This window comes from Miniopterus schreibersii (genome assembly GCF_964146895.1).
Source record: "Miniopterus schreibersii genome assembly, chromosome: 12".
NCBI lineage: Eukaryota > Metazoa > Chordata > Mammalia > Chiroptera > Miniopteridae > Miniopterus > Miniopterus schreibersii.
In genome coordinates this window covers 70,902,508-71,016,255 of record NC_138112.1, presented here as the reverse complement: position 1 = coordinate 71,016,255, position 113,748 = coordinate 70,902,508, and the positions used below count along the sequence as shown (strand labels likewise).

Sequence of the window (113,748 nt, the reverse complement as noted above, 5' to 3'; positions counted from 1 at the left end):
AGGTCAAGACCAACACCTGTTGAGACTGGAGAGAAGGGGCCAGATCGGGAGCTGTAGAGGGATGTGAAGGAGAGACCCATTTTAACATCGAAATTTAACTCTCCTGTTCCTTTTCTCTGTCCCCGGCGTTAAGAGTCAGTCTGGGTTGGGGAGGAGGTATTTCCCGTCCCACCAGAGGACTGTTGGTAGCTCAGGTGTTGGTAGGAAGGGGAACCGCTGGGCTTGCTAATCGTTAGGGCCACCATTGAGCTTATGGGGAAAGTAGAAGTGGGCATTTGGGTGGAGAGAGAGACAAACGGGTGGGAACCTGGGTGAAGACCTCCAGGAAGGAGCAAGGGCAGTACCAGCAGGGCGTCCCAGTGCTCTGAAGAGCCGGCTGAGTGGTTCTCACTAAGGTGCCCTGCAGGGGTCGAGTGGGGTCCAGGGCCTCACCCAACTTCCCAACCACCCAGGTCTGTCTGGGACAGAACCTTCCACACCACCCACATCCCGGTCCCCCACTGTCCTGCCTGGCAGTGGACCTGCCCAAGGTCTGGCCACATGGATATGGTTCAGTTACCCGGGCAGCCATGGGCCCCAGGGGGCTGCTGGACTCGGGCAGGGAGGAGCTCCCACACCCATCCCGGAGCAGGGTTGTAGGCGAGCTGAGCTGAGCACATGGCTGTCCTCTGATAGGGTCAGGGAGGTCCTATCATTACACAAGGGAGGCCACGCAGGGCTCGGTGAGGGATGACAGGAGTCATGGTGTCACTGCAGAGGTGCTGGAGGGAAGGCAGAAGCCCTCTTGGCCACGCTGAGTAGCACTCAGTAGTCAGTAATGTTTATTGGATAAAGGAATGATTGAACAAATGAAAGAGAAAAATTATTCACTTCTTTTTCCGCAAGCCTTGGTTTCCTCAATTACAAACTGAGGATACCATCTACCTAGCTGGTCTGTTGTGAAATTTAAATGAAATAAGCTGGGTTAATTTCACCCCCTCATTTAAGACGCAGCTGAAACATCACCTCCTCCAGGAAGCCTTCCCCATGGCTTTGGAAACTGTCTGCCTCCATCACTGGATTCGGAGCACCTTCAAGGGAGAACACCTGACTGATCTGGGTCCCCCAGCAAGTGACTTCAGTGCAGGGCTCTGCACACAGTGGGCACTTACTGAAGGCTGACAGACTTCCTTGCCACATAGGCGGCCAGTTGGTTCTCCCCGACTCATAGCTGATCACCTGGCAGGAAAGTGTCCAGTGGAGTAACCTCTGGCCACCAGATGGCACCCCTAGCCATGCAATGGCTCTATTAGGGGGCTCACTGGGTTGCTGGGGAGAGAGAAGGGGAGGGCTGCCCACAGAGGCCACCAGGGGTCAGCACCCCAGGCCACTCCTTCCCCACCCCTCGCTTGGTCCCTGGCAAACCCTAGCAGACTGAATGGCTGGCTGGACAGGGGAATGGAGCAGGTGTGCTCCAGGGGACACTCAATGTATGAGTGAAGGGAGGGTCTCCTAGAGGACCCCCACAATGCAGCCATTCACTCCCTGCTTGGCTGCCCGGGTTGAGATTGGTGCTTTAATTAGCACCTCTGTGCACGTTGCCCAACCTGGAAGAACCAGAATCCTGGGTGCTTGGGAGCCCCCCCACCCCCAGGCAGCGCTGTGGGGCAGGGATCCCCACCTAGAGCTGAGACTCTGGGTGCACCATCTAGCTCTGCCATTCTTTAGCAGTGTGACCTTGAGCAGGTGTGTCACCCCTGAGCTTTAACAGGTCCCTACGCCCATTTACCAAGGCCCTGCTACTTGCCAGGCAGACTGGGTGAGGCGTCTCCATAGGCATTATCTCCTGGAAGCCTCCCAGCAGTCCAAGGGGCAGGTGACGGCACCTTTCTTAACAGGTGGGGCCAGCTGGCTTTCCAGATGCAGATCTCACCCCTCCCGTGTGCACAGGGGCGTGAGCATAGTGCCGCGCCCCGCCCCCCCCCCCACCGGCCCACGTCACCCTGGGTTGGCGCTCAGCACTGGCTTCCCATGCTCACTGTTGCTTTGTACTGATGCCATCCCCAGCATCTGCTTTGGTCCCAGCGGCAGGAGCATCAGCACTCCAGGGCCAGGGAGGTGACTCTCGAAGGCCCGTCCCAGGAACCAGGCCCAGGAGGCTTGTGCCTTGAGGTCCCCAGCTATGTCCCCTGGCCAAGCAGTCTCGCAGTCCTAAGGGCTACCACCTTCCCACCTCCTCAGTGCGAGGGCTACTGGATCCAGTGTGTTCTGGGCCCCCCATGCTGGAGGCCATCCAGCAGCTGGTTGACTTACCTCACTCAGCTGTCACCTCTATGCTCTACGCCCTGGGGGGCCAACGTTCAGGGTCCTGTTGGGAGGCCGCCTTCCAGATCTCTGCTTTCACTCTCCAATGGAGTGTGCTCCCAGCACTATGCATGAGGGGTCTTCTGTGACCCACCTCAGACATTCCAGTTAGGGTCAAGTCCTTCCTGGCTCCCTCCCTCCCCTCTGAATATGGCCATCCCAGTATGCACCATTGCTTGCTGATGTCTCTGTCTCCTTCCACAGATTAGGGACCCTCAGAGGCAGGAACCAAGCCTTATCCCTAGCAGTCCCCTCCCATACCACCCAGGTGGGCACATGGCAGGCCTCAGGCAGCGTTCACTGCCTGCCTGTGTGAGGACCGGGCAGCAGGAGCCAGGGCAGGCTGGGGGGCTCCCTCCCCTGGCAGCTCCACCCACTGTGCCTACACAGATGGCAGAGCCCAAAGGGGCCCCTAGCCGCCAGAACTGTATTGATGGGCACAGCAGCCTAGACTGGCACACACAGGTCAGATGGTGGCAGAGACTGGCCAGGAACAGCCCAAAGCCCAGCTATTTAATCTGCAAAACTTAGTGCAAAATTACAACACAGGGCCTCTCTCTCAAAAATTATAATTTCAGATGGCAACAGCAGAGACAAAATCCGGCGTGGGCCCCTTCATGACCACATGAGTCAGGCACCCCTGACGCTGGCCCTCCTGCGGGCCTCTGCCCTTCCCTGAGGGAGCCTGAGGGAGAGATGCCTGCGCCCAGAGACTGTCCAGGGCCAGAGGTCGGAGTTCACTCCGTGGGACACTCAGCTCCAACGCACACATGGCACGAAAGAATGGCAGTGACATTTAAAAAAAAATTAAGTTTATAAATATTTTCTCCACTGTACAAAGTTTCCCCACCCCTGCCCACCCATCACTGTTCACATTTCTCATGTTTTTAAAAATCCCAACTATATTTATTTTTTAAATCATAAAATATATTTTTTCTTTGTTCATATTTAAAACTATTTACAGGGGCGCAGAGAGGCCAGGGTGGCCCGGCCGAGGTCAGGACGAGTCTGTGCAGGGGGACGGCGGGGGCGGGAAGAGGTGGAAATAGCTCCTCTCGGTGGCAGGTGAAGGGGGGCAGCTGTCCTCCGCTGACAGGTACTGGCTGTGGGGTGTGGGCGGGGGCGGGTAGGGGTCTGAGTCTGAGTTCAAATCCAGGTAGTACTTGCTGGCCTTCCAGCGGCTGGCGCTGTAGTCACTGTCACACACGTCAGTGCTGCAAGGCGTTGTCGGGGGCGCTATGCCGCGGATGATGTAGGGCCTGGAGGGGACAGAAAGGGGAGGGGAACCTGACTGAGGAGGTCCCATGCACATCTACCAGATGGGCACAAGGGTCTCCTAGTCACGTGGCCTCTGCACCTCAACATCCCCACCTCTAATAGGCGAGCCTCGCCCAGGCTCTGGCAAGCGCAGCAGCCCCAGGCCAAGGTCGCCTTTACGGAGAACCAGGCCTCCAGAGCCTACCTGGTTGACCTTGGGCAACTTACTTAACCTCTCTGAGCTTCAGTTTCTCACTGATAAAATGGGGAAGATGAAGAAGCACGTGTTTCAAAAGTGGTTTGTGGGGGTTAAATGAGATTCTGCACGGAAAGTGCTAGAAACAGTGCCCCACAGGAGAAAGTGCTCAACAACTTTTCCCCTTGTATCATAACTGTCACTCCGGCCTGCAACCGCCCCATTTGAGTTAAAGAAACCTGACCCCGGAGGTATCACCCAGCTGTCCCCCATGAGGACGTTGCCTCCCAGACACCTCCTGTGTGCTGAAATCCTGCACTGGGCTGCCACGTGGCCTGAGTCTGGGGCTAGGATTGCGGTGCGTTTATAAGCCCCGGCTCCAGGCCACAGGGGGCTCACAGGGGACAGGAAGGAGGAGCCAGCAGCCAAGGGCCAGCGAGGGGTGCCTGGCGCTGAGGAAAGTGCAGCAGGAGGATTCACCTCAGAGGACCCCAAGAGCAAGAAGTGACCCTGACAGACAGTGGGAAGGGAAGAGGTATCGGAGGTGTCACCCAAATCAGGGCAGAACCAACAAAGCATGGGGGGTTCCAGATACGGAGGGGCCTGGCTGGGCTGGTGTGGATGTGACAGCTCTGGGGACAGTGTATGAGGCTTCTGGGGACAGACCCTGACATGGGGGCACTGGGGAGCCACTGCAGGTCCTTGAACAGGTCCTTGAAGAGGTGTGCCTCTCCTGAAGCTGCAGAGCGCCCCTGGTTCGAGGCTGGGCCCAGAGTTCCCAAAACGGCCACTAGATGGCAGGTGATGCCTCTCAGAGTCTCCACTGTACCAGGCCCCTCAGGGGGCAAAAGGAGGCCCCACCACTCAGAGCTTCTGCCTCCACCTGGGCGGTCCAGGGATGGGCCAGAGCCCTGATCTCTACCTAGGGGGCAGATGTGGCCTGGGCCCGCCCCCCACCCGCCCCATCACAGAGCTCACTTGGGGGTGGGGGCCCAGTGCACCTGGGGGGTGAGACCAGGAGGTTGCAGGTCAGGAGGTTCAGCCCCCACCCCCACCCCAGGCTGTGACCGGGCCCTGGACACAGACCAGCACACCAGATCCCGCTTCTGAATATTCTCAAGTGTCTCCTTCCCACTGAGGGAGGTGGGATCTGTGACCCAATGTACACAACTTGGGTGATGTGAGGGGCTGAGTAGGCTTGCAGGTTTCTCAGGCTCAAAGGGGCAAGTAAGAGGGAAGGACCACGTTATCAAGAGCTACAAGGCAGGTGCCACACCAGCACACACGTGGAATCAGATGTGAGCCCCGGTGTCGCCACCTGGGTCCCAGAGCCAGATTCAAACAGTCAGACCCCGGGGCTGGAGCCCTGCCATGCCAAGGTGGGAATGGGAACATCCTTCAAGGCTCCATCTGCCTGTCCCAGCTTAAGAGCCACTCAGAACGTGGGATCCCATTCATTAGAATGTGGGTACCTGGCCTCAACATGCAGGCTTGGTCCTCTGGTGTGGGGGCAGCCCTGGGAGGGTGAGGAGAGGCAGGGCTGGGGTCCACCATGTGTCCATAAGTGCCCTGGACCCCTCCCCAGGTTTTCTCTCCTAGGAAATGAGACAGGACCCTCCCTGCCACAGGCTTGTCTGGAGGCCCAGCCAGCCACTTGTGCCAGGGCTATGCAGGGACTTCGTACCTGTAGGGTCTGGTGGGGGCGGGAATGTTTGAAGAGTAGAACATGTCCATGTTGTACAAGGAGGGGTCCGTGGCAGGGGATGGCGGTGGGTTCAGGATCTGTGGAGAGCCAAGCAAGAGTCACGAGGCCTGACACATCTGTGTGTTCCTGCCACCCCACCCCACCCCCACTCTGGTTTCCTCCCCAAGCATGGGGTGCAGGTCCACACCGGGCCGACTGGGCTCAGTGGACCCACACCTCCCAGGCCCCCTTGTCTAGTGGGGGACTTCACCTGCCTGGGCCTCGGTTTCCTCATCTCTAAAATGGGGATAAGAAGAACCGGTTCCCAAGGCTGTCCAACACTTGATGAGTCACTACAAGAAGTGCACAGGCCCCTCCCCTGCCCTCCAAGAAGCGGGCGTGGGCCCCTGCTGCTGCTTCTGGAGAGGGGCCTCCTCGGCCCAAAGAGCCATCCTGGGGAGTCCTCAGGATTTGACCCCAAAGTTGGGAGTGCACAACACTGAGGGGCAGGGTTTCAGAGATTGGAGCAGAAACCAGGCAGGGAAGCCCAGTGGAAAGGGCCTCCGGCAGCCACCCAGCACCTGAGGCCCGTGGGGTCGTTTGGGCATCTGCCCATGAACCTGACTGGAGCCGGTTTCTCTCCACTTCCCCCTCCAGGGGAGCTTTGGGATTGTGCCCAAACCCCCTCCCTCTGCTGCCTGTCACTGCTACTTTCCCCAGGGAGGTGGGAGGTAAAGCTCAAGGAGTTGTGGAGTCTCCCCAGCCCTGCAGTGGGCAGGTTTCTAGCAAGTTCCACTGGTGCAGCACCTCAGCGGCCCCTAGGCCAGCTGGCCTGGACCTCGGCCCTGGGGGCTCTTCCTCGGCCTCTCTCAGCTGATCTGCTCCCTCCTGCGTTCTCTTTTCCTCTCACTCCAGGTCCCTGGAATCCCGGTCCCTGCTGATAATTCTGTTCGCTGACCCCTCTCTGTCCGGATCACCACGTGAACCGTAACTAGCAAAGGCCACCCAGCCGCCATCAGCACAGCAGCGGTCAGCGGCTGCCTGCCTCGCTCAGAACATCTCATTACGTTCCAGGAGCACTGGGGATTTAGGTACAAAACCTGAAACCTTGAGAACTTTAAGAGAGAAAATATGGAAAGAAAGTGTGTGTGTTTTTAATGACAGAGGAGGGAAAGCCTTTCTGAGCACAACCAAAAGAAAAACCCCAGACGCCCGCCCATAAAAGGTTGATCATTTCATTGTACGAATGGCAAACACACCATAACCCGAATCAAAAGACAAAAACCTAGGAAAAGTATTGTCAGACACGCCTCTCAGGATGGGCTAATTATTTTAATATATATCTATGTATAAAGAGACCTTATAAATGCATTCAACCCAATAATGGGTTAAAATAAACGCCCTCTCGAGAAGATAAAACTGCAAAGGTAAATAAACACACAAAGATGTTCGATGTCACTTGGAATGAGAGATATACTAAAATTACAGCGCCACACCACTTTTACCTAAATTAGACCTGTGGTGTGTGTGAGAGTCTGGCGGGAAGATGGATTGTCCCCTGGCGAGGCCACTTGATAAGAATGGTCATGGTCAAGACGACCAAGGCACAGCTCTGCAGCCCATTCTTCCTGTTGCCTCAGGAGTCCTCTAGCCCCGGGAGCCACAGATGTCACATCTGAAGGAGTGACCCAGGCTGGTAGTTACCAATCAGTTCTCAGCCTCATTTGTAAAACGGGACGATGGCGGAGAAGGCGCTGGGCAGCTGGGCAGTCAGTGCTCAGTCAATGCAGCTTCTCTAGTAGCAAGAAGCAGGGCTCGGAGGGGAGCTCTCATTACCTTCAGGTAACATCATTTGGGTCATAAAAATACATACGAAACGACTCTGTAGGAGAGTCAAATCGTTACATGTCCAAACCCACAGAATGCACAACACCAAGAGCGAACCCAGTGTCACCTACGGACTTCGGGTGGTGGTGACGCATCGACTGTAACGACTGCCCCACTCTAGTGGGGATGCTGACGATGACGGAGGCTGTGCATGTTGGGGAGCAGGGGTATATGGGAAATCTCTGTACCCTCTGAGGTTTGCAATTTTATCTGAAATTGCTCTAGAAAATAAAGTCTTAAAAAAAATAAAAGCATGTAAAACTGGTGAAATGTGAGTAGGGTCTCGAAGGGTATCATATCAATGTCTCGCTTCCCTGATTCTGACGTGGTACTGTTGCTGCAGACAGAATGTGTGTGTCCCCCAAGCACATACGTTGAAACCTAACCCCCGATGTGACGGTGTTAGGGGGTGAGGCCTTTGGGAGGTGATTAGGTCATGAGTCTAGGCCCCCCGAGCGGGATCAGTGCCCTCAAAAGAAGAGACCCCAGAGAGCTCCGTGCCCTTTGTACCGTGTGAGGATAAGACAGCCATCTATGATCTAGGACTCGGCCTTGCCGAATCTGCCAGCGCCTTGATCTTGGACTTCCCAGCCTCCAAAACTGCTGCTGCTGTTGAAGCCTCCCACTCCCTGACATTTTTGTTACAGCAGCATGAATGGCCTGAGACAACAGTTACGCAAGATGTTATCATTGGGGAAAACTGGTGAAGGGTAGATAGGATCTCTCTGTATCATTTCTTACAACCGCATGTAAGTCTACAATTATCTCGAAATAAAAAGCAAAAAAAACTACTGTGTTTGCTGGGAAAATAAAGTCCACACTCGTGTATACTTGCTGATGTACAGATGACCAGGGAGAACACACAAGAAGCTTGCCACAGAATGTTCCTGGGGGTGGGGGGCTCTCCTCACTGTGCATCTCCTGTGCCTTTTGAATTCTGTGCCACGGACATACATTACTGGTGCAAAATCGTGTCGGTAACTTAAAAATAGGCTCCATGAGGTTTCTGAGGTGATGAAGATGTTCTGAAATTAACCATGGTGATGGCTGCACATGTCTGTGAATATACTAAAAACCACTGAATTGCACAGTTTACGCGGGTGAATCGTATGGTATGTGAATTATGTATCTTAAAGAAAAGCAGCTGGCTGGTCAGTGTCATCTCTGGCTGCCTAGTAAGATCCCCAGCTCCCGGCGGAGCCTGGGGACAGAGAAGGCCGTTTCCTGAGCCCGGTATCTGCCTGGGAGGCCAAGGGGGCTGCTCCGTGGGGCAAGCTCGGTCTCACGCGGCTTCCTGGGGTCCTGGCTGGTTCCGTGGGGCATGGGAGAGTCGGCGGGGAGGACACGAGGAGTGGTGGTGAGTATTAAACTCCAGGCTTCTGGGTCCTCACCTCCTCTGCCCCCAAATGCAGTCGGGTCCTGGAGCCTCCAGCAGACTGTTCCCGCCCTGCGCCCTGCTGGCCCCTCCCCTCCCCTTCCAGGGCGGCCAGGGTCAGGTGCAATAAGGAGGGGGCAACACCCCGGACATGGGGGACACCCCGAAGGGCGGGAAGGCCCAGGGGCTGTCCTCACCTTAGGAGAGCGCACAGCGGCAGGAAGTCAGGCTTCAAAGGATTAAAAACACAGCCATGTAAGTGAGACTCCAATGTTTACATATACACAGGTTCCCCTCCGTGCATCAAGCTCCTTCCAGTTACCCTGGAGCTGTGCTCTTGGAAATGGGGGTGCTGTAGGGGGGCTGGACCCTGGGGCCTCAGTGCTTCCCCCTCTGTACAGTCGTGTGGCTACCTGAAGCCCCAAGGAGCATTTCAGCCATGAAGGTCACCCCGAGAAGAGTTGCCTGCCCTTCAGGAAACAGCCCGGGTATTTTCTGGGGACCAGCAAGGTCTTGGTGGGAAAATAGGGTGCTCCTAGTGGAGATGCTGAGGGTGGGCTCGCACAGGCACCCCTGAGCACCCTGTCCAGATGGGCCCTGCAGCAACCTGGGCGGGATGAAGGCTGAGACTCCCGCTCTACAGATTTTTACATAGTTTCCGGATGATCCACAATAAACAAGAAGTGCCCTTCTCTAACCTGAAAAGTGTCACTAAAGAGAAAACGGACAGGGTTTGCAAGGGAGGAAGGTGAACTCCCCCACCATGCTCTGTGGTGGGACAGAATAACCTTAGAAATCCTGAGGTCAGAGACGTGTCCCCTGGCCAGCCAGGCCTCCTCCCGCCCCCACTCACCGGTGGGTACAGCGTGGCCTTGGTGCTGGATGAGCTGCTGGATGAGGCCCCAGTGACGTGGTTCCGGTCGTAGAGGGGTACCCCGCCCCGGCCCCCCATCAGGCTCACAGAGCTCATCATGGACTTGCCGCACGAGATGCCTGCGGGGGGAGGGGACAGGGCAGGTGAGGCCTGGGGTACCCACAGGCCCTCCATGGCTCCTGCTGCCCAGGAGACCCAGGTTCAGATGAGTAAGTTCACCCCCTCCCGGCCCTCTGCCCACCTCCAGTGTCGCCTCATCTGTAAAATGGGAGACACACAGCGCCTCCCCCAGGGACCACTGTGGGCCTGCAGGAGTGAACTCGGAGGGTCGGAGCACAGGGTCGCCTGGCATCAAAAGGACCCTGTTCTCTGGGGGCTGCTGCGATGGTGACCATGCCACTTCCTCGGGCCTCCCAGAGCTCTGGAGAAACCAAATCACCCCACACCCCTGAGAAGAAACAGGTCTCATCTGCACACAGACATCAGGGTTCCAACCAGGCTGGCTCTGGGCAGGGGGACAGGGCAGGAGAGACCCAGGGCTGGGCAGGCACCGGGGAATCCCCAAAGTGGCCTGGAGATGACTTCAGTGACCCTCCCACCTTCTTGGCCACACCCTGATGTGAACCGTGTGGTTCAGCCCAGGGTGCCACCTGGGAGTCTACACCAGTGGCCTCTCAGGTCCGTGCTCCTGGGGGATACACTTCACAGTAGTTTTAGCTCTGCAGCCACAGTCCGAACTGCGCTCAGGACTAACCTGCTTGTTGTATACCCAGGGACTCCTTTGATTCTAGCGAGAACCCGGCTGCCCCCCACAGATGACTCAAGACATGCCCCACAAGAATACTGAAAACCCTGGCCAGGTAGCTCAGTTGGTTAGAGCGTAGTCTTGATACATACAAGGTTATGGGTTCAAACCCCGATCAGGGCACATACAAGAATCAACCAATGAATGCATAAATAAATGGAACAACAATTAGATGTTTCTCTCCTATTTCCTCTCTCTTAAAAAAGCAGATCAGTAAAAAAAAAATTGTTAAAAAAAGAACATTAAAGGTCAAATCCAAAGAGCTGTCCCCATACATCCAAGGCCAAAGGACGGGTCATAGCTGTGCAAACTGGGGCCGAGCAGGAGACTCAGCAGGAGAGCCTGAGTCTGTGATCGATTGGCAATATCTGCCATGTGCACAGTACAGGGCATTGTAGCAGCATCCCTGATCCACTCACCCCATATCCTGCCCAGACTACTCTCCCCACCTCTGCCCAGGTCCCTTGCACATCTCAGGCTCCTTACCTGTGAAGGGACCGTGCTGTGAGGCGCCCGGGGCTATGAAGTTGAGGGGCACGTGGGGGGTCCCGCTGACGTACTCGTGTGGGAAGGGCCCGTTGGCCCCTGTGTAGCGCTGACACACCACACGCTGGCAAACAAAGTAGACCCCGCCCATGACGAAGAGCGAGAGGATGATGCCAATGACGGGCCCGATGGCACTGCTGTGGGCCGGGGTCTCATCCAAGGGCGGCTTGGTGATTTCTGCCAGAGGACAGGCAGGGAGAGGTGGGCAATGTTAACTGCAAAGGAACGGGCTCCCCTGTGGGGCGGAACTGTGTGCCCTGGAGGGGTGGTTCTGCCTGGGCCCAGCACCCACTGACGGAGGGCCGGGGAGCCACACTAACCTGCCAGCCTCAGTACCACCAAGCCTGCCCCCTTGGCCTGCCCACAGCACCCTCCTCCTCCTCTGCATGACTAAGCTCTACCTATGTCCCGACGGCCCCTCAACGGTGACTGCACCGCAGCAGCCTCATAGTCATCCCCTTTGTCCGGGGCTCTCCGTGGTGGCCAGAACTATGTACACGGTTGCTCTCATGAGTCATGAGCTGGGCCAGGAGGCCCATGGGGCCGGTTACCAGGACTGACCACCAGGCAGTAGGCATGGGGCAGGCAGGAGTCTGGTGTCTCCCTGCCCATCTAGCAGCAGACTTCACCCATGCATGGGGCTGGGCTAACAGGTGTGTGGGGGTCCAGGGCCTTCACTGGCAGGGCTCACTGAGCCCCCCCAAAAATCCTGTGACAGGGCCTAGACTTAGGGGCTCATCCCAGCCTACCTACCCCTGCCCTCTCCCAAGGGCTCCTGCCTCTGTGCCTGTCTCCCAGCTGGACTGCCCCTAGCCCACCAGCTCCCCCACCCCTCCCAGCTCAGCCTCCCAGCCACCCCACCTCCAGGAAAGCTCCCTGCCTGCCACCAAGGCCAAGGACTCCCGGCCTCCTGGTCCCCTCAAACACGGCCCCCAGGACGTGTCCTCCCTCCAGACCCCACCCTCCGAGGCAGAAGCCCGGCCCGGGGCGACCCCGCCCTCCGAGGGAAGCTGCTCACCGCACATGAGCTCGTCGGAGCCGTCAACGCAGTCAGGGAAGGAGTCGCACTGCTGCTTGATGAGTAGGCACTGGCCGCTCGCGCAGCGGAACTGGTTGGGCAGGCAGGCGGCTGCGAGGAGGAGAGCCGGCGCGCAGAGGAGTCAGGGGTGCCGCGTGGCTCCCCGCCCCGCCACCCGAAGGTCTGGGCTCCAAAAGCGGAGCAGACAAATGGGCCCTTTCTAGGTGCAGGTTGGGGAGGGGCAAATCCAGCCTTCACCCTGCCCTCGATGAGCCCTGTTCCAAGGTCTCTGCAAATGCTGGGGTCAGGAATGGCGGGGAGAGACCTTGGGGACCCCCAGGAGGTACTGATCACGTTCCTACCATGGGGCTGAATAGCTCAGGGACTAACCCAGCCCCTGCCACAAGGCTCTCCCAGGTTACAGGAGGTGGGAGCCAACCAGAGGATCGCCCATGAGAAGGCTTGGCTCCCTAGAGTGGGTGGGGCAGGAGACAGATGATGCCTCAGCTGAGCTCAACCGTGAAGGCAAAGGTGACCCACGCACCTCTCAGCCTTCGGGGTGGAAGAGAAAGGCTGGGTACTGATCGCTACTGCTGCCTCCCTTCCTGCTCCCCATGCTGTCCCGGAAGGAGCTAGAGCCCCACCAGAAGGGCCGCTGCCCAGGGCTCAGCCATCGGGCATACTTGCTATCTAGCTCCCACCTGCCCTACCCCAGATGCCCCGCGGACGATTTGGGAGGTTTGAGAAACAGAGGGTGGAAGCCAGAGCTTGCAATGGGGCTTGCTGTGAGCTGTGAGCACAGCACGTGCACCAGAAGGAACATTTACAGTGGGAGGAGGGAGGGGATGGTTCTTAATCAGGGCTCCTGCCATCCTCGAGATCGTGCCCAAATACCGTGCTGGGGCAAGGGGTACAGCTGGGCTCAGTAAGTAGTTAGGCTTTGAAGGGCACTGGTCTCTATCGTCACTGCTCAACTCCATTGTTTTACACGAGACAGAAACAAATGAGCCTGGCTGTGTCCCAGTCAAACTTTATATACCAAAATAGCCTGGATGTAGCCTGCAGGCCAGTTTGTCAATCCCTGGCCTACAGCCTCCACCAAAGTCTCAAAGGGTCTCTCAGCTGGAAAGACTTAACAACTGTGACTTTACAGAAGCACCTGGGGAAATGACTCCCCTCGGCTGTCATCTTCCACACAGTGGCTGCTCATCATGAACAGGGATGGCAGGCACTGACCAGACAGCGTCTGAGTTATCTAAGAACAGGACCCGGTGGCTATGAGAGAAGGTAGTAAGAGTGACCCATCAAGAGCTCAGTGGCAGTCACAGGGCCATGGTGCTAACAACATGTAACAGGAACCTCCAGGCAGGTCATTTATAAAAAGAAAACTCGCCCGGCTGGGCGTGGCTCAGCGGTTGAGCGTCAACCTAGGATTCAGGCGATTGGGGTTCGATTCCCGGTCAGGGCACATGCCCGGCTTGCGGGCTAGGCAGCCGATCAATGACTCTCTCATCATTGATGTTTCTATCTCTCTCTCCCCCTCTCCTTTCCTCTCTCTGAAATCGATAAAGATATATTAGGAAAAAAAATTAAAAAAAAAAACAAACTCATGAGGAGCAGAGAGAGATGTTTCACTATCAAGGTCTAAAGGAAGATCCTGCTGGTCACAGTGGACCTGGGATGACAAAGCCAATCTCTCTGTAACTCCTGGTTCAATGGTTGCTAGAAACGACTCAGGGGTAGATGCTTTTCGACACACAGGTCACAGGAGGACGGCACTGTCTTTTGGGGTGGGGACTGACCATGGCGCAAACCATGAACAGCCGGCTGACTATTGGATTTGCCTGGGGTTTCAGTAGCACTGCTGGGGGTGAATGAAGGACGACAAGACTGACTCTCACAGCCCGCCTGCGAGCCAAACCGCCTGGCAGGATTTGGCCTAAAAGTAATTTCTTTTCCTCCCAGGCTGAGGACCACCTGGCGATCTCGCTCTTGGCCAAGGTTTTACAGAGACCTACCCACGCGGGCAGACAGACCTGGGAGGGCAGGTCCAGGCCTTCTGGGGAGATGCGCTGCTCCAGGAGACAGGCGGAAAGGGCAGAGTCTCGGGAGGGCCGAGGGGGCGGGGCCTGCGCGGGAGGGGCGGGGCCAGCGGGGCGGGACCTATGTTGGAGGGGCGGGGCCTGCGCGGGAGGGGCGGGGCCAGTGGGGCGGGGCCTATGTTGGAAGGGCGGGGCCTGCGCGGGAGGGGCGGGGCCTCACCATCGCAGTCCGCCTCATCTGAGCGGTCCTGACAGTCAGCCTCACCGTCGCAGCGAAGTCTCAGGTCCACGCACTGGCCCCGCGCGCAGGGAAACTGGGCAGCGGAGCAGACGGGGCAGCCCTCCTCGTCACTCTGGTCGTCACACTCGGGGAAGCCATCGCAGCGCCAGGCCCCCGGGATGCAGTCGATCTCCCCGGTTGCACAGGCGAACTGGTCCGGGGAGCACGTGGGAGGCTCTGGGGAGGGCAGAAACACCGTTTACCCGCCCAGCGCAAGGAAAACCTGGAGATTATCAGGGTGTGTGGTCTCCACTGCCACTGTCCTGTGCGCTGCCCAGCCCCAGGGTGCGATGAAGGCGGGGGTAATCAATGTTAGCTGAAAGACATGCATTTTCTTTGTGTGTGTGTTTTTTTTTTCATTGTGAAGGGAAATGGGGCTGGGACCCAGACAAGCAGAGGTGAGGGGGCACCAGTAGAGAGAAGGGAGAGGCCCTTCAAGCGCTTAAGGCTGCCGCATCTCCCAGGGCTCCCATCACCATCTCCTCCTCTCCTTTGTGTGGAAAGTTAACTGACCGAGGCCAGGAAATCGGCCAGAATTTCATTTTAATGTTTAACAACAGTCCTCAAACCCCTTGAAACCTAAGGAAAAGAGTACCTGTTCCACCCAGGAACGACGCATGTAAACCTTTACACTTTTGGAACCCGTGTGCCTCCCACAGAACTGCCAGCTTCTCACCCAGCTGAGCAGAACATGATGCAGGGGAGGGGATGTTTGCAAACACAGAAAGAAACCTGGCTGTCCCCACTGGGCCCACCCGTGGAACATGCCAGGGAGAGCAGAAGCCTGGGTGCATTTGGCATCCAAAAGGAGCCAGTGGTGGATGTCTGCATGCTGAGACACCAACAAAGACCATGCACAGGGGCTGGGATCCAAGGGACCCAACAATAGCAGATGACATTCTTCCCAAGCTCACATGAAACATTCACCAAGACAGACACATCCTGGGCCACGAAACACATCTGAACAAAGCGAAAAGGATAGAAATCATACAATATCTGCTCTCAGACCACAGTGGGATTAAACTAGAAATTGGTAATGGAAAGAGAGCTCTGAATAACAAATGGGCCAAAGAAGCCACAGGAGAAATTTAAAAATATTTGAACTAGCCCGGCCGGCATGGCTCAGCACTTGAGCATTGACCTATGGTCCAGGAGATCGTGGTTCAATTCCTGGTAAGGGCACATGCCCGAGTTGCAGGCTCGATCCCCAGCAGGGGGCATGCAGGAGGCGGCCAATCGGTGACTCTCTCTCATCATTGATGTTTCTCTCTCTCCCTCCCCCTTCCTCTCTCTGAAATCAATGGAAATATATTTTTTTAAAATTAAAAATAAAAATATTTGAACTAACTGAAAATGCAAATGCAAATTATGAAAATGTGTGAGTGCAGCAAAAGCAGTGCTTAGAGGGAAATTCATAGCCCTGAATGCATATATTAGAAAAGGAAGGATGACAAACAGACTAAGTCTGTTTTAGAGACTGAATGCCACAGGGACTATGATTTTAAAAGGATGCAGTGCAGCAACCAGTAGGCAGAGAATCAGGTCCCTGTCTAGCTTCCCAAGAGAAAGTATTGAGGTCATATCTACCGCCACAGGTCAGCAGGTTCTGCAGGAGCACGAGGTGGACCGGGCATGAGCACCGCGGTGTCCCGTCACCCTTGGCAATGCAGATATGGGAGCAGCCACCATTGTCCCGGGCACATGGGTGGGCCGCTGTGGAAACAAAAAGAGGGTGGGGGTCAAGTTGTGCCTCCCACCTCAGGAATGCAGTTCAGAGGGTGGAGGGGATGAGGGCCAGGTGAGAACTCACAAGAACTGGCACTCCTGTTGGCCAGGCCCCTACAGATCCTCCCACTTAATTCCCAGGGCAGCCCCTGGAATCTGTGTCTAGTGACATTGCATTTTGCAGATGAGCAGAGGCCGAAAGCAGTTACCAAACTTGCCCAACATCACATCCCAGCACATCTTCATCAGCTCCCATTGTGCCCACCACCATTACTCTACACTGCCTGCCTGTCTCTCTCATGGCATAGTGGGCTGACATCATTCTGGATTATCTGGGTGGGCCTAAATCTAATGATAAGTGTCCTTATAAGAGACGACAAAGGGATTAAGGGATAGATACAGGCGAGAAGGCCAAGTGATGACAGAAGCAGAGACTGGAACAATGTGGCCACAAGGAACACCTGCAGAGACCAGAAACTAGAAGGGACAGAGAACCATCTCTCCTCCCAGAGCCTCCAGAGGGAGCTGAGCCTGCAGACACCTTGATCTCGGACTTCTGGCCTCCAGAACTATGGGAGGACACATCTCTGTTGCTTTAAGTCACCCAGTTTGTGGTGAGTTATTCCAGCGACTGCAGGACACAGACACACACGGGAGTTAAAGTAGGAGGGTGCTGAGTCCCTGGGGAACTCAAATACTTCAACTAACACTGCATCTGATACCTAAAAGATGGGAAGGAGCCCGGGGAGGGGGTGTGGCTGACCTCCCTCAGGTGAGAGGAAATGGCAGAAAGCACTGGCTCCCCGCCCCCAGCAGTCAACACAGAAGTGACAAATTCACTGTCAGGGGTCACGCCCCGGCTCCTCCGAGCAGGGAGCCCAAGACCTCACCCAGACCCATGTGCTTGTACTCCACACATAATTCTAATGGACCCAGTTGCCAACTTGGAGGTGAGCAAGAGACAAACCCTGCAGCTAAAACATGAGCTCTGGCCTCAAACCAAGCCCATCACGTTTATTAGCCAACTGGCAGGGAAGATAACACCCTTTTCAAGCCCTGCTTCCCTTAGATGCAAAGTAGAATGATTGTGAAATATACAATAATGTAACGGTATACGGAGCACAGGGGCTGCAGGCAGGACAGTCACGAAGTGGCCTGGCCAAGGGGGACCCAGGGGAGAAGCTCATCCACGAAGAGAGGGACACCTGAGCTGAGTGATGGTGAAGAAATAACAGGAGTTACTCAGTCGGAGACGGAAAGATGATTGCACAGAGGGACTCTAGGGAGCGGGGACATGGCCAGTGGGAGGGTGAGGGGCTGGGGTGAGGCTGGTGAGTGGAGCATCCCCCAGGGCCTCAAAGGTGGCCAGGCCCTGGGCATCACAGGACAGAGACAGCGATGGCCCTGCTGACCACGATGGCAGCCCAGGTGGGCTCACTGAATGGAGAGGGAAAGGATAGAGCCACAGGTAGACACCTACACACACGCGCCCCATATGCTCATTTATGGAGGGCGTGGAGGACAACGGGGTCCCGGGGTAGAGGTCCCTCCCTCCCTCCCAGGCCCTTGGGCAGGGCAGGCTGTGGGAGGCAGAATCTAAATAGCCCCTATTTCCCACCAGCACGGGGACGTGACTAGCTAGCATGTCCATGGTTTTGCAGATGTAACCAAGGCTACTAGTCAGTTGGCCTGAGCTCGTCACAAGGGAGACTTAAAGAGGGGCCGAATCTAATCACGGGCCCTTGAAAAGCAGGGCGAGCTCTCCCGCTGGAGGAAGTCAGAGATTCGGATCTGTCGCCGATACGGAAGGCAGCCCGGGCGAGGACCTGAAGGCGGCCTCTAGGAGCCAAGAGCGGTCCCCGGCCGGCAGCCAGAACGAGAACAGGTCCTCAGTGCCACCACTCTCACAGTGGCCCGACCCCGTTTCCCCAAGGGCCGGCTCGGGGTCGCTGTGCCGTGAGTACATGCCCACCCTCCCCCGCCCACTCCCACACCGCTGCCCAGCCCCGACGTACAGAACTCCTCCAGGCTGACGTCCTCCACGGCGTGGATGCCGGTCAGGTGGGTGACACGGCCCTGGACTCGTGTCCTCTTGTCCCCAGTGGTCTTCTCCACGCGCTCAATCATCTGCTGCTGGCGGTCGATCCAGTAGAGATGCTTGCCCAGCACGGTCAGGCCCACGGGCTGCACGATGTTGGCATCCTCCAGCGTCAGGCGGTTGGCCCCTGCAAGTGGGACCAGTGCCCCTGAGTGGCGGCTGACCTCCAGAGCTCCATCCACGCTCGGCTCGGGAGAACGGAGGGCTGCCCGGAAGCCTGGGGGACTCCACACTGGGGCTGGGAGCTGGGGGAGATCTGAGACCAGCCCTCGGACAGCCCTGCCCCCACTTGGGCCAGCCTTGGGATCAGGGACATGGGACCCCAACCGTGGACCCTCGCAGCCGGCCCCCAGTAAGCAGGGTACCTGTCCCACCCCACCCCATCTTAGAGAAGAAAAGGCCCTCAAAGCACCAATTCTCACTCCTCTCCAGCCCCCGGGCCTCCTGGTCTAAGGCGGCCCCCCTGTGAACTTGGGCACTGGAGGCAGAGGCTCCACCCCACGCTGTGGGGCCGAGCAACCGGCTCACCCTCTCTGAGCCTCATCTTCAGCCTCTGCCGCACAGGGATCTTGGCACCCTTGGTGGAACTATGTGAGGTGAACATCAAGCCCCAGCACTGTCCCCGCGCAGAGTAGGTCCCTGACAGCCGTGGCCACTGCTACCACTGTTGCCCATGACAAGGAAGGCCAGGTGTCCCGGGAAGGTGAGACCTGTGGGGACGCCCAGGGCACGTACCTGACAGGTCACAGCTTTCGATGCGCTTCAGGTCTGCGTCCACCCAGAAGAGCTTGCCCAGCGCGTTGTCCACCACGAGGGCCACGGGGCGGATGAGGCCCGTGGTGAAGAGGACCTCGCGTTCGGTGCCATCCAGGGCCGCACGCTCGATCTTGGCTGCTCGGTCCTGCATGTTGGTGAAATACAGGTACCTGCGGGAGGGGAGGGGAGGGGAGCAGGTGAGGGGCAGGTGCTGTGTCCTGCCATCTCCTCAGCTAGGATCCAGCTTGCAAAGCACCTGTCAGCCAGCTTACTGTCATGTGGGTTTCGGTCCCCCTCCCACCCTGGCTATTCCCTTTGGGACCCTCAAAGTCTATCAACATGTCCCAGGTGCCCTCCCACCCATCAGAGAACCCGAGGGCCAACAGGTGGGAGCATCAGGGACCTTTATGGAGGGAGAAAGCTCTCCGGAGGGGAAGCTGTGCCCAGGCACAGCCAGCTTGTGAGGTAGTGAGTTCCCTGTGCTGGACCATATGCCAGTGAGTAAGGAGCCAGCACCTGCGACGCCTTGGAGGGGATTTCTGTATAAGGTTTGAGTGTGATGGGGAGGGTAGGAAACCTATGAATGGGAACTGACATCCTTCCTGTGTCTCAGTAAAAGCTGAGCCCCCCCCCCGCACTTGCTTCCTGCTGGGGCCATCCCCGGGTGTCTGCTTCCCGCTGTGGCCCTGTGGGAGCTAGTGTTTCCATGTCCTGCTCTGGCTGCCGCGGGGGACCTCAGGGAGCTCCTGACCAATGGGAATGTCAGGGGTGGAAAACCCCTCCCAGCCTGAGAGGCCGATGTTCACCAAGGGTCGTGGGCCCGCCCAACGGGGTGCAGCCCCCCACATCATGGCGTCCGCCTGCCCCTCTGGCCTCGCACCCTCGCTCGGCATTGACGGCGATGGCCCTGGGCTTGTCTCGGTCCCCACGGAGCACCACGCCCATGGCCTCCCCGTTCAGCCTGTGGACGTTGATGGTGTTGGTGGCCTCGCACGTCCAGAACAGCGTCCGGCTGTAGACATCGATGCTGAGATCGTGGGGCTGCCTGTCTGGATTTTGGTTCTGGCTCGGAGAGGTCAGAATGAAGGGCTGTAAAACAGTGAGAAAGGGGCGCCGGCTAAAGGCGTGGGCAGGAGGGTGGAGCCTCAGGGCCTGAGCTCAGGCCCAAAGTCAAAATTCCAGCCCAGCAGAATCGGCTCTGTCACTGGAGAGTGACGCCGACGCCCACGACAGCCTCGGGGAAGAGCTCTCGCCCACCCACCCGGATCTCAGGCCCACCCACTCGGGACTCAGCCACCCAGACCAGCGCTGTCATTCTCCCGGTCCTGAGCCTGCACACGCGGAAGGATCACCCGACGGCAGAGCAGTCAACCCAAGATCACGGCCCCCTTCTCAAGACATCTCTCTTCTCTCTTGTTTTCTTAGACTCATGCTTTTGAATTAGGGACATCAAATCTTGCTGTTTTTCAAATTTAGGGTGACAGCACACAGTGTACAGCCCAACCCTCTTCCCTAAGGGAGAGGCCAGGGGTACAAGGCCAGTGAGGAAGCAGGGCCAGGTGAGGGTACAGGGCCAGGTGAGGTTGCAGAGCCAGGTAAGAGCCAGGTGAGAGCCAGGTGAGGGCCAGGTGAGGGCCAGGTGAGGGCCAGGTGAGGACCAGGTCAGTGCACAGGGCCAGGTCAGGGCCACGTCAGGGCCAGGGCAGGGCAGGTGAGGGCCAGGTCAGGGCACAGGGTCAGGTCAGGGCAGGTGAGGGCACAGGGCCAGGGCCGGGCAGGTGAGGGTGCTGAGGCAGGTGAGGCCTAAAACCAGACTTTAGGACACCAGTCATCAGGGCAGCCAGCTGAGAACCACACAGCGTGAAACAAGAGGCTGCCCACATCCCTCCCCAAGAGACCAGCTCTAATGGCGGGCCAGTTTTATAAAACCTGAACCTCAACTTTAGTGTAAGTAGCAATCCTTTGGCTGATGCCTCATTTCCAACCAGAATCCTACTCAACACCACGATCAACAGCTCCTCCGCCAGCCCAAGGCGCTGCTCAGCCAGCTCACACTGCTCAGGGCAGACTGTTCACGCGAAGGAGCAACCACAGTGCCCACGGATGGGTGAAGGGAGAAGCAAAACGTGGTCCAGCCGCACAACAGAGTATCATTCAGCCTCAGCGAGGAGGGAAACCCTGCCACCTGCCACAGCAGATAAACCCTGAGGTCATCAGCTCAGCGAAACAAGCCAGACACAGAAAGACTCATGACTTCATAAGCATGATTCTGCTCCTATGAAATACTTAGAATAGTCAAATTCAGAGACAGGAAATAGGATGGTGGGTGCCAGGGGCCGGGGGAGGGAGGGGGGACTAAGTGTTTACTGGGGCCGAGTGTCAGCTTGGGAGGCTCACAGCTCTGGAGACGAGGGTGGTCATGGCTACACAGCAATAGGAACGTAACTAATGTCACTGAACCATACGCTTAAAAACTATTAAAAGGGTTCTGTTACGTATACTTATCACAGTAAAAAATTTTAAATAGCTAGGAAAGAAAACTTAGACAAGCAGATAATAATTTTGAAACATGATCTGTGAGGGCTGGGTGGGGTGCCCTAAAAACAGAATTGAAGCCAGAGCCACCAGGAGGGAACCCTGCTTCCAAATTCAGTGAAAACCCAGAAGCTGCTCCTAAAAGGACTTTTTCTTCCAATTCTTTCCCCACATTTGCCCGGACACCATAAAAGGATGCCTGGATGAGGCACTTTGCACCCTGTAACTGTCTCGGCAGGGAAGCCGCAGTCCCTCAATTAACACTCCCCTGCTCTTTCTCGAGGGACTCCCCGTGATCGCCACCTCCACCGAGCCGGATGAAAGAAACCCATTTCCACCAGGCTCCGCGCCGCGGAGATGCGGGCGGAGAAGACGGCGCGAACCTCAAAGGGTGGCCTGTCAGCTTCACATCCCGGGTGAAGAATTTTGTTGAAAGTTATGCCCACCCATCCCTATAGCAACAGCATCCAGCTCAGGGGAGGGAACAGCAAAACCTTCTTTACAGACACGAAAGTCATCTGAAAATCTCCACCAGTGAGCACGTCTCGCCATCACTGTTGTCACGGGTCTCAAGAGTTCACCGCGGTGACACAGGCCCCTGCACTGACCGCTGGGCTGAGACGGAGGCCATCTGGTTCTGTGGCTTTTGTAAAAGGGGCCTTTGGAGCCCAGACGGTGTGGCTTACTGGCTGCGCATCGACCTCTGAGCCAGGAGGTCACGGTTCGATTCCCGGTCAGGGCACGCGCCCGAGTTTCCGGCTCGATCCCCAGTGGGGGGCGTGCAGGAGGCGGCCGATCGATGGCTCTCTCATCATTGATGTTTCTCTCTCTCCCTCTCCCTTCCTCTCTCCGAAATCAATAATAATATATTTTTTTTAAAAATGAATGTGTTCCAACGCAGAGATGTACCAGGGACCGTCTGAGCAGAACACGGGTTTCGCACTTACTCACAGGCAACTTCAGCTGTGAGAAGCACCAGGTAAATGCACTCAGCACCGGGCCGAGTAGGAAAACAACCCCCCAACACCCTGTCCCCCTGTGAGCCCCCACATTCACTCCACCATCTCAGAAAACCCCACAGGCTCGACCTTCTGACACCCAGGTCCTCAGCCAACTTCAGGTCCCCTCGAGGTGAGGTGCCATCTCCAGGGTGGCGTTTATGTCCCGAGCCATTTAACACCTGCAGAGTGGTGCTCCTGTCTTAGGCTCCTGTCTTTTTTTAGTGTCTCAGTGACAAAGTTTTGAGTAATGTGTCCCAGCCCCGTTTTCCCCATGAGCCCTGTGGCTTGTGCTGTGCAATTTTGCAGTGTGCTGATTTTTACAAACACATTCGCTGTATTACAGCGGAACTGACTATACAACTCCTGTGAAATAAGAAGAAACGCAGAACAAGCAATACCAACTACCCTGCGCAAAACCACCGTGGAAGGAAAAAAATCCCGCGGGGTGTGACACTATCCCCCCAGCCAATGACTTCAAAAACTATAAAATCCAGTTTCTACACATAATCAGTCTAAGAGTTTCACACGGCTCAGGTAATGACATGACCGGAGCCCAAATCACGGTTTACCCAAAACTGTTCTACGGGCACCTTCACGGCTAAGAAAAGTGGGCGGAGCCCGGAGGCCACAAGGGCGCGCTTCCTCGCGAAGCCCCGCCCCACGCCCCCCCGCAGGCCCACTTGCCTGGGTCCCGTCATCCCGGGCTCGCTTGATGTTCTGGCGCCCATCCACCCAGTAGATGAACTTGTCCAGGGGGTCGTAGTCGATGGCCTTGACGTTCCTCAGCCCGTGCAGGGGCAGGATGAGGTCCGGGCTGTGCTGGTCGTCCGGGATCATCCGGCTGATGGCACTTTTCTGGCTGAACAGCAAGAAGGTGCTGGGCGCTAGGGTGAGGCAGACAGACGGGGCGGCAGGTCAGCACCCAGCAGCCACGGGGAGGACGGCGCTGCGCACTGTTACGGGGAACAGACCGTGTGTGCACCCCCGGCGTACAGGGGGAAAGGCTGCTCTGGATCCCTGCCTGGACTCCCACCTGGCTCAAACCTTACCGGACCCGCGGTGTGACCTTGCACAGGTCCCTAGCATCTGTCAGGGTCCCTACCTGTGAAATAGGGACAGTGACACTTCCCGCCCTATGGCCTTGAGGATTAAACGAGTGCCACAGAAAGTACTTAGGCCCAGCCAGCATGCTCAGTGGTGGAGCACTGACCCAGGATCCAGGAGGTCGCGGTCCAATTCCCGGTCAGGACACACGCCCGGGTTGCGGGCTTGATCCCCAGTAGGGAGTGTGCCGGAGGCAGCCGACCAATGACTCTCTCATTACGGATGTTTCCATCTCTCTCTCCCTTCCTCTCTCTGAAATCAATAAAAACATATTTTTAAAAATGATTTTAAAAAAAGAAAGTACTTAGAACGATGCCTCCCTCCCTAAGTGAGGGCGCTCCCCCCGGGGACTGGTTTTCACATCCAGGATTCCGCACTCGGGACCTGCCAGCTTAGGGCTTGGCCCGTCTATTCCTGTCTTGATGAAGCAACAGGTCCCCCCCCAGCCCAGGCCTCCAGGCAGCACCGCGGGGTGCACGCACCAAGGTGCCCTGTCCGCCCCGGCCGCAGAGCCAGCGGGCGTAACGCGGGGCGAGGCGCGGCGGGGAGCGGGGTACTCACGGCTGCAGTTGCGGCTGCTGGGGTCCAGGGTGTAGTGCGAGGCACAGCTGCAGCGGTGGCCGCCGGGGACGGCGAGGCACAGCTGCCCACACTGCCCGTTGTTGGGCACGCAGTCGTTGAGGCCGTCCTGGCGGGAGGAGTGGAACACCAGGATGTCCATGACGAAGTCCAGGTGGCCCTGGATGAGCGTGCGGTTCCGCCCGCTGGTCTTGTCGGCCCGCTCGATGCTGTGCAGGTTCCAGTCTGTCCAGTAAATGTAATCGCTGTACTGCGTCAGGCCGAAGGGGTGCGGGAGGTCGTCGGCGATCACGACCCGCTCCTGGCCTGCGTGGGGACACACGGGCGGGACGTCAGCTACCGCACAGGGCGCCCACCAGCCTGGCCGCCTGTGCCGGGGCCGGAAGGTTCGGCCGCTCTGGAAAACGGGCAGGATCGACCTTCGTCGTCTGTGCACTGACCCTGGGGGCGGGCGACTCTGCCGTGCACGGAGCATCGCGAGCACGCGGGCACCCGGTGACAGACAGGAGCGTGCGGCCGCCGACTATCAGGGCCAAGAGCTGGAGACAACCCAAACGCCCGCCACTCGCAGAACGGAGGAACGGTGGTGGGGTCTTCATATAATGTTGTAATAAAAAAGAGTAAGAACGTGGGGGGCTTGGGGGGCCTGGGGGGCCCTGGGGCAGGCTCGGGGCACGGGCTCAAAGACTTTCAGAGCTGGCGGTTGGCCTCGTAAGCCAGGACAGTCGGCGTGCAGGGTGGGTGTGGCCCGTCCCAAGCAAAAGACAGGACACTGGGCTTCTAGTTCTGTTCACACCTGGGACAGGGCATTCAGCCCCCCATGCCTCAGTTTCCTCATCTGTAACATGGGCACAACCACTCCCACCACGGGTAACAGCAGCAGTGATAAGGGCGGAAGCTAGATTCTCCCCTCTGCCCCAACACCCAGGGAGCTGACACGACCACACCCCTCCAACAGCACAGCAGAGTTACATGATCTGGGTTCAAATCCTGTCCCTACTGTTGGGTTCCCCACCTACTTGGAACAAGGTGTGTTTTTTTAATCTAATCCCAGGGTGTTGGCTGTGGCCTGTGAGTGGCCCTAGAATAAGGCAGGTGCTCAGGGTGAAGACTGAGTGTGTGGCCCTGGGGTCTGAGCTGCGCTCTGTGACCCCAGGCAAGTCCTGTCACCTCCCTGGGCCTCAGTTTCCCCATCAGTGAAAATTTCTGCCATAAGTCAAATCAGAGTCCTGGCTCAGGACTTAGCTGGAACCCAGCTTTCAGTGCTACAAACAGCAGCCACCAGGGTCTGTGGACATGCCCATGGCACAGCTCGGAAAGGGACAGCCCTTGAGAGGCGAAGGCTGGACGAGCACTAGGTGCATGTCCACACCTCCCATAGGGCCCAGGGGCTCGCAGGCCAGAGGGCGTGGTGCAGGGGGGCTGACAGGTGACCGATGCTCTAGCCAAGGCCACCCCGTCCCCACAGGACCCGCCGGCCCTCACCCAGCATGTTGGACGACTCGATCATGTTGGTGTCCAGGTCAGTCCAGTAGAGACGCTGGTCAGCGTAGTCAATGGTGAGGTCATTGGCCCGGCCCACCTTGTCCACCAGCGTCATGCAGTTGGTCCCGTCCATGAAGGCCCGCACGATCCTTGGCTTGCCGCCCCACTCGGTCCAGTAGATGTAGCTGGAGGACATGGGGGAAAGTCGGGGAGGCTCAGGGGCGCCCACACTCACGGAGGGCCGGGAACATGACCGCCACCATCCCCTGAGCTCAGAGGAAGCCCAGAGGAAGCTGCGTCCACGGCATCCCTCCCGGAAGCAGGGAAGAGGCAAGACGCCTGAGCCCCCCGCCACCCGCCACCCCCCGAGGGGCCGTCACTGGGCTACCTCCTGCCTCCTGAACCCCCACAGCAGCTCGCCTGCAGGGGAAGGGTGACGGCCCCGCCGACAGACACAGACAGGTGCACCGACAAGGTGACCCTGTGACGGGACAGCTAGGCTGGGATGCCGTGTCAGGGACAAAAGCTATCTAAGCGGGACAAGATAACCAGTGACAAGGGACCAGGATGAACACGGGCAAAGCAGGATATAAGGGAGCAGGAAACAGGACCCCCGGGGAGGCTGGTGCTGCAGGGCCAGGATCCAAACAGCTCCGGGAGAGGAAACTCGAATCCTCCTTCCAGAATCGGGCACATGGGACTTGACCTTTTGCTAAAACCTGGACCTCCCTGCTCTGCCATCCCGAAATCGTTCCTTCCCTAACGGAGTGTGCGACAGGCTGGGTTTGGGGTGCTCCACACACACGGCTGATGCTTTATGGGATGAACGCGACGTCAGGTGCTCAGAAAAGGAAACTCCCGAGCAGAGGGAGGCTCCACCCTGGACCCCGCACCCTGGGGCAGAGCCCAGGCTGCCAGCAGGCAAAGGCCCGAGTGTTAACCCTCGGCCGAGAGGCCCACATGAAGCCTGAAGTCCAAGGAGCTCAAAGCCAGCCCCGAGACGGCGGAGTCCGGTGACACGGGGCGAGGGAAAGAGAACAGGACCTCCTGGCCCAGCCCTGCTCCGACTGGTTATGGGACCTTGGGTAAGCCCCTCAGCTTCTCTCAGCCTCAGTTTCCATCTCTGTATAACTAGAGACAAAAATGCCCAACCCTCCCGGACACCGCAGTGAGACAAGCCACGTGAAAGCCCCCAGCGCAATGCCCACCACGGTGGCCGCCATTCCTTCCCCTGCTCGGGGTCTCAGTTTCCCCCTGTGAAATGAACCAGACGATCTCCTAGGGTGCAGCCAGCCCAGGCCACCTCAACACGAGCGGCAGTCAGTGCTGCTCTGACCACAGAGAGCCAGCAGGGCGGCCACCCGCCCGTCCTGGGTCATCGCCGTGCTGGCTGACGTCGAGGTGGGAGGGGGACAGGGACACTCGTGCAGGACAGAAACGGCGGGCCTTACCCCTTGGTGGGGTCCAGGGCCAGCGACCTCGGGTTGTCCAAGTCCCTCCACACGAGGACCTGCCGGAACTGCCCATCCAGCCGGGCCACCTCGATCCTGTTGGTCCCGGTGTCCGCCCAGTAGAGGTTCTTGCCCATCCAGTCGACGGCCATGCCTTCAGGGTAGTCGAGGCCGAACTCGATCACGTGCTCCACCGAGCTCCCATTCAGGAAGGCACGGCTGATGGTCTGGGAGGCAGGCGGGGACAGAGGGCCACCATTAGAACCAGACATTTAACCATGAGATGCTCGGCCACCTGGAGCAACTACTCAGCAGGCTGGGGCCAGATCACCAAGATTCAAGAGTTTTTAAATGAACTTGTCAAATGTAAACATTTTAGAAAAAGCATTTGGCTATACTTACATATAGTATATATAACTATTTTATGTAGTTGTAAAATAAGTTATACGTAAATTACATATTACATATATCATGAACCTTAAAAACAGCTGTGTCCTTCCATTCAGCAATCTTCCTCCTGAAATTTTACCCAAAGGGATGAACAAAAATACAGAACTACTGGAAATACAGAGGGGGCTTCCCCGCAGAGACCTTTACTGTGGTTGCTCAGAGCCGGCGAATGTGGAAAGGACCAGAAAACACTTAAGATAAGGGAATGGTCAGGTACGACAGGGAATATCTATGCAGCAGAATCTTTTACACACTTAAAAAATTCTGTTAAGAGCTTACAAAAGGCTAATAAAATAAGTGCCTGCTAAAACATTAAGTGAAAAAAGAACAGGAAACAGAATTCGAGGCAGCATATGACTGTGATTAAAAGAGAAATAGTATCAGAGGGAGAAAACCTCCAAGGAAATACACAGAGGTGTCAGCGACGGCTGAGCTGGGCTGGTGGGCTGGTGGGTGACTTTCATTTTCTCCTTTGTACTTTTCTGTATGTTTCCCTCTTTCTACAATGACCCCTGGTGGCTTTTAAAATCAGAAAACTCTTTAAGAGACACCATATAAACGGCAGAAAAAAAGGCAGGTGGTTCAACCGTTTTAGCTGTAAACACTGTGCTTCAGGATAGGGGTCCGCAAACTTGCTCTGTGAAGGGGCAGGCAGGTGGTAAATATTTTAGGCTGCACGGGGCACGGGGCCCTGTCACAGTTCAACCTGAAAAAGCAGTCGTGGACAATCCCTTAACAAATGTGCGTCGCCGTGTTCCAATAAAACTTTATTTACAAGAGCAGGGGGCCGGCCCACGGCCAGTCCACCAAACTCTGCTTTCCCTGTATTTAGCCAGGATGTTCACATGTGCACCACGAATGAAGAGCGAGCTTGCTGAGCACGGGCACACTGGGAGGGAGTGGGCGGGTGAAGCTAAGGACCGCGTCACAAGTGTTTCCTGGCCACGCAATCGCCCTAGAAAAACCAGCCCCCGTGTGGGTCTCCTGGATCTGCTCATCGCAATCATTCATGTTAGTTTATGGAAACAGGCTCACTAATATTTTATTGGCTTGAGTTGAGTTACAATAAATATTTTTTAAAATTTAAAAGCCTAGCCCGGCAGGGCGTGGCTCAGCGGTTGAGCGTCGACCTAGGATCCAGGCGATCGGGGTTCGATTCCCGGTCAGGGCACATGCCCAGGTTGCGGGCTCGATCAATGACACTCTCGTCATTGTCTCTCTCTCCTTTCCTCTCTCTGAAATCAATAAAGATATATTTAAAAAAATAAAAATAAGAAAATAAAAAAATAAAAGCCTTGCGCTGGCCAGCGTTGCTCAGTGGTTAGAGCATCGACCCGCGCACCGAAGGGTCATGGGTTCGATTCCTGGTCAAAGGCACGTACCTGAGTTGCAGGCTCAATCCCCAGCCCCAGTCAGGGCGAGGGAGGGAGGCAGCCAATCGATGTGTCTGTCTCACATCGATGTTTCTCTCTCTCCCTCCCTCTCCTTTCTACTCTCTCTAAAAAAAAAAAAAAAAAAAAATCAATGAAAAAAATATCCTTGGGTGAGTAACGAAAAAACAAACAAAAAAATTTAAAAGCGTCTGAGGCAGTCCCACTGCAGGCAAGGTGCTGACAGGTAAGCTGTGAGCAGGACGCCAGGCAGACTGTACCTTCAGGCTGACGTCCGTCCAGTAAATGTGATTGTTGGACACGTCGAAGTCCAGCGCGGAGGCCTCCTTGACGCCCGTGAGCGGGATGGCCACGTCGTTGTTGTTGGTCTCCAGGGAGATCCTGTGGATGGTGGCTCTGCTGGTGAACACCAGGAAGGCCTCGGGGACGATGCAGGTCTTCATGTCGCTCAGCAGCTCTAGGCCGATGGGGCAGCCGCACTTGGTCGCGCGGGGTGTGAAGAAACACAGGTGGCTGCAGCCCCCGTTCCTGTCGGCACACGGGTTGGTCCCTGCAAGTCAACACACGGGCCCTACGGGTCAGCAGCGCGGCAGAGAGCGGGCGACTGGTCCACGGTCACGTGGCTTTATTTCCGCCAGACACGAATGGGGACACTGGGTGGAGACCACGGAAGCCCAGGTCCTCCCTGGGACAGGAGTGGCAGTCACAGTGGGTCCCAGTGGGTCCCCGTGTGTTGCCTCGCTCTGACCACACAGGGGCCCGGGAGGCAGAAGCCAGTCCCGTCCATTTTACAAAGGAGGAAACCGAAGTGCGGAGCAGTTCCCGAAGGTGACGCAGGAGTTAGGGAGGAGCTCAAGGAGAAAAAGGGCCGGGAGGTCGAGCCCCCGGACCCGAGCTCCGGCTCAGGTTGGGCACAGTAATGCCCCGAGGAAATGATGGGACAATCGTCCTTCCTGGGGCTGGACTCGGGGCCGCTGACCGGCCGGGACCTGCGGCCCCACCGGATGCTTCCTCGGATTCACGACACTCTCAGCCAGCTCGGGAACTCAGACGTGCCAGGACGGCCAGAGGCAACGCGTCCTTATTAAAACTGATGGTACTCGGCACGCCCATTTATTTGGGGCCAGCCGCTAATCTGCTGGGTGCTGGTAAAACTGGCTCTAATTTGATGTTAAGTATTTCAGCTGAAAAAAGAATGCTTTTCCCGTCTCTCTCAGTAAATCCTCAGATGAGAGAGAGAGAGAGAGAGGGGAGAGAGGGGAGGGACGAATGACCCTAATTTCTCAACTTTAAATCACACCCCACGGATACGTCTTTTTTTAGCATCTTCGGGGTTTTATTTGTTTTTTAAACAATCACTCACAGTGGGCCCCATGGTCTACACTGGACGGTGAGTGTGTTTTACAAGGTGGCTGGTAAAAGAGTGTGTGCTGATTCCATTACCTGTGTCTCGGGAACGCAGGTTGGGACTGAAGGCCCAGGGATGCAGAAGGGGGGCCCCTCCCCGGTCGGCCCACCCGCCGCACCTCGGGGCCTCTCTTAGCGGTCCCCTCTTCCGGCAAACCCTACCCCCAACCTGCTCCTTAAATTCCAAGCTCAAAAGACCTCCCTTTTATTTTATTCCCTTTTTCTTTCTTTCTTTCTTGACTTATTTTCATTCCTTTTATTTCCCTCCCTTGCATTTTAAAGCCAGGCATTCCTCTAACACCCAGCTATGGCCTTTGGGCAGCAGGACGCACGGCCGGTGCTCGGTAAGTGTCAGCCATTATTGGAAAGTCACTGCCAGCAGCGCCCAGTCACTATCCGCAGTCAGTGCACCACCCCGCGCCCACCCGCCCCTAACCAGATGTGATCACCATCTCCCGTCCTGCCCACAACCCCGGGTGAGGCTCCCCAGCTGGACAGTTATGCCTCCAGTATTGGTCCCCAAACTGGACCGAAGGGCAGCCACAGCCCTTTAGGTTCTTCCTCACACCAGTGGGCACAGCTGCCCCGTGGCTGGAGGCTGAGCAGACTCACCAAAGACCTTGGCCACGTTCACGGCCTTGAGCCCCATCAGGTCGGGCAGCTGATCGATGATGACATCGCGGCTGGCCTTGACCTTGTGCACGCGCTCGATGCTCCGGCGCTGCCAGTCTGTCCAGTAGATAAAGTCCCCCAGCAGCGTGAACCCGAAAATGTGTGGGAGCTTGTCCTCCAGGAGCGTCCGCCTCTTTGTCCCGTCGATGTTGATCACCTGGCGGGACGGGAGACGCAGGTATGAACCAGACCTGGGCCCGAGCTGCCCGAAACAGGACTGGGGCTGGACTCCCAGGAGCCGCAGCTCCTTCTGCACCTCGAGAGGCCACCACAGAGCTGGTGACATCACTCATCCAGGAGCTGGATGAACGGCACTGTCAGTGGGGGCTGGCTCGGGGCCTCCCCCCACAGCGCCCCTCCCCGGGGAGGATGCCGGGAACAGGCAAGGCAGGCAGGCAGGCAGCTTCTCCCTTACACTGCTGACCGACCGGGGTGCTGGCTGGTACCACAGCGTGGGTCTCACCCCGGGGTGGGCTCCACAGGACGCCGGTTAGCAAAGCCCGCCCCGGGGCAGCACAGGGGGCCCCCGGATCACACCCGAGACACGGAGCTGAGTTTCAAAAGTCCGGACAACTGCGGCACAGCGGGCTCTGGGCACCATCACCCACGTGCCCGCGGACTAACTTCCCGCTCGGCCAGGACCCGACGAAGGCGGGGCGCTCTGGTTCTGTATCGGAGCTGTCGCCCTAGGACGCCTCCCACGCCCAGCACACTAGTGGCCGTTTACTCCGCGAGGTTGGAGCTACATCCTTTCCTTGAAGCGTCAGCGCTGATTAAAAGCACCAACCGCAAAAGCCACAGAGGAAAATACCATCAAATACAAGACACCCTAACCAACCGAAACACACACAGGCCAAGACGGGGTCCTGATGACAGGGGATCCTGCAGTGGCTTCTGTTGAAAGGGAGCCGATAAAAACGCAACATCCAGACCCTGGGCCCTCGGGCCAGGATGAAAGCGACACAATGAATGAAAAGCAGGTCTCAGCAGGCCTCCGGCAGACAGATCGTATTTCCAGCTCATCAGAAAATCTCAAGCCTCTGTTCCCAGGCAGCAAACACACCAGACAGGGCAAATTTGTCGAGCAGGAAAGACTTTTGGTCCTCTTGCTGGAAAGTACAGGGCAAAATTGCCGGGCCCAGCGGCGAGGCCAGCCGCCGGGACCCCATCTCAGCAAGTCCCTGTACCCCATGGACCTCAGCTTCTCCACCTGGAACTGAGGGGAGCAGCCAAGGTCCCCCAGGGAACTTAACCAAACAAAGAACAACAGCCGGGACCCAACCTGGGGCAACTACATCAGAACCGGGAGGCCCTGGGCCCAGGTGTGGATCCTGAAAGCAGTGCCCCACAGGTGATGCCGACGGGCAGCCCAGCGCGAGCCCGCGATTAGACCACCCCCTTTCACCACGAGCGGGGCACTGCCGGCCTCCCCGGAAGGCAGACCGCAGGCTGTGTGGGCGTCCGCACGGAACTCTGGCTCACCTCGATTTTGTCCGTCTTGGCGTCTCCCCAGTAGAGCTTCCCCTCCTGCAGGTCCAGGGCCAAGCCGTTGGGCCAGCCAAGGGACGTGTTCACCAGGACGCGTCGCTCCTGCCCGTCGAGGTTGGCGCACTCAATTTTGGGGTTTTCCCCCCAGTCCGTCCAGTACATGAGGCTGGAGAAGAAACACATGTCGGTGACAGTGTCTGTCTGTCCTGTCCCTGCTGCATCCCTAGGGCCCAACGCATCACATGGGAGGAGCTTGAGAAATTATGGCTAAAGGGACAGAGGGGTACCAAGGCCTGTGTGCAGGACCAGGGACTCCACAGGAACAGGGGCGTCCGCGATGCTCGGGGCCCCTGGACTCGTCGCCCACCCAGCAGGCCAGGGGGGAGAGCAGACGCCCTAACGGGGGACCTGGGGTACCTGGGGGCCAGGGGTGAGGCCGAGCACTGAGAGGGAGGGGGAGACAGAGTGGAAGCTTCTCCAAGAAGTGAAGGGGCTCCCTTGTGCAAAGCAAGTGGCATATTCTTTGTGCCCCCGAGAAGCAAAACTGGACCCTGCGGTGGCAGCTCCAGGGCAGAGGGTTCGGCACTCGGACAACCTGCCTGAGCTGTGCCCTGACCCTCCCATCCTAACACCTGGCTGCCAGCCCCATTTCCCCGGGGGCCTCAGACTCCAAACGAGAAGGGACCTTGGAGTCTGCTTCCCCCCACCCCCATCACAGGGGAGGACAGTGAGGCCACGGAGGCCGTCACGCGACAGGGCCGTTCACGGCTGGCAGAGCGGATGGACAGCAACCCCTGAGCCACAGTCCCTACCCTGGAGCTGGCCGGCAGCACCTCTGCCTCCTTGCCCCTTACACCCCAGGGACCCGCTTCTCACCCTCACCCACCCTCCTCGGGGACAGTCCTGCCCTCGGCAGCTGACACAGAGCAGCGTCCGGCTACCAGCCCCACCTTGAGCAAGTCCCTTAACTCCTCTGGGCTTCAGCTTCCTCCGCCATACACCCTGCCCCACGGGGTGAGGGGGAAGAAGAGATGTAACTACCGAAGCATGAAACGCCACTGCGACTAGCCCAGCCATCGCCCTGAGGAACGTTCCACTTTGCAGACACAGAGCTGAAGCCCAGGGAGGAAATGACTTGCCCAAGGTCTCTAGAGCTTTCTGTGCATAGATACAACAGCCTGTGTCAAAGCCTCTCAAAGTCTGGCCCAGGACCAGCAGCAGAACCATCTCTTGAGAGCTTCTTAGAAATGCAAGTGCTTGGGGCCCACCCAGGCCTCTCGAATGAGAACTCTGGCAGCAGGGCCCAGCCAGGCGAGTTTTAAGGAGCCCCCCTCCAAGGGACAACTGGGTAAAAGAAATTTCTAGAACTCCTGTTCTGCCTGTCAGCCCAGCCAGGTGGGGAGGCCCACCCGCCCAGCCTCACCCCATCACCGGGTGCAGCGCGATGGCACGGGGCTCGTCCAGGTCCTCAGACACCAGGATCTTGCGGGAGGTGCCATTGAGGCGTGTCACCTCGATGCGGTCTGTGCCCGTGTCAGTCCAGTAGAGGTTCCGGGCCACCCAGTCAACCGCGATGCCGTCGGGGTCGTTGATCTCAGTGTTGACCAGCGTCTGTGCCCCTGACCCGTCCAGGTACGCCCTGCGGATGGCCCGCACTTCATCGTCCGTCCAGTAGACGTAACCCTCCAGCGGGTCGTAGTCGATGGCGATGGCGTGCCGGATGTCGTCGACCTGCAGGAGGATGTCGGTGAAGTCCGGCGTGTCCAGTGAGATCCTCCGCAGGTCCGTCCGCCGCGCCAGCAGCAGCACCTCCTCGGCCCCTGTGGACACACAAGCAGTGGGGTGAGAGGCCAGCGGCGGGACAAGAGACGGGGCCCGGGGTGGGCACAACAGGGGAGGGGCTCAGCAGGTCCCCAGGGGCTTCCTTGAAATGGCGGGAAATGTTAGGTAACTTTCACTAGATCTTCCTACACAGTCACCAGTTCATCCTCATAGGAGCTCTACAAGGCTGGCACTATTTGTATCACCATATTACAGATGAAAAAACAGAGGCACAGAGAGGTTAAGCAACCAGTCAAAAGCCACACAGCTATCTGGTTTCAACCACTACACAGTATAAGAGCTGCCTCATACTCGGTCCCCCTGCAAGCCCCCTCCTGGGGGCTGCTCAAAGCAGTTCCAATTATAAGTCCTACCTGGGCACTAGGCTCCAGACCCCACTGGCTGGTCTTACACCTCAAAGCACCCCCTGGGCCCCACCTTCCCTACACGCTCACCCTTTGTGGCTCAGCTCAAGTGCCGCTTCTTCCCCAAAGCCCTCCCAGCCCACAAGGCAGCTTCATGTCCCACAACCACACCCATCATCGCTCAGTCCGACTCCTTCCCAGGTGACCGCCTCACGGACAAGGGTGAGCACCTGGGGACAGGCACCCAAGCTTCCCCTTTGTCACCCAGCAATATTCACATCTGACTCTGTCCTGGATGCTCCCTGCTGAAGCTCATCACAGCTTCCAGCAGAAGGGCACATGGAGCCTCATGTGGACTCGGGGACCCTGGGGTGCCCCCAACCCTGACCTGAACACCTCGGGAGGCTGCTGGGTCAGCACGTGGCCCTCGACCCAGAGCTGGGTCATCATTCACTCATTCATTCTGGCCCTTTCTGGTCTCAAGGACCCACAAAACCAAGAAGATTAGGCCCAGAGACCACTTCTGGCACTTTGGGGACACTTACCTGGTTTGGTGCAAGGCCCAGAATGGGGAAGGACCCCCCTGAAGTCACACAGCATCACAGGACATAGAGAGGGACAGAACCTGCCTGGCACAAGCCCAGCTGACTATCCAGCCTCCTCAGCGCCTGGTCAAGCCACAGACGTCTCCTGCACCCCAGTGCCGGCTTCTTGCCACAAGAGCCGAGCCCTGGGACCAGTTCCCTGTATTTCAAATAAGGGCAGGAATCTGGTCCCCATTCTCCGGCTCCAAGGCCCAGAGTTCATACTCTGATTCCTCCACCAGAGGGCGCACACGCGACAGCAGCGGCCTCATGAACCCAGGGCCCGGACACCCAGGCAGGCCCTGGGAAAGGGAGGCCAGCTGGCAAGGCTGGCAAGGTGCCCCAAGAGCCCGGCTACACTGGACACTTCCAAGATCCGAATTCAGATCTAGTTAGAGGTGTTCATGCAAGTTCTGATTCGATGTGTGCGGAGGGAGAGGAGGGGAATTCTGAATTTCAACACACTGTCTTCCTCTGGGCTCCATTCCCAAAATGTTCTGTTGACATCTGACCTGCCCTTCAAGGCCCAGGTCACATGCCTCCCCCTACCCCCACCCCAGAAGCTGTTCCTGCCTCACCTCCCACGGATGGACTGACCCCACACTCACACTCTGTCAGCTCAGCTTGGGCATCACCCTTACTGGTTCGTGGGGATCCTGGCACATGCCCCCTCACTCTCCACAGCCCAGCACAAGGCCAGACTCAGAGCAAGTGCCAGCATCCCAGAAAAAGCAGGGAGAGGTCAGGGCAGAAACCTCCTGTGCTGCCTCTCTGTGCAACTCTGGGCAGGTCCCTAACCCTCTCTGGGCCTTGGTTTCCTCATTTATAGGGAAGAATCAGCCCAACCTGATGGCATATGAATCCCTGTCTAGCTCTGACATCAAGGAGACCATAAACCAAACTCCACAGAAGGTTCTGGCTTCATCTGCCACCAGGGTGGAGATGAGGAGCCCCTTGCCCCCCAGGTCACGGCCAGAGAGAGCCCCGTCCCAGAGGCATCTGAAAAACTTTCCAAAGAGGCTGTCCGGCTCCCAGGGGAAGGTAGGGCAGCCTCACTGCGCAAGACGTAAGAGTGTATGTCAAACTCCACTTGGCCTCAAGTAGCACTTCAACCACAACCCCACTGAAAACACTGGTCCCGATGGAAACCGACACTCGGTCCCAAAACACAGTTTGAGCCTGTTTTGCCTACCCCTGTTCCCATGACCCTCCAGACACAATCACCGAAAATAGCACAATCCGCACACAGCCCCTGAGGTACGATTATGCCCCATTTTGCTGATGAAGAACCTGATGCAGCCCTGGCCAGTGTGCTCAGTGGTTAGAGAATCGGCCGGTGCACTGAAGGGTCGCAGGTTCGATTCCTGGGCAGGGCACATTCCCAGGTTGCAGGTTCAATCCCCAGTCAGAGTGCGTGTGGGAGGCCTCCGATCAATGTGTCTCCCTCACATCGATGTTTCTCTCTCTCTGTTGCTTCCATTCTCTCTCAAAAAAAAACCCAAAAAAACCCCCCAAAACAACGCAAAATAAAATATCCTCGGGTAAGAATTAACAACAACAACAAAAAAAGAGGACCTGGTGCACAGAGAGGTTAAGCTTCTGCCCAAGGGCACACAGCAAGTGGGAAAATAAAGTCCAATGAACACTTCGATCCCTGGAACTGGCACACGCCGAAAGCCCAAGGCTGATGTACCGCCCAGCCAGCTTGGTCACCCCACCACTACCTTTGTTGGTACCTACTTTCAGCCAGACCCTGGACCAGGTGCTGGGGTTGGGGGTGGAAAAAACACATGCAGATCCGTCCCCCTGGTGCTCCTGGGGTCACAGGTGATTCAGTGCCAGGAAGGAAAGTTGGGATGCGGGGGCAGCTAGGATGGGGGGGCTGGCCTCCAGCTCCGAGAGCTGCCGGGATTCACACGGCTGTGACCATCAGCAGATTCCTGTGACCATCAGCAGATTCCTGCAGCAGAGCGGCCAGGGCTCCGTGTGCCTGGCCCCAGCCCTCCACTAACCAGGTCAACACAAAGCCTCAAGCACACTCCCCAGCAGGGAGCCCATTACCAGTGTCCCTTAGAACGCAGCCTCTGTGGCTGAAGCAGTGATTAAATGCTGTGATAAATTAGTGGGTGATAACTGACTCCAAACAGGGGGTCTCCCACACCCCTCAGGCTGCAGGGCCTTTGAGGTTCTTATCTGAGCTTTGCTGAGAAAAGCGAGAAAAACATGAAGACCAGGAGACGGGGAGGGAGCCACAGCTCCGCCTGTTTTCCCTAAGGTCTGAGGAGGCCGTGCCCAGCAGGGAGGCAGCGGGGCGCTCGGTCCAGGGCCAGGCCAGTGTGGGCAAGGCTTCGCCCACAGGTGACCCCCAACGTTGCCTGTAGCAAGGTCAGAGCAGTGACCCTCGTCCCGGGCCACCTGGGGTGGGTGCAGAGCACTGTGCAGGGGCCACGAGGCGGAGAGGCCGACCCCTCCCTGGAACCAGACACAAAGCCCGAGGAGGAGTTTGTTTAAACACCAGGGAAGTAAACTGTTTAGAAGCTAACAGTTTGGCCAAGTGGTTTTCCTTGGGGTTGTCTAAACAAATAGCCTGCCTCACAGCACTGCCAAGGAAAGTGAAACCTTCCCCTCGCTGGCTGGGCAGCAGTCCCCAGAGCCTCCTCCGGGGTGGAGGGGGGCTCCTGACCACACCCCTTCCTCCCTGCACACACACACACACACACACACACGCACACACACGCGCACACACACACGCGCACACACACACGCGCGCGCGCACACACACACACGCGCACACACACAAGCAAGCAAGCGAGAAGCCAGCATCTCTGCCTCTGGGCCGGGCACAGGCCACCAGCACAGGCCAGGCAGGGCATGGCCTTCCTGGCAGAGCAGCAGACCTGAGGGATGGCCGCATGTAACGGGCCTGTCCAGTTCAACCCCCTCCCTCCCGGCCAACATCCACCCCGGCCAAGCCGCCCTGCACCACAGGCGCTGTCCCTGTGCCAAGCCCGGATCACACACAGGTGAGACGCAGAGGGGGCGGCCGTCACACACCAGCCTGGGGGCCAGAAGCGACCCGTCACGGGGTCATGGGCCGGCAGGCCGGGCTCTCTGCAGGCGGCAGGGGACGACCTCTCCTACCTCTTCCAGCTTCTGCGGGTTGCTGGCGACCCCGACCCCCCACTCCTGGGCTTGCGGCTGCATCCCTCCCATCTCCGCCTCCGTTTTCACACAGCCCCCTCCCCTGTGTCTGTGTCTAAATTTCCCTCTTACAAGGTCACCAGTCACTGGATTGAGGGCCCACCTTCACCCCATATGACTGTATCTTAACTGGGTTCCATCTACAAAGACCCTCTTTCCAAGTGAGGTCACCTTCACAAGTTCCTGGGGGACACAACAGGCGGGGAGCGGAGTGTGGAAGGAAAGGTCCCAGGGAAGGTCCAAGGGCACGAGCTCCGGGAAGAAGGAACAGCAGGGAGGCCGGAGCGCAGGGCCTCCTGCGGCTGGGTGGGCAGGAGGGGGCTGACCTCTCAGTGCCCACAATGGGCCGATCTGAGCTCTCAGGCCGGGTGCCCGCCGAGAGCCTGGGATGCTGGGGCAGCTCTGCGCCTGCCCTGCCTTCAGGGAAGCCTGGTGCTCACAGCTCGCTGAGCCCAGCCACGGGACAGACAGGCCACCCGGAAATAAAAGCCCGGCAGGAAGCCCGCGCAAGTGTCCACCGTAGTTATCCCTGGATGACCCCAGGTCCTCCTCTCAGTCTCTGGCAGGGGCCTGCACATGGTCTCTGCTTCGGGGGCCTGGACTGTCCCCGTCACAACCACTCCACGCGTTGGTCACAGCGCTGAAGCCACCATGGGCAATGATGCGTAAGCCAAAGTGTGCAAAGAACCCCCTCCCTGGACACCAAGTCCCATCCCTCCCCCGCCACAAAACATTCTCCTTGGGGATTTTTTTTTTCTCCAGCCACGTAAAACATGTCAAAACCATTCTTAACTAACGAGCTGCATACAAGCAGGGCCCAAGCCCTCTGGCCACAGGAGGTGTGCAACCCTCATGTGAAAAGTAGGTGTGACTGTGACAATATTCGAGAGTAAATCCTGGTGACGGGGGCTGTGAAGAGGGAGGGTGGCTGCCGAGAAACTGCCGACACAACCACTCGACTTCCCTGTGGAGCTCAAACCGCTCTCAGAATCAGAGCTTAGAAGCCGTACACGGTGCGTGAGGCGCGGGCAGGCGCCGGGTGAGGGCACTGCGCGGGCACAGCACCAGGCTCTGGGGCAGCCCCGCAGTGGGTCGGGGCACGGCGCCCCGCACGCAACGTGACCCAACCCCGCAGAGCCGGACCCGGACCGCGCACGGAAAAGAGGTGACCGAGAAACACGCCGGGACACGAACAGCGGCCACCTCCAGGTGGCAAAATAATGGTGGTTTTTATTTTCTCCATTACTTTTTATGATGTTTTCCTTTCTATAGTGAAAACAAATGTTACTTTATAACAAGAAAAAAACCAAGGCTTTAAAACACGGGTGGGTGCGCGAGTTTATCCTTGGAGGATCTGGAGGTCGGGGGGGGGGGGGGCAGGTCTGGACTCTCGGGACAGGGCTTTCTCCCTGGGCGACCCCGGAATGAATGAGCCAGCCCTCCATTAAACTGCCCCTCGGGGACAATTTATGTGGCCTCCAGGTTCTGAGCCATGTGGGAGAGAAGAGCGACAGGAGGGGGAAGGAATGGGCGGGGAACCCAAAGCCCCCAAAGCCCCCACAGCCAAGCAGAGGCTGCTAGCAGGTCGCCAGAGTGGGGGAGCCTGAAAGGTCCTCACGGTTAATCTCCTCCACACCCCGGCGTGGGAAACAGAATTTTTGCGATGAGCAAAGTAACAGTACATCCCAGGGTATGGACGGACCACATGGGCCCAGCGAAAGAGGCAGCCCCCCCCCCCGTCACCCCAGCAGACAGAGTGGACATCACCATGGGCCCCGATGAACCAAGGGCATGGGCCGCCTTGGGCCCAGCACAACTTCTTCTACTGGGTTCTTTTCACGCTAGGGACGGACACAGGGAACAGCCTCTCCACCTCCCGGGCACCCCACCAGCCCTGCTCCCAGCTCCAGCGTCTCCTTCAGCCCTGACTCCCTCCAGCTGCCCTCACAGTGGGCAGAGGTGACTTGGGCCACCTACCAGGCCTGGAGCCGAGTGGAAAAAGCCGGGTCCCAGCCCAGGCTCCCGTCCACCCTGCAGAGTCTAAGGCCATAAACAGCTTCACAGCAGGCAGGCGGCCGGCTTATTTTTGTTTTTTAGCAATTGATAGAGTTTCTCTACTGCCCCCTGGGGTAAGTGGTTGGACAAAAGCTAAAACCGCAGCCCGGCATCCTGGCCCAGGAAACCGTGCCGAGTGACCGCAGGGTCACAAGGCACAGAGGAAGTGGCCGGGCCGGGCGCTGGCTCCACTGGAAACCTGAGGCCCGAGCAGCTGTCCACCCGCAGGGCCCACCCCAGGCCTCCCGGCGAGCACGGAGGGAGCCTGCAGCCGCCAGGAGTGGCCAGGCAGGTGCTGAATCGCATGAAAATGCCGCATCTCAGGCTCGAAGGTGGCTGAGCATCGGCGGTTCACGTGGCTCAATGCAAGTGCACCGCACTTCACAGTTTATAAGGAGCCAGCAGGGAAGTGACCGTGTTTGACCCTTCCAGGTCCACGAGACACGAAGGTCCTGCGTTCTGATGGGGTGACAGCCACTCTGTGCAGGGCCGAGGCCAGACTCAGGTGCCGCAATTCCCACCAAATCACGTCCCCAAGGGGGAGCAAGGAGGGGACAGGAAAGGTCTCCCTTGGTGAAGTCACCTGAGTCATTCCCACTCTGCCGGCAAACGCTCTTGGAGGCAGTTAACCAACTTTCCCAGCACTTCTCCTGGGCCTGACGTTGGTCCCATGAGAAGCCAAAATCCCTTGCTTTCTCCCTCCCTCCCAGGGTGGCGGGGGGGGGGGGTGTAAATGGAGGTCCAGAGCCAAGGGAAAGGGCGCTCTGGGCAGCGGGCACAGCACAGGCGAAGGGTGGGTGGGTCGGAAGGGGCAAACAATCCATTTCTATTGGAACAGGAGGTAAAGGGCGGAAAAGACCCTCCTGGTCTCTCTCTGATGACAAGCCAGCAGGCCAAGGCATCGGTCCAGCTCTACAGGGCTCAGGTCACCACCCCAGGGCATGTGGAATTGGAGGGACAGACGCACAAGGGCACGGTCAGCGGGACCGAGACACGGAACGTGCGGCCGTCACCCAATCCAGAGAGAGCACAAGGGGAACGCACCTTGGCGGGGCTGGGCAGCCGGGGACGTCCCCTGGGCAGCCTGGGGCTCCGCCAGGACTCGGACCCTGCGGGCCCAGAACTGGACTCCAAAGCGAGGGGGGACATCTGAGCTCTGGGTATCTAGGGCTAGGCTGAAGCTGGCCTGGGGCTGCCAGAGCAAGGGGAACACCAGACGGGCTCGGGGGACAGGACCAGCACTGGGGGGGGGGGGGGCGCAGAGAGCCAGCGGGACCAGGAGGGGGGGCTGCTGGGTCTTATCCCCCGGCCCTGGGATGAGTCTTGTCTTTCTAAGAACACAGCACGCTCTCCTCTCCTCTTTCACTTCACTTAAAAGTTGGTTTTCAGGCTCAGACACCAGCGAGCACGTGCTGTGTGGCTCCATTTCTATGACGTCCCGGAATAAGCAAAACTAATCCCGGGTGACGGGAGTCAGGACGGTGGCTGCCCGCGGAGCTGGCGGGTGGGGGGCGGGAAGGCTCCGCGTCCGGGCTGCGCGGAGGTCACGCAGGTTTACACGACTGTCAGGAGGCTCAAACGCACACTCCGTCTGTGCCCCTCGCTGCCTGGAAGTCAAACCTCGGTTCCCAACAACACGCAAGCCACCGCCCGGGCTTGTCACACCGCTTCCTGGGACTGTGCAATCCGACTTCCTCGCTGTTGAAAATTCACGGCCCACGGCTGCGAGCAGCAGCTGCCTCCTGTTTGCAGAGTCAACGCCAGTCACGGCCCGGCGGCGGCCCCGGCGGGCCACAAGGGCCTCCTTTCTCTTCCCTTTGACCTACTTCCCTGATAAGTGACAAGGCGGCCAGACTGGGAACAAATGCGCCCCTTATTCCTCAGTCCTGAGCCCCGGCTAATCCGCCTGGACAGACGGATGGATGTGAGGGGCTCTGAGACGTCAGCCAGTTGTCAGTCTGCCCGTCAGGCCCAACAGTGACGCCTCTGTTCCCCCACCACCACCTCAGCCGGCCACATCCCCGCCGTCTTTTTGTTTCCTGTCCCTGCAAACATCTGTTAAAACTACTTCTTGGCGAGGTGGGGCAGGCGGCCCCGTAAATCACAACATCGAAGCCTCCCGCCCGCCCCGACAGCTCGGGCCTGGGTGGGGGATGGGGAACCCGTCCCAGGGTAGCCGGGGCCGGCGATGAAGCCACAGGGCCTGGACACGCCCACGAGCCACCTGCCCAGGTCATTCAGGCCTGGAGCGGAGGGCGGGGTACACTGCCCAGAAGCCCCCCAGCAATGAGAAATGCATGGGGACAAAAGTCAAAACAACATGGGCACGTCACCACAAAGAGATGGCCGCTGAGAGGGCTGGAGCAAGGGAAACAGCAGGCTTCCTTGGACGGTGGTGGTAACTCCCAAATAAGGCCCCGCTACTGCTGTTTTTAGCCCATTCCACATAATTGGAAAAACATGGGGAAAACCAAAGCCAGCTGGGCGCCTCAGCCGAGCGGCTGCTGCAGGGGGCGGGGAGGCAGAGCGGGAGGCCGGCGGGGCTGGGATCGCCGCCGGGCCCGGAGGCTCCTTGCGTGCTGGCCGCCCCGGGACAAGAGTCACGGGGCTCCCCCGAGTCTCCCCAAGCCCTGGGGCCACCTGCTGCGACCTCCTTCCTAGTCCCAACCCTCAGGACCCTCATCAGGGCCAGCTGAGGAGGGGCTGGGGACCTGAGACAATGCACCCCGAGTCCAACGAAGGGAGTCCCGAGTCTCAAGCCCGGTCTGCGTGGGCCCCACACAGGCATCGTGGACAGCACTCAACCTGCAGCTTCTCATCCGACTGCCCCGTCGTGCCGAGGGAGGGGTTACTCTGCTCTACCCATTTCACTGGCAGGCAAACCGCAGCCCAGAGGCCTGCCGTGACCAGCCCCACTGCACTGGCGCTGGGCAGTGAGACAGCCGCCCCCAGCCCGCCCTCCGGCTCTGCCATCAGCAGCCACTCGACAGGGTGCAGCGCTCTGTTTTCTTCCGTTTGCCTTTGTGTTACCAGGTACTATCTCAGCAGATTTCCACAATCGGTACCCAGGCACATCGTCAGCACTCAAAAGTCCACATTCTACATAAAACTTATGTCCTGTTGGATACAGAACTGCACACGCCAGGGGACAGTGGCCACCTGGACAGCCCCACGTGCAAGAAAAACAAGCAGGTGCTCAGGTGATAGGATGATGGATTTTAATCCAACCTTTGCCTCGCGGGCGGGAGATCAGGTCAGAAGCCCCGTGTGCGGGCGGGGTCCTTGCTCTCTGTGACATCTGAAGCCCTCGGCGCTTTTCAGGCTTCGTGCGTGGTCCCGTCTCTGACTCGCTGTCTGTCCCCCAAAGGGACAGTCCTTCAAGGACAGAATCCGTTTCTCACTCGTGCGCTGTATCCCTCTGGCTTAAGGCACAGGGAGGCATTTTAGAACAGCCTCGAATTTCCACTTCCGAGGAGCCTCTGGGTTTTTTCTCAGCTCAAACGACAACTTTCAGAAAACTCTGTTTACCTCTTCACACCCCAGAGGCCCTGGAGCAAAACCTCAAATGGGTGCAGGGCAGGGCTCTGGAGGCCCCAACAGCCCCCAGAACTAATCAGTCCTTTACACACTCTCATGTAAAGAGTGACTCCCTCCCGTCACTTTATCTCCTGGGAGCCTGTCCCTCCTTTTGACACAACACCCGAGATAGACGGGGCGTCTGGAGTGACCGCACAAATCTGCAGGCTCAGCATAAAAAGTCCCGGGGCCGCCTCTGCAGATACCGCTCGGCCCCACCCCCACCCAACCGGCCCCTTGGAATGACAACAAAAACGTGTTTCTTCCTCGCACTTGGCATTACTGATTATTTGTAAGTGTCCTTCACAGCTGTGGCGGGAGGGGGGGTGGCCCTGAGCAGCTGAGACCTGGGGGAATCTGCTGGCTTGCTGTCCCTGCTGGAGGAGGCTGGGTGCTATGGATCAGCATCCCCCTTTCCACACCCCCCACAGCTTCCCACAGGAAGGGCAGGCTTGGCTGCTAATCCACCAGGTCCACCCATGCCGTCTCCTCCAGGAAGCCCTCCCAGGAGGCTGGCCTCCTCTACTCTGTCCCCTGCACATGCTCCCCCCGCACCATTGCAGCAGAGGGCTCCCCAAGGCCGCTCTGGGCCTGCACGTGGAGATGCACAGTTAGCATTTGCAGAAAGAACGCAATGCCCTCCAAAGGGCTCAGCCACGGGCAGGGAGTTGCCAGGGCTCGGAGGTCCAATGATTGGAACACTAGGAACCAGAAAGGAGGCAGGAGTCCCTGTGAGCCCACAGCCCCCGCCTCCTCCGGATGGAGAAGAAACCGGCCCTCCCCCAGGGCACGGGAGGACCCTCGGGCAGGGAGACACACCCAGGCCTCCAGCACCCTGCCCCAGCTCCCTCCACCTGAGGCAATGAGAAGCCCACAGCATGAATGGCAGACGTGGCTGCATACGCGATGTTCCTTCGTCTCGCTGGGCGCCCCACACACAGCTTTACATTCCTGTGAGCACACTGGGTCCTCCACAGCTTCCCTGGGCAGAGGGTGGTCTGTGACCCCACCTCACCGGGGAGGGAAGGGGAGGCACAAATGGCCAGGCCCCAGCCACCAGCCACCCCCAGGTGACCAACGACACTTGGTACCCCAAGTGGCCTGGGCAGGTCCTTTCCAAAACTCCAGGCTTCTCCAGCTATGCAACTTCACTGGGCCATGAGTCTGGGATCCTGTCAGGACCCACACCCCATGTTTGCCTACACCCCATTCCTGGAATTCGGATGCATGAGAGATCCTCCCAGGGCCCCTTAACAAAAGCTGCCTGCCCAAGTCCCCCATCGGGGCCAGGTGCCCGACAGGCACTTCTGCACAGTCCACCCTCTGGGAGGGTGTCGTGTCCTTCCCCAAATGTCCACATGCAGCCTGGCTCCAAACACCCCAAGTGGGCAGAGAGGGCACCCAAGCCTGCATGCGCCACACCCCTCCCTCCCCCAGAGCAGACATCACAAGCCGGTCCGCACAGGGTCGGGCCGGCATCCCCAGTCAGCGCGGCCAGGTCCCCTCCCGGCAGCACAACTCGGAAACAGCAGAATCAGAAAGAACAAAAACACCCAACGGGGAGGCAGGTCCGAGTGTGCGCCCGCTTCCAGAGGCCCGGCACTGAGGTGCGAGGCTCGGGCGGCACCCCAGAGAAGGGAGGGCCCTTTATTAAACATTAACCACAGTCTGAGCCCTTGAAACACCCAGCGCCTGAAAATTAAGGGCAAGAATTAAAAGGTGGTGAAAGACCTGAAGCAAAGGAAAACCACGGTGTGTGGGGGAACCTGCTGAACTCGGAGCGAAAATCCCCATCAGGACCGGCTCCCCATCAGAATTTCCCCGGGGCTGCTGTGGCAGGAAGACCCCACGGGACGGACGGGACGGACGGGACGGACGGGCGGAGGCCCCTCTGCCAGGGCGGCCCAGCCAGCGCCTGCGTCTCACCTGCCTTGCACGTCCGGCCGTTGTCCTGAAGCTGCACGCCCGTGGGGCAGGCGCACGTGTAGAAGGGCTCCCTCGGGGACAGCAGGCACAGGTGGGAGCAGCCACCATTGTCCTCCTCGCACTGCGTGGGGACTGGGGAAACAGGGCGGGGTGAGAGACGTTCCAGTCCTCCACCTCCTCGTGCCCTGGGGGCCCCAGCGGGTCCCTCCTGTGGCCTCAGGCCATCACCATGGCACCCCATCCCGCCTCACCGCCGACTCCCGCCACGCCCGGCGTCAGCCTCACCAATCCCTCAGGGCCCAGGTGTGGGCATCCTCCGGCCCGGGCCCTGGTCCCCATTCTTCTACAACGAAAGGCCCTCGTCTCCTTCAGGGCCCCACGAAGGACGCCTCCTACAGGAAGGCTGCCCTCAGCCTTCCCTGGCAGGATCTCAGAACCTGCCCGTATGGTCATGACCGGGACCCCTGACGCAGTCCCACGCTAGCTTTGCAGAGGAGCCCCAACCGGGCCACTCTCGGCCTGCCCCTTACTCCGGGAGGCGCACCTCTCTCTGCTCCGGCAAGCACCCCCCCCCCCCATCCACCGGCCTGAGGGTCAGCCTCCCCCCCAGCACGGGCCCCTCTCCCCCGCCCGCCCGACTCACAGTAAGGCTGTCGCTCGGGGCTGAACACCTGGATGTCCATGGGCGAGTAGAGGGCTCGGAGGATCTCCTTCCGCTTCTCCCCCGTCTTCTTGTTACAGGCGTGGATGGAGCGGGTCTGCCAGTCGGTCCAGTACAGGGTGTCCCCCGAGAGCGTCAGGGCAAAGGGGTGCGTGAGGCTGCCCTCCACCACCTTCTGCCTGCGGGTGCAGGAGGGTGGTCACTACCATGCCCCCAGCCCCTGGTACAGCACCAAGGACAGAGTAAGTTCAAAAGGGGTTACGGGCCCTGGCTGGTGTGCTCAGTGGTTAGAGCGTCGCCCGGCACACTGAAGGGTCGCAGGTTCGATTCCCGGTCAAGGGCATGAACCTCGGCTGCAGGTTTGATCCCCAGCCCCGGTTGGGGCGCCTGCGGGAGGCAACCAATCAGTGTGTCTCTCTCACAGAGTTGTTTCTCTCTTTTTCTCTCTCTCTTGCTCCCTTCCTCCCACTCTCTCTAAAAATCAGTAGAAAAAATATCCTCCAGCGAGGATTGACAAGGAAAACAATAAAGGTGTCGCGGACCACCCAAAGCCACACGCTCATGCCCTTTGTTGATTTGACCAGACATAACCTCTTTGTTCTCTTGATGCCTCACCTCAATAAATTATTGAATTTCACCTCAATAAATTGTGTTTTAAACAATTTATTGAGGTGAAATTCCCATAACACGTAATTAGCCATTTTGAAGTGAGTAATTCAGTGCCGTGCAGCACATTCACAACACTGGGCAACCACCACCTCTATCTAGTTCCCAAACTTTTCCATCAGCCCACAGGAAAACCTTCATAAGGCTGGAGAATGAAATGAACCAACAAAATGTCCTGGCACATAGCAAGTGCTACAAAAGGGTCAGCTACCACCACCATCTCCAGCACCACCACCACCTCCATCATCACCATCACCACCACCACCACCATCTCCATCACCACGACCATCATCACCATCACCACCACCACCACCATCTCCATCACCACCACCACCATCTCCATCACCACCATCACCACCACGACCATCATCTCCATCACCACCACCTCCATCATCACCATCATCTCCACCACCACCATCTCCATCACCACCATCTCCATCTCCAACATCACCACCACCACCACCATCTCCATCACCACCATCTCCATCTCCAACATCACCACCACCACCACCATCTCCACCACCACCTCAACCATCACCACTAGCATCTCCATCTCCACCACCACCTCCATCACCACCACGACCAGCATCTCCATCACCACCATCAGCAGCAACAACACCACCACCACCGTCACTGCCAACATGACCGCCACTATTGACATTATCACAGTCACCACCACTAACACTATCACCACCATTAGTATGTTTTAAATGCCACCATCACCCTCACTCTCCCTTGTCACAGTCCCTCAACCAAGGCACCCCCATCTTCAGCCTTTCCAGCCTCTAATCTACCCTTCATAACTGCCAGGACCACTCAGCTCCCCAAGGACCACAGTCCCAGGCTGCCACACTTTCTAAATCTCAAACCAGGCCCCAGGCCAATGTCCACTCACAGGGACTGTGACAGAATGCTCTGATCCAGCCCTAGGTGCATGGCTCAGCTGTAAGGAGCAGTCCAGGAGGAACTGAGGCCTCCTGCCAACAGCCATGACAGTGATCTTGGAAGCAGATACTCCAGCGTCAGTCAAACCTTCAGATGACCACAGCCCCAGCAGGAGCCTGACTGTAACCTCAGGACACACCCTGAGCCAGAATCACCCAGCTAAGCCACTCCAAATTTCTGACCCCCCCAAAACTGCTGTTTTACACCACCAACTTTTGGGGTATTTTGTTACACAGCAATAGATAACCAATACATAAGGCCGGATAAAACCTGACAAAACTGCCAACGTCCTCAAGTCTGTCTGAGTTGGTATCTGCCTGTGTCTGCAGACACCAAGCCACTGAGTGCCCCCCATGCTGTGTCATCCCAGCCCTTGGCACTGGCACCCACACTCCCTGCCTGGGCCAGGAGCCCAGCCAGCACAGCAACGGAGTGAGACCCTGCTCAGGGTGTGATGTTAAAGGAGGTGTGTGTGTTCTATTACAGTTCTAAGAGTTCTGAATTCTTCAGGCCCCCAGGATTGAGATGCAAGACTATGGGCCTGAGTTAAGGACACCTGCCAACACCCAGCTTGCACGGCTGAGGCCCTGGCAGCAGCTGGGGTGCAGTGGGGAAGGTGAGGGCCCACAATTGGGGAGCCACTTACCGGAACGAGCCGTCCAGGTTGGCACGGTGGATGAAGCTGAGCTTGGCGTCCGCCCAGTACAGCTTCTGCTCCTCCAGGTCGATGGTCAGCCCGTTGGGCCAGTAGATGTCCGAGTCCACAATGACTTTCCGGGTGCTGCCATCCATCCCCGCCCGCTCGATTCGGGGTGTCTCACCCCAGTCTGTCCAGTACATGTACCTGATGAGGGGACAGGGGAGAGTTAGTTAACACATCTGCTTTTTGTTTTTGTTTTCTGTCTCCAGGAATGCAAACAGGAAACAGAGACAGTGAACTTGCCCTAACGTCTCACACATCAGAGATAATCAATGTTTAGGGCCTGGGGTGTTATTACTTCTGATTGGTTTTCTAAGCAGTTAGCAACATACTAATTTTTAACAAAGTTGGGTTATCAAAATACACCGTTTCCAATTGTTCTCAGTTAGCAATATATTCTAGGTGCTCTGTCTTTTTACTTATAGAAATCACTCTCTTGTTCTTTCAATGGTGATTAGTAGCGTAAATTATTTAAGTAACTCCATGTTGGCGTCTGAATTGTATCTGATTTTTTGCAACTACGAAAATGCTGTAAATGAACTTCTTAAAGACAATTAAAGACATGTGGGATGGAATGCAATTTAGCACTAAAATGAAAAACCATGAAAGAACCTTAAAAGTACATTAAGTAAGCCCGGCCGGGCGTGGCTCAGCGGTTAAGCGTCAACCTAGGATCCAGGCGATCAGGGTTCGATTCCCGGTCAGGGCACATGCCTGGGTTGTGGGCTTGATCAATGACTCTCATCATTGATGTTTCTGTCTCTCTCTCCCTCTCCTCTCTCTGAAATCAATAGGAATGTATATTTTTTAAAAAAAGTACATTAAGTGAAAGAAGCCAATCTGAACAGCGTCACTCTGCGGCGTCCTAGCTCCGTGGCCCACGGGCTCCCTTCTCTCCAAGCTGCTTCCCTCTATTCCGAGCCCGTCCCATCGCCCTGGGCCTCCATTTCTTCAGAGGTCAAACCTCATCCCGTTTCAGCAGGCCCTGAGCTGCCACCCACCAGGGACCAGCCTGGTCATCAGAGATGTGGGGGAACAAGCCTGGCCTGGCCCTTTGGGGGTCTCTGTCCAGCAGGAGAGGGAAAATGGTCACCCAGAGCTGCCACCTGCCCCCGACAGGAGCTCTGTGGCCACAGGAGCTGCAGGTACCCCAGGGCCACCCCCTCCCGTGGGGTCACGCAGGCTTCCCGAGGGGTGTCACTTCTGAGCTGCTGCCATCACCACCTTCCTGTGATGAGCTTGCAAATGAGCAGGGGCTTTCTACAAAATGTACCCTCCTCCTCCAACTGCATCCAGCTGTTGTCACCGAGCTCCCAGCCTCAGTGGGGAGAGACAGGAGAGAACACCTCTCCAAAAAGCCTCCCTCGCTCTGCATCTAGTGAGAACCCGACTGACCCAGGGAAGCGGGAATTCTATGCCCATCTTCAGATGAGAAAACTGAGGCTCTGCCAGGGGCCTGCCCCGGGTCACGGGCCAGCGGCAGCTCAGGGAGCGCAGGGTGGTTCTCTGGTGAAGGCCAGGTCGGGGCCGTCATATGACTCAGGCCCCTGCCAGCAGCCTGGGTGTGGGTGCACTTTTCCTGGCAGCCCCAGGCTTGCAGGTGCTGTCGGCCAGCTCGGCAGAGGCTCCCGACGGCCTGGCGCAGGGGTCGCTCTCTCCCCCCACAGCCGGGAAGGGAACCGCCCCTGTCACCCCCCACCATCCACCCCCTTGCCAACCTCCCCCCACCCCAGGGAAGGTATCGGGAGAATAAATCTCAGAGCGACCCCCTCACGGCCTCCCCAGATGCTCCCGTGGCCAGCGGGACAGGCCAGAAAATGTGAGGGCCCGGGACCTCCGCGAGGAGCATAATTCACATTCCTTCCCGAGTTTCGTAACAGGCCGCGGTTTCCTTAAATGGGGAAGCTGCGAGCCGCGGGGTGAGGGCCGCCGGCGGGGACGTGCTCTGCAGGCTCGGCCCGGCCGCAGCCCGGCCAGATTCCGAGGAGGAAAATCCACTTCCGAAGGCAGGCAGTGGGCCTGGGCTGTGCGCAGCCTGTGGTTGTGGTTGTGTTATTTCAGGGAACGGCCGCTCTGCATTCTAAAGAGGGGGTTGGGTTTCAGCCCAGCTCCAACTTGAGACCCAGGAGCCACTGCAGCCCCTCATGGGCTGGCACCAGCCGGGCCTCCCCCGGCACCGGGCTGCCAGCCTCCTGGCCCCTGGGACTTGGGGACTCAGGGCCACAGGGTCCTCCCCAGGGCCCACTCTGCCTCCTTGAAACTGTACCAATCTCACTTCTGGGGTCCGTGGCCATGCCAGCCACCACCTCCTGGAAGGTGGTCGGTGACTCCAGGAGTCTTGGAATCACGCTGGTGTGAGAGGTCTGAGAGGGAACCATTCACCAGGCAGCAGACACCACTCCGAGGTCAGCCTGGCCCCCGGGCGGCTCAGCTGTTCGGAAAGGGAAGCGGGGCCTACAGGGAAGTCACTGCCCGGGATGGACCCCAGTCTAGGACACTAAGGCTGGGGTGCTCCTCTGGTGGTGGGGACCCCAGGTTATCTGGCCTGACCTCAGCGACACACACACACACACACACAGTTTGCACACAAACCAGCCAGCTCCCCCAGGACAGCAGAAGCCAGCCCAGTACACTTGCTAAGTCAACACACAGATGTGAGGAGGCTCACTGGGCCACACAGGGCCCCTCACCTGACCTGTTCCCCAAGTTTCCAAACCCCCCCCCACTCCCATGGGCCTCCGGCTCCCCCAGCCTGGCCTGCAGGCAGCGCAAACAGTCACAAGCACGAGTTCCCGGTCAAGACAGGGCCAGATTCAAATCCCGTCTCTGGGGTTTTCTAACTGAGACAACTCAGGGATGTCCCACAGACAGGCCTCCCTCGCTGTCTTCATCTGCAAAGGCCCAGGCTGGTACTTCTCCGAGGGGAGTGACATTAAATCAACTAACACAGTGTTTCCACAGGGCCTAAGGCCCCCCCTAAAAAGCTGCTGTGCTGCTGTTTGAGACGAGAGTCGCCTCTGAGGACTGAACCAGCGGGGAACTGGACAAACACGACCACTGCTCAGTGGCCGCCAGGGGGTGGTCACCTGGCCTGGTGCAGCCCAGGTAAGAGCGCAATATTCCCCGGCTGCAGGAGGGGGGACACATGGCTGAGCGAACAGCTTCCCCTCAGGGAAGTCTGGACGGAGCCGGCCTCTAACTCTGCCTGTGTTCCTGTCCTTCCCGCCTTCGCCAGCCCCGCCTGGAGCTCGAGGCCAGGCCCTGGGCCGCACGGGCCCGTGAGCCAGAGCGACGCAGAGGGGAGCAGAGGGCTTCTGGGACAGACCAGAGAAAGATCCCCCGGCAAGTTCTACTTGCAGGCGTGGAGCTTCACCTTTCCCACCTGTTTTCAGTCAGGGTGGTTATGAAGGGGGCGGAAGGTAAAAATTCCCCCTTTGGCGCGTCCGCCTCCTGGGCGGCCACTGCACACACGTCAGATGCGGCTAACGATTCCGATCCACGGCCCCGCGCGTCAGCTGCCTCGGGCGCGGTAAGTTTAGAAAAGACACCTGGGTGTGGGTCAGTGGTTAGGGCGCCAGCCTGCACAGCGAAGGGTCTCGGGTTCGATTCCCCATCAAGGCCCATACCTGGGTTGCAGGTTTGAGCCCGGCCCTCGTCAGGGCTCACGCGGGAGGCAAAAAGTCACTGTGTCTCTCTGACATTGACGTTTTTCTCTCTCTCTCTGTCTCTTCCTCTCCTCCCCCCTTCTACTCTCTCTAAAAAAAAAAAAAAAAAATCAATGGCAAAAATATCCTCACATGAGAATTAACAAAAAAATAAAAACGCACATGACTCTGGGCCACAATGGGGAGTGACTCTATTCTCAATAACAAATTCTGAAAGGTGAACTCATTTCTAAGACTGCCAGGTTTTCTATGAAAAAGCCACCTGGGCTCAAGTAAATTCAAGAGGGAAACCACGCCCCCACCCCACCCCACCCCAAGCCCACCACGGGGGAGGCGGCGAGGTTTACCCGTGCGCGGGGTCCAAGGCGATGGCCCGAGGCTGGTCAAGGTCCTGCCAGAAGAGGACCTTGCGGGACGTGCCGTTGAGGTTGGCCACCTCGATGCGGTTGGTCTCCGAGTCCGTCCAGTACAGCTTCTTGCCGACCCAGTCGCAGGCCAGGCCGTCGGGCGACACGAGGCCGGAGATGACCACGTGCTGCACGGCGGGCCCCGTCTGGTTCAGGTAGGTCTGTTTGATGGCCTCTTCGCTCACGTCCGTCCAGTACACAGTCCCCTTGGAGAACTGAAAATCCACCGCGGCCGCGTCCTCCAGGCCACTGACCACGGCGGTGGACTCCAGCTTGACTCCCCCGGCGTCCACCAGCCGCACATCCCGGCGGTTGGCAAACAGCAGGAGCGGCGAGGCTGTGGCAACAGAAGTGACCAGTGAGGACCACTGGCCGAGCCAGGGGCGCACAGCCGGGGACAGGGGCTGTGGCCTGGACCACGCCGGCACCCGCCCGGCCATGCCCAAGGCCCTCCGCTCCCTCCCGCCACTCCCTGAGGCGCTGCCAGGAAGGCGCCCGGACAAGCCCACGCCTCGCCCCTCAGGGTCCCTTTCTCTGCGGCACAGCGTTGCTGCTGCTGAAATCGCCTCCCAGGCCCAGGCGCCGGCTTCCTGCCACGCCCCCCGCCTCCCAGCAGGTGCCACGGCCGGGCCACACGGGCCTTCGGGGGCTCACACAAGTCACACAGCCTTCGTCAGCCCGATGCTGGGGGGAGGGGGCCGGGGGCGCAGGGTGGGCAGAGCCTCAGGATTCCCTTACACGTCCTGCACCACTGCCCCACCCAGCCCCTTTCCCGGGGCTGTGGCCTCAGTTCCCCACTCTGGCTGCCGCCACCCTCAACTCAAACCCCTCCCACAGCGCCCAGTGCCATTCAGAGCAAGGTCAGGCTCGAATCCCGGCCCCCCCCCCCCGTAGGACTCAAGGGCAGGCCCCTCTGTGGGGCTCTGCCCCTCCCACTGTCACCATCCCTGTCACCATGTGGGCTCTGCCATTCTTTGTGGCAGGAAGGGACATGGTAAAAATCGCACAATGGGATGTTACGACTGCACCTCAGGTGGACATCCTGGCCTCCCACAGGGGACGATGGCCACCAAAGAACTTCTGTCCTCAAATCTCGCCCCTCCCGCCCAGGCAGGCACAAACAGGTAACAGGACACTCGCTGCCACAGGCGACGGCTCTGCAGCTGACACACAGTGACCCCACCTGGTCCCACGACCTCTCGGGCTGTGGGTGACATACGCCCACTTTACAGAAGGGGAAGACGGGCTTTGAGAGGAGCCCGCGCGGCGAAGCTCAGGCACCGAAGGCCTCTGCGGCACAGGTGCACTCAGTGCGTGAAAATGAATCACTTTCTGCGTGTTCGTACGTCAGTAAAAAGGTTTTAAGAATTAAAAACGAAACTTCCGCTGTGTTTCCAGCTGCTCACAAAAACTTCCCCCAATGTGCCGAGGGTCCCAGCGGGCCCTGCATTCCAGGGGAGCCCACTTGCCCGTCTAAGAACACCCCCCCCACCAGAGGCACGTAGCAGCTGCTCTATAAACGCGAGGCGTCTGCGTTTCACCCGCCCCGCCTGCAGCACCCCAGCTTCCGGACAGTGAGTTACCTCTCCCTGTGAGAGGTGGGAAGGAAAGGGGAGGGTTGTCCACACCCCACCAGAGGCTCCAGGACATGGAGAAACCGTGATGCCCACCACTGGAGGCCTGGCCAGTAGTCAGGTAGCATCCGGGGGCCAGATGCTTTTGGAGGATCCGGAACTATCTATGGGAAGATCAATAAGACCACAGGCGGGGGGGACCCTCCCAGGGAAGAGGGTTGTGCGTGGGGTCCGGAGGGACCGCACAGCACACCCCGGGTGACCTGGCACTCCCAGAGCTCCTTCCCATTAATCATCGCCATGCTGTGCTCGGGACTGGACCAGGGGTGACCAGTGATCCCATCCCGCCGGGAGCTGTGCGGGCCTGGGCTCCCCCGGTGCCCTGCAGCAAGGTCCTGGCTCATGCCAGGATGACAGGACATGCCCGGGATGCTGAGCCTAAACCCACGCGGAGGTTCTTCACGTTCTGGAGTCCCAACGCCCCAAAGCCCTCCGAGACGCCGATCCTCCCCCAGAACGGGCACACTCAGGGCGCTTGCATGGTGCTGTCACAGGCCCCCTGGCATCCCCCCACCAGGGTGACCCAGCTCCGGCCCAAGAACCCCTCGTTAAAGCAGGAAGAGGGACGTCGACTCTTCCTTCCACCCTAAGTCAGCATCTCTGGTCTCAGGAGGGAGCAGGCTCGGGATGCCACAGGTAACCCAGGTGTGAGCAGCAGCAGGTGGATCCATGGCCCCCGGGGAGGGAAGTGGGGGGCAGTGCCCCAGGGGGGCGAGTCGCCAGCCCCAGCACCGGCCAGAGAGCCAGTAAACACTCTGGCTCTCCCAGGGCAGGGTCCCAGAGGGGACAGGCGGGGAGGGGTGGCAGGAAGCTCTGGGAGGCGGCCCCAGGCACACCAGAATCTCGCCGCCTCTGTTCTTTCTCCCCGAACTGGAAAGACCACATTTCCCCATGTTTGCACTCTGGGCAGTTCAGGTGCACCCTTCAAAGGCCGCGGATGGGGGTGGTTTTCCATGTTCTGTGCTTTCCCAAACCGAGGCGTGGGGAGGGGCGGTGGCCAGGGCGGGCACGGGCCTTGGCAGGGGGCTCTTCCCAGGAGGAGCCGTTCCTGCCGCGAAGACAGTTAGAGACTCACTTCCTAAGCTGTCAGAGGGCACCCCCTTCCCTCTCCCGTCACGTGGGGCGCTCACAGCGAGGGGGGCCTCTGCGTGGGTGGCTGCCTGCCTTCCCCAGCTGGCACCCGCTGCACCTTCCCTCCCGTCCCCTCCTCAGGGCCTGGGCCACCCCGGCTAACATGGCCCCATGCCAGCGAGGGGCCTGGGTGCCCCAGCTCATCCGGGAGACGGGTCCGCCCCTCCCACAGGTGGAGGAAGGCTGGAAGGCTAGGGGCAGGACGGATGGACAGAGGGATGCCAGGGCAACGTGGGGGGGAACGGGCCCGGGGGGGGGGGGGGAGGCCGGCCGAGACCAGGAGGGCGGCGGCAGAGTGTCACGTAGCACGCAGACGCCATCCGGGCACACGCGCCGGGCCAACGACCCAGCCTGGTGTCCTGCTATCCAGTGGGGGAGACAGGCAAGCAGTAACTGTAGTAGATCGGGTGATCTGGTACCTGGCAACACACACTGCGGTTTGGAAAAACAGAGCGGGGCTAAGGGTTTGGGAGTGCCGGTCCCATGAGACGGTCGTGGTGGTCTCGCTGAGAAAGTGACAAAGGGGCAGGCCTGAGGGAGCGAGGGAGGCCGGAGGGAGGCGTCCCGGGTGGAAGCAGCAGCCGGTGTGAATGTCCCAGGCGCCCCAGGTAAAGAGGCTGTGGCTCCTGGAAAGGTGCTTTGCCCTGGCCAGGTGGCCCAGCTGGTTGGAGCGACGTCCGGTAAACCCAAAGGTTGAGGGTTCGATCCCTGGTCAGGGCACGTATGGGGGGCAACCGACTGACCTGTCGCTCTCACATCGGTGTTTCTCTCTCTCCCTCTCGCTCTCAAATCAATTTTTTAAAGCACGTATCTTTGGGTGCGGATTGAAACAAACAAAAACAAAGAAAGGTGCCTTGACCTGCCCAAGGTGACTCCGCCAAGGGACGATCTCTGGACAGGTGGCCTGGACTTTGGGAAGAAACAATGCCAGGGGAGAAAGAAGAGGAGGGGACAGTGGCCACCACTGCACTCCAGGGGTCACCAGATGCTGGACAACCCTTTCTGAAACCACCGTGGCAACTGGTACCAAGGACCATAAAAACATCCGAACCCTCCCCCTGGGGACCAGCGTCGCGGGACTTGAACACCCAAGAAGGAAAAGGTCCCGGTCACAGTATCTGCTGCAGCCTTATTTGTAATAAGAAAAGACACAAGCAAAACATCCCCAGTCTCAGGGTAACCAGACGGTGCTTAGTGGAAAGTTGTGTCCGTTAAGTAAGAAAATGATGGCAGAAACATCAGAAAATGTTAAGTCAAAACACACACACACTGGACGTGGCTCTCACCCTGATGGCACTGGAACTGCGGTTAAGAGAAAGCGCCAGGTGGGGACAGACCTGAGAAGGAGACCGGCCAAGGGGAAGACGACCTTGTTGAGTCTCTGGGTAAATATATTTTTAATGTCTGAACCCCAGATTCCATTTATGTTGCGATGAAGTTATCTGTACACATATTTTTTCCCCGGCGATATATCACGAGGGCAAACAGCGCCAGCCAGCCCCCCGAGTGTGAGCCCTGGGGCCAGCTCAGGGTGCTGGCTCAGCACAGGGCCGGCTCAGGCCTGGGCCTCTCAGGCCTCGACGTCCCGTCTGCGAAAGCGAGGTAATTACTGCACGTCCACACCGGAGACCTCGAGCCTGCATGCAAAGGCCCCATCAGGTTACAGCGCTTCTAGGGCGGGAGCCGATCTAGGGTGGGTCTGGCGTCCCAGTCAGCATCAGAGAAAAGGCCACAGTCCCCCCTCGGCCTCAGGTACCAGGGCCCGTGACTCACTGACGGCCCCCACCCCAGGAGAGTCAGGAGTCTGAAAGCGAGTCCCGGTGCCAACAATCCCATTTTAATCCATGTAAGCATATCCAGCTTTTATATATAGAATTCATAACAGATGTCTGGGCCTCCATCCCCGTAGCCTGTATTTTACACTGTTCACATGGTTACACTAAACACAGCCCAACGCAAGGTAATCCAATCCCTGGCTACTGCACCAAAATCAGCCACACTGTAAGCACAGGCCTTATTGATATTCACCAAGCGTTACATTGCTCACTGGAGCAGGCCAGGCCCGGACGCAAACTACGGGTTCACCAGTCAGGGACGGTCCTGCGTCCCGCGCCAGCCCTACGGGGAAGGCCAAGGAATGGAAGACGGCGCGGGGCCACGTTCCAGGACCTACAGTTTAGCTGGCCAGGGCACGCACCGCACACACACACACACGGGCAGTTAACCACCTAAGCGAAAAGAAAAGGCAGCCCGGCCGGCGTGGCTCAGCGGTTGAGCATCGACCTAGGATCCAGGAGATCACGGTTGGATTCCTGGTCGGGGCATGTGCCCGGGTTGTGGGCTCGATCCCCAGTCGGGGGTGTGCAGGAGGCAGCCGATCAATGACTCTCTCATCATTGACGTTTCTATCTCTCTCTCTCCCTCTCTCTCTCTGACATCAATAAAGATATATTTAAAAAAAAAAAAAAGGAAGATGAGTGGCATGGACAGGCGGTGCTGGGAGCCTGGGGGGAGAATGTGCTGTCAGATGGACCTGGCAGGCTTCTGGGAGGAGGAAGAGCTGGTTATGGGTGGCCCTGGCAGGCTTCCTGGAGGAGGGGAGACTGGAGCCTTGAAAGATGAACAAGATTTAGCAAATGCTGAGCATGCCCTGGCCTGACACCAAGATGCATCTACGCACTCCAGTTAATTAATTCCACTCACAACGGCTTATAAACAACCTCCCTGATGCCTAACAGCTCCGAGGGCCTTCTAGCTTGACTTTCTCAAACTGGTTATTCCCGCTACCCACCCTGCCCACCATCTGCACCCCCATGACCAAGGGCAGGAGTTCCTTCTTGCCACCTCTGCCCGGGCCCACTCCCGCCTCCCCTCTGCTGTTCTCCTGCCCACCTGTCCAGCCCTGCGCCAACGCCACGGGCCCAAGCACGAGGCTGTGTAACCCGCCCAATGCCCGCCAAGCCGGTCCCTCCTGATCACTCCTTCAGGCTGTCCCGGGCCCGCTACACCCACATTTTATAACCAGCTTCCCAACTTCTACAAATTCTCTGTTGCAATTTTTATGGTACTTTATTTAACATTTTTACAATGTAAAAAAAGGCAACAATGTCACAGCTTAGCTGGGGGGCAGGGGACAGATACAATGTTGCTTTATTGAGTGAAAGTGGCTTTAATTATTGATTAAATTCTGGTGGAGCCAGGTGGAGGTCACAGCTGCCCAACCTGTGAATGTACCTAACACTCCTGGACACTTGGTTACAATGGCCAACTTTATGTTATGTGTAATTAAACATAATTCAAAATAATATAAATAAATAAACAGGGTGTAGTAATATTATGGAATATTATAAGCTGCTGGAAAGAATGAGAACTGCAGTGGGCTCAGGCCCAAGTGACAGAGCTGCCGGCCGGGGGTTCGGTGGTCATGAACCAACGCCATGTGTTAAGTAAGGTGTCTTCAGACAGAAACGCACGTAACAAGGCTGTGTACTGACCGGCGGGCGAAACCGCTGTGGCCAGAGGCTCGCAGGAACCTCACCTGAGCTTCCCCGGGGAGCGCAGGGTCAGTGTCCGCGAACTCAGTGTTTGCAGTAACCTCACGGAACACAAATGCCACAAGTACCGAGAATCGACAGTGTAAATACACGCACTTTTATCCGCACACGCCTGTAACTACGGCTACACCTAGTTCCGTGTGGTGAAACCCACGCATTCGTGGCAGTCCTTGCGGCTGTAGGCTGACAGGTCCCGGGTGCCTTCTAACCTTCCCCCTTCCTATGCCTGTCGGCACCTTCTCCAAAGCAGACACCTGGCTTCCGTGGCTGTCTGCACGTTTGCTTTCGCTCAATATAAACAACGCCCACCTCTGCCGCCTCTCACCCCACCCCACCTTACTTCTCGGACACGGACACCCCAGGCCATATCACCACTGGCGCCTCTACATGGCACCCCCTCGCCACCCCACTTCCTTGAACGCCAGGCACCAACATTTCTGTACTGGGGGGGAGGGGCACTGTTGGGAATCGCATGGAATTACAGAGATTGGGGAAAGTGACATCTCTGTGACATTGTCTTCCCATCCACGAACACAACTTAGGTACTTGAAGTTCAAACCATCATTTTTGAAAAACTAGCGTGACTACCAAGGAGACTGGAAAATCCCCATGAATTTTATGATAAAATAAGAAACCTCACAAGACACTTGGGCCGGGGTGGGGGCGATGCTTAAGGCGACGTGGAAGCCCCCCCCTGCCCCCGGCCCCGGCAGGGAAGTCATTTCCCCTCTAAGAGGAAATGCGTGAAAAGCGCTGGCCCGCTACACAGTGGGGACACGGAGACATCTGTGCGGTCCCACAGGTGCGTGAGAAGCGGCCCCGGCTCGCAGAGAGGGCCAGTCCCTCCCCTCCAAGTGCAACGTGAGAACCACGCCCCTGACTGCGGGGAACACAGCTCAGGGACCAAGTGGCTGGAGGTTTCTCCCCACCCGCCTCGGACAGTCGCACCCCAGCCTCGCCGACCCTCCGCAATGAGGGTGGAAAGACTGAGGCCCACGCTCGCCCGCAGGGGGGCAGTGCCGAGGCCCGGGCTCCCACCCGCGTTCCCCGGCGCCCGGCTCACACGTGAGCCCTCCTGCGACCAGGACGACCCCAGCCTCAGCGACAGAAGTCCACGTTCGTCTCAGGCTTTTGCCCAACTCGGACGGGCTCTACCCGCTGACACGGCTCCACAGCTGCCCACATGTTCTACAGGAGACCTGACGTTTACGACAATAAAACCCGAGGTTTCCCTAAGCGCGCCGATGTCCAGCCTCTCACGGGAAGCTCAGCAGCCTCGAACCTGCAGGCCTGAGAGGCGGAGCCAGCCCGGGACCCTCCAAACATCTCCAAACGCCCAGAAGACTCCACTCCCCGCCCCACCTTGGCTGAGCAGTCATAGCCCCCCGACGACGCCCCCGTCCAGCCATGCACCTCAGCACCCACTGAGCCAGAGGACACCCCAAATTCTTCCCCCAGTCCCCCTCCATGGATCCCACCAAGGCTCCAGCAGACCCCAACCTCTCTGCCTCGACGCTCTTAGCCCTTCCCACCTCCACAAATCCTCCGCGTCACGACGTCTGGTCCAGGTGAAAGCCCGGGGCCTCCCCAAGCCTGCCCAGCTCACCCCACCTCCCTGTGAATGCGGTATCTGTACCCTCCCCGGGCAGGGCCCACAGCCGGCCACCTCAGGGCGCCGATGGCGATGCCACCCACAGGGCCCCATGCAGAGCAGGGCCTGGCTGCCTAGGGGCTTCTGGGAGAGGCCCCCCTGCCGCCCCCAATTCCAGGGGCCATCACGACAATGATTCACCCCTCAGACTGTGAGCTGCTGACACTGTAAAAATAATGAACGCACAGCATACTCTGCTTCCGATCAGGCAGATGGAGCCAAGGTGGGCACAGAGGACGGCCGGGCCAAGGACAGCCTGCCTCTGCCTACCCAAGGCAGCTCGGCCGTAAAGAGCTTTTCTTACAACCGCAGGGTGGGGAGCTCAGGGCCCACTCAACTAGACGGGCACCTCCTGGGCAGGGCGGGCGGGGGAAGCTTGGAAACAGCTGGAGGAACCTCCTGGAGCCCTGGAAGTTCTACTCTCAACCTGGACTAACAGTGAGCTGGGGCCATTCGTCAGGGCTGCAGGGCAAAGGCCGCCACCTCTCTACCCAACTTCCCAGCCCCAGCCCCGCACAGGGTGGGCGCCCTGCTCCCCACACTTGCCTCCTACCTGCCTGCGGGGGTCCCGGTGCCTCCTCCCACCCCCAGCCTCCTACCCCTGCTCGCCTCCGTCCACGCACCCGCCCAGGCCCCTCAGCAGCCCAGCTCCCGACGCAGCTCAGAGCTCGTCCCCTCGCTCCCGCCTCAGTCACCCCACTCCTGCTGCCCCCCAGCCCCCGGCCAGTCTCTCTAATCCTCACACACACTCACGCGGGCACACGGCCCTCTAGGAAGGCGGCAATTAACCCCGAGGCCCGGCCGGTTTCCAGAGCAGGGACCACATTGCAAAGGTCAGGGAAGCAGGCGAGCAGGAAGCAGCCAGGGTCCAGTTCGGGGGGTGGAGCAGGAAAGAAGAAATCAGTTGCGAAAGATAAAAAGAAACTGCAGTGCCGAGTTTCCGACGTTTCCTACGCCTCAGAGCACAAAGGAGCAGGGCCCGGGCCTCCCGCCTCCATCGCCCAGGGAGGTGGGCTGCGGGTGGGGCCGCGGGACAGGCGGGAGGAGGCCCAGCCCCACCCGCCCTAAGCCGGGCTTTCCTCCGTCACCTCTCAGTGCCACACGTCACCCTACAGACTCTAGACCCGGGGTGGGGAACCTTTTCTCTCCCAGGGGCCATTTGGGTATTTATATCATTTGCGGGCCATACAAATTATCAACTTAAAATTAGCTATGAAAAAAAGCTCCTAGCGAGGCCAGCGTGGCTCAATGGTTGAGCATCAGCCTGGGATCCAGAACATCAAGGTTCGACGCCGGGTCGGGGCACATGCCCGGGTTGCGGGCTCGATCCCCCGTGGGGGCGTGCAGGAGGCAGCCGATCAATGACTCTCTCATCACTGATGTTTTTCTCTCTCTCTCTCTCCCTTCCTCTCTCTGAAATCAATAAAGACACATTTTTTTTAAAAAAGAAAATGAAAAAAAGCGCCTAGATTTACCAAATTTCAAGTCCTGCCTGCGGTTGCCTTGGCAGGGCCAGACCAAATATGGCCCGCGGGCCAGGCGATCCCCACCCCTGCTCTAGACTCAGCCTACTGAGGAGAAAAATCCCAAAAGCAGCTTGCACAAGAATTTACAAGCAGATAAATCTCACCAGACCCCTTCTCAGGAGTGGCTGGGAGCTCACACACTGACCTCAGACTCACACACGAAGCTGGGTCATTCCACCTCTCAGCAGAGGGAGGACACCACCTCCCAGAGGTGATAACTGAAGATGCCACGGGGACAGTAAAAAACTGCTGGCAATGTCATGTGCCACTCTGGGCACCACTCAGCTCACAGTCCAGTAATCGCCTCTCTTCCCAGCTGTAAAGGGTGCCTAGACTGAGGGGAGCACAGTCTGGTGTGTAATTATCATTTTAAAGGCTCTGAGAAGTCCCGCAGTGAGGAAGCCCAGTTCATTTCCTAAATCCCAGGATTTCCCAAATGTATCTGATCACAAATCATTTTTTAGTTTTGACCCAGGGGACACATTTTGAAAAATACCGGCCTAGAGGCAAAATTAAATGGAAAACACAAAAGTAAAATTGAACAGGATGCGTCAGCAGCCACCTAAGCAAAGGCACCATGCGTCCTGGCATGCTGGCGACAGTCCCCCATGGCCTCCGCTCTTTTTCACACACAAGACTGATGTCCACGCAAGCTGGGGGCTGCCTGGGGCCACAGTTCAGCGTCCCACTCTCCCCGTGTCATGTGGCCGCCTTCTGGCCACGGCCGGTAGATATCTGCCTTGAGGAAGGGGCTTCTCCACCTGCAACCATGTGCAACAAACCACCCCAGGTACAAATGACCCAGGAGTGTCCAGGACATCGATCCACACTGCAAAGGAACCATCCCGTCCACCAACAGAGTGCAGAACCAGCATCCCCCCCGCCTCCGCCCAGGACCCAGTACCCTGAGCCCCAGAGCCGGTCAGCGTTGCCTGGCATCCGCTCAAACTCCAGCAAGGGGAGGACTCGCCCCACACCAGGGCCGGTTCCCAGGGCCAAATCACCTTTTCCAAAATCCAGCCCATTAACGGTGGCGGAAACCGGGGTCTGGCCATGGAACACTGCTCAGCAAAGACTTTCCTGTGAGGAAAGTGCTTCTCCCTGAAAGCCGTTTCCCCTCTAAGTATGTTTTAATTGGGCAAATACATATATTTCACTGCAGCGGCCAGGCAGGTGCTGACAGGGGGAGGGGGCAGGCAAGCAGAGGCCCAGGGGCCAGAGAGGACAGGAAGCGGGCGGCCAGGGCTCACCAAAGGGCACTTCTGTCTCTCCCTCGCACACTCATACATGCACGCACACGGGGTCACACTGCACACACATGATCACGTGCACACATGTGATCGCACATGCACCCACTCGCTCTGCAAACCCTCATTTAGCAGCCATGGAATGTTACAACTCCCCGATACCTAGGACTAGTTTGCAAGGAATATGGCATTTGATTTATGTCCGCAAATGTGCGTTTTCTCTAATTAGAAGGTTTGGGGCAGAGCAGGAAAAATATGTATTTCAGAGTCCCAGTTTGACTTGCCAGAAACCAGCCTGTTACTAACATTCTTATTTTCGACAAAATATAGCATTCTGATTACATACCATCTCTGTTCAATGCCTCCCAGCCTGCCAAGCTCCCAGAAGTGGCCCAAGGCCACGGTCCTGGCACCCAGAGTGACTGGGGGGCCCCACGAGGGGGAGCAGGGAACTGACTCTGCTGGTCCATCTTGCTGGAAGGCAAGTGAGTAGCTTTCACCCCAAACCCTGAGGCCCCACCGACACAGGCATTTGGTTCATACCGGAGGCGGGACCACCCGAGAGAGTGGTTCTGACAGCACAGCCCCCCTCCAGGCCTCAGTTTCCACTTCTGTTCAATGAGAAGGTGGAGGTCTGGGCCCAGCACCAAGCTTATTTAAATACATCGGGGGCTCTTCAGCCAATTTCCCTTAGAGATGAAAAAAAACACTTTATAATTCAAATAGCAATTTGGAGGTAGGCACTGGGGCCTTGGTCTGCCGATGTTAGTGCCTCCATGACCCTGAGCCAGTTCCTCGGGCTCTCCCAGCCTCAGTTTCCTCATCTGTATAATGGGGTGGTGATGGCACCCTGTCTCCACAGCAGCTGGAAGGAGTAAATGGGTCCATCGATGATCACTTCTCAGAACCTGCCTGGTCCACCGTAAATGTGCAACAAATGTGAGCTATTTTTACCTAGTAAGTCTAGATGCTTGCATCTCAGGTATTCTAAGGCAGGATGTGCTGATTAAAAAATAAGGATTTCGTTAAAGGCACACCCAAGTACAGCGACTCCTGAGAGAGAGTTCTCATTGGAGGCAAGTACCAAAACCGCCCTGAGCGGAAGCTTGTAGGGTCTCTTAGCAGTCCTTGGAAATCAACCAAGGAGGCACTTCTGAGGGCTGTGTGTGTGTGTGACCATGTGCACACCCGTGTGTTCATGTGTGTGCACGTGTGGTTCACAGCTCTCCCAAGGCGCGCGCGCGCACACACACACACACACACACAATTGGTCTCAATCAAGCAGCAATAGACCAAGCAGCCAAGGAGGGCCTGGGGCCCCGCTGGACTCGGGGACACCCACTCAGTCCTGGAGCCTCTACACTGCATCCTGGAGACCTGCCCTCTGGGCAGGGACCAGCGTTTGATGCCAGGAAGACAAAACTAAGAGGAAAGGCACCAGGTCAGATGCAGGTACCAGACACAGCACCGAGTCCCAGGGTCCACGCCCGCCACGCAGACGCAAACAGTTAGCTCGAGGCCACACGGCAGCCCCCAGGATCCAGAACAAAGGTGTGGACTGCGGGCCCTCTAAGCCACCGCGCTCGAGTTACGGGCACGGGCCAGCAGACCGCCAGCCCCGCCAGTGAGCGGCCCCCGCCCGGCTGGCAGGGACCCGCGGTTTCCAGCGAGGGGGAGAAGCCCCCCCGGCCCCTGGCGGCTCCCCCGGGTGCGCACAGAGGCCTCACTGTTCTCCGCAGAGGCAACCGGAGAGCTGAGCTCACGGCGCTCTGGACCTGGCAGAGGAGAACATCTGGGAAAGGAAACACGTTTCAGAAACAAACATACCTTTGTACCAGCTTTTATTTTCTTTAAGTGTTGCACAAAAATCATAATAATGAAGACGTGCCAAATGTACCAGCATGATGCAAAATCTTTTTATGGGGAAAATGGGGAGGCTCTGCTTTCAAATGATCTCCTGCTCCTGGAAAAAAAGCAGCTACTAGGGGGCTGAGGTCCGCAAGCCATCAGTGCCGGAGCCAAACAATGGCCATGGGGACAGATGGACACCAGCAGATAAAGCTCAAATGTCCTCCCTGTAGTTTGCTTGTAACCTCTCCCCTCCCGGTCCCTGCCGAGGCCTCTCAGGGGCTGACACTCTCTGAGGAGCTGGCACGTCTTGGTGCCAGGCAGGGCCAGCTCCGACGACCGGGGGAACCAAGCTGAGCGCTGGGTCTGGGGGACGGCAGGAATGAGGAGACGCCCATGACTGGGCTCTGCAGGGCCCCAGGGAGCCCTTCCAGTGTGCCGGGGACTCTGCAAACAGGTCCGTGAAGATGAAACAGAATTCCTCAGAGAAAGCCGGACAGGCCCCTGGTCTCCACCTTCCACCTGGGGGGCACCCTTTCCGAGTCGTAGCATGTGAGCTGGCACTTGTCCCTGACATCACTTAGTCCTCAAGGAGGTGGGACTACTGTCAACCCATTTTACAGACAAGGAGACTGATGCACAAGGGGACCAGGTAACCAGCCCAGTCACACTCAGCTGATTAGTGACCAGGTTCTTTCCAAAGTACTTAACACTCATTCATTTTGCCTAATGGGGCAATCGAATGACCCCATCTCGGTGCAGAAGGGTGGGACACGGAGCAGCACCCAGGCAGTGGACCGCCCCCCAGGCCTGGCGGTGACCCTCCACATGCCCAGGAGGAGGCATGGCCCACAGCCTATCTGGGTCACCTCAGGACTGTGGCCTCCCACCGCCTGACCACACACCATCGTCCTGTCCAGGACACCCCCTGTCCTCAGGAAGACGCTCTCGCTCATCTCAGGGGCGCCCACCCCAAGCCCCCACCTGCCACAGTGCGCAGGAAAGATGACTGTGCATAACACCAGGCAAGGTCTAGTCCTCCTCAGACTCAGTGTTCCCATCTGTAGGATGGGGCCATGGACATACCAAGCACTAAAGCCACACAGCAACCATGAGGCGAGAGGCCACACTGCCTGGGGACACCCTTTCTGAGGACCATGTGGGTGCCTCAGGGCTTTACACGTGGAGCTATGTCTCTTACATGACAGGGCCTAGAGCTCCTGAGGGAGCACCCGCCTTTCACGGGCTTACTCTGCAAACCCACATCCCCATTCTGAGCCCCAAGACCTGGGCATCCTCCAGTCCCGGCACTCAGCTTGGTTCCCAGGAAAATCGGAGCTGGTCCTGGGTGCTGAACTTTGCACCCACATGGACACTCAGAACTGAGAGGTGCCAGCGGCCCCGGAGACACAGAGGCATCCCTGACCCGGGCTGGGGTGAAGGTCAAAACAGTGGAAGGAGGCAGGCGGCAGGAGGGGGCAGAGCTGCAGGGAGTGAGGTGCCACGCTTTCCCAAGAGGGGAGACCCATCCAAGCAGCAAACAGCCAGGGTCCAGGAGGCAGCAGGCAGGGAGGGGGGCCCCCCCTCACAACCCTCGCCTTGGTGCACACTGCTGGCCCCGGGGGGGCAGTGCATGCTGTCCTAGACAGGGCCCGTGCCTGCCTGGTGCTCCGCCTGTTCCCAGGAGCCTAGTTCAGAGCCGGGCACACTGGAGTGAGTCGGCTCACACCTGCTAGCAGCTTAAATTACTCCTGGGCTAGAGGCAACAACAGGAAATCAGGAAGGCAGGCGCCTGCCCAGCCCTCAGGAGGCAGGTCCCACCTGGGCTCATGGCCAGAGGGGGGGGGCGGGGGGGCTCAGAGCTCAGGGCTGCACCCTCCACGGTAACAGCCGTGGCCTGGCACCCGGCCTGGAGGGCAGCAGCTCCCACTCGGAGCACCTACTGGGTACAGAGCCCGGTCAGCAGCCCAGAGGAAAGGCACTGACCACCCGAGGGCTGCCTGGGCTCCCTCCTCTGCCTGCAGGGGGGAAGCTGACAGGGTGGGAAGGGGAAGGGCACAAGGACAGGCTGCCGGATGCACGGAGAATGGAAAGGGGAGAGCGGCTGGTCGGCCCTGAGAGAGGAGGCCCTGGCCCTGCGAGTGGGCCAGGCTGGCTCATGAGCCGGCTGTTAGAAGAAAGCGACGGGGAAAGGAGGGTCCCTAACAGAGTCCTCTGAGAAGGGGGACGCAGAGGTGCACTGGCAACGCTACGAATAGACGGGGGCCTCCGATGCAGCCCAGCAGGAAGGCCTGCTGGCCACACCTGCCGGCAGAGGCCCGGGGAGGGGCCCGCAGACACCCGCCCCTGCTCCCCTGCCACAGGGCTGCAGAGCCCACCCCACCGGGCCTCCAGCTGCCGAACAAACGCCGTTTCAGCAGGCACGGGAGCAGGCTCGGTCCTGGAGCCATGCGGCTCCACGAAGCAATTAGGCAACTAACGCAACTCGCTGCTTCTCCTAACTGGACGTGGAGCTACAGGGGTCCGAGCTGAGACGGTTTCCTCCAGGATACTTTTCAGCTGAGCTGAGCCTGATTCCAGGGCCCCCCAGGGCTGCCTCCTCAGAGGACAACAATTACAGCTGCCGAAATAACCCTAAGAGTTAATAATTACTGAGCGCACACAGGCAGCCCACGCCTCGCCCCCTCGCGACCTCAGCCTGTCCGTGTGGAGGGGGAGGCGCTGTGATGACACCCCAGCAGGTGAGGACACTGAGGTCCGGAGGGTTAATTCGCCCGCCCGCGGCCGCGGAGCCCGGTGGAGCCGGGAATGTGAGCCAGGCCACGACAGGTGGCGGGGCCCCGGATTCCAGGCCCGGGCTGGGCGGGCGGCCCCGGCTGGCTGCTGGGATTCCTCCGGCAGCCCCTCAGCTGTTCACAGCAAACATGGGGGGGCAGCGGGGAAGGAGGCTGGGGCTCGGCGTGGCCTCAGTCCACGGTGCCCAAGACGGCGGCCCCACTCGGAGGCGGGCGCTGGGCGTGGCTGCTGGGAGGAAGCACACCCAAGCCAGGGGCACCGCATGGGGCGGCCGTCCGAGTGCCCGCCGGCGGCCGAGCTGGCCTTGGGGGCTACAGACGGGCAGGAATGGCACTGTCCTCTTCACGCCTACGAAGAGCGGGAGGGGCACTTCAACCACCGTCCCTGTCCCCGGTCACGGATTGGGACGTGTTCCTAATGCAGTGCCCCCTCCTGCTTCACCACCCTGCTCGGCTGGCACAGCCAGTGAAGCTCAGAAAAACCCTGAACCTCCTCGGTCCCCCACAGAAAACACAGCACCCTGAGATCCCAGCCGTCGGGGGAGAGAGACCCCAAGCCCCTATGGTGGTTGAAATTGGATTAGAGATTGCCAGCCCAGGGTCCTGGGAAACTCAGCCCCACGGGACCACAGTCAGGCGGTTCCCTAACACGATCCCCTAGGCACAGGGGTCCCACCTTCGCCACACTCCATCCTGGGAGATGCAGGAGCCAGGGTTGGGAAGGCAACTGATCCACGAGTCTCTCTCACATTGACGTTTCTCTCTCTCCCCCTCCCCCTCTCTGAAATCAATAAGCATGTCCTCAGGTAAGAATTTACTAAAATAATAAGCTACCCCTCACTCAGACACCTGCCCTGTGGTTATTAACTCAAAGCGCCAAAGCCTTACTTTAGTATGAACATTTGCTGCACGTCACTTCTGCTTTTCTGCACGACTGAAAACATCTATACAGAGTTTTTTGAAAAATGATAAAATGGCTAGTGAAGGACATGGGTGCCAGCCCCACCACGACACCGCGGAGGATCTGGGCCGTGGGAGGTGGGTGGGTATGAAGCGAACCCAGGACCTCACGATCCAGGGAGTTTGGGAGGCACTGGGTTCCTTTAGGCCAGCGGCAGGCTCAGCCCAAACCCCCGAAACACGGGCCCTCGCTGGGGGCAGGGGTCCCGCCCTCGGCCCCACACAGCAGGACGGATGTTGGACAATCTGGGAAACAGCCGGTCTGGTTTCGGGGTGGGGGTGGGGCAGGAGCTCACGACACAGCAGGTTTAGGGGCCAGAGGAAGTAAGTCTGGGTAAGATTTGTCCCTGGACAGACGAGGCCTCGGGAATCCTCGAGACAGCTACTGAGCGTCCACCCCGCAGCAGACACCATGCCAGAGGCGGAAGGACAGGATGAGGCCTCTGTCCCCAAGGCCCTCTCAGGCTGGGTGGGCCATGGAAGGTTCCGGACTCCGGGATGGATCTGGCCGGAGCAACGCTCACTCAGGAGCAGGGCGGGGGCTAAAGCCAGCTGGGGGGCAGCAAGGAACCCAGGTGGGCGGAAAGCTCCAGCCTGGACGCTGAGAAACCGGTGTCATTTTCTGGGAAAGGGAAGAACACGATGAAATGTGTTTCAGAAAAATTAATCTGGCCAGAGTGTTACATAAATGGGCAAAGGGAAGGTTCTAGAAAGGAGGCCAAGCAGAAGCTGATGGCCTCCACTCCCACCTTGTCTCCCACAGCAAGTCCGGGGCGGGAGGGGCAGGGGCTCCGGGGCAGAGGGAACGAGCGCAGGACCCGAGATGGGCCTGGGCCCAGGACACAGAGAAAGAACAGGCGTCAGAGGTCAGAGTCAGCTCCGCGCCTCCAGCCTGAGTAAGGAGGCCCCTGGGGAGGCCGGGACAGCGCCCCCACACCCAGATTCCCCCACTCAGTCTCCTTCAGGTAACCAAGTTCACATGGGGGGAAGTTTGGGGAACTGGCCTACCCCCCACAAAAGCACGTCTTGCTTCCAAGCCACCCTGCAGTGAGGACATCCCCTGGACTCCCATCACCCAGCTCGGCTGGTCCTCCCAGGGCGAGCCGAGCAGAGGGTCTGGAAGGCACCCAGGCACGGGGCTGACGCGCTCTGGCCCGGCCACGAGCCCAGGCGGCTTTTAATGCCCCATTGAGCAATTTCCTGAGAGCTCTGCTGGGCAGGTACCGCCTCCCATCTGGGCTAATGGAGGGGTGCAGCCTGGGGAAGGAATTAAAGTTGCTCACATTTTGTTCTGGAATGAACCAGGGGAGGGGAGCCGTGATTTACGCGGTAATTATATTTGCCTTCGGGTAACGCTGAAATTAGCTGCATTAGCGCTTATTTCCTGAGCAGACTGGCAGGAGCGTCTGGGGCAGCCCAGCACAAACGTCACCCCTGAGTCCCTCCAGGTGCCGCCAGAAACCACGAATGTGGAGGCCGCAGATGAATGTACGTCCACAGCCAGAGCCCGGCTTACTCCTCGGAGGGCACTTCTAAAGTCCAGCCCTCGGACACCTGTTCGGTGTCACCATTTACTGCACCCGGATCAAAAGATCAAAGGATGGAACCCGAGAGGCTCACTCTGAAGTTTATCACAAAAGAGTCAACACAAATCTTTTTTGAAAAGAACAATGGTGGGGGAACAGCACAATCCATCTCAAAATACACTGCGATGCCGCACAGATTAAAACCACGGCGCGCGGCCACAGAGAGGCGCCCACAGGTCCGGGATAACAGAAGGTTCCAGAGTCAACAGCCAAGCGTCGGTGGACATGGCACATGAAAGAGTGACCTTTTCAACAAATGGGGATAGGCTGGGCCATTCCGGTAAGGCGTTGGGATCGCTCCCTGTCCGCTGACTAGTAGGGGACACCAGGGACAGTTCAGATCCCTACCTCACACCGCACACCCCCTCAAAAATCAGACCGAATGTCTGAATGTAAAACACAAAACAGTAACAGCAGAAAAGTCTGACAGTTTTGATAACATAAAGCTTGTTAATGTCTTTGTGATAATAAACGACAGAAAACAAAGAGGAAGGACTAACTACAGACCAGAACAAAAGTCTGGGAAAAATATATATAACAAAGAATTAACATTCACACTAAGTAAACAGCTCCTACAAACCAATAAAAAAGATAAACAATTCGACAGAAAAGTGGGCTAACGTAAGAGTCGGCAGTATACAGAAAAATAAACACAAAGGGCCAAACAGCCAGTCATGATGCAAGTGCAAATCAAAAGGTGTTATAATTTTTAACCAAAGCTGTTTTAAAAAATAGAATCTGGGCACTGCCAGCATTGGCGAGGATACGGGGGAGCACGCCCTCTCAAGGGTGCCTGGCCGGGTATAAACTGGTGCAGCCCTTTTGGGGGAATTTGTCAGCAAATTCCCCCAAACCTAGGAGTGGGTCTTCTCCCAGACGAGGAATGTATCCTACAGACACGTGTACCCCATGCACAGACGTCTGTGAGCGGTGGTGGTGTTCGCTGTCGCGTGCCCTGCGATAGCAACGCAGCCGGGAAGAACTAAACCGCCCGGCTGGGCGAAAGTCGTGAGATATGACATGCCCTCACTATGAAATAGCTCTGGGCTTTCAAAAAGCATGAAGATCTGCCCTGGCCGGTGTGTCTCAGTGGTTAGAGCACCGGCCCCAACGCCAAAGGGTTGCAGGTTCGATCCCCAGCCCTGGTTGGGAGGCAACCGGTAGATGTGTCTCTCTCACATCAACGTTTCTCTCTCCCGCCCTCTCTCTTTCTCTCTCTCTCCCCCTCCTTCCCACTTAAAAATAATTAAGTAATAAATGAATAAAAAGGATGGAGCTCTAAAAGATACAGAAAATGTATCTGATACGTCAGCAAGTGACTAAGACAGGCCATGAAAGGAGAGGCAGAGAGCGGCTGGGCGCATGGCAACCGCAGGCGTTGGAAACAATGTAACACGTTCAACTATGTGTTGAAGGTCTGGTCACCTGAGAGGAGAAACAGAACCAGCAATAAAAACAGACACCTCCCCGCCGAGAGAAGCGCCAGGGTGAACGTCTAAGCTGCTGAGCCGTCCTCATGTATGTCTTGCATTTAAATACACGCCTGTTTTTGTCAAAGACAGTGGCCAACGGGCACGTGGAAAGATGCTCAGCTCATTAGTCACGAGGAAAGTGCAACTTGAAACCACAACACGGTAGCGCTTCACACCCGCCAGGATGGCCTGAGGCAGCAAGGAAGGGGCGGCCGGTGTTGGCCGGGAGGTGGAGGAACTGGGGCTCTTGCTGGTGGGAATGGAAAACAGTGTGGCCGCTGTGGGAGACGGTTTGATGGTTGCTCGGAAAATTAAGGACAGAATTACCCTGTGACCCAGCAGCTCCAAACGTGCAAGCAGGGTCTCCACACCCACGTTCGCTGCAGCGTTAGTCACAGTAGCCAAAGGTGGAAACGACCCACGTGTCCGTCGACGGATGGATACACACAGCAAGCCCTACCCACACCATGGAATATTATTCCAACGCGAAAAGGAGCGGCGCTCCCACACACGCTCCAGCTCGGATGACCCTCCACGACATTACGCTAAAAGAAATAAGCCGGACACAAGAGGGCAAAGAGTGTATTACGGCTCCACAAATATGAGGTCCCGAGAACAGGCTAATTCAGTGACACAGGGAAGGAGATCGGAAGTTACCAGGGGCTGCAGGCCCGGGGAGAGTCACAACTTAGTGGACACAGTTTCTATTTGGGGTAATAAAAAATTTTGGAAACAGATGGTGGGGACGGTTGCACAACACTGTGAATGTAGTTAATGCCATTGAACGGTACACTTAAAAATGGTTAAAATGGCAAATTTTGTTATATATATTCTACCACAATAAAAAAAAAAAAAGTGGTTCTAAATTTAAAATAATCAATAGGAAAGGGGACAGTAGATCCCCAGGTAGTTTTAGAGCCAGCCCATTTCTCCAGGATGAACCCACCCAGCAGCCCGCTACAGGGCACACTGTGGGTGGGGCTGTGCCATGCCAGGCCTGAGAGGGACACGGGGACAGTTCTGGGCCTCTGCTCGAGGGATGGGTCCCTGTCAGGTGGCACCAGGCAGAGCCCGCGTGGCCAGACACCGGGGGGACCCGGGGCGGGCTCTGTGCGAGACTGCAGCTGCTCCGCACGTCAGCACGTGGACTGCGCCGTCCCCGGGACGGCCCCACAGGGGGACTGTCTCCAGCAGACACACCACCACTCTCTGAGCAAGGGTGTCAGCAGGCCCCGGGGCACGGGGCTGGACGGCGCCCCCTCCCCTCCGAGCTCCCCATTCTGTGTGTCCGTGGCAGCAGGCGAGGCCTCACAAGCCAGTAACACCCAGTTCCTCTCGGGGCTCCTGCCACACTGACCATGGCACTGGGTCCACCTCCCAGAGGCCCAGCTCCGGAAGGCCAGCACCGGCCCCCGGCTTGTCCCCGCGGTTCCCTTCACCATCAGCTGTCACGTCTCTGACCCAGGGCAGGAGGATCTAAGGACTGATCTGCCCATATCCTGGCCCAACTTAAAACAGCTTCCACCGTCCAAGCCCTGCTGGGACATCACGGCCCACGCCCAACACGATCCATCTATCGGCAGGTGAGTGACGCAAAATGCGCTCCACCCACTCGACGGAAGATGGGCCAGCCACAAAAAGCAGCGTGGCTGGGCCCCGAAACCCTGACGCTAAAGAAGAGAAGCCACACACCATACGGTTCCACGCACACAGACAGTCCACGGAGACAGCAAGCAGAGTGGAGGCTGCCGGGGGGGGGGGGTACAGGAAGTCACTGCTTAAGGGGTACAGAGGTTTGTTTTGGGTGCTGAAAATGTTTTGTAACTTGATAGACATGGTGGCTAACGATACATTGTGAATGTACTAATGCCACTGAATTATACACTTTAAAATCAATGATTTTATGTCATGTGTACTTCATCTCAATTAAAAAAAAAAAAGTCAACACCTTTCACCTAGGAAAGATCTGACTCCAGCCTGCGTTTCCTATCCCCCTGGACCAAAGTCTTCCGGAAGCTTCCATCACCTGTGGCTCACATCCAGCCTCTTTCAACGGAGACCACCTGGTCCGCGACGGGGGCCCCTGGGCCCAGCTCTCCCCTCGCTGCAGTGACGGAACGCCCGACGGCACAGGCTGGGCCTCACCTGCCCTTCCACCCCTTTTGTCCCCAGCATTCACACAAGTGCCCAAGAGCAACATCAGCTACAGTAGGAGCTGACACAGTGCCAGGCTGCTGTTACTGAATTCCTGATAGGAAATATTATTACCCCATTTTACAGAAGAGAAAACTGAGTCACACAAAGGGGGGAATCAGATGTCCAGCTCCCCACTAGGGCTTCGTGTCCACGCTATTAACCACCCCGAGCCACTCCACTCGGTGTCAAGCGATAAATGAGTCAGACAGCAAACTAGACATCCAAGGTCACACACCCAGAAAAACCCAGAGTGTACAACAGCTTCTAGGCCTTCCAGGCCAGAAAGGTCAAGGACCCGGTTACACAACAGGAACTGCATGCGGCTCTGCCATCACCCGTCCTTCACTTGGGACAGGGATGGTGCTAAGGGTTTCACACACGGCCTTTAATGCTCCCAAACGCCCAGGGTCGGGGGCACCAGGTGAGGACACTGGACACACAGAAGTACGTCGTCCAAAGTCAACCAGCTGCTGAGCATGTAAACCAGGCTGGCCTGACCCCAGAGCCCCTGCTCAGCCCTGACTGTACCCCCCGCCTCCCCAACCAGTGTGCAAATTCTGCTGAATGCCTGAGCGGTGACACAGTGCAGCTGAAATTAGACGGGTTCCAAATACGACAGGATCTCCACAGCAAGTGTGGGACCATATGGATTGACTGGGTAAATTCTTGGATCCAAACGGGAGGGTTCCAGGCACATGGGCCCTGCTCTGGGAAGCAGACGGCCCTTTGCGGGAGGACTCTCTCAGCAGACTATACACAACATTTAGTTAAGACCCACGAGCGGGCCCCTCCCCGTGGGCCAGGCCCTGGGCATCTGTAGTAACCTCTGTGGGGGTCCCGGACAGGCTGGGCCTGGAGCAAGTGCCATGGGGCCATTGGGGAGCAGACTGGGCCATTCCCAGCACCGGGACCACAAGAACAAAGGCACTTGCATGGGCTCAGAGTTTCAAATTGCAACAGGAAGCAATCAGGAAAAATCATTAGCTACCAACTCACTGGCTTCCCTTCGGACAGAGGCATAAATCGAGCACAGAAATCAGGGACAGCCCCGGTGGCTCTGCAGAGATGCCACCTGGTCCTTCCATTTTAGGCCTGGGTCACACACCGGCCAGGCCGCCGAAAACCTCGTGCTCACACGCTCCCTAATGTTAAAATCATCCGCTCTGTTTTTGCCTCACACACCACCGAGCTCCACACACGGATGTGACTCTTCTCCTGGGGGGGCTCGAACAGCCACTCGCCTCCAGCAACATCGCCCCCCAAAAGGCACAGGAAATCCAAAACTCCAACGAAGCGCAAAGCAACAGAGCCGGCTGAGAAACCCCACCTTTAAAACAAACATCTTCCCAAAAAAAAAAAAAAACACACAAAAAAAACCCTTTGCCTCCTAGATCCAGGCATTTCCGGGAAGGGAAGGAGCAGCGTTGGCCTGAACTACCCAGAGACTGTCATTGTTTATCATCACCTCATTCTCCTAGTATCAGACACGGCCAAAACACGCAAAAAAAACGCTCCTGAGAGAGAGAAATTTGGGGAGGAACTGCCAACAGTCTCTAGACTTGGACTGGGGGGAGCGGGGGCAGGGAGACTTGAGGAAACCATCCCTTCTTGGTTCCCCCCAAACCTCAATGTAGGGGCCGCATGCAGCACTGGGCATGTGACCACAGAGCCAGGCTGGGACACCTCCCTGAAATGTCCACACTGGGAACAGGCAGGGAGACAGCTGTTTGCCTTAAAGAGGCCCAGACAAAGGGACCGAGGTTCCCCAGCCCCCCCCCCAAAAAAAACCACCAGCAGCAGAACTGCAGCCCCCGGGCAGAGGACTCCAGGCCGCGTCCACTTGCCCAGCCACACTCCAGGAAAACAACACTCACGTCCCAGGATGATTTAGGTAGCGAGAGACTTGCTTCAAAAACCACATGGCAATCTCCAAATTAAAAGAACATGTGTAGCGTTTCACAGGCGCTTAGGTTCCCTAAGCCCTCCTGACCTCAGCTCCACCCCTCGGGACACGCCAAAAGTGGCAGAGACAGATCCACAGCCCTCCTGGGGTCTCCCCAAGGGTGTGCACAGCTCAGGCACGAGCTCTGGGCCCCACCACGCGCGCTCTGGAACCTCGCGCCCCCCCCGGGGGGCCCCCAGCGGCCTCAGGGGTGGGCACGGGCGGGGGGGCGCTGTTTGGGGCCCCGGTGGCCAGACGGGTCGTTAAGGCACCTGGCAGGTGTCAGTCCGCCTGGAAACCGCCGGCCAGCAGCGCCGAGGCGAGGCCGGCGCAACAGGCCGGCGCCGGGTCTCAGAACTTTCTCTGCAACTTCAGCCAGTTCCCGGAGCTCGCAGGCCGGGCGCGCGGCCTCGGGAACGGGCGCGCCCGGGAGTTCCCGGCGCAGGGCGGCCAGGCCCGTCCGCGGGCCGACGGTCCTCGCCCCGAGCCCGCCGGCGGGGCCGGGTCCCCGCGGGCCCAGCACGGCCTCGCCCGCCGGCTTCGCGCGGGCGCCCTTCCGAGCGCGCCCCGGGGCCCGGGCAGGTGAGGACCCGCCCGCGCCGCACCTGGCAGGGCCGGCGCCGCCCGCGCGCCCGCCTCGCCCGCCGCCCCGGGACGCCCCGGACCCGGCCCCGCGGCCCCGGGAGGGGCCCGGACGGCGCAGACAAAGGGCCGCGCGCGGCACCCGGGCGGCGGGGCCCGCGGGGGGCGGCGGGGCCCCCGCGGCGCGCGCCCCAACTCGCCCCCAAGTTGCAAAGTCGCTCCCGCGCGCCGCGCACTTGGCCGCGGGCCGCCCGGGCGCCGGGGCCATTGTCCCCGCGGCCCGCGCCCACCTACCCGCGGCGGGGGCCAGGCTGCAGCAGAGCGCGAGCAGCAGCAGCGGCGGCGGCGAAGGCGGAGGCGGGGGCCGCGGCGGCGCCGCCTCCATGTCGTCCGGGGCCGGCGGGCCCGCGCCGCGCTCACTCGGGCTCCATGGCGCGGCGGCTCCGCGCGCGGCTCCGGGCGCTGCCGCCTCCCCTCGGGCGCCGCGGGCCAGGACGACGCGGGAGGAGGGCGGAGCGCAGCGGAAGCCGCGCCGCGTCCCCGCCCCCCGCCGCCGCCGCCGCCGCCCGCGCCCCCCGCGCCGACGCGCCCTCCCGCGGGCGCCCCCCGGAGCCGGCCGGCGGCCAGGCGGCCGCTGCGCGCGGCCCCGGCGGCCTCCCCGCGCCCCCGCCTCCCCGGGGCCGGCCGCCCGGGCGCCTCCGGGCTCGGGGTCGCGCTCCCGCTTCCACCCCGCGGCGCCCGGGGGCAGCCGAGGCCCGCGAGCAGGTGTGTCACCTGTAGGGCGGCCAAGACCTGGCCTTTACCGGCGGGTAAACTGAGGCACGGGGCGGGGCGGGGCCTGGGGGGCGCGCAGTGCGGCGATTTGGGGGACTGGGCGTCAGGGGGCCCGGAGCCAGGTCCGTGCGCTTTCCCGCGACCGCAGCCTCCAGGGCGGGGCCGGGCCGGGCAGCCCGGGGGCACCTCTACCTGCGTCGGCGCAGGGACCGAGCCCCTAGGTGGGCCCAGCTGCCTTCGCCCACTGAGCAAGCAGGCGCCGAGCCCCGTCTCCCCCGCTCTGTGCCCACCTGAGCGTCGATCCACCGGACGCTCAGGGCCCAGGAGGGGCTGCGAGGGGCCGCGGTTCAAACTCTGGCTCTAGAGCCATGTGTGCCTCGGGCGGGTCTCACTGTAACCTCCCCCCCGCCGCACCCTTTCCTCCCGCCAGAGGAGGGCCCGCGGTGCCCGCCCCGCAGGTGAGCGGGACCAGCGGCCACACACCAGCTGGGTGCTCGGGGCCCAACATCATGTGCGTATTGGTGACAGTTTCCAAAGCTCGGCAGAAGGGCTCTGTCCCGCCGGGTTTATATTCGAGGGAGGCAGACAAGCAAACACAAGAAGACGGGTAAATTTAAAGCAAACAGGCAAGAAAGCCCCAAAACACCATCCGCAGACTGTGAGGAAGGCGGTGAAGAAGGGGCGCAGTGTCCGGGGAATCCTGACTTAGGCTGTGGGGACGTTTGGCACAGGAGCAGGGACAGGCAAAGGGTGCAGCCAGCTGGGCCGGGGTGGCTCAGACCTGGGTACGGGTTCAAGATTTACCAAAGCACCCTGGCCAGTGTGTGGTTCGAGCGTCAGCTGGAGCACCCAAGGGTCCCAGGTTTGACTCCCAGTCAAGGGCGCGGACCTGGATTGCAGGTTCCATCCCCAGCCCGGAGACAACCAACCGACCGACGGGTCTCTCTCACATCAATGTTTTTCTCTCTCTCTCCCCCCCCCTTCCCTTCCACTCTCTCTGAAAATCAATGGAAAAAATATCCTCAGGTGAGGATTGGAAAAAAAAAAAAAAAAGATTTATCCAAAGAGCCGTGGGGAGCCATGGTAGGTGTTTAAGTAGTAAAATCCTTGCTGATTTCTCCCTCACACCCTCTGCCCAACCCCAGTAGCACATTCTGTTGCCTCCACTTTCTAAACAGACGCAGACCTCCAGCTCTCACACCTCCACTGTCACCACCCTGGTTGGGGTCCCCTCTCACCCCCCGTGGGTCTCCTGCTTCCCACCTTGACGCCTTCAGTCTAATCTCGCAGCAGCCAGAGTGAGCATGTTAAAACACGTCGGATCACACCCTTCCTCTGCTCAAGGACCTTCTATGGCTCCCATATCAGTCAGAGTAGAAGCCAAAGGCCTGATGATCAGGTGGGCCGCCTACTGGGCCTGCACTGCCCACACCTCTCCCTTTATCCCTCCAACCTCCATACGCAGCCTCCTTCCTCTGCCTCACCCTGCTCCAGACACAATGGCCTGCGGGCTGGTCCTCAGACACACCAGGCGCATTCCTGCCTCAGGGCCTTTGCACTTGCTGGTCTCTCTTCTGGAGCTCTTTTGTCCTAGATATCCACAAGGTTCACTTCGTCACATCTTCATTTCCTCAGCGAGGCCTCCCCTGACTCCCTTTGAAAATTGCAAACCAGGCACCGCCACCTCCAACACCCGCCCAGGCCAGCACTCCCTGCGCCATTCCTCTGCCTTACTTTTTCCCTTTGCACTGACCCACTGACCAACAGCTGACAAACTGTTGACTTCTCTTTCCTCCCTCCACGGGAATGGGAGCTCCAGGAGAACAGAGACTTTCATTGGTTTTTTCCCCTGAGCCTAGACCAGGGCCTGGCACATAGCAGGTGCTCAATAAATGTTTGTTGAATGAATGGAGTGGAAAGATCTGATTTACATTTTTAAAAGGAGCACTCTGGCTGCTGAATGGGGGGACAAGACTGCCAGGAGGGAAGAGGGGATGCAGGTGACTGGTCAGCAGGTTGGTACCATGGTAGCCGCAGCCAGGAGAGATGGCAGCTTGGACGAGTGGCCGGGGGGGGGTGGGGTTCAGGAATGGCCAGAAGGGGTTGGGTTCAGGGTGCTTTAGGAAGAGCAAATGGGCCTTGCTAAGGGCACTGGCTGTTGGGGTGAGGGAAGGGGGCCCAGGCTGGCCCGCCATAGGGGCTCTGCTGGTGGACACCTTACACAGCTGGGCCCGAGTTCAGCAAGTCAAGGTTCTTTTTTGTTTGTTTTGTTTTGTTTCCCAGATTTGTTAGATTTTCAATAAGAACATGGAAATCCCAATCATCCCTTCAACAAAATTTAAAACACAGAAAGTGAAATTAAAAGAATTCTACAGTAAATTATTTTTATTAAAAAAAAAAAAAAGGTAATTGTGAACATATAAACAAGCCTGGAGGGCACTACAGTGCAGTGGAAAAGCCAGGGTCTAACTCTGAGAAGCTGGAGAGCCGATGGTTAAAAGTAAAATGAACCAATAATATAAAAACAGGACTTGGGACTCTTCTTTCTCAAGGAGGGAGATGACAAGCTTGAATGCTCAGAATGGGTAAATAGAGAAGAGGCCGTTTAAGTCGGGGGGTGGGGAGGCTGGCAGCAGCTCCCGGGGTTCCCTGGGGTCTCCTGTGCCAACTCTCAGTTCTGGAGGGACCACCAGAGACCGCCCCAGAGCGAAGGGACTGTCCCCCAGGTCTCCAGGCCTCAGAGCAGGATCCAGGTGCCTGCCTCTGCTCAGGACTTTGAGAAAAGTCACTTTCTGAGAACAAAAGAAAACTAATCAGTCGTTTATTCTGCAGCATTCTGATATCACGAGGGCAGCAATTTTTAGACCCTCCACTAGTGTAAGAAGGCACCGGAGAAGGCGCTAAGCCCCCGCTTCCCCGCAAGGCCGCCGCTTTCCTTGGGCCCGGCGGGAGACGTTCACTCTCAGCTCCTTCCTCAGACGCAGGCTCCGTCCCGGGGAAGTAGCGGGGGCTCGGCAGCTGTCAGATGGAATCGTTTCCGGGGACATGGGCTCCACTGGGGCCCATTTAGGGCCCACCAGAGGAGGCCACCTCAACCCCATGACACTCGGGGAAAGTGCCTCTTTGGTCTCCCTCCCAGGCTGGAACCTGCTGACTCTGGAGAGTTATTCTGGGCACTGGAGCCCTCCTGCTGGCCAGGCCCTGTGGGCAGAGGTGTGCCCCGGGCTCCGGGCATTCCCGACTCTGAGCCATGAGCACCCTCCTGAGGACAGCTTGGTGGGGGAGGCCGGAGGGGATGTCCCCCGACCAGCCCACCCCTGGATCCCCACAGGCCGTCCCCTGCAACAGCACCATCTCCTAGCGACCTGCGCCCAGGGCAGGCCCGGGAAGGCGGCCACCAGCGTGGTCTCGGGCAGTGCAGGGCTGCGTGCGGAGAAGGCCGTGGTTTCTATGCAGATACATGGGTGTGAAGGACACAGGCTGAACTTCCTCTCAGAGCCTCGGTTTCCTCATGTATAAAATGGGAATGACGGTGTCTGCTCCCTTCTCTCTCAGTGCTGATGTGAGCTCATACAAGAGAAGATCTGAGCCCAGCCAGTGTTGCTCAGCGGTTGAGCGCTGACCCATGAACCAGGAGATCGGGGTTCGATTCCCGGTCAGGGCACATGCCCGGGTTGTGGGCTCGATCCCCAGTAGGGGGCGTGCAGGAGGCAGCCGATCAATGACTCTCTCTCATTGCGGATGTTTCCATCTCCCTCTCCCTTCCTCTCTCTGAAATTGATAAATATATATCTATTTAAGAGAAGATTTGAAAAAACGCTCTTTTAAAGACCCGCACTCCTGGGAGTTGTAATTAGCATGGGCTCCCCACAGGCCTGAGGATGGGTGTGCCAGGCACGCCTTCGGGGTAGGCACCCCCCCACACACACACGTGTTCTTCGTCTGAGAGTTGTCATCAGCCTGGAGCTTCTGTAACCCTGAGCTTCCCCCGATCCCGTGGCCTGTCACGTAACTCACATCCTGAGGGGGGGGGCGAGAGAACACCCTGGAAGCCATGGGAGAGTCTGGCCCACCCAGCAGTGTTGTTTCCAATGCACATTAAAGAGTCGACATTCAGATTCAATTTCCCTTTTTAAAAACTGTAAAGACACATGTAGTGGGCTGAACAGTGGCCCCTAAACAGCTAGGTCCACGTCCTAATCCTGGGGACCTGGGACTGTTCACCTATTTGGACAAAACGTCTTTGCAAGTGTGATTAAGTTAACGGTCTTAAAACGAAGAGATCATCCTGGATTATCCCATGGACCCTAATCCAGTGACAATGGTCCTTCACACAGAGAGGCAGAGAGAGAGTTGAGACAGACAGGAGAGGCAGAGAAAGAAGACAGAGGCCGTGTGAAGACTGGGGCAGAGGTTGGACTGATGTGGCCGCAAGCCCAGGATGGCCTGGCGCCCCCGAAGCTGGAAGAGGCAGGAGGGACCCTTCCTGAGAGCCTTGAGGGGGGGCGCGGCCCCACGGACGGCTGGATCTCAGACTTCTGGCCTCCAGAGCCGCAAGGGAGGAACCTTCTACTGTTTTAAGCCCCCAGTTTCTGGAGATTTGTTACAGCCACCCCAGACCACTGATCCAGTCCGGTCTTCACAGACCGACTGCACAGGGAGGCGAACTGAGGTCAGAGAGGCAAGGCCTGGTCCAGAGCATCGTCTCTGACTGTTTTCAGACTTTGGTGGCAAAGATGAGTAGTTGCAACAGAGACAGTGTGAAGGCTAAAATATTTACTATCCAGCCCTTTATAAGAATGTTAGCCCAGCCCTGCACAAGGGTGTCAGGAGGTGACACCCGTTCTAGAAAAAGGCAGAGTGAGAGGGTCAAGGGGTGAGAAGGCCTCTCTAGGAAGGCCTTTAGTGCAGGGACCTGGAGGAAGGCGGGGAGGGAGCCTTGCAGCCAGAGGGAAAGGCCAGTGCAAAGGCCCTGAGGCACCGTGAGGGCTGGAGGGGTTAGAGCAGAGAGAGACAAGGTCAGAGAGGAGCGGGCTGGCCATGGGCCATGGAGGATGTCTCTGAGTGAGACGGGGGGACCATCAGAGGCCTGGAGCGGAGGGAGAGGGGCTTGGATTTCTGTTTTACAGACTCCCTCTGCTACTCTGTGGGAAATAGGCTGAAGGGGCAGGAGGGGGAACTAGGAGGCCAGGTGAGGGCCAGCGCAGTGGTCCAAGTTCAAGGTGGTGGTGAGCGGGGCGGCAACAGCAGAGACGGTGAGACGCGACTGGACTCTGGATGTCTCCAAGGGCGGACAGGAGAGGAGGCCGAGAGGAATGTCAAGGCTCAGAGGTGTCAGTGGTGACGTCAGAGCCTGACACAGCGCCTGGAAGGCAGGGGCTGCCATTCACTGAGATCCAAGGGCAGGGGAATGAAAAGGAAGAGGCGCTGGGTGGGGCACAGAGTGCGCCCTGAGCTTGCCTAGCCAAGGCCCTATCAGGCTTGCCATAGACAAGCCTGCCTTTGCCCTGTCACCCCAGAAACACAGCCGGGCCAGGCAGCTACAGCGCAGCCTTGACTTTATAATGCAAGACACACGTGTGGCGCCCCCTCCAGACCCCAGCTCCAGGGAATATACGGCCCCTGGTTCCCTGAAGCCCCTCCTGTCAGCCTTAAGATGAAGGGGGGCACCTCGAGCTCCACCCGCTCCTTTTCCTGCCCCCAGGGTGGGCGGTGGGCTGACCGGTGTGCGGGTGACCAACCAGCCCGGTTGGCCCAGAACCGAGGGGCTCCCAGGACAGGGGACTGCGGGGCTAACACTGGGACAGTCCCCGGCAAGCAGGGGCAATTGGTCTCTCAGTGTCGCCCTTCCGCACCATGCCCACGGGAGAACGTGGGGGGCCAAAGGGCAAAGCGGGCCCGTCCTGTGCCTGCCAGTTAAAGTTTTAAAAAACCACCCTTCACAACACCAATGCCATAAAAAAATAATAATAATAAGTGGAGGGATTTTTCTAGATAAAAACAGACACAAGAGACGTCCTGACAGATCTCTTAAAAAAATGTTTAAAGCATAACTGATGATATTAAGAGTTATGAATGCTTTTTAAGGTGGGACAAAGCAGCGTGTTCGGCGGGAGCGCGCTCCTCGGGGATCCCTTCCCAACGCTTTAACGTTGCACCTCCTAACAGCGCGCGACGTACTCTCAATATTAATGTGTTTGGTAAAACCTTCACAAATTTTGAAGCTAAGTAATAAAAGTATGGGTGGTCACTGTAAAAAAAAAAAAAAAAGTTATAAACCAGCGCACAGCCCGGGGAGGAAAGAGTGCGCCCCGCCGGCCGCTTCCCAACCCGGAGGCGGTGCCAGCGGACGGTCCTGGGCGCCGCCGAGGTCCCGCTGGAGCGGCGCGGAGCCGGGACCGGCCCGGACCTCGGGACCTCGCCCAGGGGGTCTGCGGAGGGAGCCGACCCGGGGAGCCCCTGCCCCTGGCGCTCAGCCCCGGGGGGAGGGCGCTGAGAGCCCCGCGCCCCGCGCCCTGCGCCTCCCGCCTGCGCCCCTCCCCGGCGGATGCTGGGGCGCCTCCCGCCTGCGCCCCTCCCGGCCGGGATCACAGCCGCTGGTCTAGGAGCCTCTGACCAAAGATCAGAGCGGGCAGCGGGCCGAGCGCGCGGCGCCTTTGAAGGGCAGCCCCCGCCTCCGGCCAGGGAGCTCCCTGCAGACTTTGCACCCAGACTTTGTTTTCCACTTGCCCGGAAGGGGCGAGCCCCTGGGCCCCCGCTGCGCAATCTGGGCCAGAGGCTACGGGGCGCGTCCCCTCCAGTCCGTGTTCTAGGCTCCCCAGGAGCGCCGCTGAGCCCTCCTAAGCGCCCATTCTACAGAGGGGGAAACTGAGGCCCGGGGCAGGCTGGATGTCTTCACTGAGGCCCCTCAGCGGGCAAGGCATGGAGCTGCAGACCCGTTATGTTTACTCCCCACACGGCCCGGTGTCTTTTTGGAGCCGGGAGGAAAGAGGCTGAGGCTGGGGAAGGGCAGAGCGGCGCCCACATCTGGTCATCTGGTGCCCGACCCGCGCCCCGCTGGGGCCTGCAGGGAGCCGGGCGGCCACGAGGGGGCAGCAGCGCCCGGCGCGGTCAGGCTCTGCCCCGGCCCCCACCCCCTCAGGGAAGGGCTGCCAAAGAGGGGGGTCTCTGAGGACGGGCCCCCCAGAGAAGCGGCCGCGCACGCCTGATGCTGCCGAGACAAGATAAAGGGAAGGAACCAGGGCTCCCGGGTCAGCGCGTACGGTTCGAGTGCCCACTGCACGGCCTCGGGCAAGTTGTTGAACCCCTGGGACCCTGTTTTCTAATCTGTGCCGACGGGGATAGCAGGGGCCTGGCTCGGCCGTGCTGGGAATTAAGATAAGCAGGTAATAAATATATGAGGGTAGCCGGCCGGCGTGGCTCCGCGGCCGAGCCTCGACCCATGAACCTGGAGGTCAGCCTTGGAGTCCTCGTCAGGGCAGGTGCCTGGGGTGTGGCTCCATCCCCAGCAGGGGGCGTGCAGGGAGGCAGGGGATCAAGGACTCACTGATGTCTCTCTCCCTCTCCCTTTCCCTTCCTCTCTCTGAAATCAATCCACACATATTTTAAAAATAAAATAAAATGTTACTACCAGGTTGCAGAGGGCCCCAGGCTGAGCCAACAGCCGGGAACGGCGCTGGGCTCCCTGGACTCCTCAGGGCAGGTCGGCTCCAAGGCTCTCTGGTCTGCCCTTGACTTTCACATGCGGGGCCTGCGCATCTGCAGATCTGTGTGGGCCACTGAGCATCCATGTCACCCCCCAGAGGGGGACTGTTATCATCTCCAGTCTGTGATGAGGAAACTGAGGCCCAGAGAGGCTGAGCATGTGCCCTGGGGCCACGGGCCACAGCTTGTGTCAGCCTCAGAGCCGGGACCGGGGATTGGCATCTGTGCATCCTGCACAAACCCGCACAAACCACTGCCCTGGTCGCCTGAACAGGCTCAGGGATATCAGCCCCTCCCCCGCCCCCACCCAGGTGGAGCTGCCCCTGGGCACTTTGACAGTGGTCCTCCCGCACCCTCGCCCTGCCAGGTTTGCTGGATCGTGGGGAAGAAAAGCTCTAGGCAGGTTCCCATTGCCAGTGTGTCCCACCCACTCTCCTGGGGCTCAGGATCCTCAGGTGAAGATTAAAGACAAACAAACAAAAAAAAGCAGCCAGAGAAAAACGACAGGATGCTACAACAAAGCGCCAGACCTGTCGACAACGGGCAGCAGAGAAAGATGGTCCAAGTGCAGAAAGTACCCTCGGCCTAGCATCCTAGCCCGGAAAAACCGCCTTCGAGAACGGAATCAAATAAAGACCTTTTCAGACAAGCAGAGCCAAGAGAGTTTACCAACAGACCCCCCTGGAGGAGCTGTTCTCCTGAGAGGAGAGGGCAAGGTGAGCAAAGAAAGCGGTAGGCGTAGGCCAGGTGGGAGTGAACGGCCGCACAAAATTATAATAATGCCCCATTGTGAGGGAGGAAGCAGCGAGGGCCTAAGAAACTAAGTAACAGCATCCTGCCCCTCATTCAGTGTTTCTGGCTGGTGATACCCATATGGGCTCCCGGATATTAGTTTCTTTCTTTGGTTACAGTTGCATAAATCACTATTCATTTTGTTACTCCCGGCGTCCCAGCTTTGGCCACTGGCGCCTGTGTCCCTTTGACGCGACCACCATTGTGGGTACTTTTTTTGAGCACTTCCTTAGTCTCTGGCTCTGCAAGGTACTCCAGGATGATCTCATCTCTTCCCTGCCCTGGCCCTGGAATCAACCGGTTAACCAGTCAGTTCTCCACGGAGCCTGGCTCCTTTTAGGAAGAAGGGTATTTGGAAACCAAGATCTGGGCACTAAGTGGGTCTTTTTTTTTTTTTAGGTTAATTATCTTGGGCTCCTTAGCTATTTAATCATATCAGATTTTTTAAAAAGGGGATGCTTTAGCTACTTTCTTTTCAATGTTCATACATATTATTTCATTCTTTTTTCTGTTTTTTTATTTTGATTTTTATATGTTTAAGCAGATGATAGTCACATGAAATTCATGACACACAAAGGGATAGCTGCATTTTATATGTAATGTTTCACCTAACCTTGTGTCCTCAGCATTTCCCCATGTTATTATAGTTCTTCAAAAGCTTCATTTTTAGCCCAGCTGGTGTGCTCAGTGGGCTGAGTGTTGTCCCATGCACCTAGAGGTCACGGGTTCGATTCCCTGTCAGGGCACATGCCCAGGTTTTGGGCTCAATCCCCAGTAGGGGGTGTGCAGGAGGCAGCCGATTGATGTTTCTCTCTCATCTCATCGATGTTTCTCTCTCCCTCTCTCTTCCTCTCTGTCTAAAAAATCAATTAAAACATATTTTTTATAAAAAACATTTTCAGTAGCTGCTTAACAATTTCTCTTATGGCTATACCACAGTTTACTCAACCATTCTAAATAACATTTAGCCACCGCCCAGTTTTCAGTGCAGCTCACCCCCCTGCACACATCCGTGGGTCTCTCTGGCATGCCTGGCAGGGCAGCACGGACGAGAGCCACCCAGGGCCAGACTTTATTTAGGGTGTGGGGCTGGACACCAAGAGAGACCCGGAGGTCAGGGCTCAAATCAGAACCCGACGAAGGGCGGCGTGAGACTTCACAGCTCCTGTGTGCTCCATGGGCACCAACATGGATGAATGTTTCTCCTTTTATATCAACCGGACATTTATTCACCGTTCATTGGTTTATCTCACTAATATTTATTGAGCACCTACTACATGCCAGGCACTTTTCTAGAAGCTTTGGATGCCAAAGACCCCTGACCTCATGGAGTGTATACTTTTCATGTGGGGGCGGGGAAACCAATAATAAGTAACCAATGTAATAAATAAATAAATTGTATAATGTGTGAGAAGAACTATAGAAAAAAGGGAAATGTAGAGCAGGGTTGGGGGATCAGGAGAAGGCAGGATGGTCAGATAGCAAAAACAGGCAGGAAGGGAGGTGGGGTCCACAGGACGTCTGGAGGGAGAACCTTCCAGACGGGAGACATACAGAGCTCATGGGCCCAGAATGCGCCTGTGCCTACTTTAAAAAAAAAGAAAAAAATTAATTGCAAGAGCATTTTTCCATCTCATTAAATGTTACAAAACTGTTTTCTGGACTCCATGAAGCCTGATGCTCTTCTCCCCACCCCCACCCCCTAAGGTAATGAGGGAGTAACTCTCAGTCCCACCTGCGCTCTGTGCCACGGGGCTGCAGGCAGGTCCGGGGATGGTGACCACACTGAGGGCCGCGCTGAGGGAAGTGTCCAGGCTAATCCTCGCGCAGGCCAGGTACAGAACAAAAGGGAGTTAGTTCTTGGCCTTTGAGTTTCAAAACAGACCCTTGAAAGGCAGAGAGGAGTTAACAGATGCAGGGAAGTCAGGGGCGAGGCTGAGCTTGACCAAGGGAGGTGGAGCACAGCGTGTAGAGCCCTGAGTCCCAAACCTGTGGTCTCAGGGCCCCTTACACTCTTAAAGTTGTTTTCAGGGTCCCAAGACTCTCTAAGGGTTTGATCTATTGATATGTACCGTTTTAGAAATTAAAACTGAGAAATCTTTATTTATTCACTTAAAAATAACAATAAGCCCATTGCGTAGTAACGCAAATAACATGCCATGAAAAAAGAGCTGTGTTTACCAAAACAACATGTGAGGCGCAACGCCGTTTTAAATTTTTACAAATCTCTTTAATGTCTGTCTTCTATCTGTTCTGCACTCAATTTCTTGCAACATGTTCGTTGGTTGGAGCCCATAGAGAATATGTGGCCGCACAGAGCTGTGCAGCTGGGAAGAGGAATATTCTACTCCTCTTCGAATAGTGTGTGTAGTCTTTACCTCACCACAGCTCAACAGGGGGCAGTTTCCTGAAGCCTCGCCCCAGCGTGGGATCTCAGAGCAGAGAAGGAGAGGCCGCGTGGGGCCCCTCCTGACAGCGGCTCAGAGCTCCCGATGGAGCCGTGAGCCCGGGGTATCTGCATCTGCTGCCTGGGGCCCCACGGTTTGTCATCAGTTTGGCTCAAATAAACTCATAAAAAGTTTTTATAGGTCTGGACATTTCTTAGTGGACACCTCTAATAGTCACCACCTTGCACTCTGTGCCCCGTGCACGGTTTCCCTTCTCCCCCTCCTCTGCCTCTGTGCCCCCATTCATTCTCCTGACCCCAGCTCCCTGTCGCAGCCCCAAGCACTGGTGGGGCCCCGTCGCTCAGCAGAGCCACCCTCAGTGTTCTATGTCTGGTTTAGTTTCCTGGCCCAGGACCCCACGACAGGCTGTAAAACTGTCTGAGAATAAAGCCTTTGGTGTACTCCCAGGCCTGGACGAAAAAAGAGCTTCTAAGGAAAGCAACCTCGCAGGGTGATCCGATCATAAATTTTGAACCGGGCAAGGTCATGGTCCATAGCCACATCCCAGGCATTTAGTAAAAGGCTTGTCTTTGGCGTCAGCAGGCCCTGTCCAGTGTTCTTGTGCGTCCAGGTTACATACCCTTGAAATAAGCCAAACCCTGCACTGCGCTCCCCCATTGTGATCCCAGGCCTTACAATTACAAAATATACTTTTAAAAATATTTCTTTATCGATTTCAGAGAGAGGGAGTGAGAGAGAAACACCGATGATGAGTCACTGATGGGCCGCCTCCCGCACGCCCCCTGCTGGGCAGCGAGCCCGCAGCCCGGGCATGTGCCCCGGCGGGGAATCGAATCCCGATCTCCTGGATCCAGATCGAGGCTCAACCGCTGAGCCACGCCCGGCGGGGCTACAAAACACATTTTGCGAGTCTCCGTTCCTGCGTCTGTACAATGGGGGCGAAGCAGCGCACGTGCTCCTGCGGCGATGAATTCGCCGAGCCAGGCCCGGAGCCGGCGACGCAGCTGCCGGCGCTGCTGTGGCTACGAGGGCTGCGGCCAGTCCGAGGCAGGAGGGCAGGAACGTGGGGGGTCGCCCCTCGAGCGCGGCCCTCTGGGGTGCAGCTGAGTTGGCCCCGCCCCAGGCCCCGCACTCGGGTCGCTGGCGGGAGGCGCCCGCACCCAAGGCGGCGGAGACCTGGCAACGACCACTTCCGCCAAAGACCCGTCTGGAACAGCGACTTCCGGCCGCGTGGAAGGGGTGGGCGTGGTCTATGCAAACCACGCCCATCCGACTGCGCCTGGCGCCACCTAGCGGACCTCAGTGCCTGCGGAGGCCGCGACGCCCCGCCCACCCCCGCACGCCCGGTGACGTCACTTCCTGGGCGGGGCAGGGCGGCTGCTGGAGCTCTGGCCGCGGGCTGCTCGGCCGCTCGGCTGCTCTGCCCGCCACGTCCCCGCGCCGACCGCGGGCGCTCCCGCCGTCCGAGGGCCGCCGGCCGCTGCGGGCCTGCCGCGCCGGGTAAGGGGCCTGCGCGCCGTGCGGGGTGCTGTGGCCTCGGCTGCCCGGGCGGCTCGGGGCTGAGCGGGGGGCGCGCCGGGGAATGAATGGGGGCGCGAGAGGCCGAGGGGGGAGAAGGGACCCCGCGGACGGGGCGGAGGGCGAGACGGCGAGGACTGGAGGCTCCCGCTGGGAGGGTGTAGACCTGCGAGCATTGCTGTGTGCATTTGAGCCGGACGACGGCCGGGGCGGGCAGGCAGCAGCTCCAGGCTCGTGGCAGGGGCCGGGGAGCAGCAGCTCCAGGCTCGTGGCAGGGGCCGGGGAGCAGCAGCTCCAGGCTCGTGGCAGGGGCCGGGGAGCAGCAGCTCCAGGCTCGTGGCAGGGGCCGGGGAGCAGCAGCTCCAGGCTCGTGGCAGGGGCCGGGGAGCAGCAGCTCCAGGCTCGTGGCAGGGGCTGGGGAGCAGCAGCTCCAGCTGAGAAAATGCTCTGCAGAATGGCAGTTTTGCAGCTTAAAGGAGGAAACTTAAGGAGGGTCACAGGGCGTTCACTGGTGTTAGCAAAGTGGAGGAAACCTCTGGGACTGAACAGACACCTACTTTTCCGTGGGTGGGTGCAGGATGGTTAGTGACCACTTAGGGCACATACGCAGTATTTGGGGAGCCAGGTGACGGTGAAGGGGTTCTGTGCTGTGGGGCGGTGGGTGTGCCCCGAGGGGCCTGCAGAGGACATCAGGCTGGCACTCTGAAGGCACCGCCTTGGGTGTGAAAAGACAATAGACAGGCTCACTTAAAGTAACGTGTCTAGGGAAGTAGGGGCCCAGGCTGCAACGACCGCCACAACCGCTCTTAGTTGGGGATTTTTATGCTCAGACCATCCTGTGCGGTTACTTTCGTTTCGGTCTCTGAGTTTGGAGGGCCTGCCGTGCGGGCCTCCCCTGAGCTTGTCAGGTTTAGTTCGTGGTCCCTTTTTCAACCACAGTGGCGAGGAGTGGGAGAGGAAGAAACCGGAGTCATTTGGGGGCTGAGGCTCCTAAGGAGCGTGGATGGGGGGGCCAGAGAGGCAGGAGACCCTAAAACGGAGAAGAGGCCCAGGTCTTCCAGTTTGGGAGCCAAGGCCGGGAACATAGGGACCCTCCCGGATGGGTGGGGCACTGACGGGCCCCCCAGGGGCAAGGCTGGGCCCCAAGAAGTGTTGCCCTCACAGAAGCAGTTGGCCCTGTAGGTGACCCAGACCTCCCCCAGGCCCCTTCTACCTGGGAGGGGGGGTGCTTTTCCTTCTCCATGCCTACCCCCCCCCCCCCCCCCCCCCCCCCGACGTGAGTCTGGATGGCTGCTTAGTGTGTGCATTTAACTGCTGGGCTAATATGAAGAGTCAACATCCACAAAGTTTGCCATAAAACATAAGTAAAATTCTGCCTATAACGTTTGTTTTCTCCCCAAAGGAAGCATCTCTAAGGTTTCCATGAAATCAGTGAGGAAGATATTTAAAATACAGACTTTTCCACATATATGCCAGGCTTCCCTAACGGGCAAAGTAATGTCTAATTTACCCACATTGCCAACAAAGTCTAGGCCCTGGATCAGCATTTAACTGTGACACCCAAACTTTTAGAAACCCGGAAACAAGCGATGTAATTAAGACAGTATCCACCCCTCCGGTTCCCATCTGCCACAGGGACACATCCTTTGGACCACAGGACAGTGTCTATATACACAGAACTGCAAGCCTGTGCTCCTTGGGTTCTGCTACCAAAGTCCAGCCAGGTGCCGTGTTGGGAGAGGTATCGGCGGTCCGCCCTGTGTTTGCTTTCCCAGTCCCTGCTCCTTGGTGTGTATAGTTTCTCCAGCTTGGAGCGGGGACTGGGCTCCTACCGCTGCTGATAAATGAGTCTTACCAGCCTGAGGATTACGTGTGTTGGATCTTAGGAACCCGTGTGAGCCAGAGAAGGGAATGAAGCAATTTGCAGTCTGATTTCATGTAACTTGTACACAGCACCCTGCATATAACAAATAGTTTCATAAAGAGTTTAAAATCAAGCCACAAGAAATCGGAGATGGGAGGTGTTGAGAGGCATCATGAGGTCAAGGGCACGAACAGGATCAGTGAGTTGAGTTGACACCAAGGGCTTTGTGGGGCTGCCTTTTTGATGGGGTGTTGCCTGGCTTGTGGGGGTGCCGCCTCTTTGCAGAACTTGTGAGGAGCTGACCCCTGAAAAAGGGGAACTCACAGCACCAGCCTAACCTCCTGTCTTTCCATCTGCCCTGGTCTCCCACTTAATACTAACTTCATTCTTTCTTATTTCCCTCCCTCCTCTTTACTGTCCATCTGTTGTAGTCTGAGGTCTTGATCTGACTAGTCTCCAAATAGTAATGAGAATAACTGGCCAGACCCTCTTTTAAGGTTCACTGAAGCCTTTGCAGGGGAAACGGTTATTTCTAATCTTGTCAATGGTTTGATATTGTGAGTCAACTTACCAGATTAGCACAGGTCCCCACAAGTTTATCCTGACATTTAGAATTTGCTGTTGGAAAGTGGAGGCAGGGCCATACCAGAGAAGTGAGGTCACAGCACAACCAGGGCCTATTCTTGACTCTCCTCGGCAGCCAATTCCGGGTTCTGTGGGAGTGACCAGCCGTCCCACGGGCTGGGAGTGAATGAGCAGTGATGGCATCCCGCAGAAGTTTCTGGGTACAGCCTTATTCAAGCGCTCCGTGTGTGTACTCGCCTTGCGTAACTGTGTGCGATTGTTTGCACACGTGCATGGGTATGACTGTGTATGTATACGTGTGGCAGTGTGCATGCATGGATATGCGTGCAGCTGTGTGCACACGAGTGTGACCCCATGCTCACGTGTGTGCCTGTGCATGTATGCATGTGTGTGTACGCGTGGGCATTTGTGTGAGGGAGGGGGCCCATGGTGGTCCTCGGGCACCACCCCCTACTGGTATCTGCCACTGTAGGAGGGGATGAGTTTCCTTGATGCCCGGAGCTTACATTAACCATCCAGCAGCGCGAGGATCCTGTGTGCTGGTTACTATCTTTGCATCACTGCTGTACTCCCGGATTCCTCTGACCTTTAGGTGGGCTCCTAGAGAAAGCGCATCTCCTGTCATGTAAATCATGATGTTTCTCTACATTATTAAAATCTGCGTGTGAACCTGTATCAGGTGGGCCTCCTGTGCCTGGCAGCTCAAAGTACTTGAAGAAAATCAGACACTGTTTTCTTTCATTGGAGCCTTTCAGAAGCCTTTTCCTAAAGTGATACACGCTTGTGTGTTTTTTTAAAAAAAAAAGATCTAAAGTAGAAAATGAAAACCACCTGTAAATCTATTCCCCAGGGATAACCATTAGTAACATTCTGGTATAAATCTTTCCAGACCCTTTGACATGTGCCTATTTAAGCAAAACAGGATCACAGCGTGTACTGTGTGTGACCTGCTTCTTTCACTTCATGTTATATGCTGGGCATCTTCTCATGTCGATAAGTAGAAATTTGTGTATTTTTTAACAGCTGCCACAATATTTTATATATGGGTGGGACCATATGTTACGCAATCATTCCCTTACTATTATAAATAACACTGTGGTGAACATCTTTGTAGATCTCCTCTTTGCTTCCTTGGACGCAATTCTGGCAGTAGGAAGTGCTACATGGGGAGCTGGGACAGGAGGGTTTTGATACATAGTATCATTTTCCCGGTGTAATAATCTGTTGAACGCTGCTTATTCAGTGCCTCCCTCCTCACTGCATGTGTCAGTCCCCCAACCCCCTTTTCCTGAGGAGTGTTTACTCTTTTTAAACCCTAGATGCGACTGTCGCCAGAGTGGAGCATCTGCCCTTGTCCCACACGCTCCACAAAGCATGCCGTGGCCTGGGAGTGCTCTTTGCAGCTGCCCTCGCCTCCTGCAGAGCCAGACCTCACCTGGCGAGCACACAGCGCCAAGCCCGCAGCTCTCCAAAGAGGACCATGGCCCTGCCCGGGAGCACGCCCTGAGCACCTGCCTCTGGTGAGTGCCTGAGGCCCCGAGGGGGCTCTGCAAGCTCAGGGAGCACCAAGGGGAAAGGAAAGCCCGCCAAGCCCAGAGGGCCGAGCCTCCCAGTATCCAGGAGCGACCCAGTCTGTGGCTCTTCATGCCAGAGGTTCTGCCTCCTGAGGTCCTCCAGGAAGGTGGTCCATAGGCGGGGACAGGTGGGGGCCGTGTGGTCGTCTGTGGCCCTCATCTGTTTCCGTGACACAGATGTCGGTCACCACAAAGGATTCTCGGCCTGTGTCGCGATACCACAATACTGGTGGGAGCCCCTCTCGTGCACAGACCTCACTGATGCTGGGGGTAAAGGAGGTGCCACGTAGCAGAAGGGGCCCTGGGAGGAGACCTGTCCCAGGACCCGGAGGGACATGGTCCGCTGCTGTTCCAGGGTGAGGCGGCAGAAGGGACTCCATCGGGCACATGGCATCAGTTCCTCCCTGACCCAGGGACTCTGAAGTTTACGCTGGAGCAGGGTCAGTGAGCTACAGCCCATGCGCCGAGTCCTGGCTGCCACCTGTCTTCGTAAACAAAGTTTAATTGGGACACAGTCACACCCATCGTGTACATATCCTGCAGGGCTGCACGGCCCACAAAGTCTGAAATATTTGCCATCTAGCTCTTCTTTATTAATCTTCCCCCGAGTATATTTTTCCATTGTTTTGCATCAATGTGAGAGAGACACATCGATTGGTTGCCTCCCACACGCACCCCAACCAGGGCCTAGGATCAAGCTGGCAACTTGGCTGGAATCGAACTCGGGACCCTTCAAGTCCTTGGGCCGACGTTGTAACCGCTGAGCCAAACCAGCGAGGGTGCCACCTGGCTCTTTACAGGAAAAGTTTGCCAACTCTGCTCTAGAGATTGTAGCAAGGGGACATCAGAGGGCCTGAGGCCTGGCATGCATTCAGGAAGCCCCTGGCACCTCATCCCAGCGCAGCGGACCCCAGCTCCAGGCTCAGGCGCAGGCCCAGGCGCAGGGCCACGCATTCAGCCGATGTGACCGGCCGGAGAGAGCTGTTTAAATACATTCATTTACTGAGCGCCCAGCTGCACGGCCTCGGCTGATGGGAGTGCGAGTTCTCTGTGCCCCAGACTTTCGTCTCGACTCTTCCATCTCATGATGGTGTCTGTTTCTTCTCTCCCCACCCCACCCCCGCTCGTCTGTCAAAACAAAGAGTGCTTTTGCTCTCTAGAAGACAGATGCAAATCTGTGGTTCATAGGGCTGCGTAACTTTCCAAACCTGAGAAGTTTCAGCCGCACAGGCAGCTGGGCTTCTGCGGCCAGGCTCTCTCAGCCTGCCCTTGTCTCTCACAGTGGCGCCCCCGTACCGAGTCCCACAGCCTCCCTGCGCCTCATCCCCTCCTGCCGGCATCTGCCCCCCATCACCACCTGGCGGCCCCCTGCTCTAGCCTAATCCCGGTCTCACCACGCTGTCCCTTGGCCCCTGGCCCTGCTGTTCTCATCTGCTGCTTCCTCCCACTTGCCTCCCAGCAGGTGGATCACATCTGTCTTTTAGAGCACGGCCCAGGTGTCGCTTTCCCAAGGAAACCTTCCCTGGCACCCCCACCCACCTGCCTGAGTTAAATACCTCCTCTGGGTCCCTGCAGCACCCTGTCCTCCCCCACCCTCGCCCAGCCACCCAGAGGACCGGCCTCCAACTTACCCTTCAAGAGCTGCCAGGTGCCATCTCCTCCCTGCTTCCTGCTCCGAGTCACACCTCCGCCCTGTGTTTGCACCAGCCTGCAGTGGCCTCTCTCCTCTGTCCCCCATTAGATGGCAGGCTTCCTGGAGGAGGGGACCGTGTGGCTTTCACCTTTTTGTTCGAAGTGCGCTGCCTTGAAATACTGGGCGATGGATTGGTGGATAGATGGTTGATTCACTGCCTGGCTAAGTGGCATCTCCACGTGAAGGGCATGGTCAGCCCTCGCGGGTGCGCAGGGGTACAGTGGGCCACAGGACAAGTTGAGGAAGACTTGGTCGACCGTGGTGATCAGAATGCCTTGGCCCTCTCTCCACTGCTCTTGCAGACTCTGAATTCTGGGGTGGGGTGGGGGGTACTGCAGGAGTTGAGGCTCAGAGTGGAACTGGGCCAGGAAGTGCTTTAACCCATCACAGTGGTCAGGTCACTAGACCATGTGGCCGAGACACGTGGCGCTCTTCCTGGGCGCTGGGCCTGGTTGAGGCACTTGGCTTGGGGGGCACCCCAGGCCCCAGGCCCGGCTGTGCCTTACTGACCAGATACCTTGTGTCTTTACCACAGATCCCTCAGCCAGTAGCTAGGCGTCGTTAGCAGCCTGAGAGAGGCTGGCTGGGAGCCTCGGGGACCCAGCCTTGCTCCTGGCACACCCACAAGATGTGGATGGCCCTTGTGCTCGCCTGCATTTCCTCCTTACCCTTATCTGAAAGCCGGGTGGCATCCCAGGATCCAGGTAAGTGAGAAAGCTGGGTGACTGCTAAACAGGCCCACAGTGGCCCCAGAGCACCCTCAGCCCGAGGGGTGTCTGCAAGGCCTGGCCAGGGAGTGGGGAGCCCCAGAGCTCCCCAGGGCCGAGCTGGGAAGGGCTGTCAGGCTGAGCTTCTCCAGGCCCACCAAGGGTACGGAGCCCCCAACGGGGCCGGGCCTCGGAGCCCTGAGAGGGTCAACTGCTTGGTTCTGCAAAATCTCCTTCGTTCAGAAACCTAGTCTCTGCTGGGGAATCACCCACGCAGCCCGCAGACTCTGAGTCGCGCTCCCACTCTGCCGGGCGCCCACCCCGGGAATTCCTGCTGCAGCCTCGGAGCCAAGGGCTCTCCCGCAGCGGGGACAGCCGGGCGGCCTGCCTGCCACGGAACCGCAACCGGTGTGTTTGAGAGTTTAATGGGCGGTCACACCTGCGACGTGAGGCTTTCGCTCTGTCTGCTGTTCGGGGAATTGGATGAAGTGCAGCCCTTAAGCCTCCCACGGGCTCGGGGTTGGAAAGGGCAGAGCAGTTTTAGGGCCGAGAGCTGGCTGCGTCTGCGGGGGCTGCGGGCAGTGAGGCGGTGGGGGAAGCCGACGCCTCCCGACGGCCCTGGGCCGAGGCGCGGGGCCAGCGAAGCCGCCAGCCTGGTGATCGGATCTCTTTCTCCCCCTTCTGACTTTAAGGGACCGTGGCCCTCAACCTGACGCAGGGCGATTTAGTCTCGAACAGCGCACCTGGGGAAACGGCTAACAGCACCTTTAAGAAAACGCCTGAAAGAGTGACGACACCCTCTCCCGTCCCGTTAGCCGGAGGGACTCCGGGAGCCAACCACAGCTCTCCGGTCACAGCAGGAGCCTCGGCAGGGAGCGCACACAGGCCCGACGCGGGTGCTTCGGCCACTGCGGTGGGTTCCCCTGACCTCGCGGCCTCCACAGCGCCCACTCCGCCCTCCCAGGCATCCACACAGCCAGCCCTGCCCTCCACGGCCGCCCTCAGCACAGCCCCTGCCCAGCTGCCCAGAAATAGCACATTGCCAGGAGCAGCACCTCTGACGACATTGGCCACCAGCACTCAGACTGCTGCCACCACCAGCAATGACACTGCTGCCGCCACCACGGCAAGTGCCGGCAGCCCCACGAGCACGCAGAGCCCTGCCAAGCACAGCCCCCATCACTCCACAGCCAGTCCCACGCCCCCCACCAGTCCCCAAGCACTTAACCCGTCCACGCAAGGCCCCACCTTCCAGCTGCCCACTACCCGACCCGTGGCAGACGTGGCAAGCAGGCCCACCCCGCCTCTCGTGAACACAACCCTAGAACCCACCCCCTCCTCCGTGGCTTCCACGTCCACCACGGTGGTGACAGCCACCAAGGCACCGGCTGAGGGGCCAGCTGCCAGCACAGTGCCAGCTCCTGCACCTCACACCAGCCCCACACCTGGGGTGGAGGCCACGTCCCCCACAACACCGCCAAGTCCTGTTTCATCTCCACGGGGGGATATGGGGCCAGGCACGCCCCCCACACCGGAGCAGGTGCAGCCTGAGGCCACAGGTGGTACTGCTTCCACCAGGCCAACATCCGGGAGCTCAGGGGAACCTCAGATGCCAACCACAGACTCGTGCCAGCTCAGCACCCAAGGCCAGTACCTGGTGGTCACCACCAAGCCCCTCCCCCTGACCTCGGTGAACAGAAGTGCGCTCCTGGCGGTGCTCTTGCTGGGGGTGGCCCTTTTCTTCGCGGTCATGGTTCTGTTTGCCCTGCAAGCCTACGAGAGCTACAAGAAGAAGGGCTACACGCAGGTGGACTATTTAATCAACGGGATGTATGCAGACTCAGAAATGTGAGGCCGAGGGAGGCCGGCCCTCCGCTCCAGCCCGGCCCTCGGGGCGCTGGGCCCTTTGTCCCCTTCCCTTTTCCCTCCGAGACCAAACCAAGTGCTTCCAGACTCTTTGGTGCAATTTAGGAGACATGCCAGATGCTTAAACATATGTAATTACTGTCAGATTAATTCCACGATCACTAAAGAGTTGCTGCTTTTTTTCATATTTATTTTTGTAAACGATCACGGTGACGAGCAGTCAGGGATCCGGCAGCGGGGTGGGGCGGGGCAGATGTGTCAGATCCTGGCAGGAATTAAAGCAATGACCACTTTCCATTCACACCATGTCTCCCCATTTGTGTGGCCCGTCCGGCCCATCGTCACCACAGGAAGCCCTTGTGAGGTCCTGGAGGCCCTGGGGTTTGCTGGGCCTGGGCCGCCTCCTTGGGCTTCGCTCTTGAGCCCACACCTGCCCACACTCAGCAGATGGAGCGCCAGCCTCAGGGGGCCATTGGTACCGTGTGGAGACAGAACCCTTCCTCTCACCCCCTTCCTGTGGACCGTTAGGTGGTGACCGCTAGAGCTTGGTTTGGACATGAAATCTGCACCCACCGCGTGAGCCACACACTGTAGCCAGGTCAGCCTGGGCCTGCCAGACCCAACTCCAAACGACCCTGCACATGTTGTGCACTCGCCTCATGGGGACCCAAGTTTGTGTGGCAGGGTGGTCATTATTAGCACCTTGACCCAGGTCGCCCTGGACCTGGGGAGCCCCAAACCCCAGTGAGTGCAGGGCCCGCTCTCCTCTGTCCAACTGCCCTGGGGTCCGGGCTCCTTGTCCCCAACACCCAAAGGCCCTCAGAGACACACTTGTGTCCTTGCCGTTTACCAGCTGCTGTCCTGCTTAATGCAGGTAACTCATTGAGCTCCCCCTGAACCCTAGGAGATCAGCTTCGATCCTCACTTTTAAGGCAGGTCCACTGAGGCACAGAGGAGACAACCCGCCACTGAAGGCCAGAGTCAGGGTTAAGCCCAGCGCTCTCTAACTGCAGCTGGCCCAGGCTGCATGGTTGAGCACCGACCTATGAACCAGGAGACCAGGGTTCGATTTCCAGTCAGGCACATGCCCAGGTTTCGGGCTCAGTCCCCAGTAGGGTGTGTGCAGGAGGCAGCCAATCAATGACTCATCATTGATGTTTCTATCTCTCCCTCTCCCTTCCTCTCTCTGAAATCAATAGAAACATTAATAAATAGCTACAGTTGACCCTTGAACAACGCCAGGAGGGGCTGGGACACCCGCCTGCCCTGTAGTCGCAAATCCCCACATCACTACTGTTGGCTCTCTGCATGCAGATCCCCACGGCTAGTGCCCCCGTGGTCCACACAGTTAATCAAAAGCATCACAATCGCGTACAAGTGGACCTTTCTCTGCCCACCTGCCCCAAGGTGGCAAGAGCTCACGGCATGTGGGGCTGTGTGCCCAGGCCGGGCCTGCAGCTGCGGCTGCTACCTGCCACTGGGAGCAAGCATGGGATGCTCTGGAGCTTGGCTGCTTCATCTGTGAAATGGGGAGACAGAAGAGCGTGTCGTGGATCTGGAGTGGGGGAGGGGCGGCCACGCCTGGGTCTCCACCCCGAAGCCTGAGGAAGAGACTGATTTTGTCTGACCCCAGTTCCCCATCACAGAGGTCTCCTGAGCCAGGCCTGGGTAGCAGCTCCTCTTACTTAGCTTCTCCTCCCTCCAAGAAGGATTTCAAATGGCCCCTAATAAAGACCAGGAGAGTAACTCCCAGATCATTTGAGATAACGTAAGAGCCAAGGATGGAGACACGGGGTGGGGAGAAGGGACCAGAATGTCCACTCTGCCCTGGCCTGTCCTCAGCCCGTCTCTCCTCACTGGCTGGCCCACAGGCCCAGTGGCCCTTTCCCCTCAGGCCTCCGCTGGCTGAGCCAAGCTGTGAGCAGATGGCTGGGCCCCAACCAGCCTGGGCCTCCCGCTTCCCCCTTCCCTGGCGGATCCCCTCACACACCCGAGTCCGTCTGCACAGGTGATCGCGGGGACTGGCCCTGGCTGTGTCTGGGAAGGCGGCCTGTAACTTGTCACCCTTTTGGTCCTGAGCTCCAGGCCAGCATGCAGCATTGTTCTGGGGCAGGTTGCCCTGTGAAGGGCAGGCTCCGCACCCTGGCTGGTTGAGTCTCATCCAGGAGCCAGAGTCCTAGACCCACGTGAGCCAGGGCTCAGAGGGCATTGTCACAGACCGGGTGCCTTGTTCCTTCCCCGGCAGGTAGGACAAGTGGCCATGCACAGGGCTGGCTCAGCTTGTGATCAGGGGCCTCTGCCTGGTAACCTTACATCCAAGGAATGGGGATGTCACAGGGTCTGCCTGTCCCCCAGCCCCAGCCAGGGACTCCAAGGGCATCGTTGCTCACCTGAGCTAGAAACCATCCTAAGTATTCCTGTAAGGAAGCCATTCTCCTGCCCGGGCCCCTGCTGCCGCCAGGGATCCCTCAAAACTCAAGCCTGCACATTTTCCCCCAGCCAACAGCCCTTCCTGGGGTACAGGCCAAGCTGTTCCAGGCCAGGGCAGACCCTTCCAGTGGGTCCTGGCCAAGAGCTGGGCTCCAGAATGCTCACAGGAGGCAAACACCGTGGAGAGTGCTCCACATAGGCCTGTGTAAATCTAGGGGACCACAGGTCCAAGCCCTGGGCTGTCCCCTGCCTTGAAGGCCACCAGACTACCGTGACCAGGTGGCTACTCCTGGCCTGCAGGAAAGTCCTATTCAGCATTAGTTCATCGGGCATTTATTGAGCACCCACTGTTTGCCAATCCAGTGGGGATTCCAAGCTGAAGCTGCCCGCCCTGCCCTCTGGGAGGGTGAGATGTGAGCAGCTGGAGGAAGATGGGAGGAGGAGAGGGTGGCACACAGAGGACACACCTGGCCCTCCTGGGGAGTTGGAGGGCTGCCCAGTAGAGGGGCCTTGGAGAGTCTCTCCCGGGCCTGTTGCGCTGGTGGCAGGAGCTAGCCCACCTCAGTGCCCCGAGCAACACGGACACGCGGCTGGGGGACGTTAGTTATTCCGCGGATGCAAGTCCACACGGAAGGCCAAGGTGGAAGTGAGAGTCAGGATTGGCCCCCAAAAGGGGCTCTCTTTCCTTCACAGTGAGGAGACTGAGGCAGGGGATGGCCAAGTCACTTCCCCAGGTGGCAGGACAGGGTGCACTCCAGGGCTGTCAGTCTGCCTACAAAGTTGGCCCTGGAACCTGAGCACAGGCAGCCTCGGGAGGTGGCGATTCCCCTGGGGCCAGGCCTGCACCAGGCACCCAGCAGGCCGGGCCAGGTCCCCGTGGGAGAGCCGGCACCTCCCCTCCCCCACCTCCACCCTCCAGGAAAGTCCAAGGGCTCCACCTGGTGGCTGAGGCCCCCTCCAGCTCCCTTTCTCACCCTGGGTGCTGCCCCAGGCCAGAGACAACATGGCCCTGGGGGGGGTCCCTCCAGCCAGCTCCCCCAGCTCCCGGGAGCCTTCCTGGTTACCCACGAGAGCCCTCACCCCTGGCACTCCCCCCACGCGAGGCCTCCAGCTGCCCATGCCACCCTCCCCGACGCCCGCACCAGCCGGCGCCTCCTCCACAGCTGCGCAGGACCGAGGAGCAGAAACCGGAGGCCGGTGGCCGGTGGGCGCACCCGCCTCTCCCTCTATTAAACATTCCGCCCCTGGTCGTAAGTGGTCGGTCCAGTCCCAGAGCTCCAAATGGTCGTGCCCGCCACCCCGCCACCCTTCCCAGGGGCATCATGGCCTCAGAGGAGGGGCCCACTCCTGGAGTTGCCCTGCCCTGCCGTTGGCTGTGACATCACAATGGCACGAAATATAATCACTTACTGGAACCTGCATCCCGCCACCTTGAAGCATTCCCCTGGGCAGAGGAGGCAACCAGGGGTCCTGCCCACACTCAAGGGGGGGTCGCATAATTACATAGGTCTCGGATGGGGGGGGTGGGACCGGGGAGCCACCTCGGTCTGTCTACCACTTTACTATGCAATATGTTCTTTCTAAACCAGCAAACAGACCCGTGGGTGTGGAGCAACGGGGAAGTTTGGAAGAAGGTGCCCTGAACTCTTAATAATGGGAGGGGGGGACAGAATTGCTAGCAGGGGACAGCGGGAAGTAAGAAGGTACATTTTTTTTTAATTGAAAGAATTGTAAGCACCGCCTTCAGGGGGGAGATAGGTGTTAATATTTGAGCCGAGTCTGGAGTTTTTCAGGAAGAAGGAAACATCCGTTAGCTCCAGAATTTCCAGTGACTCCCTCTGCCCCAAACGTTTTCAGGACGCTGCTCGAGAGCGCGGATGAAAGCGCAGGACACACGTGGCTCCGTAAAGTTAGGATTCTCTCCCACTTTCCCTGTCGTTCCCTTCCGATTCTCAGCAGTTCAGTCCGAAAGCCACGAGGTAGGGCAGAGTTAGAAGGTGTCCATGCAGGTGGAGGAGCGGAGACGCCCTAGAGTGCGGTGCAGGTGGCCGGCCTGGCGGGCAGGGTGCGGCAGGTGGCTCACTTCACGCACCGCCCGCGAAAATTTTCGGCAGGCGTCAAAAAAACTGGCCCAGCAGGGGGTGTGGGAGCCTGCCTGAGGGCCACGAGGGGCCCATGTGAGGACAGCTCAGCGGGGTTTCGGAGCCTGAGGGGGAGGCGGCCTGGGCAGAGTGTCAGAGCCCGGCTGCAGGAAGAGGGCCCCCGGGGAGGGCAAAAAGAGAGCAATGGAACTAGGTGACGATGGCTGAAAAAAATCTGACATTTATCAAGCACCTCCGTGGACGACCCCTAATCTCCACAGCCACCCTTTACGTAGGAATGACACCCTCCCATTGTACAGATGTGAGATGGGCCCCACAGGGCGGACGGGCTGCTAGGCTGCCCCAGCGTTTGGAACAGAAATCTAGAAAGACAGCAACAGAAGTGGTTGTTCCCCCCTGTCTCCTAATTCAGGAGACCCAGGGTACAAACGACATTTGTAATTGGCAAGTTCAAATCCTCTGTTCAGTTGTTTTTTTCAAATTAAAAATAAAAATTTTGAAACAGTTTGAGATCTACAGAAAAAGTGAGCGGACGGTGCAGAGAGTTCCCAGCCCCGCTCCCCAGGGTGTCCCCGCCAGTAGCGTCTTGTATCAGGGTGATACATTTGTTACACTTAATGACCCAATACCGATACATTTTATCGCCTGATTCCGCAGTTACATCAAGTTTCACTCTTTGTGTTGTACTGTCCGTGTATCCGCTGTTACAATGTTACATGGGTTATGGTATTATATGGAGCAGTCTTAGGCCCGAGAAGTCCCCTGTGTTTGTCCTTTTAGCCTGTCATCCCCTAAATGACACGTGATGTCAGGACGTAGTCCTTTCTCATCTACTTTCTGAAAAAAGTGTGTATGAGACATATTCTCTCTTCCTAAAATACGCACTAGCATTGGCCAGTGAGGCCATCTGGGCCTGGCGGGTTTCACTTTGTTTTGTTTGGGGTTTTTTGTCATTGTTGTCAGGTGTGTGTGTGCGTGTGAATGTTCTTCATAATGAATTTGGTCACTCTGATAGATCTGGGGCTATTTAAATTTTTATTTTTTCTTTACTCAGCTGTAGTACTTTTGGCTTTTAAGAGATATGCCCATTTGACTAACTTTTCAAATTTATTAAAATTTACTTGCTTGTTATAATATATATGTACATGGCTTGTATTCCAAATAAATAAAGAAGGTTTAGTATCCAATCATAAGACAAAAAACTTAGTTAAAAATTGGCAAAAGATTTGAAAGGCACTTTGCCAAGGGAAGCTATACAAGCGGACAATCAGCATGTGGGAAATGTTCAACATCATTCGCCATCAGAGGAATGAAAATTACAACCCAGGGTGGCAACATCGCATGCCCCCTGGGGCGGCTGGACCCGACAAGACTGACCCCCTGGGGCGGCTGGACCCGACAAGACTGACCCCCTGAGGCGGCTGGACCCGACAAGCCTGACCCCCTGGGGCGGCTGGACCTGACAAGACTGACCCCCTGGGGTGGCTGGACTCGACAAGCCAGGCGGCACCTGGCGCGGGGGGGTGCGGAGCAGAGCAGGCAGAGCCCTCACACTGCGGGTGGGAATGCGGGACGGTCTGGCCGTTTCTTGCATACAAACGTTCAGAGGGGCTTCGGTCACAATAATCCCCAACTGAAAGCAATGCACAAGTCCGTCACGAGAGTAGATAAACACGTCACGGTACTTCCCCGTGGGATGTCGCTGGTGGAGCAAGGTCCTTGTCCCACGCGTTGCTCGTGGGCGTGGAATTGTTGCGATACCCAGGGAGAAGGAACCCCCGAGGCTCGCGCGGGAGAATGAGGTGCCGTAGGAAGCCTATTTCTGTGGAATCAAACCCCCGAGTTGCCAAGGTCCCGTTTCCCTTTGTGTCCCAACAGGGAAGAAATAAAGCTGGGGCCTCGACGGGGCAAAGCAAACGCCAGCGCCCGGAGCCCGGTTCCACCTGGCGCCATCCAGCCCAGCCCTGGGCTGCCTTCGTTCGCGTTCCCAGGCCAGCCCGTCAGTCACTGCACGTGGGGTCCCCAGGGCCACGCGGCTGTGGAGGAAACGCGCGCGATGCAAGAAAGCGGGAACAAGAGGGCCCACAGGCCTGGAGCAACAAGAGGGCGAAGGCCTTTGTTTAGGGGAGTGTACCCCTCATTCTCACGGGCTCGCAGTGGCCACGCCCACCGCCGCCCATGGTCCCTGTTCCCAGGTGTGACTGCCAGTCCCATTCCCTAGTCACCCAACCCCACTGCGCGTGCATCTCTCCCCCTTTGCTGGACCCCTTCCCCCAGTGATCTGTGGGAAATGGGCTGGTGGTTCCGGGGGGGGGGGGGGGGGGCGTTGCAGCTTCCTGGTGAAGCTGCCCAACGACACGCCCATGTGCCTGTCCTCCCCGTGCTCCTTTCCTATTACTAATAACTAGCTGCTTGCAGTGGTATCATATCCATACAATGGTGCACTTCTCAGCAAGAAAAACGAGTGAACTCCCCCTACGTCCAGCCACCTGCCCGAATCCCAAAGACATTATTTTCAATCCCATGAAGTTCAAGAACTGGCCTGTGGTCGCCTCTCCCAGAGGCCAGTGGGAAGAGACAGGAGAGAACTTTCTGGGGGTGACGGAAATTCTCTGCTTCTCAATAGGTGGTGGGTCACATGAATTTATCAATTTGTCAAGACTAATTGAATTGTACACTTAAGATTTGAGAGTTTCGACATATATAAATTTTTGCCTTTAAAACAAGAGCCGCAGCTAAATCCTGCAGTCCCGTGAGCAGGTTGGCTTTTCGCGGTGGGGTGGGTTTGTCGCCTGGGAGCTGCCTTCGGCGTATTTTAGACGAGCGGATGAGTGCCTCTGCTGAGGTCAGTGGGAGTCGGGCCTCTTGCCATTGGGGAAGGAAGTTAGAAATGTGGGAAGGGGGAGGCATCTGCACCAATGCACGGGTTTTGATTGACAGATTATACAGGAGTATATAGTTACCTGGGAAATGTATGTGAATATGTGCGGTAGGTCTATGACATAATTTTCTACCTTGCCTGCTGAGGCAGCCTAGAAGCAGTGATACGCCAGGAAAATGAGCACATCGGGTGCCAGGATCTTGCTTTCGAGGTCCCTTCTCCACTGGAAGAAAACCAGCCTTCCGGAGATGTGATGGGCTCCCGGGCTGGGACGGGAGAAGCGCAAGCTGACCCTAGGATTTCACGTGGCTTCAGAGACTAAGGGAGGGTTCTAAGGATCCCAGGAACATGTCCAAAGAGACAGAGCCAGCTCGAAGCGGACGCCACCCGCCAAAATGAGCGATGGGGGTGCCGTAGACTGAATGTTTGTATCCCCCAAATTCCTATGTTGAATACCCAGCCCCCAGTGACATGGCTTTGGGAGGTGGGCCTTTGGGAGGTGACTAGGTCATGAGGGTGGGGCCCTCATGAATGGGATTAGTGCCCTTATAAAGAGAGTCCCCACAGGTCCTGTTGCCCCTCCCACCATGTGAGGACGTAAGGAGAGGTCACCGTCTGTGACTTGGGGAGCAGGTCCTCACCAGACATGGCATCAACGGCGTCTTGATCCTGGACGTCCCAGCTCCAGAGCTGTGAGAAATGAACGTGTGGTGCAGAAGACCCCCAGTCCATGGCATTGGGCCACGGCACTAGTAATGGATTATAACTGTTGGTGAGGGCGCTCCAGACACGGAAATGGGGAAACTAAAGTGAACCTGTGATGTTGGATTGGAACTGGATTGAAATCTGTGTTTATACAGATGGCCAGGTCCCCTGGGAGGCACCCCACAGCGGCCCTGAGCACACCTCACACCCAGGTGTGGCTCCCCTGAAAGGAACCAGTGCTCCGTGGAGAACTGACTGATCATGGGGCTGGGGTTCAGAGGACAACAGGGACCTATAAAGAGACAGAAACCAGTTCGAAGACGTTCCCACTGGCCTAACCTGGGGCCATTTGGGCCGCAAAATAAATAATGATGTAGGGGGTTGGATGGCAGCCCCTGAAAGACGTGTCCACTTCCTAAGCCCCAGAACCCTTGAAATGTGACCTTACTGGGGAAAAGGTCTTTGCAGATGTAATTACAAGGTAAGGATCTTGAGATGAGAACTTGTTTGTTTTGTTTTTTTTAATCTTTACCTGAGGATGTTTTCTCCATTGCTTTTCGGGGGCGGGGGGAACACTGCTGTGAGAGACACATTGATTGGTTGCCTCCTGCACGTGCCCTGACCAAGGTCGGGGCTGGAGCCTGCAACCGAGGTTCGTGCCCTTGGCCGGTATTGAATCCGGGACCCTTCAGTCTGTGGGCCCTAAATCCAATGACAAGTGTCATAAGAGAAAGGAGAGGGGGATGTGACACAGAGAGACACAGAGGGAAGGCCATGCAAAGACGGAAGCAGAGATTGGAGGGATGTGGCCACAAGCCAAGGGAAGCTGGAGCCCCCAGAGGCTGGAGGAGATGAAGAAGGACCCTCCCCTAGAAACTCCAGAGGGAGCACAGCCCTGCAACACCTTGATTTTGGACGTGTGGCCTGCAGAACCATGAGAGAATGGTTTTCTGTTGTTTTAAGTCACAGGAAACTAATACAAAGGAGGAGACAGCCACCCACCCCTCTCTGGGCTGAGGCCTTTCAGGCTTGAGGGACTTCCTTGCCTGGTTCAAGGCCCTTGGTAAGGAGACGGACCCTGTGGGAGCCTGTGTCCAGGGTCAGGCTGGCATGAGATCTGGTACAACCAGTTCTGCCTTCAGAGCTCAGTGGCAGGATGCCAGGGCTCAGACCAGCATGCATGCGGCTCCCTATGGCACCGGGAGAGTGGGAGGGACCTGGGCCTGGCCTGGTAGCCACTGCATGTTCTGCTCCAACACTCAAGGAAGTCCTTTGCTCAGTTCACCTTCCGGATCCATCCCCGTGTCCACCCGGCTTTGTTCTCGGAGACTCCCACCTCTCCAGCAAGTTCTCATGACTTCCCCGGAGTCTCAGGGCAACTCGCTGCCCCACGCTGAGCTCCAGTCTGGGCCAGAGTTAGCAGTGGGTCCCATCTCCCGAGGGTTTCCACCGAGGCCTGGGCACCGCAGTGGGTGAGGCCTGGAGACCAGGGGGTGGATTTTGTGCCTGTGGATTGTGGGGGTGAAGGAACGAAGATTCTGATCCTTGGTAGTTTATTCTCCCAGCTGGCTCACTGGGCTTGTCCCAGTTCTGCTCTGATGAAGGGGCAAGAGCAACCATGGAGAGATGGTGGAAGCTCCCCCTTTCCCCTCGGTGAGCCAGCTTCCTCCTCAGGGGCCTCCAGGGGCCCCCACCTCGGCAACCAGGGCCTCCACCCCAAATGCCAAGGCCGAGGCCCCATCACCTCCTCTGCCCAGCCACCCAGAATGCTCCAGAGAAAGTCGTCCTGACTCTTGACTCAGGAAACACCACCCCTAGGAACTTCCCAAGGGACAAGCCGACAGCCCACCGTGTATCTGCAGTGTGACAAGGGGATCGGGACGATGAGCGAGAGCAAAAAGCTCGCTCCACGGGAGCACGCAGACCTGGCCAGAGAAGACCACCGTCAACTTAAAGTTGGCCGGAGGCTTCCAGTCTGGCGCGGGAGGGATAGCAGCAAGGAGGTTGGCCCGGGGCTAGAGCTTTCCATGAGGCCGTTAGAAGCAGGAGCCGGCCTTCCTCCTTCCTTAAACAAAACTTGGCACCCGCCAGCCTGACAGTGCCGGACAGGGGAGCAAGAACCGTCGGTCCCTCACCGGCACCTTGAACCCGGAACCCGCCCTTTGACCCTGGGTCGTTCCCAGAAGCAAAGTCTGGGAAACGCCCGAGGAAAGAGTATTTTGCAAAATTTACTTAACCGTGAGATCAGCCTTGGAAACGGTGGATCAGCCTTGGAAACGGTGGAGAAGTTCTCACTGAGCAGTAGCCCGGTTCCATTCACTTTTTTCCAGATTCCCCCTCATTTCTGAGGGTCTAATTGAGCGGACAAACTGCTCCCGAGACAGGTGTCAGCCACACTAGACGGTCTCTCTCTTTTTTAAAAATTTTTATTAGAAATTTTTAATGTTGGCCCAGCCAGTGTGGCTCAGTGGTTGAGCGCTGACCCATGAACCAAGAGGTCACCGGTTTGATTCCCGGTCAGGGCACAGGCCTGGGTTTTGGGCTCGATCCCCAGCAGGGGGCGTGCAGGAGGCAGCCGATCAATGACTCTTATCATTGATGTTTCTCTCTCTCTCCCCTTTTCCCTCTCTGAAATCAATAAAGACACGTTAAAAACAAAAACAAAAAACCCACTGAACAAACAGGAACCCATACGCCTTCGCTGGTGCAGACCTATCAGTGCGCGGGAAGCTCGGTGAGGAATGGGCTGTGCGCCCCTCACAGCACCTCCCCGGAGCACTTGCTTATTACAGAGGAGGTGAGACTTTCCCGTGGAGAAGCCTGGAGGACAGTCCTCCATCAGGTGGCCCACGGGGACATCCCCCGACTGGATGCGACAAGAACACAGACTCACTTCTGTGACGTTCTTGCCAAAGATACTATGACCTCAGTCTAATCATGAGGAGCCCTCAGAAAAACCTCGATGGAGGGACACACCACGAAATAACTGGCCTGTAACCTTGGGGGGGCCAAGGTCAGGCAAGTCAGGGAAAGAGGGGAGACAGCTGCAGAGGGAAGGAAGTGGATGGGACCCCACAGCCCAGGCAACCAGGATCGGGACAGGCCCCCTTGCTGTCCAGGACGTTATTAGAGTCGGTGGGAGGACTTGGATGCCGTCTGAAGATTCGACGGCAGCGACCTAGGAATGTTCATTTCCTTTGTTGTTGATTTTAGAGGGAGAGGGGGAGAGAGAGAGAGAGAGACGTCAATTTCTTGCTCCGCTTATTTATGCATTCTCTGGTGGACTCTTGTATGCACCCTGGCTGGGGATCGAACCCACAACCTTGCTGATCGGGACGGCCTTCTAACCCACTGAGCCACCCGGGCAGGGCAGGGGTGTTAATTTCTCGAGCCCGTTCCTCGGAGCCTGGTTCGGTGGAGGGCTGCCCGGTTGCAGAGGGTCACCCAGTTGGAAGGAAACACCCGACCATATCGGAGGTCACGGAGCGTCTGGGTGGCGACACAGTCCGATGACCGAGGAATAGCAGTTCTGTGTTACACTTGGCCCCTCCTGCAAGCTGGAAATTATGAAAAAGCAGTGAGATTACGCTTTGCCTGTCCTTGAGGAAACCAGTTTCTCTTTTTGCATTTACTTCCAGGCGTGTGCGAGAGGATGGGGGGGGGGGGGGTAGGCTGGGCTTCTTTTTGGTGGTGGTGGGAAGATAAAACAGGGTGAGTGGGGGGAACCCCAAAGATCTCATCCCTCAGGGACTCAGGGCTGTGCCGGGGCCGTCTGAGTGGCCAGGTGGACGCAAACCCCGGGGCAGCCCTGACCCCGAAAGGCAGGGGAGGGTCTGTGCACTTCAGGGGGGGAGGGGGCTGGCGGAGAAGCCTCCTCAACAGAAGAGGCTGGAGCCCGGAGCCAGGACCTAGGTTAGAGACCTGCCTCCACCTCCTTAGCTGCCCCCAGCAGCCCTGGGAGGGGGCCTGTCCTTCAGGGCCTGAGCCTCTCCCCCGGCTCCCAGGCGCTGCTCTGGGTGTGGAGACGCAGCAGGAAACAGGCAGACAAAGCCCCTGCCCTCGAGGGGCTGATCGCCTGGGAGGGAGGGAGGAACGGCCTAGGGAGGGCCGGAGACGCGAATAGATAAAAATACAGGTGCTAGACGGCGACGTGTTCCCGCGAGGAAAACGAAGGCAGTGGAGGGGGCTGAAAGCCGGGGTCAGGCCTGAGCAGTGGTCCGGCTACCAAGAGGCGGGACTCTGCGCGTGTTTGTGTGTATGTGTCCGTGTGCGTACATGCATGTGTGTGTACCTGTGTGTGTGCGTGTGCAATTTTAGCCGCTCTGTGTTTGAAATGCCTGTTACACACCTAAGTGGTGGCAGAGGCGAGGCCCAGGGCTGGAGAGGAATTTGCAAACTTAAGTACAAGGCGATTCTAAAGCTATGAGTGAGATTCGATTGCGGCAGGTCCAAGGGCTGAGACGACTGGGTGGACACAGGCTACCTCGTCTGCTCCAAATTGCGTGGCCGGCAAGTGGCGGAGCTGGGGTTTCAACCTAATTCCAAGCCGGTTTGCAGCTGCCAGTCTGGCTGCTGTCGGGGCTGTGGGCAGGTCACTGGGCCTCTCAGAGGTGTGGGTCCGTCTGTCACAGGGAGGTGGGCGGTGGAGGGGCAGGTGGAAGGTCGGGGTGATGCAGGGGGCCTAGTGGTGCTCAGGCAGGCACCCAGATGGGCCGCGGGAATGGCCCTGGGTATCCCCCTGCCCTTTTCCCACCAGTCTCGGATCCCTGCTCAGAGCAGTCCTGTCTTCCAGGAAGGAATGGGGGACCCGGTGAGACTTGGGCACGGAGTCCAAGGGCCAACATGACACTTTACAATGAGAGGCCGCCCACCACCCTGCCTGGAACTCTGGGGTCAGCAGGACCTGTGGGCCCTCCTGTGGGCACAGGATCCCAGCGAGCAAACCCCTGCCCTCCAGTCACTGGGCGAACCTGGCGTTTGAAGAAGGGAAGTTGGAGACTGATGCAGGGTTGATGGGACCAGGCTGGGTCTTTGGAGTGTCCCTGGGCCCTGCTGCTGGGGGACTGGAATGGGCTCCACGGCCTCGGCCAGCTCCCTGGCGAGGGCCTCGCTTCCAGGTCAGCTTTGGGCTGGGCTGGCAACTCCTGAGGCTTCCGGGGCTGGCCAGGCCCTTCCGCTGACTAGGTCTTTCTTTAGTTGTTAATATCTTTCCGTCTGTCCCGGCTTGGTGGGGCCCCACTGCCTCTGTGGCTTAGCACTTCCACTTTGGGGCATCCAGAGGCTTCGCAGGGTAAATGCCAGTGGCTCCTGTCACGTGAGGGCCGGGCAGGTGCCTGGCCACACTACTTCCTGTCCCCACCCCTGCCAGCTGGCAGGAGGAGACCTCCAGCTGGCCACACTCATTGTGGAAAGTTCAGTTTCTATTCTTCCTCGAGGGCCACTCCCGGCTGTGCCCTCTGACCAGCCCAGCCCTGGCCTCCCTGGGCGGGGACCCCCAAAGGCACCAAGCCTTCAGCAAGGCTCCATCAAGGTTCTGAGCCCCAACTCAGCTCTGCCTGCCCTGGGCCTCTCAGCTGAGGCTGGAAGAGCAGCCGGCCATGCAGGGGGCCTGGCGGGGGGACAGACCCCCAGCTGGGGATCCTGGAAGGAAGCTCTGCCTGGGTTCCCTCACTGTCCCGTGCCAGGCTGTGGGCCGGGCCTGCTCCCTTGTCAGTCACTGTCCTGTGCACTTGGCCTGGCACCGGGCTGTGACTAAACGGAGGTACCAGCATCTTGGGAGTCAGGGGGCTTCTTGGGGCTGGGGTTTGGGTGCCAGCCCCAGGGCTCCACGGAGAGCACCGCGGTGCCGGAGCGGACTCAGGAAAGCTTGGCATGTGGAGGAAATGCGTTCAAGGCTGTGAAGGGCTGGCCAGGCACCAAGGCCCTGGTGGGTCCACGCAAGGCTGTGGCGGCCCATTGGGGAGACAGGTGTGCACCCCTCCCATGGGCATGTGGGGAGGAGGGGTGGCGGCAAAGGCAGTCTCAGTGGGATGCGATTTGATTATTTGGAGCCAGGCACTCTGAAAAGACTGGAAAATGTAGTGATAAATCAGAAACTAATAAAACAGGAGCAATCATTTGTTAGTGACAAGGGGGATTCTGATGCCACAGATGAGCCTGAGGCTGCAGAGCGGGACAGGACGCCGGGAGCGAGGGCCTGGGTCCCTTTACCGTCACCCGAGGGCGGGGCGGCTCTGCGCCACCCCCACTCCCCAAGTCGGCCTGCAGAGCGGGGCCCGGGGGCCAGGGGACCAGGGGGGCCAGGGGACCCGGGGGCAGCTCTGGCTCGAAGACCCAGGCCCGCCCCTGCCCCTGTTGGACACACACCCTCGGGGATCCGCGCCCTGGAGGGGTAGCGAGCGCCACGTGCACCGGCCACGGCCACGGAGGACGCGGGAGCACCTGGGTGGTCTCCCCCGCGCCCCCCGCAGGACCCAGCGGGGCTCCCCTCGGTTCCGGGGACGCGGCCCCCCCCGCCCCCCCCCCCGGGCACCTGCAGGTCCCACGTTCCCCGGCGGCCCCCTTGGGCCTCTGCTCCCCCGGGGACCCCGTCCCAGCGCCTGCGGCCGCCCCAGCGGCTCCGTGTCCCGCCGCAGAGCCAACCCGGCCGCCCCGTGCCTCAGTTTCCCTACGCGTAACTGGGGACCGCAAAGGCCCCACCTCCCGGGGTTTGCTGTGAAGAGGGAGTGACACGGGCTGGCTCTCGTTATTGTCACTTTGTGGTCACGGTCGTCGGACTGCGGGACCCCGAGGGCAGCGCCGCGCCGCCGCCTCCCGACCCGCCCGGGCACCTGGGGGGCTGCGCGGGGGGCGCCGGCCCTGCCCTGCCCAGCGAGCGGGGAGGTGGCGCCCCCGCCGTGCCCAGGAGACCCCGGCCCACGGGGGCGGCCCGGCCGGTGCGGCTCCGTCCCCCGAGCGCGCGGGGGCGCGGGGGCAGCCGCGCCGGCTCTAGGGGAGCGCC

At 58.2% G+C, this 113,748-nt stretch overlaps 2 protein-coding genes across 2 annotated transcripts; one reads left to right on the top strand and one right to left on the bottom strand.

The window, feature by feature from the left end:
* Positions 1 to 3,134: 3,134 nt before the first annotated feature.
* Positions 3,135 to 77,624, bottom strand: LRP5 (LDL receptor related protein 5). The gene is made up of 23 exons (XM_081152788.1): positions 77,440 to 77,624; positions 52,962 to 53,358; positions 48,896 to 49,093; positions 46,621 to 46,817; positions 45,978 to 46,109; positions 33,873 to 34,269; positions 32,444 to 32,615; positions 30,902 to 31,118; positions 29,143 to 29,432; positions 27,042 to 27,268; positions 25,591 to 25,775; positions 24,088 to 24,411; positions 23,107 to 23,306; positions 19,767 to 19,975; positions 18,866 to 19,056; positions 18,048 to 18,257; positions 15,895 to 16,020; positions 14,248 to 14,484; positions 11,986 to 12,096; positions 10,908 to 11,144; positions 9,596 to 9,735; positions 5,481 to 5,578; positions 3,135 to 3,602 (listed from the first exon to the last, which is right to left on the bottom strand). The coding sequence occupies exons 1-23, from the start codon at positions 77,528 to 77,530 to the stop codon at positions 3,341 to 3,343; spliced, it is 4,848 nt and encodes a 1,615-aa protein (XP_081008914.1). The 5' UTR covers positions 77,531 to 77,624; the 3' UTR covers positions 3,135 to 3,340.
* A 12,569-nt stretch (positions 77,625 to 90,193) lies between these two features.
* On the top strand, positions 90,194 to 98,932 carry LOC308565360 (uncharacterized protein C11orf24). Its single transcript, XM_081154406.1, has 4 exons — positions 90,194 to 90,323; positions 94,110 to 94,310; positions 96,593 to 96,761; positions 97,457 to 98,932. Exons 3-4 carry the CDS (start codon positions 96,686 to 96,688, stop codon positions 98,614 to 98,616), a joined length of 1,236 nt encoding a protein of 411 aa, XP_081010532.1. The 5' UTR covers positions 90,194 to 90,323; positions 94,110 to 94,310; positions 96,593 to 96,685; the 3' UTR covers positions 98,617 to 98,932.
* Positions 98,933 to 113,748: the final 14,816 nt, after the last annotated feature.

Excerpts from the sequence above, each read along its gene's own strand:
- LOC308565360 (XM_081154406.1), top strand. The coding sequence starts at position 96,686 with ATGTGGATGGCCCTTGTGCTCGCCTGCATTTCCTCCTTACCCTTATCT. Across the intron at positions 96,762-97,456 it reads GGTGGCATCCCAGGATCCAG|GGACCGTGGCCCTCAACCTG; the intron begins GTAAGTGAGAAA and ends TCTGACTTTAAG.
- LRP5 (XM_081152788.1), bottom strand. The coding sequence starts at position 77,530 with ATGGAGGCGGCGCCGCCGCGGCCCCCGCCTCCGCCTTCGCCGCCGCCG. Across the intron at positions 32,616-33,872 it reads GCGCTGCACCCGGTGATGGG|CCTCATGTACTGGACGGACT; the intron begins GTGAGGCTGGGC and ends TTTCTTCTCCAG. Across the intron at positions 31,119-32,443 it reads CCAAGACGGACAAAATCGAG|GTGATCAACATCGACGGGAC; the intron begins GTGAGCCAGAGT and ends CCGTCCCGCCAG.